This window comes from Zingiber officinale, chromosome 5A (genome assembly GCF_018446385.1).
Source record: "Zingiber officinale cultivar Zhangliang chromosome 5A, Zo_v1.1, whole genome shotgun sequence".
Classification (NCBI taxonomy): Eukaryota; Viridiplantae; Streptophyta; class Magnoliopsida; order Zingiberales; family Zingiberaceae; genus Zingiber; species Zingiber officinale.
Window position 1 is genome coordinate 1,446,881 of NC_055994.1, and position 126,075 is coordinate 1,572,955.

Below are 126,075 nucleotides of genomic sequence, written 5' to 3' on the forward strand. Positions count from 1 at the left end.
GACCTAGGGTTTCCGGTTGGAAATCCGAAGTCAGACCCGGACAGTCCGGAGACTGTCATAAACATTCTTTTATTATTCATACTGTTATTTTGTGCTAATTTTGTGTTGCAGGATATTGTTTGGGACTAACAAGTCTTGCAGGTACAAAATAAGGTAGTTTTCCCTCGGATGAACAGTGTCCGATGCGCCTCCATGGAGCTTGGAGACGCCTCGGGTGCAAAGGATGAGCTGGCTGCGAAGCACCATTGGAGGCGCCTTGAAGAAGGCAGAAGGCGCCTTGGAAGGTGCCTTGAGTGAGGTTTAAGGCGCCTTGAATGGATGAAGTTCGACCAGATCAGATTTGATCCACGCGGACGACCAGGCAGCATGGAGGCGCCTTGAACACCCTTTATAAGGGGGTTTCGACCAGCACTTCAAAACAACGAATATCAAGTGATCTCTCATCAACGTGCTGCTCCAAAAGACACTCCGAAGTGCTGCTACAAGTGCCCGACGACCCGAAGCTTCAGATTTAGCATTTCTTGTTGTCGGTATAATACTTATAGCTTTTAATTGTACTCATAATTGTAATCTTTTAACGAGCTTATAGTTGTTGCCCACCGGAAGTGATCAAGGATCGCGGGCCTTCGAGTAGGAGTCGTCACAGGCTCCGAACGAAGTAAATCTCTGTGTCCTTCTGTTTGTGTTTGTTTGTTTTTAATTCCGCTGCTTTAATTACTCTAACGCTGTTTTCGATTCCGATACGTACAAAATAGCCACGAGCGCTATTCACCCCCCCTCTAGCGCGGTCTCGATCCAACATCGAAAAAATCTTTGCAAGTTTAGATTACAAAGTTGAAACACACAAGTATTGTATAACAAGAAATTTGTTACCGATGACTTGGATAACTTGATCTTCTAGCATGATCGTCGTCGAAATAAAGTTTGGGCATTGTTGAATTATTTCTGGAGCACGCACAGGAGCTGTAGTTGTTCTGAATGAATTCATTGTCAAAGTGCTTGGTTGAGGCCTCCTTTTATAGTCAAGTTGAGTCTGATCTAAATTCACTGATCTCAGGATCAGGTTTAACTCAACGTTGATCAGTCGACCGATCCCCCTAATCGGTTGACTGATCCTGCCTGAATCCACCCGGCTTCCCATTTAGATGCTATCGTTTCGGATAAAGTCTTTGTTCAGTCGACTGATCCCACCGTTCGATCGACTGAACCCTTGACGCTCCTCAGATTATCTGATCTGATCAACCCAGTCTAAAGTTTATCCACCATTTGGTCGACTAAACCTCCTTATTCGGTCGACCAATACCTCAGTCTACACTTCATCATGAGCTGGAATCTGATCTTCTAACTTAGGGGTTCGGTCAACCGATTTGTACATTCGGTTGACCGAACAAGGTAAAATCTGAACTTATAAAATTGTTAGTTTCCTGCAAAACAGAGTTAAAATAATAGGCATGCAATATAAAAAGTAACTTTGACAGCCTCTGGACTATCCGATCCTGACTTTGAATTTCGCTGAAACTCTAGGTCGGACTGACGTCTACTGTTTCCTTTTCGGGAAATGCATCCTCTCCTACTCCTCTCAGGAGAGTTTACATTTTGTCAGACCGGTCCTCCAGATCATCTGTACATTTGCTCGGCGCCCGAGACTTCAGGACTTCATACTAAACGTTCGCTTCTCGACCCGTCCAGTATTCCATCTGGTATTCGTGACCCCCAGGATTTTCACCTAAAATCCTCAACTCTAGGATTTTTCCAAAAATCCTCGACACGCCAAGACTTCGCCTAGTCCCCCAGACCAGGACTTCATTGCCTAACCGCATCTAGGACTTTATGTAGGACCGTTGCGGCCGGCTGGAAGGGGGTTGTTGAATAGTCCTGTAAAAAATAAAACGGAACAACCCTTTCTCAAACTCTTTAAGCTAACACTTGCATAAATAATAAGCAGAAAGTAAATAGAACATTAAAAAGACGAGGCACAAGTATTTACTTGGTTACAACCGTTGTGGTTGTTAATCCAAGGAAGATAAAGCCCACTATCAATCTCCTTCAGGCGGAGAAGCCTCTTACAACGTTGACGCGCAGAAACAGACGCATAACTACAACTCTAAAGCACACAAGCGTTGGAATTACAAGTAATGAGTTTGTTCAAAAGCTTATGGACCAAGGCTCTATTTATTGCCTTGGTCAGGGCGCCTGGAAGGGTTCCGGGCGCCCTGGGGGGGATAAATTTTATCCCCCAACGATCAGATCGAGTCAAATCTTGATCCTGGTCAAAAGTCAGGTCCGGGCGCCCGGAATGGTTCCGAGCGCCCCGGAGCAAAAAGTCAATAGTAGTTGACTTTTTGTCCGGGACCTCTTCTCTGGTTCAGTCCCACCTCGGTCAGGGTATTCTGCTTCGGATCCGCTCACTTGGGTGATCTCTGCCATCCGAAATAGGGCTCACCCGAACCCAACTTCCGGTCTTCTCGAGCAGGCTTCCGCTCCGGCTCCTCGTCCCTCGGAATCGTCGCATGATTCCTTCTCGTCCGCCAGCATACTCGTCCGCAGTCTTCGTCCCTCGGTCGCACCGAGCCCGTCGGCTCTCTCCCATGCCGACCTTCTCGCTAGCTGCGTCTCTTGCTCCCCAAGCAATCTTCCGCTCCGGCTTCTCGTCCCTCGGAACCAGCGCACGCTTCCTTCTCGTTCACCGGGGTACTCTTCCGCGACACCTCATCCCTCGGACGCACCGAGCCCGTCGGCTCTCTCCCCGTGCCGTCCTTCTCACTAGCCGTGTCTTCTGCTCGAGTACCTGGAAGGGGGTTGTTGAATAGTCCTGTAAAAAATAAAATGGAACAACCCTTTCTCAAACTCTTTAAGCTAATACTTGCATAAATAATAAGCAGAAAGTAAATAGAACATTAAAAAGATGAGGCACAAGTATTTACTTGGTTACAACCGATGTGGTTGTTAATCCAAGGAAGATAAAGCCCACTATCAATCTCCTTCAGGCGGAGAAGCCTCTTACAACGTTGATGCGCAGAAACAGAAGCATAACTACAACTCTAAAGCACACAAGCGTTGGAATTACAAGTAATGAGTTCGTTCAAAAGCTTATGGACCAAGGCTATATTTATAGCCTTGGTCGGGGCGCCTGGAAGGGTTCCGGGCGCCCTAGGGGGATAAACTTTATCCCCCAACGATCAGATCGAGTCAAATCTCGATCCTGGTCAAAAGTCAAGTCCGGGCGCCCGGAAGCATTCCGGGCTCCCTGGACAGCTCTGGCCGCCCGGAATGGTTCTGGGCGCCCAGGAACAAAAAGTCAACCGTAGTTGACTTTTTGTCCGGGACCTCTTCTCTGGTTCAGTCCCACCTCGGTCCGGGTCTTCTGCTCCGGATCCGCTCGCTTGGGTGATCTCTGCCATCCGGAATAGGGCTCACCCGAACCCAACTTCCAGACTTCTCGAGCAGGCTTCCGCTCCGGCTCCTCGTCCCTCGGAATTGTCACATGATTCCTTCTCGTCCGCCAGCGTACTCTTCCGCAGTCTTCGTCCCTCGGCCGCACCGAGCCCGTCGACTCTCTCCCGTGCCGACCTTCTCGCTAGCTGCGTCTCTTGCTCCCCAAGCAATCTTCCGCTCCAGCTTCTCGTCCCTCGGAACTAGCGCACACTTCCTTCTCGTTCACCGGGGTACTCTTCCGTGGCACCTCATCCCTCGTATGCACCTAGCCCGTCGGCTCTCTCCCCTTGCCGTCCTTCCCACTAGCCGCGTCTTCCGCTCAAGTACCTGTGCTCCTAAACTCCTGCACACTTAGACACAAGGTTAGAAACACACAAAACCTAACTTAACTTGTTGATCACACCAAAATAATCTTGGGGTTCGAACAATCTCCCCCGTTTTTGATGTGATCAACCCAAGTTAAGCTAGAGTCAAAATAGATATGAAAATTAAACAATTTTATATTGCAATACAGTGCAACAAGATAGAAACTGTTATAAAATTATATAAGCAATTGCATATGAAAAGGAAATATTATTAACCTTTTCTCTTTTTCCTCTCTTTTTCTTACTTTTTGAAATGAACATATACATATGTATTTATAGGTATACAATCATATTAAAACTCCTCATGAATTTATATAACTTAGGAGTTTAAAAGAAAATAGGTTATGTAGATGAGGGAGTTTATGAAGTCATTAGGGGTTATGGACATCCACATATTTTATTTTTCAACACTCCCCCTTGGATGTTCATAATTAAGGAATCCGCCTCATTAAAACCTCACTAGGAAAAACCCAATGGGAAAAAACCTAGTAAGGAAAAAGAGTACGTCATTCCGCAACTGTATCACTATAAATTTACCAGATAACATAATATGGTATAGTGAAAATTTACTCCCCCTATTTGAAATTTCATTTAAGATCTCTGTACCGTCACATTCCAATACCATGTACTAATTTCTTAAATGTTGTTGTAGGTAATGCTTTAGTAAATAAATCTGCCAAATTATTACTAGAGCGAATCTGTTGAACTTTAATATCACCATTCTTTTGTAGATCATAAGTGAAGAAGAACTTTGGTGAGATATGTTTAATTCTATCCCCTTTGATGTACCCTTCCTTTAATTGAACTATACATGCCGCATTGTCTTCATATAATATTGTTGGAATTTCCTTATTAGTAGCTAAACCACATTTTTCCTTGATATGTTGAATCATTAATCTCAACCAAACACATTCCCGACTGGCTTCATGTATTGCAAGTATTTCAGAATGATTCGATGATGTAGCGGCTATGGTTTGTTTGATAGATCTCCAAGATATGGCTGTTCCACCATATGTAAATAAATAACCAGTCTGAGATCGACCTTTATGTGGATCAGATATATATCCTGCATCTGCATAACCAATTAACTCTGAAATAGACATATTAGAATAAAATAAGCCCAAATCGATGGTACCTTGAAGATACCTAAATATATGTTTAATTCCATTCCAATGTCTACGTGTTGGAGAAGAACTATATCTTGCTAATAAATTTACAGCAAATGCTATATCTGGTCTTGTATTATTAGCAAGATACATTAATGCACCAATTGCACTTAAATATGGTACTTTAGGACCAAGCAGTTCTTCACCATTTTCACTAGGTCGAAAAGGATCTTTGTTCACATCAAGTGATCGAACAACCATTGGGGAACTTAATGGATGAGCTTTATCCATATAAAATCGTTTTAGAACCTTTAGTGTATAAGCTGATTGATGGGTAAAAATTCCATCAGCAAAATGTTCAATTTGTAATCCAATACAAAATTTTGTTTTTCCTAGATCTTTCATCTCAAATTCTCTTTTCAAGATATCAACTGTATGTATAACTTCTTCAGGACTTCCAATGATATTTAAATCATCAACGTATACAGAAATAATGATAAATTTTAGTCCATCCTTTTTTATAAAAACACGTGGACATATAGGATCATTTTGATATTTATGTTGCACCAAATAATCACTTAGACGTTTATACCACATACGTCCAGATTGCTTCAATCCATACAAAGATCTTTGTAACTTAATGGAATAAATATTTTTAAAATTTGAACTTGATGCTTCTGGCATTCTGAGCCCTTCAGGGATTTTCATATAAATATCATTATCAAGTTTTCCATACAAATAAGCTGCTACTACATCCATCAAATGCATTTCAAGCTTTTCTTGTGCTGTCATACAAAGAAGATATCGAAATGTGATTGCATCCACTACAGGGGAATATGTTTCTTCATAATCAATACCAGGTTTTTGAGAAAAACCTTGTGCTACTAAACGAGCTTTATATCTTATTATTTCATTTTTCTCATTTCGCTTTCGTACAAAAATCCATTTGTACCCTACAGGTTACACCTTTTGGTGTTTGGACTACAGGTCCCAAAACCTCACGTTTTGCAAGTGAGTTTAATTCCTCTTGAATTGCATCTTTCCATTTTGGCCAATCATGCATACTTCGACATTGTTCAATAGATTTAGGTTCTTGATCATCATTTTCATAAATAATTTCAAGCGCTACATTGTATGCAAATTTATTGTCAATAACTAATCTTGATCGATTCAATTTCTTCCCTGTCTTGACATAATTTATTGAGATTTCTTCATTATTTTCAAGTATCTGGACCTCTTCTGGAGTTTTATCAAAAGTTATGTCAGTTGTCTCTATAGGAGACTTAGGCGCTTCAAAATGAACATCTTGATTAGTTGTTCCTTTCCTTTTTCGAGGATTTTTATCTTTAGAACCGATTGGTCTACCACGCTTCAGGTGAGTTGTAATCTAATTAATTGATTGTCCAATTGGTACATCAATATGAGCCGGAGCATTAATAGCTGGTATATGCGACTTAGTCACTCTCTTCAAGTCAGTGAACGCATCAGGCAATTGATTTGCAATATTTTGCAAATGTATTATTCTTTGAACTTCAAGTTCACATTGATTTGTACGAGGATCAAATTGCGATAATGATGCATGCCAAGTGACTTCTTTGGGAAACTCTTTATTTTCTCCCCTAGCTTTGGAAAAATTGTTTCATTAAAGTGACAGTCAGTAAATCGCGCCGTAAAAACATCTCCTGTCATTGGTTCCAAATATCTTATAATTGAAGGAGAATCATATCCAATATATATTCCCAATTTCCTTTGGGGTCCCATTTTAGTGCATTGTAGTGGGTTAATTGGCACATATACTGCACATCCAAATATTCTCAAATGGGATATATTAGGCTCTTGACCAAAAGTCAATTGTAAAGGGGAGAATATATGATAACTGGTTCGCCTGATAAGTATAAGTGTTGCTGCATGCAAAATAGCATGCCCCCAAATAGATGTAGGAAGCTTAGTTCTCATAATCAATGGTCTAGCTATTAACTGGAGACGTTTAATAAATGATTCAGCTAAACCATTTTGTGTATGAACATAAGCAACAGGATGTTCAACAGTTATTCCAATAGACATACAATAGTCATTAAATATTTGGGATGTAAATTCACCGGCATTATCAAGACGTATTTTCTTGATAGAATATTCTGGAAATTGAGCTCTCAACCGAATTATTTGGGCGAGCAATCTCGCAAACGCCAGGTTGCGAGTTGATAATAAACATACATGTGACCATCTTGTAGAGGCGTCAATTAGCACCATAAAATATTTAAATGGTCCACATGGTGGGTGAATAGGCCCACATATATCACCTTGTATACGTTCCAGAAATGCAGGGGATTCAATTCCAACTTTAGATGGTGAAGGCCGCATAATAAGTTTTCCTTGAGAATAAGCAGAACATGAGAATTCATTAAATTGGAGAATCTTCTGGTTCTTTAATGGGTGTCCATGTGAATTCTTGATAATTTTTTGAAACATTGTAGAACCAGGATGTCCCAATCGGTCATGCCAAAGTATAAAATCATTTGAATCAGTAAACTTCAGATTTACTATTGCATTTGTTTCTACTGCATACATTATTGTGTAATACAAACCAGATAAGAAAGCGGGTAATCTTTCATATACATGTTTCTTACCCAACACCAATTTTGTAATGTAGAGATATTCAATATTCTCATCATATGTTTCAATGTGATATCCATTTCGACGAATATCTTTAAAACTTAGCAAATTTCTTTGAGACTTAGGAGAGAACAATGCATTGTCAATAACAAATTTTGTTCCTCCAAATAATGATATATTAGCTCTTCCGGAACCTTCAATAATATTTATAGTACCAGATATTGTATTAACATTACTTTCACCCATTTCTAAATAAGAAAAATATTTTTTCTTTCTAAATATAGAATGCGTCGTTGCACTATCAATAAGGCATAAATCTCCATTATTGAATCCAAAAGCCATGATATTCTTCATTAAAACAAAATAGATACATAATGAGAAACAACTAAAAGATTAGTAAAAGAAAACATAATTGCAAATGAACTAATTTATTTTAAAATATTTGATTAATTTAGACATTTCCATAAATATCTTCATTTCCAGTCAAATTGTCTATCCCTCCATCAGGATCTGTAAAGAAATCAGAAACATCCAAATGTGTTGTCATAGAAGGACCAACAATTGTATTATTGTCTTGAAAGACAACATTTGTCTCTATATCTTTTGTCTTGCCCTTTAAAGAGGCTTGGTAGAGATCAATAAAGTATTTTGGCGTACGACAAGTACGTGACCAATGTCCTTTCATGCCACATCTATAACATGAATTTTCTGATTTCTTTTCATCATTATCTTGTCCACTTTGAACCCTTTTACCATTGTCATTTGTCCACTTTTGATGGACATTATTGTTAACCCACTTCTGGTGAGTTGTTGTGTTTCTTTTATTATAACCATCATGATTTTCTTCAGATCGATCATTTCCATATCTACGACCATGACCACGGCCACGACCACGGCCACGACCACGACCATGATTAATTTTTTGTCTGTGCTGTCGTTTATCATTTTTACCAGTTATCTCATTCACTTCAGGGATTGGACTAGCACCAGTTGGACGAATCTCATGATTTTTCATCAAAAGCTCGTTATTTTGCTCAGCCACCAGAAGACATGTAATCAACTCAGAATATTTCTTAAAACCTTTCTCTCTATATTGCTGCTGTAGGAGCATGTTAGATGCATGAAAGGTAGAATATGTTTTTTCCAACATATCTTCATCAGTAATTTTTTCACCACATAATTTAAATTTTGAGCTAATTCTAAACATTGCTGAGTTATATTCACTTACAGATTTAAAATCTTGTAAACGTAAATGAATCCATTCATAACGAGCATTTGGAAGAATCACAGTTTTATAATGGCTATACCTTTCCTTCAAATTATTCCATAGCTCAAGTGGATTTTTAATTGTCAAATATTCAATTTTCAATGCTTCATGAAGATGGTGACGAATGAATATCATTGCTTTTGCACGATTTTGTAAAGATTCCTTATTTCCATCTTTTATGGTGTCTCCAAGACCCATAGCATCCAAATGAATCTCCGCATCCAAAATCCATGATAGATAATTTTTTCCCCGAAATGTCAAGAGCCACAAACTCTAACTTTGAAAGATTGGACATAGTAAGAATCTATTACAAAGAAAAACTAAATTATTAATAATAATTATCGTGCATCATATATATTTATTAATAAATGATAAAACATGATATAATCAAAAGATGATTTTGTAATACTTAACTGTAAAATATTGTAAAATTTTTAAAATGTTGCAAATCATACAAATAAGTAACTAACTAATAGTTAATTGGACAATAGCTAATAAATGATAAAGGAACTATAAATTTAATTTTTTGGCATGTGAATAATTTTGATTGAGAATATATATATATACATTTTTTTATATTACCTATAACTGATTTAAACGAAAAATAGAGCACTTCATGCTGATAACGTGTTATAAAATTATATAAGCAATTGCATATGAAAAGGAAATATTATTAACCTTTTCTCTTTTTCCTCTCTTTTTCTTACTTTTTGAAATGAACATATACATATGTATTTATAGGTCTACAATCATATTAAAACTCCTCATGAATTTATATAACTTAGGAGTTTAAAAGAAAATAGGGTATGTAGATGAGGGAGTTTATGAAGTCATTAGGGGTTATGGACATCCACATATTTTATTTTTCAACAGAAACATTCAATTTCAAAATTTTCCAATTTTCAATTTTCTACCTCTCCCTAGACTTATACTTTTTCTTCTCCCCCTTTGATCACATAAAAAATTGGGGTTGCAGGAAAAGTCTAAAGGTTGACACTTAGAAAATTATAAAAATCTATTTCAGTGATTTTCTGGAAAATAATTCTAAGTCAAGAAACATTTCTAAGTCAAAAATAATTTTCAAAGTATTCGTCATCAAAAATTAAAAACTTTCTAAGCTGAAAACTTTATGCAAGAAAAATTTAACACAATTTTTGAGAATATTAAAAAAATTTCTATGCATTTTTTTTAATTCTTATGATTTTATCAAAAAGTTTTAAATTTCTATTTTAATTTATCATAACTTTTTAAATCACAATTTTTCAAATTTAAGGTAACAAATATTAAACATACTAAAAAATTTATTCGATTTTTTAAAATGTCATTTTCTATTATTTTTTGATTTTGTACTTCACAAAAATATTTCAATAACATAAATTCTAACTTGATAAAAATTTTCGACAATATAATTTGTAAAAATTCTTTCGGCAATGTGTAAAATTCGTTTGAAGAATATTTTATAATTTGCAGGAATCTATTAATAGTAGATTTCTTAATCCGAAAAACTTTTTCGATGACTCAATTTCTAAATCGCAAAACTCTTTCAAGAAAGTAAATTGTAATTAAAAAAAATATTCGAAGAAAGTTTTTGACAATATTTCTAATTTGCATAATTCTTTCGAAAAAATGTTTTGTAATTCACAAATGTCTTTCGGCAAAATTTCTAACTTGCAAAATTCTTTTATCAAAATATTTTGTAATTTCCAAAATTCTTTCAAAATGATTGGTAAACCGAAACACTCTTTCGATAATTCAATTTTTAAATCGTAAAAATTTTCAAACAACTTTTCTATTGAATTAACCAGTTGTTCAGAGGGTAGAAGTCATACCTTACTTACCTCATCGGTCGTTGGTTCTCCCCCAGTTGAATTACTTTCTTCCGACGATTCTCCCCCTTCATCGATGCTCATTGAAGAAGGGCTTTCTGTGTCCTTGGGATGAACTTCGGTTGTTTCGCCAGTTTCTTCATTCTCGGACTATTCTGTCAGCGGCTTGGTGTCCATTGAGTTGTCGGCTTCCAAAGGTTCTTCGTAGAACTTCAAAAACTTCTCCTAAAGTTCTTTTGCGCTCACTACAAGAAAAAAGCCTTACAACAACGGTTTTTCACCGTTGTCGTAGCCCATTTCGGACTGTTGTTAAAGGCTGTGTTGTTAAAGGGGGTCCTCAAAGACAACGGTTTTTAACCGTTGTCTTTGAAGACAAAGACAACAGTTTTTACAACGGTGAAAAACTGTTGTCTTTTCCTTCAAAGACAACAGTTTTTCACCTTTGTCTTTGAGCGTCTACCTTTAATAACAGGGTCTTCAACAACAGTTTTAAACTATTTACGACAACAGTGAAAAATCGTTGTCTTTTTTTGATAAAAAATAAAAAAAAATATTAAAATTTATTATACAATTTTCTAGTATTATAAATCATTCAAAATACTAAATTTGTAAATAAAATTTAACATATAATTTTCTAACATTCGAAAATAATATTTACAACATTCCGAAGAAATTTCAAAAGCAGCCAACAAAATGACAACGACACTATTAAAACAAAGGTAGAATAACACAACATCCTAATCCTAGAAGAGTAACACAACATCCTAATCTTGATATCCAGTTTTGAAGAGTTGGATCTTTTGAACTACTTTTACCATGTACAACACTAGAAGAGTAACAAAACACTGCTTAATTCTCCTAATCCTTCATCTTCTTCATCCTTGCCATGTTTGCATCGTACTTGGATCGAAGTGGACCAAGTAGATAAAGAAAGAAGATAAACTAAATGCCTTCATCTTCTTCATCCTTGCTTCTTAATTCTCCTAATCCTTCATCTTCTTCATCCTTGCTTCTTAATTCTCCTAATCCTTCAAACTCCACCTGTAAGAAGAAGATAAAGAAATGTCACATGATCTAAACTAAATGCCTATGAATAATAAAAAAATCTGAAATCTCATAAAGTAGACTTAATTCATTAATAATGCATCATATTAAATGCCTCTCCATGACTAGCTTAATAGCATGTGCTATAGACATGTCTTCATTTGTTTCATACCTGAGTTTGTTAGCCTGTAAACGTTGAACAGTCATTTCACAAGAGAAATATTTCCAAGTTATCAACACTGCAGATATAAGGTTAATAAAGAACTTGCCTCTTCCAGAATGGTTTCAAACACCTTACCAACTTTTTCCACTAGATCTTGAGGCACTTGATGTCCATCACCATCAAAGAGTGCGTAGCTGAAAAATAGAAGTAAATTTGTCTCCATAAGATTATAGTCTCCATGATCAGTGCTATCTGTTAGTTATTCAGTTAACCATTACCTCTCCAAGTCATGATCATACAAGATAGAATTGTCACCAGAAGTTCGATAAATTGGTAGACCAAGTCTTCCAATCCAAGATGCCAATGGATTCTCGTTGCAGACACCATGCAACCTGAAGTGTCCAAATTAAAACTTCTAGTCACTGAAATTTTGAAGGCTGGCCACAATCCTCTTCAGAAGGAATGAAAACAAAAACACAAAAAAAAGAAGCATACCAGGCTGCTCCCATGTCAACAGGAAAACCAAATGAGTAGTTAGTGTGAACTCGACCACCAATTCTATCCCGAGATTCTAAAAGCACAACCTAAGGAATAAAAAATAAACTTCCATGTGATACAAATTTACCCAGCCACTTCACACACTGCATTCATATCAGAACTTAGAATCTAATATGTAAAGGCAACTGAAAAAACTGTTAATTTATATCGACATAACACCTGAAAAGCTGCATTTTTCAGTGCATGAGCAGCTGCAATCCCTGCAAATCCACCACCAATGACAATGGCAGAAGGAGAGTGAGATTGTCTTGCTTCAGTCTTCTGATAGAATGATGCTGCAAGAAAATTTAAGTCAATATATATATAGATATATATGTTGATGTGAAGCAGTAAAATTCAAACTAGAATATATTTTAACACCATGAAAAAAAAACATAATTAATAATAAATCCAACACAAGAACAAGCAACATATTCTGTCGTGTTGTATATATATTTACCAAATGCAGTTTCCTTCCACATGGTTGAACTCTAAAAATAATTCAGAAAGTACCCCAATAATAAGACTGACAACAGAAAACACCCCAAACATAAAAATTTAGTTTTATTTGCAATTATGACAGATAATCATGTAACTAGCTTCAGTATTCCCACAAAAAAAAGATATGTAACATAACAATATACTGATACAAAGAAAACTAAAGGGATGACCATTAAAGGAAAGAATACCTTAAATAAAATGAATTCAGAAAGCTCCCATAGGCTATGGATTAATCCTTTAAGTTTACTTTGATCATGAGCTAAAACATTGCAGTGAATAGATTTAAATCGAAGTAGGTAAAATTCCCATTTTGGCAGTCTGTATACCTCACGAAACCCATCTGCAATTTCACACTAGAGGTTGAAATCGAGCTCTTAAAAATCTTTAAACTTGATATACCGAAAGATGGAATAGAGCAGGAGGCTATACTCACCAGAAAAATCCAAATTGATGCTAGAAATCATTGAAAAAGGGATGAGTAGATTCAAAACTCTACTAAGCTTGAACACCAACATCTCACGACTGGAAGCCCTAAGAATCGACCTGAAATTAGTCAAAAAATTGAAGATTTTGTGACTAAAAATTTACGCAGAAATAGGTCACAAAAAGGACTCTATTTGGGCAGAAACAAGCATAAAAAATATGAAAGGAACAAAACCCCTCAAATGATTTGAAAATGAGGGAGGCGGGGAGGCGAAGGGTGTCAGTGACAGTGGCGAGTACGCGGAGAAGAAGTTTGTCCAAGAGCAGCAGAGATCTCTTCCTCCATCGCAGGTTCGTTTTCATTAGGGTTTATGTTTGATCACTGAGTCGCATGTTGAAGAGTGCATGATAGAGAGGCCTTTTAGTTGAGGCGGCAGCGATGCATATGGCAGAAGCGAACCTGAGGCCCATCTAGGATGGAAGGCAGTGGAGCATCTAGGGTTTTCGACGAGAAGATGCAGGAGGAAGAAGTAGAGGACACTTACTGTTAGTGGATTTCATGTCGGAGGTCTTGCCGGTGAGGACGTCCTTAATGGACTCGTGGACTGCTGCTGCTCCTGCGCGACTCCGGTGAGCGAGAGATTGTGAGAAAAGATAAAAGAGGGACGGATTGAGAAGATAAAAGGGTGGAATGCGGCGGCAAAAAACTTTCGGGGAGAGGGAAAGAAAAAAAGCGGGGCAAAAATTGGCGAAGGGGAAAAACGGTGAAGGAAAAAAAACACTAGTATTCAACATCACTTAATAGACAATGGCTTTTAAAAACTGTTGTCGTAATCCAAAAAAAAGCGCACATAGACAACAGTTTTCAAAAATTATTGTTGTAGCATTTAAAAACCGTTGTTGTAGTCTTAAAAAACACAAATAGACAACGGTTTTTAAAAACCGTTGTCGTAGGCCAAAAAAATTGCTAAAAGACAACGGTTTTGGTTAAAACCGTTGTTAAAAGGCAAAAAGACAACGGTTTGGTATAAAACCGTTGTCGTTTGAGTGTTGTTGAATGACGTTTTTCTTGTAGTGGCTTTTGTATTCTCCGACTTTGTTGATATCTTCATTTGGTATTACGGTTAGAATGTGAAATTCTGCCCGACCGTTTGCCATTGACTTGTCACGTTGCTTCTTGTTCCAGAGGCGTATGTCGAGTTCTTCTCCATTCGCGTTCTTCGGTTCTTCATAACCAAATTTTATTATTGAAAAAATACCAGAATTAGAGTTTAGATATACCTCTATTTGTTGCTTCCATAAAGAAAACTCCCCCTTGAATGCTAGTGGGTAGTCACTAGCTCCGGCCATTGTTTTGTTGCTTCAGACGGCGGTTAGTCCTTCTGAGGCGTCTCAGCTCTGATACCACTTGTAGGACCGTTGCGGCCGACCAGAAGGGGGTTGTTAAATAGTCCTGTAAAAAATAAAACGGAACAACCCTTTCTCAAACTCTTTAAGCTAACACTTGCATAAATAATAAGCAGAAAGTAAATAAAACATTAAAAAGACGAGACACAAGTATTTACTTGGTTACAACCTATGTGGTTGTTAATCCAAGGAAGATAAAGCCCACTATCAATCTCCTTCAGGCGGAGAAGCCGCTTACAACGTTAACGCGCAGAAACAAAAGCTTAACTACAACTCTAAACCACACATGCGTTGGAATTACAAGTAATGAGTTCGTTCAAAAGCTTATGGACCAAGGCTATATTTATAGCCTTGGTCGGGGCGCCTGGAAGGGTTCTGGGTGCCCTGGGGGGGATAAACATTATCCCCCAACGATCAGATTGAGTCAAATCTCGATTCTGGTCAAAAGTAGGGTCCGGACGCCCGGAAGCATTCCGGGCGCCCCGGACAGCTTCGGGCGCCCTGGACAGCTTCGGGCACCCCAGACAGCTTCGGGCGCCCGGAATGGTTCCGGGCGCCCCGGAGAAAAAAGTCAACAGTAGTTTACTTTTTGTTCGGAACCTCTTCTCTGGTTCAGTCCCGCCTCGGTCAGGTCTTCTGCTCCGGATCCACTCGCTTGGGTGATCTCTGCCATCCGGAATAGGGCTCACCGGAACCCAACTTCCGGTCTTCTCGAGCAGGCTTCCGCTCCGGCTCCTCGTCCCTCGAAATCATCGCATGATTCCTTCTAGTCCGCCAGCGTACTAGTCCGCAGTCTTCGTCCCTCGGTCGCACCGAGTCCGTCGGCTCTCTCCCGTGCCGACCTTCTCGCTAGTTGCGTCTCTTGCTCCCCGAGCAATCTTCCGCTCCGGCTTCTCGTCCCTCGGAACCAGCGCTCTTCCTTCTCGTCCACCGGGGTACTCTTCCGCGGCACCTCGTTCCTCAGACGCACCGAGCCCATCGGCTCTCTTCCCGTTCCGTCATTCTCGCTAGCCGCGTCTTCCGCTCGAGTACATATGCTCCTAAGCTCCTACACACTTAGACACAAGGTTAGAAACACACAAGACCTAACTTAACTTATTGATCACACCAAAACAACCTTGGGGTTCCAACACTTTCCACTTGTCTAACCGCAGCTAGGACTTTCCACCTTCCTAGTATCAAATAGGGCTTTCCTTTGCCTAAGATCGTATCACTTAGAACTTTCTTGCAAACTCAGTCATACTTGTTAGATCACAAGATAGCTTAACTTTGAATCCCTTTGTCATAATCAAAATGCAGGTTCGATCATTTGGTGCTCCCTACACCAACACACATACCTTCCATGGATGTTAGCTCCTACTTCAACTTTTTATTCTTTAAAGTGTTCAACATAATTTGATCTACAAGGACAAGAAGAGTTAGTAAGTGACATGGAAATATAGAGTGGGATGATATTCGGACCTAGCCAAGCTAGTAGAGTAGCACCTCATTCTCCACTTGTTGATTAATATCGAACTTCAAGTCGCACAGGGACTCAGTCGTCTCTAAGTACACCCCTTGCAATTTGTACACTCTTAGTTGTGGTTAAGCTGACAAATTGTCTCACTAAGCATTTGACAACATATATGGATTAGGGGGTTTGACAAAAAGAAGCGACCCTTCCACCCCTTGTGTAAGGTGGGGTATTCACCGAGGAAGTTACATCCTAACAGGACTATGAAGTAGAAGACCTCGAGTTCTCTATGTTGAGGGTAAAAAAATAATGAAAAATTACAGGGCCGCGAGTAACTTATTACAACTGGCAAACAATGATGACACTACAGATTGGGCAATAAGAATTAGGGGCAAACTAGGACAAATAAATTTGGAAGTAGGTGGCCAAGTCTTGCAGAAAAGATAGAATGGAAAACCTAAAGTCCCTCATTAATTAGCTGCAAAAGATAGTGATATAACTGGGAGTTGGCTCGTGTGGTCGATGCTCCGACACCGAGATGTGGATCCTATGATCAGTTGGGATGCTAAAATGTAGCCGGAGTTGTGGTTCTACACCTCTCATATAAATGATCCGCTAGGCCGCATACTAGAAATATGATGGGTCGTCAGCGGCCATGGACTCAAAGAAGAGAAGACACAAGTACAAAAAGAGAAGACGCAAGGACAAGAACATAAGATGCAAGGATGATAAACTTATTGAATTAATCACCGAAAGTAGAGACAAAGAGGGAAACGAAGATGCTTGAATAGACAAAAGTGAATGAAGGTGGAGAGTTTTCTGAAAGCCTAATATACTTTGGTGGCTACACAGTAGAGCTATCGCATTGGCCCATCAAGTCATTGGATGGCAAGAAAAGTATGACAAGATCTCATCATAAGCCTTCAAATGTTTTGCTCGAACAGTCGCGATCATGACATAATATCTCACTATTAAAAGCACAGTAGTGACAAGTTACAAAGCGACGCATAAATTTCCTTGATAATTCAAACACAATCGTCAGATGTGAAGACCAAATAGCCGATAACTCATCACCACCGTCGGATCTAAGGTTGCGTCAGCAGCAACATCGTCGCATGCTTTCACAATTAATAAGGTAAGGTGCTCTTGCGGCTTGGGGCGAATACCGCATGTCATCCATTATTGCGATGGAATAGTGCACCAATCATATGGGTGATACATGATCTTGTGTATCACGTGTATTAAATTTGAAGCATTTCTCCACAACTACCAAGACTCGTCTAGTTATCCCATTGAAAGACTGACACCTCAGCTCAACATTTTGTAAAGGAAAGCTTAGTAGGTTGATGACAACTCAGCACAATACAATTAATTGAAATATGCCTCCTTCGACTAGACTTGAAGGGGAGGCTTGTAATAAGTAAAATGCTGCAACTCTCACGTGTCCCAAGGGTCAAAAGTCATGCTTAGCTGCCAGTCAAAGTCTAGTTGAGTTAAACATGAAAGGGCATTTCAAGACAGAGTGTCTAAAACTGAAAATCGCCAAGAAGCAAAAGAGGAAAAAGGCACTGCAAGCAACATGCGGTGAATCCTCGACGGAAGAGTCGGATGAAGAAGAACAAGCCTAAGAGAGCCTTCTTGCACTACTAGTATGGTAACATGTAATCAACTTCGAGTCCAAGACCGAAACCGTAGATGAGTCTGAGTTTAAAGCCGAGTTCGAAAGAATCCACGAATCCATTTCCGTTTCCGAAGAGCCAAACACCACCGTAAGTCCAGTTTTAGTTAAGAAAATATATAGTTTAAATTCATATTTAACTCGTAAGTTAGCCAAATCCAATATCTGGGTCAAGCCACTCCTAAAGGAAGTAAAAGTCCTAAAGAAAGAAACTAACCCAAGTACTTTGGCTAAGCAAGTTCAAAGTGGAACTTCAACTCAAGTCCAACAACTTGAGGAAGAAAGTCCATCTTGAAAACTCAAATCAAAGAACTTAAGGATTCATTGGAACAATTCACTATGGGTTCCAAGAATCTTGGCATGATTCTCGAAAAAAAAGAGCCGTAAACAATCAATTCGGAATAGGATACAAAGTTAATGTACGATTTAAATCTTGTCAATTGTAAACTTAAATAGAAACTAGGTCCAAGTATGAGTACCTAAAATAAGCTTGATTAATCAAGATGTACCAAACTAATATTGTATCCCCAAAGATTAAATTCACTACCTAGATAGACTATATCGAGGTTATGATCTAGTGGGAACCAATTGAAAGACTATTTTTAAATTTAGATAAACTTGATTAATTGCTTGATTGATTGCTTGTATGCACGATTAATTTAATTTCTTCTTAATTTAGAATGATTAGATAAGGACTTGAGCTTGATTGAGACTTGCTCAATCTAGTACCAGTGTGGGGTAAGATGATAATACATTAGGGAAGTTTGGTCTAGGAGTCAAGTAGAGTAAGGCGTACCATATTTGGTTTACTTAGCTAATTGGAACTAAGCGAAGCTACCTCCCCACATCCTCGACTAGTTAGACTAAGGTTTTTAATAGGAAAATTGAATATACAATTTTTTAAAGAGGCTTTATCTAGAAGTGGATATTGTTCTGATACTCAAGAAGGCGCCTACGCCTCGCCACAACCTAGAAGTAAATTTTTGAAATGTGTATTTAATTGACCGAAGTTTGGACTCAACCAATATTGAATTTTCAAAGATCAAATTCACTAACTAGGTAGACCATATCGAGGTTATGATCTAGGGGGAGCTAATAGAAAGTCTATTTTTAAATTTAGATAAATTTAATTGATTGATTACTATTTTGGCTAGTACTAAAACAGAAACTAAACTTGTTGCTTTGTGATGTCATTTTGAAGGAAACTCGGCATGAATACGAATAGAGGCAAGTTTTGTGAGGCTTGCAATTTGATGTCATTTCCATTAAACGGCAAGTATAATTCTTAAATGAATTTTTAATCCACGGTTATGTCTAACACATGTGTGTCCTTGTGGTTGCGTGTGATATTTGTTGTAATAATTTAGAAATTTATTTCTCTTCTGCTATATGTTTTCGGAAAGCATGCATGTTTTACATGTGAAGAGATTCACACGATCAACCACCACATTAGCTGCAATTTTAGAGAGAAGGAAAAGAAAAAGATTTTTGGGAGCAATTTCTAGAGGAAAAAAAGGAGAAAAATCAAGAGGTTGGATTTAAGACCTTCCGGATTTATATGTTGAGGTGTGATATGAATACATTGTTGAGTTCTGTGTTTTTTTTTAATTCAAAATATTTTTTTTTTTTTTTTGTTGTTGTTTTGGTAATGCATATGTGTATGCATTTAGTCCCACATTACTAAGCTAAGAAGATTGGAAAACCTTATATATGGAGTCCGTCCATCCTTGCTTAGTAAATTTAAGGAGACCTACACGCATGCGCGGGCCGAGCCCAAATCAGGTGGTTTCGGGGGTTCGAGCCGTAAATCCATAAACCTGGCGCGATAATCGCGTGGAGGGGGGTGCAAATCCCCAGCTCGTGGGCCTCACGCTTTGGTTAGCTGGTGAAGCAGTGCTTCAGAGTGAATAAATGTTGCGCCTCTATTCGTGGTTCGCGCACTCTCAAGCAGTCTGCTTTCTCCTCCTGTGCTCTCAGTGTGTGTGTGCGCTGCCTTCTTTTCCGAAAGTTTTCCTTGTCCTGAGGCTTGGTGTTCCGCGATCTGATCAGGTTGGGTCCGGAGTGCACCTACGGATGACGCGAGTGGTTGTCAGATCTTGGGAGAATTTTACCGGAGAGCACAGTCGGCACCCGACGCTTCAACCGGAGGATAACAATTTCTAGATCTTTTATTTACCTGTTTATTACATGCTTGCTAATTTAATGCAAAAATATTACTGTGTTAGTGCTCTCAAGCAACAACAAACATAACAGTTAAGGTTAACAAATAGATAACTTGAATATGAAATAAATCAAGTTTAAAACACTAGGAATTGTTGCACTGAGAGATTAAACTGATAACCTTTGTCTTAGCAAATATATTAAAGCACCAAGCCTTGTAATTAGTTCAAATATGCCAAAACAAAGTACGTAGAAGATTGACTAGGACTCAGACATGCTTGTGATGCACTAAGTTGGGATGGTTGTTTTAATATGCAACCTTTTTTCCGTGGGTGAAGAGGTTTGGACAGTTCCTCCAAGACAACTATAGGTGAGGATGGCTGAGTACTGACTCTAAACTTAAGTTCTGAATTCACTTCTTCTAACACATTTCTGTTAGTAGCATGCCGATGCTTACTAAGAGATACTCTCCATATTCTATTCTCTACCAAACAATTATAATATTTTGAATCTAGATATTAACAATGTAAATCAGCTAGATGATCATGAGTCAGGAATACTGGACAAAATCAAACTATTTCGGTCATTTCTTTTTGGATTAATATTCATTTTCTCTTTGGATTCCACAAAGGAATTAAACAACATCCCAAATCAAAGAAGGATTCGGCATATATCGTCGATTCCTTCTCTCTGATTTATTTAAAAAGAAGCTATCCATTAATTCTTGATCATGAGATCCAGCAGCAACAGTGGCCATTTGTGCATCTACTAGGAGCCTTCAAACCAACATCAGCGCACGCAACGATGCAATCATTGACTGAGTTGCAAAAACTTTCGTCGAAGCAAACATCGGGGCCTACAAATTTCACGTACATGCAAACTCAACATGAATTGATTAAACAATATCCACCTTGTTTAGAAACTAATTTGAATGTGTGCGCTACGTACCGGCAATATCAGATTTGGCGACCGCGGGGGAGGAGAGAAGAAGGGCGACGATGAGGAGGAGGAAACAGTGCTTGGAACCCATTCCCTTTTGTGTGCCTTGAGAACTTGTTCGTTAGAATATTTAGGAGACCTGTGGGTAAGCAATCTTAAACAGAATTTTCCATTTTTTTTTTTTGTCTTTAAGAATCTTCCAATTTGGATTTTCATTTTTTATAAATAAAATTTAATAGAAAAGAGCATTGAACCGGGTTATATTATTTTTTTTCTTATATATATATATATATAATATGGATTTTAATTTTTTATATATATAATTTAATATAAAAGAGCATTGTACCTAGTTATATTTTTTTGTTTCATATATATATAAATCTTCCAGTTTGGATTTTTTTTTTATATAAATAAAATTTAATATAAAAAAGCATTGTACCTGATTATTATTATTTTCATATATATATATATATATATATATATATATAAAATCTTCCAATTTAGATTTTTATTTTTGATAAATAAAATTTATAATTAATTACAGTAGATATCATGGCATTTATGGTTCATTTTTACTCACTTACCTCTTATTAAAAGATTATATATATATAACCAGGTTCTTTGCACTTTTATATTAAATTTATTTATAAAAACTGAAAATCTAAATTTAAAGATTTTATTAATATATATATATAATCTTCCAATTTAGATTTTTATTTTTTATAAATAAAATTCAATATAAAAGAGCATTGAACCTGATTATATTTTTTTCATGTACTTTCTATATATATATATATATATATAATCTTTTAATATATAAGACGTAAGTGAGTAAAAATGAACCATAAATACCATAATATCTACTACAATTAATTTTATATATATATATATATAAATAAAATTAATTGTAGTAGATATCATGACATTTATTGTTCATTTTTACTTGCTTACCTTTTATTAAAAGATCTAAATAGGAAATTCTAGATCCAGGGTTAAATTTGAAATTTTCATTAATTATATATATATATATATATATATATATATATATATATATATATATGAAAAAAATAATATAACCAGGTTCAACGTTCTTTTATATTAAATTTTATTTATAAAAAATGAAAATCTAAATTGGAATCTTCAAATTTTGATTTTCAGTTTTTATGAATAAAATTTAATATAAAAGTGCAAAGAACCTGGTTATAATATATATATAGGAAATTCTAGACGCAGGATTATGGTGGACATTCATGTCGTACAATTATATAGAAATTTTTCTTCTAAATAACATACATAATCAATAAATGGTCAAGAGATGATCCTTTAATATACATTAGTAGAATAGATGATCTCCATTTATAAAATAGATAGGGATATTCATTCTCACCAATACATATCAAGAGACTATCTCTTAGATAGAAAAAGTGGTCCAAAGGATCTAGGCTGATTTGAGGGCAGATTCTCTGGATCACTTTTTACGTTCCAGATGATGGTCCCTTGACATGCATTAGTGGAATAGATGGTCCATACTTATAAATAGGTGGGGACCATTCATCCCCACCGATGCAAATCAAGAGACCATCTCCTGGATCGCAAAAAACGGTCCAGAGGATCCAGGCTGATTGGAGGGCAGAGTCTCTGAACCACTTTTTGCGATCCAGGGGATGGTCCCTTGACATGCATTGGTGGAATAGATGACCCTCACTTTTAAAATAGGTGGGGATCATTCATCCCCATCAATACATATCAAGGGGTCATCTCTTGGATCACAAAAAATGGTCTAGAGGATACGTGCTGATTGGAGGGCAGATTCTCTGGACTACTTTTTGCGGTCCAGGAGATGGTCCCTTGACATGTATTCGTAGAATAGATGGTCCCCCCTTATAAAATAGACAGGGATCATTCATCCCCACCAATACATATCAAGGGACCATCTCTTGGATCGTAAAAAGTGGTCCAGAGGATCCGGACTATAGATATTGAATTTCTAAATCGTTGGTCGCACCGAGGTTAACTGAATTTATTATTATTATTTATATATTTATTTTTGAAAAGGGACATCTAAGAGTGAACATTCTACTTAAAAATTGAATCTGACCTAGTGAAACCAAAAAATAAAAATCTTCTAATAAAAAAATAATCGATTTAATAAAAAAAATTAAAACAATCTTTTTTTATTTAATAAAAAATCATTTAACATTTTTAATTCAATTTTTAATTTCATAACGAAAATTTAATTTATTTAATAAAATTAATAACTATTTTAACCATCTTCAGATTCACCAGTGATCCATTGTTTGAGTGTAGTTTCTTTTTTATGTGATTGAATTGTTGACAAAATGTTGGTTTAATTCTTCATCCATTTGATCTTTGTAGTTTAATTAGTAGTTTTTGTTGGAACTCTAAGGTTATTTTGATGTAATCAACAAGTTAAGTTAGGTCTTGTGATGTTTTAACTTTATGTCTAAGTGTGCAAGAGCTTAGGAGCATAGGGACTCGAGCAAAAGACGCAGCTAGCGAGAAGGACGGCACGGGAGAAAGCCAACGGGCTCAGTGCGTCCGAGGGACGAGGTACTGTGGAAGAGTACGCGGGCAGACGAGAAGGAAGCGAGCGGCGTTTCCGATGGACGAAAAGTCAGAGCAGAAGATTGCTCGAGAAGGCCGAAATTGGATTCGAATGAGGCTTATTTCGGTTAGTTGAAATCACCTAAGCAAGCGGAGTCGGAGTGGAAGACCCGGACCGAGGCGAGTTGCACCGGAGCAGAGGGCCCAGACCAAAAGTCAACTAAGTTGACTTTAGTGGTTCGGGCGCTCGGACCCATTCCAGGTGCTCGGAACCTGATTTTGACCGGATCGCGTTTGACCGCGATTTGTTGCGAAGGGGATAAAATTTTATCCCCCTTCCAGCCACCAGGAACCCTCCAGGCGCCCCGACCAAGGCTATAAATACATCCTTGGTCCAGAAGCTTTTAAAAACAGAACAAGAATTAGCAACACAACACTTGTGAGCTTCCATTTCTAGTTTAGCTTCTCTTTTTGCGCTTTCACTGCTATAAGAGGCTTCTCCGCCTGAAGGAGATTTTTTTAGTGTGTGATTCATTCCTTGGATTAACAACCTCCCCGGTTGTAACCAAGTCAAGTCTGTGAGCCTCTTCTTTTGGTTTATTACTTTCAATTTTATGCAAGAGTTTAAGTTATAAATTCGAGAAGGGTATTTTGTGTTTGTTTTCATTAGGGCTATTCAACCCCCCTTCTAGTCGATCGACGTGTTCCAACAAATGGTATCAAAGCAAGGGCGCTTCAAGAGGACTAACCCCTGATCGAAGCACCGAACAAATGGTCGGACCGAGAATATACTTACCGAAGTTCGAGGGGGAGTTCGTTAGCTGGAAAAAGTGAATGAAAATATTTTTCAAAACTGACTTTGATTTACTTTTAATAATCGAATTCAATTTTGCAGTACCGGAGGGCAAAGAAAAATACTAGTGGACGAAAAAGGAGCAGGTCGACTTTGTGGCAAGCGGCAAAACAGAATTCTATCTGCTGAGCATCCTTCCGCCACAAGATGTCAACCGGATCGACAACTATGACTCAGCAAAAGAACTGTGGGAAAAGTTCTTTGAGCTGCACGAAGGGACGTCCGAAGCCAAGCTTGCAAGATGGGATTTACTTCGCAATCAGCTCGCCAGCCTGAGACTTGAAAAAGATGAAATAGTTGCGCATCTGCACTCTAGAATTAAGGATCTTATCACCGGACTTTTGAATCTCGGAGAAAAGGTAAGTAACCGAGATTCGCTAAGGTATGCACTCAATTCATTTCCTAGAAATACTAAATGGGCATCACTAGTAGATGCTTTTTATATATCTAAGGACTTAGAAACCATTTCCTTAGAAGAATTATTTTCCACATTTGAAGTGCATGAATCGAGATGTGCAGGAACGAATGAGACAAAACACAACGTCGCCCTTAAAGTATCGAGAGACGAACCTGAGTCAGAGTCTTCTCTCGACGATGAGGAACTGGTAATGATGGTAAGGCGCTTTAAGAAATTATGTAGATCTAGAAAAACTAACCATCCGCATGGTAGAAAGAAAAGGACAATTCGATGCTACCACTGCAACAAAGAAGGGCACCTCAAGGACAACTGCCCCAAGCTAAAGAACAAGGACAAAGGAGAGAAGCATGTCCAACCGAACAAATTTAAGGCACTAAAAGCGACGTGGGAGGATACGTTGTCTGAATCGGAAGTCGAGGATTTTTTCGGACTTACATTAATGGCAAGTTATCAAGATGAGGACTACGATTCAAGCTCGTCCGAAATGAGCATCGTGAACATCGATGAAGGGGGAGCTACGTCAGAAGAAAGCAATAGTTCAGGGGGAGACACGGATAACGAGATTGATAAAGTAAGTCAGGTATGATCTCTTCCTTCTGATAAATTATTTAAGTTTATTAAATTATTAACTAAGGATTTCTATAAGTTAGAAAAAGAGATTAAAAATTTAAAAGTAATTCTAGCTAAATCTTGCCCATTAGAAAAAATAGACAAATTAAAATTAGAAAATAATGATTTAAAAATGCAAGTAGATAACTTAAAAAATTATGCATGTTCACATAATACAAATTTTAGAAAATACAACAATCTAAATTAGTATTTTAGATATCATAAGGGGCAAATTAGGAATATTTCAAAGAAGTATGCCCCTAAGAAATTCTTAATTAATCTAGTTGGTTGGAACATATATTGGGTTGCAAAGTCTTGTTTAACCTAAACTCTAAATTAGACTTAACGCTTTCGGCGAGAAGATTAAACGTTAAATCTTTTATGAGACTTTGTCTAAAAAAAGTGGTTGTTGCTCTAATCACCAAGAAGGTTTAGTGTCTCGCCATTGCCTGGAAGCAAAAATATTGAAATAAAATATTTAATTAACTTACTGATAAAGCATTAAAATTGGAATTAAAATAATACTTTAAAAAGTTTTTTTTAACATTTTTCCAAAAATTACTTAAAATTCTTTTTAACCATAGAATTTTTAACATAGAAAATTTTCTTGCTTTAAATTTTTTTTGCTTAGAAAAGTTCTCAAAAAATAGTTTGTTCAAAGTTATTGTAAATTTTTGATGATATCAATAATTTTTAAAAATTTCAGAGTTTTAACTCGTAAGTTAGCTAAATCTAATATCTGGGGCAAGTCACTCCTAAAGGAAGTAAAAGTCCTAAAGGAAGAGACTAACCCAAGTACTTTAGCTAAGCAAGTTCAAAGCGGAACTTCAACTCAGGTCCAACAACTTGAGGAAAAATGTCCATCTTGAAAACTCAAATCAAAGAACTTAGAGATTCATTGGAACAGTTCACTATGGGTTCCAAGAATCTTGACATGATTCTCAGAAAACAAAGAATCGTAAACAATCAATTCGGAATAGGATACAAAGCTAATGTACGATTTAAATTTTGTCAATTGTAAACCTAAATAGAAACTAAGTCCAAGCATGAGTACCTAAAATAAGCTTGATTAATCAAGATGTACCAAACTAATATTGTATCCCTAAAGATTAAATTCACTACCTAAATAGACTATATCGAGGTTATGATCTAGTGGAAACCAATTGAAAGACTATTTTTAAATTTAGATAAACTTGATTAATTGCTTGATTGATTGCTTTTATGCACGATTAATTTAATTTCTTCTTAATTTAGAATGATTAGATAAGGACTTGAGTTTGATTGAGATTTGCTCAATCTAGTACCAGTGTGGGGTAAGATGATAGTGCATTAGGGAAACTTGATTTAGGAGTCAAGTAGAGTAAGGCGTACCCTATTTGGTCTACTTAGTTAATTGGAACTAAGCAAAGCTACCTCCCCACATCCTAGACTAGTTAGACTAAGAGTTTTAATAGGAAAATTGAATATACAATTTCTTAAAAAAGTTTTATCTAGAAGTGGTTATTGTTCTGATACTCAAGAAGGCTCCTACGCCTCGCTACAACTTGAAAGTAAATTTTTGAAATGTGTATTTAATTGACCGAAAGTTTGGACTAAACCAATATTGGATTTTCAAAGATCAAATTCACTAACTAGGTAGACCATATCGAGGTTATGATCCAGGGGGAGCTAATAGAAAGTCTATTTTTAAATTTAGATAAATTTGATTGATTGATTACTATTTTGGCTAGTACTAAAACAGAAACTAAACTTGTTGCTTTGTGATGTCATTTTGAAGGAAACTCGGCAAGAATACGAATATAGGCAAGTTTTGTGAGGCTTGCAATTTGATGTCATTTCCGTTAAATGTCATCAGACAAGTACAATTCCTAAACGAATTTTTAATCCACGGTTATGTCTAACACGTGTGTTCTTGTGGTTGTGTGTGATATTTGTTGTAATAATTTAGAAATTTATTTCTCTTCCGCAATATGTTTTCCGAAAACATGTTTTACATGTGCAGAGATTCACACGATCAACCACCATATTGCTGCAATTTTAGAGAGAAGGAAATGAAAAAGATCTCTAGGAGCAATTTCTGGAGAAAAAAAGAGAAAAATCAGGAGGTTGAATTTAAGACCTTCCGGATTTATACGTTGAGGTGTGATATGAATACATAACAGTTAAGGTTAACAAATAGATAACTTGAATATGAAATAAATCAAGTTTAAAACACTAGGAATTGTTGCACTGAGAGATTAAACTGATAACCTTTGTCTTAGCAAATATATTATAGCACCAAACCTTGTAATTAGTTCAAATATGAAAAAACAAAAGTAGAAATGCAAATCGCAAAGTTGATGAGTTGGGATATCTTCAAGCTATGAGTCAGGATTTAAAGAATATGTTGGGGCACCTTCAGGAGGATAGTTAGCTTTCCTAACTGTTCGACTGCCCGGGTAGCCTTTCTATAATTCTGTACATCCCGGGTAGCCTTCAACCTTGATAAAGAGATTTACCGTAGATTTCTTGTGGGAGAAACAAAAATAACAGGAGAGGAAAGGTAAATAGCCCGAGGGACGGCATTGTCGTTGACGCTTGTAGCCCACCACCCATGATCAGCCCGGGTAGATCACCCGGGCTGGCTCCACCATTGTCTCCCAGCACTTGTTTTTCACCAGCCTTGAATTTTTCTCGAGGCATTCCACTTCCGTCAATAGCTCATGGTTTTTCTTTTTCTCTGCGGTGGCCTCAACCTCAACAGTCTATGGATCTATTTTAGTTACCTCCAGCTTAGGGTTAAGCATGTTATTTCAAAAATATAGATCTGTCACATTAACGGTCCTCTTAATGTCGGCTCTACGGATATGGAAAAAGGTTCAGGCACATGATGAGGTAAATTTCAGATCGTCAGTTACTTAGTTGGGACGGTTGTTTTAATATGCAACCTCTTTTCCGTGGGTGAAGAGGTTTGGACAGTTCCTCCAAGACAACTATAGGTGAGGATGGCTGAGTACTGACTCTAAACTTAAGTTCTGAATTCACTTCTTCTGACACATTTCTGTTAGTAGCATGCCTATGCTTACTAAGAGATACTCTCCATATATTCTATTCTCTACCAAACAAATTATAATATTTTGAATCTAGATATTAACAATGTAAATCAGCTAGATGATCATGAGTTAGGAATACTGGACAAAATCAAAGTATTTCGTTCATTCCTTTTTGGATTAATATTCATTTCCCCTTTGGATTCCACAAAGGAATTAAACAACGTAACATCGCAAATTAAAGAAGGATTCGGCATATATCGTCGATTCTTCCTTTTCTCTAATTTATTTAAAAAGAAGCTACCCATTAATTCTTAATCATGAGATCCAGCAGCAACAGTGGTCATTTTTGCATCCACTAGGAGCCTTGAAACCAACATCAGCGCACGCACCGATGCAATCATCGGCTGAGTTGCAAAAACTGTCGTCGAAGCAATAATCGCCACCTACAAATTTCACGTACATGCAAACTCAACATGAATTAATTAAACAGTATCCACCTTGTTTAGAAATTAGTTTGAATGATCAATGTGTGCGCTACGTACGGGCAATATCATATTTGGCGATAGCGGGGGAGGAGAGAAGAAGGGCGACGATGAGAAGGAGGAAACAGTGCTTGGAACCCATTCCCTTTTGTGTGCCTTGAGAACTTGTTCGTTAGAATATTTAAGAGATTGAGATGATTGATTATATTTATAGGGTGGGCCTGTGGGCAAGCAATCTTAAATAGAATTTTCCATTTTTTTTGTCTTTAAGAAGCTTCCAATTTGGATTTTCATTTTTTATAAATAAAATTTAATAGAAAAGAGCATTGAACCGGGTTATATTATTTTTTTCTTATATATATATATATATATATATATAATATGGATTTTAATTTTTTTATATATAAAATTTAATATAAAAGAGCATTGTACCTAGTTATATTTTTTTGTTTCATATATATATAAATCTTCCAATTTGGATTTTCTTGTTTATATAAATAAAATTTAATATAAAAAAGCATTGTACCTGATTATTATTGTTTTCATATATATATATATATATATATATATATATATATATATATATATATATATATATATATATATAACTGAAAATCTAATATAATCAGGTTCAATGCTCTTTTATATTAAATTTTATTTATAAAAAATAAAAATCTAAATTGGATTTTTTTTATAAATAAAATTTAATATAAAACAGCATTGAACCTGATTATATTATAATCTTTTCATAAGAGGTAAGTGAGTAAAAATGAACAATAAATGTCATAATATATATTGCAATTAATTATTTATATATATATATATAATTAATTGCAGTAGATATCATGGCATTTATGGTAAAAATATTTATGGCATCTATTCCAATTTGGATTTTCATTTTTTATAAATAAAATTTAATAGAAAAGAGCATTGAACCGGGTTTTATATATATATATATATATATATATATATATATATATATATATATATATATATATATGGATTTTAATTTTTTATATATAAAATTTAATATAAAAGAGCATTTAGTTATATATATATATAAAAAAAATCTTTTCATAAGAGCTAAGTGAGTAAAAATGAACCATAAATGGCATGATATTTAATGCAATTAATTAATTATATATATATATAATTAATTGCAATAGATATCATGGCATTTATTGTTCATTTTTACTCACTTACCTCTTATTAAAAAATCTAAATAGGATTTCATTAATTTTATATATATGAAATCTTCCAATTTAGATTTCCATTTTTTTAAATAAAATTTAATATAAAAGAGCGTTGAACCTGATTATATTATTTTTTTCATATATATATATATATATAATTGCAGTAGATATAATGGGATTTATTGTTCATTTACTCACTTACCTCTTATTAAAAGATCTGAATAGGAAATTCTAGACCCAGGATTATGGTCGACATTCATGTCGTACAATTTGATCCCAGCTATAATATATATAATATATATAGAAATTTTTCTTGGGTCTCTTGATATGCATAGGTGGAATAGATGATCTCCACTTATAAAATAGATGAAGACCATTCATCTCCACCAATATATATCAAAGGATCATCTCTTGGATCGTAAAAAGCGGTTCAGAGGATCCGAGCTGATTGGAGGGCAGATTCTCTGGACTACTTTTTGCATTCTAGAGGATGGTCCCTTGACATACATTGGTGGAATGGATGGCCCCCACTTATAAATAGGTGGGGACGATTCATCCCCACCAATACATATCAAGGAACCATCTCCTGGATCGCAAAAAACGGTCCAGAGGATCTTGGCTGATTTGAGGGCATATTCTCTGGACCACTTTTTACGGTCCAGGGGATGATCCCTTACATGCATTGGTGGAATAGATGACCCCCACTTTTAAAATAGGTGGGGACCATTCATCCCCACCAATACGTATCAAGGGACCATCTCCTGGATCGCAAAAAGCGGTCCAGAGGATCCGGACTGATTGGAAGGCAAATTTACTGGACTACTTTTTACGGTTCAGGGGATGGTCCCTTGACATACATTGGTGGAATAGATGGTCCCCACTTATAAAATAAATGGGGACTATTCATCCCCACCAATACATATCAAGGGACAATCTTCTGAGTGATCCAGAGGAACCGGACTATAGATATTTGGCTTCTAAATCGTTCGTCGCACCGAGATTAACTGGATTTATTATTATTATTTATTTATTTATTTTTGAAAAGGATCATCTAAGAGTGAACATTCTACTAAAATTGAATCTGACCAATGAAACTAAAAAAATAAAAATCTTCTAAGAAAAACATAATCGATTTAATAAAAAATTTTAAAACAATCTTTTTTTTATTTAATAAAAAATAATTTAACATTTTTAATTCAATTTTTAATTCCATAACGAAAATTTAATTGATTTAATAAAATTAATAACTATTTTAATCATCCTTAGATTCATCAGTGATCCATTGTTTGAGTGTAGTTTCTTTTTTGTGTGATTGAATTGTTGACAGAATGTTGGTTTAATTTCTTATCCATTTGATTTTTGTAGTTTAATTGGTAATTTCCGTTAGAACTCTAAGGTTATTTTGATATGATCAACAAGTTAAGTTAGGTCCTGTGATGTTTTAACCTTATGTCTAAGTGTGCAGGAGCTTAGGAGCACAGGGAGTCAGGCCCTCTGACTTCCAGCTATGTGTTGTGCGGCTCCCGCGAAGCGAATGAAGGAAAAGACGCAGCTAGCGAGAAGTGTTGGTGCAATATCCCTAGGTCAAAGTTGACCTGGTTGACTGAGCTTGGATTAAGTCAAGCTCGAGTCTTGATGTTTAGCTTTCGATGTTTGACAATACATGTAGACAACACATGAAGATTACAGGTGCAATTGTTCATGTGGTGAGATTGTGAAGGAGAGTCAAGTAGGTCAAGGTTGACTGGATACTTGACTGAGAAAGTCCTGGTGAGTGAAGTCAGGTGAAAGTCCTAGTGAGTGAAGCTAGGCAGAAGAGAAATCCTGGTGAGTGAAGCCAGGTGAAAGTCCTAGTGAGTGAAGATAGGCAGAAGGAAATCCTGGTGAGTAAAGTCAGGTGAAAGACCTAGTGAGTGAAACTAGACAGATGAAAGACCTAGTGAGTGAAGCTAGGCAGATGAAAGTCCTGTGAGTGAAGCCAGGCAGATGGAAATCCTGGTGAGTGAAGCTAGGTGAAAAACCTAGTGAGTGAAGCTAGGCAGATGGAAATCCTAGTGAGTAAAGCCAGGTGAAAGACCTAGTGAGTGAAGCTAGGCGGAAGGAAGTCCTGGTGAGTGAAGTCAGGCAATTGGGAAACTCCTGGTGAGTGAAACCAGGCACGAGGAAATCCAAATGGATCAAAGCTGATCGGACATCTAGTGTTGGAAAGTCCAAGTAGGTCAAAGGGATTGACCGGATACTTGGCACGAGGTGGAAAGTCCAAATAAGTCAAAGGGATTGACCAGATACTTGGCATGAGGTGGAAAGTCCAAGTAGGTCAAGGGATTGACTGGATACTTGGCACGAGGAGAAAAGTCCAAGTGGGTCAAAGGGATTGACGAGACACTTGGTGAGCGAGTCCTAGCAGGTCAAGTAGGGGTGTCAATTCGGGTGGGTCGGGTCGGGTTGGGTCGGGTTGAGTTTTTTTTTTTTTTTAACCCAACCCGAACCCGACCCGAACCCGAGTTCAACCCAAAACACCTAAACCCGAACCCGAACCCGACCAACCCGATCAACCTGAACCCGACCCATATAACCCGAAAATCCGATTCAAAACAACTTTTTTGGATTATTTTCCCTATAATTCTTCACTTTTATCTCAATATTTCATCATTATCATACAAATATTCATAAAAACATCTAAATTTTTAAAATAAAATTTGATTTAACCTCAAAAAAAACCCACAAAACCCTATATTTAAGTCAACCCGGGTCAACCCGGGTCAACCCGAACCCGACCCGACCCAACCCAAAATTTTTTTACTCTCCAACCCTCCAACCCGAACCCGAAAATGTCCAACCCGAACCTGATTTTTTTCGGGTCAACTCGGGTTGGGTCGTCGGGTCGGGTTCATTTTTGACACCCCTAAGGTCAAGGGTGACCGGATGCTAGGCACGATAAACCAACATGTCATGGTTGACCAGATGTTAGTTTAGGAGGCTTTAGACTTGATTTTAGGGAGAAATCATCAGCTGGATCGATCAGCCGATCGATTGGCTCATGCCCAATCGATCGGCCGATCGATTGGGCGAGTCTTCACGACAAACCTCCTCCCAATCAATCAGTGGATCGATTGGGACAAGTGTGTGATCGCACAGAATAGCGCTGGATCGATCGGTCGATCGATACAGATCCCCCAATCGATCAGTGGATCGATTGGGAGCTGCGATCTCGCGCGATAAGCCCTGGATCGATCAGCCGATCGATCCAGGCAATTCCCAGCGAGCACAGAGGCGCTCTGGATCGATCAGCCGATCGATCCAAAGCCTCCCCGATCGATTGGGAGCAATCCAATCGATCGGGATCCGACCGTTGGCATCATATTTAGCTGCAGGCGTTCGATTCCTTCCGCAGAACTTACACTGTTCATCTCAGATCTTCACAGCAACTCTACAGCTTCTCCACAAAGTTCAGATCGCCAGTTCTTGAAGGTTCTTGGAGGTTTTTCCAAGTCAAGAGGCGGATCTACAGCTGAAGAAGAAAGTTAGGGTTAGGGTTTCCTTGTGCAAACTTGTAAGCTCTTGCTTGTATTTTGTACCCCTTTCTTTCTTCTTGTAGTGTGAACTTGTAGGGCTTCTCCGCCTTTGGTAGTTACCATAAAGGAGTGTTTTTCATAGTGGAGGGTGCGTGAGTGTGTGGATCTTTGGATTAGTCACCTCTTCTTAAGGTGGATACCAAGTAAATCCTTAGTGTTAGTGTTGTGTTTGTTTTCTTTATATTTCCGCTGCATATCATTGAAGAAACAAGCAACGAAGAGCACGACGAGCGCACCGAGCTATTCACCCCCCCCCCTCTAGCTACATAATCGGTCCCAACAAGAAGGACGGCACGGGAGAGAGCCGACGGGCTCGGTGCGTCCGAGGGACAAGGTGCTGTGGAAGAGTACGCGGGTGGACGAGAAGGAAGCGAGCGGCATTTCCGATGGACGAAAAGCCAGAGCAGAAGATTACTCAAGAAGGCTGAAATTGGGTTCGAGTGAGCCTTATTTCGATTGGTTGAAATCACCCAAGCAAGCGGAGCCAGAGCGGAAGACCCGGACTGAGGCGAGTTGCACCGGAGCAGAGGGCCTAGACCAAAAGTCAACTAAGTTGACTTTAGTGGTCCGGGTGCCCGGAACCTGATTTTGACCAGATCACATTTGACCGCGATTTGTTGCGAAGGGGATAAAATTTTATCCCCCTTTCAGGCACCTGGAACCCTCCAGACGCCCCGACCAAGGCTATAAATACAGTTTTGGTCCAAAAGCTTTTAAAAATAGAACAAGAATTAGCAACACAACACTTGTGAGCTTCCATTTCTAGTTTAGCTTCTCTTTTTACGCTTTCACTGCTGTAAGAGGTTTCTCCGCCTGAAGGAGATCTTTTTAGTGTGCGATTCATTCCTTGGATTAACAACCTCCCGGTTGTAACCAAGTCAAGTCTGTGAGCCTCTTCTTTTGGTTTATGACTTTCAATTTTATGCAAGTGTTTAAGTTTTAAATTCGAGAAGGATATTTTGTGTTTAGTTTTATTAGGGTTATTCAACCCCCCTTTTAGCCGGCCGACGCGTTCCAACAAGTGGTATCAGAGCAAGGACGCTTCAAGAGGACTAACCGCCGATCAAAGCACCGAACAAATGGTCGAACCGAGCATATACCTACCGAAGTTCGAGGAGAAGTTCGCTAGCTGGAAAAAAGTGAATGCAAATATTTTTCAAAACTGACTTTGATTTACTTTTAATAATGGAATTCTATTTTGTAGTACCGGAGGACAAAGAAAAATACCAGCGGACAAAAAAGGAGCAGGCCGACTATGTGGCAAATGGCAAAGCAGAATTCTATCTGCTAAGCGTCCTTCCACCACAAGAAGTCAACTGGATCGGCAACTACGACTCAGCAAAGGAACTATGGGAAAAGTTCCTTGAGCTGCACGATGGAACGTCCGAAGCCAAGCTTGCAAGACGAGATTTACTTCGCAACCAGCTCACCAGCCTGAGACTTGAAGAAGACGAAATAGTTGTGCATCTGCACTCTAGAATTAAGGAGCTTATCACAGGACTTTTGAATCTCAGAGAAAAGGTAAGTAACCGAGATTCGTTAAGGTATGCACTCAATTCATTTCCTGGAAATACTAAATGAGCATCACTAGTAGATGCTTTTTATATATCTAAGGACATAGAAACCATTTCCTTAGAAGAATTATTTTCCACATTTGAAGTGCATGAATCGAGATGTGCAGGAACGAAGGAGACGAAGCACAACGTCGCCCTTAATGCATCGAGAGATGAACCTGAGTCAGCGTCTTCTCTCGACGATGAGGAACTGGTAATGATGGTAAGGCGGTTTAAGAAATTATGTAGATCTAGAAAAACTAACTATCCGTATGGTAGAAAGAAAAGGACAATCTGATGCTACCAATACAACAAAGAAGGGCACCTCAAGAACAACTGCCCCAAGCTAAAGAACAAGGACAAAGGAGAGAAGCTTGTCCAACCAAACAAATTTAAGACACTAAAAGCGACGTGGGACGATACGTCGTTTGAATTGGAAGTCGAGATTTTTTTCGGACTTACATTAATGACAAGTCATCAAGACGAGGACTACGATTCAAGCTCGTCCGAAATGAGCATCGAGAGCATCAATGAAGGGGGAGCTATGTCGGAAGAAAGTAGTAGTTCAGGGGGAGACACGGATAACGAGATTGACAAGGTAAGTCAGGTACGATCTCTTCCTCCCGATAAATTATTTAAGTTTATTAAATTATTAACTAAGGATTTCTATAAGTTAGAAAAAGAGATTAAAAATTTAAAAGTAATTCTAGCTAAATCTTGCTCATTAGAAGAATTAGACAAATTAAAATTCGAAAATAATGATTTAAAATTATAAGTAGATAACTTAAAAATTATGCATGTTCACATAATACAAATTTTAGAAAATACAACAATTTAAATTGGTATTTTAGATATCACTGTTAGTATTAACCCTAATACCAATTATGAGATAATTGTAAAGGGCTTATTTTGTATCATATATCATTATTAATAAAAGGTAAAAGTTTGTTATTATATTTATTGCAGTTCAGTGTCGATTGAATAAATATAATAATGTCCTTGGGTAATAGGTTCTTATCTATAGTATATCAATTGGTTGAATTGATAGTGAGATATTGTAGAGAACACTACTCTTAACTATTTCTAGTCGAGTATTAATATACAAGGACAGTATTAATGCATTAAGACTATTATGTAGGTCAACGGATGACTTGATCCCACAAGTCATGGATATGAGATATCAGGTTGACACATGGGTATATATTAGAGAATATATGCTGAATGACCTGCCATGAGAATGTTTCATGGATCATCGTATGAGTGTCATAAACATTCTCATGTGACTATTGGTATAAATAGTCCTTAGACCTGAAGTCACTACGGTTCCCTACATAAAGAGTTGTATACTTTGGTATCGTCAAACGTCACCCGTAACAGGGTGGACTATAAAGTCGATCACTGGGTATGCAATGAATTATGTGGAGGGATGTGAGTAATGTAGATGAGATCTATCCCTTCCATATGACGAAAGCGATATCTGTGGGCCCCATGATTAGTAGGACACAAGAAAGCATGGTCATGCATAAATGAGTCAATATGAGATATTGAACTTATTTGATAAGTGTGTCTACTTGGAGATCAAGAAACACAAAGATTGATAAGAGGATGACACTGTCTATGCCTCATTGATCAATCTAGATATCAAGGATAGAGGGACCAAGTCATACATGATGATAGCCATGGACATGTTAGGTCGGATCTCGACTTTCTCGTCACTTGGGTAGCAATGATGCCTTGCTAGATGTCACTCATTGTTTATGTATCGCAAATGTTGATTTGGGTACATTGTCAACGTTACGAGAGCCTATAGGGTCACACATAAAGAACAAGTTGATATAGAGATGGGTTCATGTGATGAATCAATGGATTAAGTATAATCCGAATTTGACTCATTGAGTTAGACTCAAAGGGATCCCAATTGTTGGATTGAGTCGAGTTGCTTGAGAATCAATGGGTTGGACTCATTGGGTGAACTTAAGTTCACCAAGGAAGTTGAATGGTCAAAATTGAACCATTGGATTGAATGGTTGATTTTAAGCCATTAGATTAGAAGATGAAAGGGTGATTAGAAGATGAAAGGGTGGAGACTCTTGGTATACCATGGGATGATTATAAATATCATTTGGATGATATTTTTCATAAGTTTTTCATTGCTTGAGAAGGTGAAAAGTCGCCTTGATCTTCTTCTTCCTCCTTCCCTTTTCTTGGCCGAGACACACATATAGGTTGCTAGCACAACCTTGTGTGTTTTCCCTCTCCATCTTACTTTGTTTGTGAGACAATTAAAGAAAAGGCTTGTTCGTGTGGATACCGTAGAGGCGCGGACGTTTGAACACGCTGAGATCTGCATCTAAACAAGAAGAGGTTGTTGTCGGGATTGCGAAGGGCACGCATCAAAGGTATAATCCTATCATGTAGCTTAGTATAGATTATGAATAGAAAATGTTTCTTCCCTTCGCATGGATCTGCCGGATAAGATGATCTAGTAATTTTTCCGCTGCGTTTCTGCGTCTTTGGCGCACTAGATCCCAACAATCACAAGGGGCAAATTAGGAATATTTCAAATAAGTATGCCCCTAAGAAATTCTTAGTTAATCTAGTTGGTTGGAACCTATATTGGGTTGCAAAGTCTTGTTTAACCTAAACTCTAAATTAGACTTAGCGTACATGGGTGGAAGTGTTACGGAAGAGTACATGGGTGGACGAGAAGGAAGCGCACGGCGTTTCCGAGGGACGAGAAGTCAGAGCGGAAAGTTGCTCGAGAAGGCCGAAATTGGATTCGGGTGAGCCTTATTTCGGTTGGTTGAAATCACTCAAGCAAGTAGAGCCAGAGCGGAAGACCCGGACCGAGGCAAGCTGCACCGGAGTAGAGGGCCCAGACCAAAAGTCAACTAAATTGACTTTAGTGGTCTGGGCGCTCGAACCCATTCTGGGCGCTCGAACCAGTCCGGGCGCCCAGAGCGATTCCGGGCACCAAGAACCTGATTTTAACCGGATCCCGTTTGACCGTAATCCGTTGTGAAGGGAATAAAATTTTATCCCCCTTCCAAGCACCAGGAACCCTCCAGGCGCCCCGACCAAGGCTATAAATACAGCCTTGGTCTAGAAGCTTTTAAAAATAGAACAAGAATTAGCAATACAACACTTGTGAGCTTCCATTTCTAGTTTATCTTGTCTTTTTGCGCTTTCATTGCTATAAGAGGCTTCTCCGCCTGAAGGAGATCTTTTTAGTGTGCGATTCATTCCTTGGATTAACAACCTCCCCAGTTGTAACCAAGTCAAGTCTATGAGCCTCTTCTTTTGGTTTATTGCTTTCAATTTTATGCAAGTGTTTAAGTTATAAGTTCGAGAAGTATTTTGTGTTTGTTTTTATTAGGACTATTCAGCCCACCTTCTAATCGGCCAACGCGTTCCACCAGTTTTGTTGATTTGCACCTAAGTGTTCTAAGTGTCACTGTTCATGCTTGATTTCTTTTTCAATAGATTAGGTTTGTTTAGATTACTTACTTTTGTGATTTCAAGAATTGGTTTGCATTCTTACAATGGCTTGTTTTGATCTTCTATCAATTGAATGTTCTTTAGTTTCCATTCTATATTAGTGCAATGTTCTTCCATAAATTGTTCCATAGTTGTAGTTGAGCATCTTGATGTGTGTTTTTCTTACGTAATTTTTAGAATTTTTTTACTTACATTTTGTAATATTTCATGAGCATATTTCACATTCTCGCATCTTTCTTTTTTGTTATTTTACTCTTTTAGTTCAATGAATTTCTCTTGGCATGTTTTGTTGATAAGACTCAAATTCGAAGAGAAAACATAGCCAAGAAGCTTTAGAAAATGTATTTCCAACATAATGTTGGGTCACTTCGGAGCTAGAAAGGGGGGGTGAATACCTCGTCGTGCTTATTTGCTTGCTTCAAAGATGATAATGATGATGCAGCGGAAAACCTCACAGCAAACTCACAATGCTAACACCAGGATTTACTTTGTATCCACCTCAAGAACAGGTAATTAATCCAATGATCCACACACACGAGCACTCTTCACTATGAAAATAAATCCTTCTCGGAACAACCGGAGGCGGAAAAGCCTCGTACAACACAAGAACAAGAAAACAACTCTAAACAAGAAGTAAATGTAAAAATACACAAAACCTCTTCTTACTTGATCTCTTGTTACTTGTGGATGTCTCTTGACTCTTGGAAGTGCAGCAACACTTGTCCCCAAGATGCTTCAAGAACTGGCGGAAGAGATGTGTGTAAGCATTGTAAGTTATGTTGAGTTCGAACCTCACTGTGTCACCTTTATACTTGACGATCTAGGGCTTCCGATCAATTAGGCATACTCTCAATTGATTTCTATGTCAGATCTCAGCGATCCCATTATGGTAACAATTTCTTGTTGTTTAGAATGGTTGTGTTCATTCTTGCTTCACATTATGGTAATTTAGTAGGTTATTCGCATAATTACGGAAATTTAGTTTGGTATGTTTGTGTTATTCTTGCTTCACATCATGGTAGTTTAGTAGCCGAATTATATGGTTTCAAGAATTTTAGTTTAGTATGCTTGTAACCTTATGAGCTCTAGGATACTTACGGATTTCTAGTTTAGGTAAGCTTATGTTTTCTTCTTGCTTGTCATCATGGTAACTTTACATGCTACATGTATTTTCGGATTTCTAGTTTAGGTAAGCTTATGTTTTCTTCTTTCTTGTCATTATGGTAACTTTACATGCTACATGTATTTTCGAATTTGTAATTTAGGTAGGCTTATGTTTCCTTCTTGCTACTCATCATGATAACATCATGAAGTCTATGTAGATTTTGGATTCTAGTTAGGGTAAGTTTCAGATTGGGCTTAGTGGTGCTCATGTTCTTATGTTTCTTAGCATGACAACCACATAGGTAAATGTGAGATTTTGGAATTTGTTTAGTTCCTCATGTTCAAGTATGTTTAGGCACCCTAAATGAGTTTTAGTTTTGGTTTGTATGTATGTGTTGAGGAAATGATACCATGTTAGCTTCTTTAGATTTGTAAGGTTAGGATTTTATAGATTCCTATGCTCTTTTGTTATTTGGAAGTCAATACCATACTGGCCCCTAGAACTTGTAATCTTCGGAATTTAGTATGAATGTTTGAGTTACTCTTGCTCCTCACATCATGGCAATTTAGTGAACTTTAATGGCTACATCTAGATTTCGGATCTCTAGGTTATGTTAGTTCATGTTGTTATTTTTTGCTTCTCATTTTGATAACCTTGAATGCTCATGAAATGAACCCGCTTATAGTGATGCACCTGTTAATCATTGCATTTCATACTTATATAGTTATCATGCTTATATATATATGTTTGAGTGCATGCCTATGCAAGGGTTATATTTAGGTTTATGTACATGCTTATATTCATGCCTATGTAGTGATCATGATTATGATTGTGTTTATGCTTATGTCTATGGTTATGGAATGAAGTGATTAATTGTAACCGGGGACCTAAGCCCGGGAAGTGTACCAAATCTTATTATGGGTTAAGTTATGAACCGGGGACTTAAGCCTGGAGAGCTTGCTAAATCTTATTATTGGCTAAGTTATGAACCGGAGACCTAAACCTGGGGAGCTTGCCAAATCTTATTATTAGCTAAGTTATGAACCGGGACCTAAGCCTGAGGAGTTTGCCAAATCTTATTATGGGCTAAGTTATGAACTGGAGACCTAAACTCGGAGAGCTTGCCAAAGAACCCTCATGAATTGGGACGGGGGGATGAACCGCGGACCTAAGCCCAGGGAGCGCGCCAAAATCATGTATGGGTAGGGGATTCATTCCAAGGAGAGGTCTCCCACAACCTAGCTAGAATAGTTGCTTGTGACGCCCGGTTTATGGATTTCCGGCTCGAACCCCCCAAATCCACTCGATTTGGGTTTGGCCCGCGCATGTGTGTAGGTCCTCTTATCATTGCTAAGCAAGGATGGAAGGGCTTCCTATATAAGCCCTTTCAAACTTCTCCACTTAGCAATGTAGAACTAAAAACACTATAAAAAATATTTTAAATTTAAAAACAAAATTCAACACCTTGAACATTGATATACAAGTGGAAACGAGCTGTTCCACGGATTATTTAACTAGTAATTTAGAAAACAATGAAAAGTTCTTTTGCTTTCCAGTATATATCCTTTGATTGAATTTCATTGTCTTAATTGCTGTCCACTGCCATCGCTGTCAACGTTGGAAATGCATCATTTCTAATAGTATAGCAATTCTGTTAAATACAGTGCTCATTGTTCAGACTAAACTACTATTAGCAAAAAGCAAGAAAACGAATGATAGAACAAAATATTCCACAAGCAAGCATGATTGACGGCTAAGAACAAGCTACCTAATCTTCAGACTTCAAAATCCATTCTACATCCAGATTCAGGGTCCATTTCTCCTCCCAGCTTCCATGGAGTCGAGAATTGTGCTTGTGTTTCTCGCATATCTCCCATCCTGATGTCCAGATGCAACAGCTACACTTTCAACCTCCGAAGGCCTCGTGCGCAAGGAGCTTGCAGCAAATGGCTGCAATGGCACATTGTCCCTGGCATCAGACACTGCCTGCAAGTACGCATGGGGCAACCAACCTGCACAGCCACATTAAGCCTGAATCATCACTCCACCTGAACGAACTAGGAAAGAAACTGACCAGCAGTACCTTGTAGGTCGTACGGGGGAGGGAAAAATTGCAGGTAACAAAATGAAGCCACCACCAATCCTGCACAAAAGTGTAAACAGTTAAAAGAAAGTCACACAGAACTTTGGCAATTGAGGCTCTCAGCGACCAATTTGGTTCTGAAACAAACCTAGGAAACCTCCTGTAAATACGTCTTGCCAATGATGCCAATAGTCATCCACTCTGGAAATCGCCACGAGTGCTGCGGCGAGCAGAGGAAGAAAAACAATGCACAGCTTCGCAACATGGCCTCTGCCATCAAAAGCCTTAAGCTTTCCCGCTAGGTACCATGATAGGAAACCGAGACCCGCGAAAGACCCTGCAAGAAGAAGATGCTACACTGATAAAAGATCTTATTTTTTTGATAATTCGAGTGTTCGGGCATAGCTTACACGAGGAGTGCCCGCTCGGAAAACTCTTGTGCCCTTCTCTGATGACACTTTTCTCGCCATGGCATATTGCCCGAGTGGTGTTGGGTTCATAGTTCTGCAGGAGAAGATCGATTTGTTATGGTGATTCATCGGTCTCGAATATATTGACTAGGACTCACAGGAACCCCATCGGGAAAGCAACGCCAGTAGAAGTCTGGCCTCGGTCGACCAACAGCGTCCTTGATCGCATCAGTTATAACTCCGGTTATGAGCACCGAGAAAAGCAATCCTGATCGTGTCGTGCGTCAGCGCAGAGTGAAAGAGGTAAATGAACCTTGAAGCAGAGGAGAAGAAACGCACCTAATATGGCATTGTGCAGATCAAAAGCATTCCTCCTTCTGAAGTAGATTGCTAGAATAATTGAGAAAGGTAACAGAACTGCGAGTATCTGCCAGGAAGAAGAAGAAGAAGAAGAAGATAGTGTTACGCAATGAACAAAGCCGACAGACACTTTTAACCAGTTGAAAGAAACTAGACGCGTCGCACAGGAACGGCCCAAAACGGCACTGTGTTCTTCTTCAATGGGTACATAAAATCTGTCATCATGTCTTGTGCCACAAACCGATGGAAAGGTTCGATGAGATTTAGACATCCATCTACTATCGCGAGGAGGATGAGGATGACCCAGTCATGCATGTGGAACCTTGCAAGTTTAGCCCCATGGGATCTCAATGATTGACCTCCTAACTGAATATCTGGCATTTTAACCTGATTGTGGTGGAGAAAAAGAACTTTTCAATATCGACAAACTGTAAAGAAACATGCACAAACAAGATTCTGAAATGAGAAAACATACAATCGATTCTGTAAAATAAACCTTTCTCTTGTGAAAGAAAGGATTCCCTGGATCAAATTTGAAAGGATAAAACCTTTATTTGTAAGATGAGAAATTACTGAAGAACTCGACAGCTGAAGTAGGATCGAGAAATTAAAATTACAAGAAAACAAACACGAAAGAGGAACAAAACAAAGAGAAGCCTAAGAAGGTATATGATTGTTTTCCTTTGAAACTAAACGAGACGACACAACACTTGAACTACAATTCTAAGAAGGATCAGAAAAACATCAGAGGGGATTCTAAGAAAGCCAATAGAAGTAAAAAATTTAACAAAAAGAAAGCTTCTCACTGCTCTTCTCGGGTGTCAAAGAGAACTTGTTCGCCTCTGCAACCAACTTAATTATCACAGAACCAAGAAAGTCTCAAGGAGGAGAAGTTTCTACTCCTTGAGGAGGAGTTTCCGAGTTGGTGAGCAGACACGGTGCGAGATTATTTATGTTGCTTCCAAGATTTGAGCTAAGGAACAGATCGAAGAGGAAGACGCGTTGTCTTCTTCTATTTCAGCGCCTCTTTTTTTACTGGTACAAAATGAAGCTGAAATCAGATGCGCTGAACCGGGAAGGCAACTACATGGGGAGGTGATGGCCTTGGTCAACCATTAGATCCTAAGGCACACGTGTCTAAGTGGTATTCATCCAATTCGACGGCGTAAATTTGATTGATCTTAATTTCGTATTTAGAAATGAGAACTTACTTAACTTTCTGATAAATAGGATAACCTTTCGCAAATTACCTTAAAATTTTAAATTCATCCAAAGAATCTCCTAAGTTATAAAAGTATATATTTGTATTTGTATCCATGGTTTTTTTTATTATATTAAATATTGAAATTTTCAAAATATTTTTTAAAAACAATTTTTATGAAGTAAACAAGGCCTCAATCAATATGAGCTAACATATGGACCAGGTTTTCAAATAAATAAATAAATAGTTCATAGTTGGCGACTTGGCGTCCTAATCTTGGCATCTAACTTTGATTTTATTATTTATCAGTCAATAACTGGCCAAAACATGACCTGTCTGCGACAATAATTTGAGACTTGAGCAGGACGTATAAATTTAAAATTAAAAAATATATATATCTTTATATGTTTTTTATTTTTTTTTATTAAAAAATAAGTCCTACAGACTTGGCACAGGATGATCCAGTCCAGCCCTGAAATTAGCTGATCAAGCTCGAACACTGTTTTTGACTTCGAACATCAATTCATCTCCTTCGCGCCACAGCCGCCTCGCCTGTCTTTAAGCAACGTAATCAGCTTAGGCATCGCCTTCTTCCTCTTCTTCTTGATCACAACCAGCGGAGAACGAACATGCCAAGCTGCAGGTGACGACGGAATCCTCCTCAATTTGGTGCATGATCTTGATTTATTTAGCTTTAATTTTTTAGGGATTTCCGGCTCATCGCTATCTTCTTTGATTTCGTCCTCCTCTTCCGAACCATGTAGTTCTTGTTCTTGTTCAGTTACCGCGTTCATTTCCTTGTGAATCTTTCGTGCTTCCGCGTCTTTGAGCTCCATGTTCTTCCTCTCCACCAGCTCAGCCTCAGCTGCTGCCGCCCTCCCCCTTTCCACGACCGCCGCAACCCACGCCACCGCGGCCGCCACCTTCTTCTCCGCCACCACTCGAGCTGCCCTGCCCCTCCGCACCAGGTACTCGTGCTCGCTCCTCGAAATGCTTATCGTCAATCCGAATTGGAGCAAGAAAGCTCTAGTCTTGACGGCTCTCTCGACCACATTCTTCAGCTTCTTGAGCGCCGTGGCCTCCGACGCTTTAGCCGTGCATAGCGTTCGCACCGAAGCCAGCGACTTTTCCTCGATTTCTGACTCGATCTTATGCATTTGTCCTCTGATTCCATTGTTTTCTTTGCGGATTCCTTCTCGTTCTTTCTCCGCGGCCTCTGTTTCAGCTCGAAGTCTCTGTATCTCAGCTGACAAACTGGAAGAGGATGTGTTCATCCTCTCATGACCCGCCATCAAAACTTCAAACTTTGTCTTGGCTTTCAGAAGCTCAGAGTTGAGTCGCACGACCTTGGATTCAGCTCTCTGCTCTAGTTCCTTGAGCAGATTAGTTTCTGCGTTGATCTGAACCATCTCCTTTCGAGTCAAATCCATCGCGTTCATGAAGTGAAAGCTCTCTTCCTTGATCAACGCCAACTCTTGTTTTGCCGCCGAGAGCTCTGTTTCTTCCTGCAATTTGGGCGTCCGAATCGAACCTAACTCTGTTTGCAGAGCAGAGATTGTCAAATTAGTGACGGCGAGTTCAGATTCGAGTTCCTGCTGCTGCCGTACCTCTCGATTAAGATCTTTGATTGTCGATTTAACAGTCGCAATTCTCTGGGCAAACTTATCGGCCACAGCAGCTCTTTGCGACTCGATTTCATCATGCTCCCGCTCAGCCTCAATCCTGGCAAGCACAACTAGCATGTGCTCTTCATCCGAGGCCTCAATCTGCCTCCTTAGCTGCTCTACGGACTCCAAAAGCTGCACGGCTCTTGAACTCAAGGCTTCGGCTTCCTTCTCAGCATTGGCTTTAGCTTTCTTGGCGGAGGACATCTCGAGCTTTAGCCTGCTCAATTCATGTTTCGTCATGACGAGTTCCTGTGTTGTGAATTTGCTTCCTGAGCACAGATTAATCAAAATGGATCGACGTGAATAAAGTTTGATGAGTGTACCTCTTGAGGAGGAAGAAGCTGGCTCTTGTGTTGCTTCTCTGCTTTTTCACCAACTTGAAGTTTGTCACTATACTCCACCAATCGAATACCTTGTGAGCTCTGGGATTGCCTTGCAGCCATTCAAAACCCAAAGTCTGCAGGATTAAGATAAAAAAATGGTAACTTAACCTATGCATGGAACGGAAAGTTAGGGAAACCATTCAAATTTTGTCCGACTTGTGTGTGTAGTGCAAAGGTTTTGTTTGGCTGACAATGTCCGAAACGCTATCTTCTCTGTGCGGTGCTCACAAGCTTCATTCTGATTAATCCTTAAATCAGAAGAAGACAAAATTATATCACACATCTGGTCCTCATCTCTGCAAAAATATAAGACAAAATAAATGAGTATTAGATTAACCCCTAAAAGGTTAAAAATAATGCAGTCAGAAGTAATTCTGATGTATTAACTTACATGTTTGCCAAAATGAAACGGCACCTGATACTCGTGTAAAATAGTGTCCCCGGAATATGTTGTATGGTTGATTTAGTACACAAATAATCAGCAAATGACGGATTTATGAGGGACAAGTAGTTGCCAATCACAACATCTTCAAGATAAAAGCAGCAATATAAAATAAAAATGACGCTACTTAATATACATTTTCAGATAAGTTTCTACACGTCTGGGAATGAGAAAAACATACAACAAACTTTGAATATAAATCCTTCAATATGGATGATGTCGCATGCTGCGGTCCTTGTGTGATCTCATGACAAGAGATTTTGAAATCCATGAACTGTTGGATCCCGATGGCTCGTCTGATAACCAACAACACAAGCGACCATCTTCACCTCCAGTCCAACAGAAAATGTTATTTTTCGAAATGGAGCGTTGAGTTCCTGAAGCAGGCAAGACAGTTCTGACAACTCCAGCATGTCCACCCTCAAGAATAGCTTCTGCAACCCCAATTGTTCCAACATGATCATTGTGGATGGGGAAGTACCCAAGAGTCCCTGAGCCCGTGCCACCAATCACCCATAGCCGATCATCAATTTCAGAGTAATGGCAATCAACGAAATAATCTATCTGCCAAAAGGAAATGATAGATTATAGTATCTCCAAAGAAATATTCTTACAAATGATCAAAAAGATGCAAGTGATGTGAACACGGGAAAAAAAAAAAGAACAGTTATTTTTCAGGGCTACATACGTTATACAGGAACAGCTGCCTCAAATATATATGATATATCCCTCTTGAAACACTTTTATCATATACCCTCATGAAGTCCCCACATCCTAACCCATTAATCCAATTCTTTTGGCAATATTATTGCATACCAATAGGGCGGTGATGAACTGAACATTTGTTCATATAGGGTGGTGATGAACTGAACGTTCGTGAACAAGCTAGGTGTTCAGCTTAATAAGAGCTTGTTTATATTCGCTCACACAAAATTAATTAAATAAACCAGCTTGAACAACTCATTAAACTAAACAAACAAGTTTGAATGCATGTGTTCAGCTTGTTAATGTTCGTGAACAACGTTCATAAATAATATTCGTGAACCATATTCATTAAGAAAACCCTTATCAATATGCTAAATAAACAAAAAACCCATCTAAAATGAACAAATAAATTTGAATTATCAATAATCAATCAAACAAACAAAAGTTTCAAATAATCAAACAAATTTGAATTAAGAGTACGATAACATCTAAATAAACCAAATTCAAGCCAAACTTGGTGGCAAAAGGCTAATACGCTCGCCCCAACGCCCCAGCCAACCCGTCCCAGGGCCAACACGGAGGAGGTAAATCACGGGCGGCTACTAGCCTTTGGAATAGTGACTAGCACATAAGGGAGGCATTTACCTCGGTTTTGCCAAGATTCGAACCCCAGACCTCATGGTGGCAACACCTCATGCGTTAGCCACTAGACTCATCCGAGAGGACAAGTTCAAGCCAAACTTGAATTGAGAGATCGATAACAATTAAATGAATAAATCTCAAGCCAGGCTTGAACCAAGCTCAAGCTTATAAAAAATAAACCAAGTCAAGCTTGAACAATCATTTCAAAGGCTTGGTTCATTAGGCTCGGCTCGATTACCTTATCATAAGGGTATCAAAAATGAACCCGACCCGACAACCTAACCCGAATCGACCCGAAAAAAATCAGGTTCGGGTTGGGCATTTTCGGGTTCGAGTCAGGTTCGGGTTGGAGGGTTTTCGGATTAAAAATTTTTGGGTTGGGTTGCGTTGGGTTGGGTCGGGTTCAAGTTGACCCAGGTTGACCCAAATATAGGGTTTAGTGGGAGTTTTTTGGGGTTAAATCGAATTTTATTTTGAAAATTAAAATATTTTTATGTATATTAATATCAATGTTAGTATGATAATGATGAAATATTGAGATAAAAGTGAAGAATTATAGGGAAAATAGCCCCAAAAAGTCATTTTGAATCGGATTTTCGGATTATCCGAGTCGGGTTCGGGTTTAGGGGTTTCGGGTTGAATTCGAGTTCGGGTCGGGTTCGGGTTGGGTTAAAAAAAATTCAACCCGACCCAATCCGACCCAACCCACCCGAATTGACACCCTTACCTTATCAAAACAAACTTGAACACCTCAAAGCTTGGCTTGGCTTGTTTACAGCCCTAAATGATACCAAACAATTTCTTCAAACAGTTCTCTGGCCCTGAACACATGGAAAGTCAGAGAACTGCCTGAAGTTCATGGAAAATCTCAGTGATTTTCTGACTAAAACAAGGTGGAAATCAACTAAAGCAATATTCCAATAAGGTGGTCTATGGTATAATTTTGTTCCCTCATAATTTTGCAATTGAAAATATTCATTACCCTATATACTAAGAAGAATTAAATGCATATACCCAGTTTTTTTATCATAAAAAAATAGTATTGCAAAACTCATTAATTTTAAATGTCATAGCACATGCCAAACATGACAATGCATGGTTACCAATGTTACTGTGATAATCCATCTATACCATAATACAAATTATGTTGCAGCATTATTTGTCAATGCACAAAATGCCACCAAAAATGGTATAAAGTATTGCATAAAGCAGATGGCTTTATGCACAGACGAAGATGCAAGCGCAAAGAGTGATGGTAATTATAGTCCAAGACTAAAGCTTACAGTACTATAGTTGTTGATCAAAAGAAACAGTCAAAAAACATACATCATCGAGATTCCACTTATTGGAAGCGAGCGAACGAGCATCTTCAAAATTCACTTCTCTTCTTGCATTTCTCCAATCCCAAATGCTGCAGGCATAGAATAACAAACTACTTGAGACATAAATATAAAACAACACAATTATAATAAGATTAGGAAGATAGATCATCTTTGAGTGAAAAGGAAAATATTGTAGAAGAAAAATATTAAATTAATATATAAATTTAAATAGGAAAATGACAACAAAAAATTAAAATTAAATCAATATAGCATCATCAAATTACAAAAAAATTGAAGCTACGTAATATGATATCTACAGAAATTACTCAGACAAGGAGCATTCGACTAATATAAAAGAAATCAATGTCACTAACAAAAATTACCTCAATGTCTCTAGATGTGTCATACACCAAAGCTTCTGATTCATGGTTCCAAAGAATCCTATTTTTGCAATTGAAGTTTCCACATTCATCACCTACAGCAATAAAGATAAAACTATTTTTAAAAAAATAACCTACATGTGCAAATTGTCATCTTTTGAGGCTTAATACATTGCAAGCTCATGCCTCTGACACCATGAGATAGGAGCTCATGGTCATCTGCATCTTGCAAATTATCAGCTCTCTGACTTATCCCGCGGAGAGATTCTCTCCAGATTCATCAACATGCTAACAGAATTTGTAATAAAATCTAATAATGTGAAGTAAAGAAGCTGCTGTAAGATCTATTCTGACAAAATTGAGCTTAATAGAGACTTCAAATTTGAGAGGCTAAACCAAACAACAGTCTAAGATAAGAATTTAATGAATATTAACAGTGAGAACTTGAGAATCAGGAAAGCATTTTACTAGTCGTTCTATGAAAATGCTGTGGAGAAATAAAAGCAAATTCAGTAGGGGCTATGGGAACTGGAGGCAATAGTAATTATTCTCATTTACTCTACTCTCTATAATGCTGAGCTCAATGTCCAATTCATTTTGCAGTAACAATGTGCATAACAATTCAATGTTTCACATAAACTCAAACTGATAATGCACTGACCAAATCCAACTTGACCTCCACAACACAATAGAAAATACAAATCAAAATAATAAAGTAACACAATAAGCATTCCGTATAAAAAGTTTAAGTTGATAGTACATTAGCACAGAGAAACTAAAACCCGCATAATCACTAAGCACAATGACACATCTTACTTGATCCAGATGGTCATCGTCATTAATAGGTCCACTCGCGTCAAAGAGACACATCAACCCATCAACTGAAGAAGAGATTAGCTGATTTTGCAGATGGGGAACAAACCTTACCTAGTTCAAAAGGAAAATGCACAGAAATACAATATCTCAGTTGCAAATTCAGCAAGAAGTGCATACACGAATAACAGTAGCAATGGCAATGACAACTAAACTATAGCAAAAGAGGCCATCATTCTTGGCAGCATGATTAATAATAATCAGGCCAAGCCACATTTGGACACGTTTAGCCAATCATCTAAAGGATGTTAATGAGTAGGACTATGTCACAAGGCTAGAATGTCCAAAGACTGTTGAAAGTTATAGATGACCAATGCATAGGTAAGGCACCAAAACATATACTCCAACAATGAAAATGTTAAGAATAAAAAAAACTAAAAATCCCAACTTTCCAACTTTATGTAATGCCATGTCTTGGGTAAAATTGAGGTAATTCAAATTTTGTTTATTATTGAGTAATGATTTCAATGATTTATACTATCCAAAAGTTGTCTATAATCTCTTCTAACCTAGTCCTAACTCCTAACCATGGAAGCCATAGAAAAAGTTGCCTATATTTCACTAAAAGGTTAGCAAATTAAAAATATACTAAAAGCTCAACTTATCTAAAAGTCCATTTAAAACTTTAATTTACATACAAATAAATTCCTAAACTTGTTTAAATTTTAATTTTTATTGTAATTCACCTGACATGATGGAGAAAATAATTTACAAAAAAAAATATTCATTATTCTCAATGATACCATCTTATTTAGGGTGGAAAATGATTTTTAACAGATAAAATTTTATAGGATTGTTTCACAAATAGAAAGTGAAGATGCCTTGCTGAAATAGTTTAGGTATAATTGCAAGCAAATTATTGTTTTGGGAGCCTTAGCACAATGGTAAAGTTGCTACCGTGTGACCTACAGGTTCGAATCTCGGATACAACCTCTTGCAAAGCAAAGCAAGGTTGCATGCAATAGACCCTTTCCCGAGATTCCGCATTGGTGCACCAAGCTGCCCTTTTTATAATCACACGCAAATGAAGCATTGGGATACATATGAAGAAAAAGAAACTTATAGTTTATAATACGTTGAATTAATTAACCTTTAACTAAAGAAACTAGAATTTCAACATTTTGAATGTCAAGACTATTCTTGCAAATTTATTAACTGAATAAGATATTTATAGATAGAGAGATGCACAAGCTCTAGCAAATTATGGATGCCATTTTATCTCTTTATGGTAAAAAGAAAATCAGAAAATGCATACCTGTGTGACATCATCCATATGGGACTCCTCCAAACATGCCATTTGATTACCATTTCTCCAGTCCCAAAAGTATATCTATAAAAATATTTCATAAAAATTATGCAATGCAAAATAATGTTTACCCAAATACAACTACAAACAGTAGAGGAAGAGAAAATGATAAGAAAATCAGACAGAAAATAAGTAAGTAAACTGATTCCTTTTATCATCAGAACAAACTGTAATGAATCCAGAGTATCACAACCAATATAGAAGAGAGAATTGATCATTAACTTGTTAGGCAAAATCAGCAATCCAGAATGCTTAAACCCAAGTCAATGATAGATCGCTCAGCTAAGCTCTTAACTTGCTTATTATTACACAACTCTTCATATAGGACTAAAATAGGATGTTACGAGCACCTTCACTTAAGGGCTCCAAGTCCTCATTATGACTAAAATCCAACTTATAGCCAAGGGTCATCCCTAATTGATGGCATGTGATGCTCAATGATAGCTTCAACATTCCATAACAATACTTTACAGTCACTTCACCATGTCTAGGATTACATCCACTTTGTTAAAATTGCAGTATTGCACTAAGCATGATAGATAGAGAATCGATCAATTAACTTATCAAAGCCAGATAGTAGCCAAGAATTCTTAGTCTCGCGTTACTAGTAAGAATCCTCCTAAGTTTAAAACTCTCTCTATTAGTCCATAACTTTCTGTGTAGGATTAAACTATGATGTGTTCCAGGCTTCCAGCATGTCACTTGCATGGGAAAAATAGAAGTATAACAAGTTAACAAATCTTTTATCAAATTTTTAGTTTCAAATATCTAAGTTGTGAAAAAATGACATCAGCCTTCTCTTGCAACTTGTCAACTACATCTGGCCCTTTTTAAAAAAAAAAATCCCACAATGGAATCAGTTTGTCAATAATAATAAACACCATAGGCATTGCACACCGCAATCCATAAATACAAACAAGAAGGTTGATGCTCTTTCAGACATCAAGAACCATAAAGCAATTGCACATGCTATCAAAAGCTGCAAAACTAATTCAGAGGATACAAGATTTCCTTTTACACATTAAAGTCTCGAGATAGGAACATAGGCTGAATATTAGTACCTGAGCATTGCTTCCACCAGCAAGTAGGTTGCCGCTTGATCCTCCAAAGCAAAAGCTAAATAATTCTTGAGAGGAACTAGTACTTAGTGAAGAAACCTATGTCACGAGTGTTTATTAGAGAAGCAGATGATCTATGGAAGAAAATTGTTACTAAATTTGTCAGAAATATTATCAAGTTCTCAGCAACATGAGCAACAAATCAAAACATGTATAAGGATTTAGTATCTAATAGCAATGTTGAAGATGGAGAATTACATGGCATGTTAAACCTTGATATTGGCAAAAAAAACTACATCACAAGCAAAGGTAACAGGTTAAACTTTAGACACAAATGAAATAGAATCTAAAGCTAGTGATTACTGGAGCTCATGGTACCTGCTTGAATGTCCTGACATCCCATGCTCTGACAGTGCCATCAGATGAACAAGAACAGATTGTTTGTGGTGAGGATGGAACGGAAAAGGAAATTTCATGAATTGTTCCATTGTGCCCTCTACACTCGCCGACATATTGGCCAGTTACTGCTGAGTAAAATTTGATTGCATTTGACGACAAGGACAAGGCCAAATTTGAGATCTCCTGGCTTGCAATAGAATCAAGATCAATTCCAGAAAGACATCCATAAATAAACAATCAAAAGAGTATGCAAATAAATAGCAACAAGTCCTAACTAAATAAAAATCTATGAAATGAATTGCAAAAACTGATGTAGTTGAGAGAAAACTCCCATTTACTTAATCACATAGAGTTTACTTAACTATTCATAAAGTCAACGCAACAGCAAAGTATTGGTCTTCCAAGTTGATAGAAGGAAAAAAAGGGAATAAACCTATTATTAGACCTGTAATCTTCTCTCCTCTATCTTTAAAAAAGAACCATTATCCATGAATTACATAATCAAAATCAGTAAGTAACATGGTAAAATCTGTAAACAACCAACCTAACTTAACAGGCAAGAGGTGTGATTACAAAAGAATACGGACTTGATACACCAAATCGCATTGATGGAAAATGTATCTCGACATTATAATGTACTCCATCCTCTAAACTAGATCGAGGAGTGCACAGGTCCTGATTATTTTGTCATTCACCATCCATTGGGTTTCCTTCTCTTCAATTTTCAGGGACAGAACCGAGCTAAGAGACCGAAATACTAATTCGATTGTCTGACAGTAGACATCAGTATCACCATATAGTCGTTCCAAATGACAATGTAAAACTGCACAAAGAAAGCCAGACTGATAGGACGCAAAGCCCCTTAAAGGCTCAGCCACTAATGAATCTTGCTGAATGTAGCAAACTCTATGATAATCTAACTAGGAAAAAATGACAAATTTCCTACGTCTTACTGGCAGCCTACATTTTGTAGAGGAAATCGCCTACTCGATGCGGCTAAGTATACTTAATCCTGCTGAAAACTTCCCCAGAAGAGGGAGGGAGGAAGAGGTGTGCGTGTGTGAGCGCGCGCGAATACAATTTCCTGCCGGCCAAAAAAAAGGGAAAAGGGTAGGGGAATGGAGAAAGGAGGTACTTGACAGCTATCTGAAAGATGTAATCATCGCCGAAATTAGTTTGGATAGTGTTTCTGATAGAGAGGCGTTTGGAGGAAGGCGAGGGTGCCGCAGCCTCCGCATCCAACTCCATGGCGGTATCCACCTCCATCGCCGCCCGCTACTCGATAGGGTTTAGATGCTTTTCCCCCCTGTATGCATAACAATTCTACATTAAAAAACAAAAGGAAATGACATATCTTATTTTATCATTTATTTACTAAAATAAAATAAAATAAGGAAAACCCTAACATCTTAACTATTCACATATAAAATTATTTAAACTAGTTCAAATCTTTAATTTTTATAAAAGAATCTTTTTAAAATATATTTAAATCAATTGATGCGGTGATACGGAGGCCCCACCCGGTAGAGGTCGGTTGCCATGATGGAGGTGAGAGTCAAGATGGTCAACGTTCAGGTATCATATGGCCAAGCGGAGGATGATCGCATTGGTCGGTCGGGCGATTTGGCCCTCGACCGGGAGGAGGAGGAGGTTTCGGTCCGACCCCACCTTTGACTCAGGGAGGTGTCAAATGACCAACGCTCAATGGAGTGTTGGACTCCAGGAGGAGAAGATATGTAAAATTCGGGTCGATCGGCTACCTCGCTCGGCTAGTCAACAGGACTCAACACAAGTCAGCGAAGTTTCGGCCGAGCGGACGCGGTACAAGCATAGCGGACCTCCGGCCGAGTGGACGCAGCACAGACGTAGCGAAGTCCCGGCTGAACGGCTAACCCGCTCGGCCCAGCAACAAACCACTGTTAATCTCTCAACATCCTTTTGGGAGTAAGTACCGCTGACACCAGGCATGGTCTTCACCAACAGTCGAGCGGCGACTTTAAACTCTTGTTTTCATCAACAGTTGAACGGAGATTATAAACCCTAGTCTACACCAACAGTCGAGCGATGACTTTAAATCCTTGTCTTCACCAACAGTCGAGCAGCAATTTTAAACTCCGGTCTTCGTCAATAGTCGAGCGGCGACTATAAACCCTAGTCTTCATCAACAATCGAGCGGCAACTTTAATCCTTGTCTTCACCAATAGTAGAGCAGCGACTTTAAACCCTTGTCTTCACCAACCGTCAAGTGACGACGTTAAATCCTTTATCTACACAAATTAACAATCGAGCGACGACTATAAACCCTAATCTTCGTCAACAGTCGAGCGGTAACTTTAAACCCTTGTATTCACCAACAATTAAGCGGTGACTTTAAACCCTTGTCTTCACCAACCATCGAGCGGCGACGTTAAACCCTTGTCTATGCAAATCAACTGTCGAGCGACGATGTTAAACCCTGGTCTTTGTCAACCGTCGAGCGGCGACGTTAAACACTTGTCTACACAAATCAACAGTTGAGTGACAACTATAAACTCTTGTCTTCACCAATAGTCGAGTGGCGACTATAACTATGCCTTCAAAAGTCAAGCGACAACTTTAAACCCGAGTCTCCGACAACAACAGTCGAGCGGCGGCTATAAATCCCAATCTATAGTAACCACAGCTAAACGGAGGCTATAAACCCGAGTCTACAGTAACGAAAGTTGAGTGGTGGATATAAACCCGAGTCGGCGATGAATAAAGCCGAGCCACCTCAATCGAGTTCGAAAATACATATAATAGATCGACAAACAACCAAGTTGAGGACGCTTCATTAAAATAAGGTTGTTTGGCTTATGCCAAACGTGCTTACGGAGTCCCAGATATTGGTAAAACTGTTGATCGAAGAGTTGAGGAATCATACTTAGTGAATTTTCACAAGGACGCCACAAAGCAGATGGCCCTCATGGGGTCGAATGGCGACGCATGAGTCCGCAAAGTCTAGTAAAATAAAGATTCGCCGGACGGTGGTGCGTGAAGGAATACTCAAGAAATTTCCATAAAAGCAAAACAAGCCGAACGAGCGACGATGCATTCATACTTAGAAAAAATTTATATAGTTTTTACAAGCTATGGGAAGGAGGTACAAGAAGTGACCGGCAGGCGACTACTCCAAATAATTGAGCATGTTGTCGAGGAGCGATTTGGTCAGCTTCTCCCGGTTGATAACCTTGTTGGCCAGCGCGATTGGGAGATAGTCGTCATTCTTCAATTGCTTGATCGTGTCGTCGATGCCAAGATTGAAGAGGTGGAGTGCTCGGTCGGTGAGCTGATCGTTGAAGGTGTTTGATCGGAGGTAATCGCATTTGAAGACCTCGAATCATCCTATCTCCCCCTCTTGATAAACTTTGAGCATTGATCAGGAGGCCTCCAACTTAGTCCTGAATGCGAACAACTCATTATCCTTGGCGGCGAGCTGGTTCTGCGCGGCGGCCTGTTCCGTTGAGTGGCTCTCCCGCTCGGCACTCAGAGCATACTCAACCCCCTTCAAGCTCTTGGCTAGGTCGCGCGCCTCCTACTGTTCAGCTCTAAATCTTCGATTGCGCAGAGCTTCTTGCTGTTGGCCGAGTCGATCTTGGACTCGAAGGTACGGGCCAGTTTTCCCATTTGTGCGAGAAGCACCCCTTGCTTGACACTCTTATCCCACTCCACCTGAAGCAAGTCAGAACTCTTTTGCGGGTCGGCACGTAGTTGAGCCAACTCGATAGTTAGTTGTTCCAAACGAGCTCGATCGGCCTTTGACTGGCCGCTCGGACCACATAATTGTTGGACTTCATGATCCAAGATGGTAAGCCTTTAGCACGCAGCCAGGCTTTCGACCCAGAACTACAATGACAATAAGAAAGTTAAAGTCGAGAGGCAGTAACAAAATCAAAGTTTGATAAAAATGCATACCCCCATGGTTAGCCGAGTGTGGCTGTCTGTGAGCTCACCGAGGGAGATGATAGCCGCTTGGGCCGTTGCATCGGCTCAGACCTGGGACAGCGGCCCTTGAATATGCATCTGGTGCTTGGGCGAGAACGGTGCGGCGTCCTCCGATCGGCTCCAGTCTTCGGTGGGCAGGTGGAGGATCGTCGTAATGTGTCAGCGGGCGCTCAAGCCGGAAGGGTCCAAAGTCACTTTGCCAGGGGGTCGGATCGTTGATAGCGGCCAGATGGTAGACACTTGGGCAGCCGACAAGATGGCTCGAGGAGAAATAAAGGCGACTGGTGGTGTACAGATCGTACTGGACGTCAACTAGGATAAGGAAGGTGTCCAGTGGGAAGACACGGATGTGGGGAGTGGTGTAGATGTCGACTCAGGGAGAGCAGGTGACGACGTCTCACCTTGTTCGAATGTGGGACGCGAGCCGATGTGAGCGGGAGTCTGTAGGGCAGAGGTCGCAGATCAGGAGGACCCTTCACCACGATGCCTCTTACGCTGTATCAGTGACACGCCAGAGGTTGCTGACTCTGAAGCAACCACGATCAGTTGCATGGTGGGCTGCTCGGGCGATAGATCAGCAGTCGTGGCCGCTACGTTGTTGGTCGCCATCCTGCTCACATTGTCATAGCTAGTTGGTGCATATGTCCCTCCCGTCTCGCTGGACGAGTCGTCAGAATGCATGACTAACTACAAGCCCCTACTCTCCAACTCGGCCACGCCCGCGGCATTGATCTCCTTGTCGACAAGTCTGCTTTTGCCGGCCAGACATGCTCGAAACATGACTCTGGCTGCAAAAAAAAAAAAAAAAAAGCAGTTAGATTTAACTATGAGGAGAAGAAAGAGCGTACCTAGGCTGAACGACAGTCGTGTACGGATCGGACTTAGGCCGAAGATGTACAAAAAGCTCTCTAGTAGCAGCCGGTGGATATGGTTCTTCTGACCGGCAAGAACAGTCGCTGCTTGGAGGTAGTCCGACCGATTTTCGGTATCTGCTCAACAATGGGGGCATCATCACCTCCATCTACCAGCTGGTCAGGAATTCCGATCGAGTGGGGAAGCGCACAAAAAAGTAGTGCTCTCGCTAGTATTTATTGGAAGTAGACATCTTGTCAAAAAAGACAAAGCTCACTCGGGCTTGAAACATAAACGTCTCTGGCTTAGACAACTTGGAGTAATATAAATACTGGAAGATCCGGGGCGTCAAGGGGATGTCGTTTAGGCAAAACAATATGACTACTCCGTACAGAAGGCAGAAGGAGTTCGACACCAGTTGGTGCAAGGAAATGCTAAAGTATTTGCAAACTGCAGAAAAAAGGGATGAATAGGGAAGCGAAGGTCGGCGACAAATTGGTCTTTAAAAAAACATACAAAGCCAGTGGAAGGTTCGTGCGGCCAGTCATAAGTAGAGGGGATAGCAAGTTGATAGTTGGAAGGAAAATGATAGGTGGAGCGCATTTGTTCGATCTCATTGAACTTGGACTCGGTGGAAGTGTACCAGAGTTCGGGGATGGGTATCGGAGGTTGTGGAGAAGTACAAGCCATGGGAAATGAAGAAATCAAAAGGAAAAGATGCATGAAATCAACGAGGGAGAAAGAAAAGAAAGAAGCTTACGGAGAGGCTTGCTGGCGAGAAGTGGAGAAAAGGCGTTGCAGAAGCTAATTGAAGACGAAAACGCAAGGTGAGAAGAAGACGATGGCAAAGGCGAGCTTATAAATCGCGTGGTCGTTCGTCCACGATCGTCTGATCAAGGGTTGTGAAAAACTAGGAGGATATCTGACTGTCCAATTTGAAAAGGCGCACATTATATCAGTAGCGAATATCCGCTGACACGTCAAGCGTACGGTTGCAGAAGAGGGGGCATGTGGCAGTCGACTACGGGAGAGCATTAATGAACTTTAATTAAAAGGCATGGTCGCTTGCTCGGTCATGATTATCAAAGATTTGTGCAATCTTCCATGAATCCAGGTGAGTCGATGTGAAAGGACACTCACCCACGGAGACTGCAGGGAGATCACAAAATTTGCTAAGAGTTGGCATCAGCCACCTCGAGCGGCACAAACAGCTGGCCATGACACAGTCGAGCGGCCGACCCACTACCTAGCTTAAAATGTACTATCTGAGCAGCATCTATAGACACAGAACGACCACTAAGGCAGATCGGCGAAGGTTATGCAATCTGTTCAAGAGCGCGGGAAGAGATAAATGAAAAGTCGGTCAGTGAATTCGATCTCTTGGCTAGCGAGGAAATTTTCTCTTATAACAATATTTTATAAGAGCATCAACAACCTATTTCCATTATAATCACCCATCACCTCATCAAAAAACATGAAGTCCATTGTCACATACTCATTATAACAATAAATCTTTTTCACTCATATTTCTTTTTTAATATTATTATTATTTTTAATAATAGTTGTTAACTAGTTGTTACAAATTTTTTGAATTTTTTAATTCAATTCCAATGAAATAAAAAAAATTGTAAATAAATAAAATAATTCAAAATACAAGCTCAAACCTTAGAAAATAGTATGCATAAAAATCAAATTATTATCATTTTTTTAAAATAATAATAATATTATTATTAACAAATACTCTTATTTATTATTTATCCATTTTATTCAATTTTTAATTTTAAAAATTATAATATTTTTAATAAATAATTTTTTAAAAAAAATACACTCGTGGGTTGACCAAGTGGCAAAGGCGATTCGTTCGCCCCAGCACCTCCGTCAGCTCGTCCCAGGACCAACACGAAGAAGGTAAATCATGATAACTGGAAAAGCTAGTGCGCAATAGGAAGAGATACATAAGAATCAAAAAATTATATCCTGACTACCCCAAAATTTGAACTCATGCTCTCAACTGAGAAATTTTTACGTACTAACCATTCCAACTAAATCTGTAAAGGCACTCATAGGTGGACCAAGATCATGAACATGGTGGCATGTGAATGGGTGTTACAAGTTACAATACCTCTTCACATTAATTTTAATACGAATGAAAGTATTATAACATTTCATTAATGGATCAATGTGAATGCCCTGAGGGGAGTTCGAAATTTCTAGAGAAATAAAGTATTCAGTAGTTATCTGAAAGATATTATCATCACTAAAGTTAGATCTGGATAGTATTTCTGACATGGAGGCGCATGGAAAAGGGCGAGGGTGGTGGTGTCCACCTCCATCGTCGCCATTCAATCCAGTCTGCCTCGCTTTCACCCTATAATTTTTGTATAAAACCCTACTTTTTATATAAAAAAGCCAAATAATATCTACCTTGCAAAAAAGAAAAGGCATTCAAATATTTATAAAATATTTAGCGTCAATATCTTAGAAATAAGTGAAATCTATTTTTTTTTTAAAAAACAATCAGTCTAAATTGATAATTTACCAGCAGATCATCTAGTTACATGTATTAACTTGTCCCTTTTTTTTTTTTTTCCCTCTCGGAACGGTGCGATGGTTAAGACATCGAGTGTTATCACATAAGGTCTTGGGGTCGAAACTCGACGTGACTGAGCATAATCTTTCCCATATCTTGGTCATTTGCATTAATAGCTAGTAACTACCCGTGATTTACCTCCTCCGTGTTGACGTATGAATGGATTGACAGGAACACTAGGAGCGAGCAAATCGTCTTTTATCACATGTATCGATCATTTTTTTAATCGATTAAATTTAGAAGAACCAATCCAACCATGTAAAAAAGAATTTATAGATTATCATAATAAATTAAAAAATACTCGTATTTTATAACAGAAATTCAAACTTTATATCTGATTAATTAACTACTTAAAATATAATCCCAACTATAATAAATTTATGATAAAATTTTCTTTCAATAAAGATATTGGACTTCTTAGCACCTACTACGAAACACTTTTCACTTTATTTTAATAACCGATAAATAAATTATATATGATCAAATCGATCTTTTTAAAAATAATCAATGACACTAATTATATTTATCAATAAAATAATAAAATGATCTTCTCCCTAACGGTCAAATAAATAACATCTATTTTGTAAACAAGAAAAACATATCTTATTTTATTATTTATGTTCTAAAATAAAAAAAATTAAATTAACCCCTTACATCGACTTAACTGATTCAATATAAAATTATTTAATCTTGTTCAAATCTTTAATTTTTTAAACGATAAAAGTTATTTTTTTGAAAAAATATTTAGCATCATTTATTTAGAAATAAGTGAAATCCATTATTTAAAAATTTGTTGGGAAAAATAATAAGTTGGCGGAGATTTTTAAATACTTAGCAAAATTTAAAACTACACCGAATTTAAATTCAATCCAATTTATAATAGAGATAACCTAAATAGATAATCTCAGTCTGTCAATAGAGGATAATTTCTACTACATATCGAAGAATGATAATTCGGACTCAGTCATCGAGCAGGTAGATCTGCTGAGCAGTAGGTATGTGTTATCGAACCGAGCAATTGAGAGCATAGAGTTCGATCGGACAAAGCAGCCGTCTAACTAGAGAGATTGACCGGGCAATACGGTCGAGCAGATAGGCCGATCGAGCAAAGTGACAGGCTGGACGTACGGGCAAAGCGACAGGCTGAGTGGTCAGAAAAATCGGGTGGGCAGACGAAGAGACCGACCGGGCAAGTGGAGAGGTCGGTCAAGCGAAGGGATCGACCGGGCTAACGAAAAGACCGGGTGAGCTGTCCGAGGCCTGCAAGAGTCGCAATTTCCTTGAAACATATTCACTTCACCTCCGACTATGCTTCGAGGCTTACTAGGGTTGTCTGTTTCCCAGGATACAACACCTGACTATGAATCACACAAACCACTGGTGGTCACGGCGAACTGAGAGGCACCCGATTACTATCACGGGCACTCTACCGAGCAAGAGTTACATGACAAAGGAGGAAGGAACATAGGTGGAAAACTTTTGTTGCTTTTCTGTATGTCGTCTACCTGTGATCGCATCTTCCTTCTTATATAGGAGCTCAGATCAACGACAACATTAATGGTCGATTAAATACAATTACTCGCTGAACAATAAAACACCGACTGTTTCATTCATTATCATTCGACCATTTCGATTCTGCATTAATCTCGAATTTAATGCATAGCAAAAGATTGGTTGTTCCATTTGGATAAATTTTGCTCCGTCCGATCGGACATTCAACATGCGTAAATCGTGCTCGCACAAGAGTCAACATGGTTCAGTACAATCTAGACCCTAAATTTGCATCTCCTATACACCCATACGTGAAAGAAAATCTCTTCCCATATATTAATTCACGTCTTTAATACTTGTGAATCAATATAAGTTAACCAATATATCTTTAAACTATAGACTAAAATCCGTAATAGAGCTTCTATTCACACATATTAAAAAATATATATATACAGGAAATAAATTGTTAATTTATTCTACAGATCACCAAAGTCTCATTTTTTTAATCGATTAAACCTAGAGGGACCAATCCAACTTATAATTTTTTTTTTATATATATTATCAAAATAAATTAAAAATATTATGATTGTCCATTCAGAATGGTAACGTTTTAAAATTTATCATTCCATAAAAAAAAAAAAAAAAATCCAAGTTACTTATCATGCGCCTTATCTTTCCCTCTAAAATTTATATATAAACTCCCTATACTAAAAAAAAAAACCGCCAAATAGCACCGATTTTGCTAAAAAGAAAAGGTATATCTTATTTTATCATTTATTTTCTAAAATAAAATAAAATAAATTAACCCCAACATCTCATATAAAATTATTTAAACTTAACTTTAATTTTTATAAACATAAGAATCTTTAAAAAAATCTTTAATATCAATATTTTAGAAATAAGTGAAATCTATTTTTTTTTTTTAAAAAATCAGTATAATTGTTAATTTACAATGATAATTATTTTTTTTTACTCTCCATTTATCTAAGTCATATCTATTACTCATTTTTGATGCACTCACGATTGTCCGTCCAAAATGATTAAATTTTTTAAATTTATCCCTCCATTAAGGGGAAAAAAAGTCTTACAGCGATCATGCTGAGATTTAAACTTTAATGACAGATTAATCATTGAAATACCAACCACTTCCTTATTGTTCCGAGGATGAATCTTCTTCTGATCTACTACGTCAAAAATTTTTTCGACCCCTAGTCACCTATCCTGCCCATTATTAATCATGATTTACTCCCTCTGGAATCTTGTGGGGCCGGGGCCGGGGGGTCGCTAGGGTGACGGTTCCACCTTTTTTTGCCAATGAGGATGAATCTTCTTGTCCCCTCGGGGCGGTGCGATGATTAAGACATGGAGTGTTGTCACATGAGGTCTTGGGGTTGAAACTCGACGTGACCGAGCATAACCTCCCCCATGTCTTGGTCATTTGCACTAATGGCTAGTAGTCACTCGTGATTTACCTCCTCCGTGTTGGCCTAGGGTCGGATTGGCGGAGGCGCTGGGGGCGAGCGAATCACATTTTGCCACATGAGGATGAATCTTCTTGTCCCCTCGGATGGGTCTAATGGCTAGCACATGAGGTGTTGTCACAATGAAGTCTGGATTTCAAATCTCAGCAAAGCCGAGTAAATACCTTCCTTATGTGTTAGTCACTATTCCAAAGGCTAGTAGCCGCCCGTGATTTACCTCCTCCATGTTGACCCTGGGACGGGTTGGAGGGGCACTGGGGGCGAGCGTATTCGCCATTTGCCACAATGAGGATGAATCTTCTTGTCCCCTCGGATGGATCTAGTGGCTAGCGCATGAGATGTTACCACAATGAGGTCTGGGGTTCGAATCACGATAAAATCGAGGTAAATACCTCCCTTATATGCTAGTTATTATTCTAAAAATTAGTAGTCGTCCGTGATTTACCTCCTTCATGTTGGTCATAGGACGGATTGACGGGGGCACTGAGGGCGAGCGTATTAACTTTTTGTCACAATGAGGATGAATCTTCTCTTTAGTTGTCCTGCAACAAGGGGAATAGACAAATGAGGTACTTGACAGCTATCTGAAAAATGCATATAGTGTTTCTGACAAAGAGCCACTTAGATGGTGCCTACTTGTATCGCCTCTTTATGGGTAGATTTAAATATCATAAAATACGAGATTAGATTCTCTGTCTCATTTTTTTTCTATTCTCATGTCCCACTCTTCGCTCCTAGTCAGTCGCCGACTACTTTCGATTGTCGGATCGAGCAAAACTATATCATAAGGGAAAGATGAATTCAAAGGGATCACCGTCGACACGATCAACATCGGAATCCAAATGAATTTGAATTTGACTTTCCTCCATCATCAATTTGAACTCCTGCTCAGATCCAGTCGGATTTCAACACCGATCGGTAGCTCAGATCCACTCGAATTTCAACACCGATCGGTAGCTCAGATCCAGTCGGATTTCAACAACAATCATACCGATGACAATTCTTCTGAATTCACCTTCCTCTCATGATGTAATTTTAGTTGATTCGACGACCGTTGATGACAGACTGGAGGTAAAGAATTGGACATGGGGACAGGAAAAAAAAGTGACAGATGATTTAAACAGTGCTTCCTTCCACACGAATTCTATAATTCAATTTATCATGGCTCCATCACTTTCCACCCTATATAAACCCCTACATTTGTTTTAAAAGATCTCAATAATACCTACTTTGCAAAAAAAAAAAAAATGACATTAACGCCTAACATCATAACTTATTCTTACATAAAATTATTTACACTGGTTCAAAACTTTAATTTTTATAAAGGATAAGAATCTTTTAAAAAATATTTAACATCAATATTTTAGAAATAACTGAAATCTATTATTTGAAAAAAACCAGTCAATATAATTGTTATAAAAAAATTACACCATAAAAAAAATAAAAAAATATTCCCTCATCGAAAATAACATCCCGCTAAAGAAAAAGGTCTTACATGACACCATAACTGAAATTCCTATTAACCACTGAAAAAGGGAGAGTTGACATTTATAATCTAGGAACTAAAGAGGAACTATCTTAGAAAGCAAGCAATTGATTAAGTTACAAGAACCCTGTCAACAGCTAGACAAAAGTAACTTGAAATAACAAGGACGGACAGAAGGGAACATAAAACGGACTCAGTATCTTGAGAAGCTAGGAATGCATCGATAACATTTAGTCATACAAAAATGAAATTACGGCTAGTGAAATCTTCAACTCCAAAATGGATAAGTTCTTTCGATGTCTCTAGTATCGTATCTCCCACACTCTGATGGTACCGTCAGTGTAACCAGTGAAAAGAGTACTACCATCGGCGCTCCATGTCAAACTTGTGCAGTACAGCATCTGCGTATACAGTCAAACATTAACAATTAAACCAATCAAACTAACATAATCGGAAAGATAGGAGAGCTTATTTTACATTTACTAATGAACTGTCAAATTAAATTCCAAACATATACAAACATGAGAAACAAAATTAAATCAATGATATCGTGTTTGAAGATGGAAAAACTTTGTTAGGAGACAAAAAATCACTTTAACAATCTTTTTCAACTACATGAAAGGATTGATGAAATAATTCGGCAACCACAATTTAAAGTTTTGACATGAAAATTTAATTATGAACTGAAATATAATAAATAGAAAATTTTATAACCGATTCAAAGTTAGTAAATTCTCAAATATTTGTTGATCTATAAGCATTACTGAAACAGGGAAATTGATCAAAGGGTAGCATATATATATATATATATATATATATATATATATATATATATATATATATATATATATATATATATATATATATATATATACTTACTGAAAATCCTCAACTCTTACATACAAAATCTTGAAAATCAGAATCCAATAAGTATTCAACCTCAAATAACAAAAGGACAACAAATTGAACATCTATCATGAGATCAACATAACTTCAATATTTGCAAATATCAGTCTGTCGTGCGCCCATTTTTGCTAATTGTTTTTTAAGCTATAGCACGGGATGCCTTTCAGCGACCTACTGGCTCAACCATTGGAAACACTAGCCTCAATCAAAAAGCAATCTTAATAACACTACTTATTATGTGGCTCGAGGAGGAAAGGCATTATTTGAATACTTAACGATCAGATTAGAAGACTGAAAAAACATCTATGAATCCATGCCCTTAGTTCAAAGCAAGTTAATTGGGATTTTAGAGAGTAAATGTTTTCAGCTTAAAACCCTTGCTGGTAAGAGAAACTATTGAGTCGCAGGTGGAGGGAGAAAAAAAGAGCTTCAGGCCTAAATATGCCTTATTAAGCTTATAAATAAGCATTTTATTTGTTGGCTTAAATATTTTATTTCTTATCTGCCATCTTCTGATATGATTTTTTTTAAAAATGCATCTTTCTTCCAATCTTTACCAACCATTACCTAGATCCTTTAACTTTGAAAGCTTAGTACTCATTCATGTGCTTACGCTGCACTATCCATATTTGAAAATCATAAATGATCTGAATAAACATAAAAAATCACAAACAAAAAAGACTTCCGAATGTATCTAAGGTCCTACCACTTTGAATAGTTAATACTTAGTTTCATATACTTTTGTCACACTATCCACATCAACATCGACAAAGCAAGTTAAACCCAGCTACTTACCTATTCCCCTATTGAATAGTATGCTAACAAATAATGTTAATATTCATGCTTACAAGATTTATAAATTTTCTAAGTTTGCTAGGGTTTAAAGCAATCAGCTTTAATGCTTCAACCTTTTTCAGCCAGGCTTGAGACAGCCAATGGAAATTTTTGTGCTCTAGATTTGAAACCATAAAAGCTCAAAAGAAACAAAAGAAATATAACACGTAATAATATTCAAAACTATGAATATTAATACAGAAATGACAATAAAGAGTAATATTGCAGATTCCAAGGTATAGAAAGAAAATAAAAGTATATAAAACATGGGATTAACAACTAATAAAATAAGCACATTGGCATCATAGGAATAAGAAAGAAAATCAATGCCTCCATTTTCATTTTTATTTTGTGAAACCATAGTCAATGATCACAAAGCTCAATAAGGATTCGAGATTAACCAAACTTAAGGTCCAACGCTCAATGCAGGGCGGAAGGATTTGTGGATTCCAAAGTTAGTCAGAACAACAAAACTGAGTGTTTCAAGATTTGACTCGGTAAAATTGAAAAAAACAACCACTAGCAGGCTTCTAGTTCATCCACAAGTCCAGTTTCCACACATGTTTCAATCACACCTTGCCTATAATTAATAAAATAATGAACTAGAAAGTGTCTAACTGAGTGTATTGTTACCAAAGCAAGTAAGCAACCTAAACAAATAAAAATGATTATACTAGAACAAAGAAACAGAACAAAATTTAAGCTCGCAGTGAATTACAATGAAAAAACAATTACCTGGTTCTTGGTGGAAGTGGTCTCAGGCTTAAGATCCTGCACAACGGACTTGCTCTCGAGATCCCAAATCTTGACGCTCTCCTGAGTGGCGGCACAAAGCCAATAACGGTTGGGGCTGAAGCAAAGCGAGTGAATGATGGCCCCTGCATCAAGGGAATAAAGGCGTTTCCCCTCAGCTAAATCCCAGAGAAGCGTGACTCCATCTTTGCCACCACTAGCACAGAGGGAACCATCGGGGCTAACGGCAACTGTGTTGACGTAGCCACCATGGCCAGCAAGAGTGCATCGCAGTTTGCAGTTCGTCAAGTTCCAGACTTTCACAGTGCGGTCCCATGAGCCAGAGACGATGGTGGGCTGTGAAGCATTGGGACTGAAGCGGACGCAGCTGACCCAGTTAGTGTGTGCATCGGCATCCTGAATGGTGTACTTACACTCCCCAAGAGTATTCCAAAGCTTGATGGTGCGGTCACGGGAGGCCGACACGATCTGGCGATTGTCGACGGAGAAGGCGACGGAGAGGACGTCCTTGGTGTGACCACAGAAGCGGCGGGTGGTGAGGCCAGTTGCGAGGTCCCAGAGGCGAAGGTCTCCATCCCAGGAGCCAGACAGGGCAAACTGGCCATCGGAAGAGAGGACCACATCCTGAACAAAGTGGGAGTGGCCGGTGAGGCGACGCCGGGGCACACCATAGGAAGAACCCCCTCCGGCACCCTCAAGGCTGGCGGCGGGGGCGTCCTTGGTGAGGTGCCAGACGAGGATGGAGTTGTCCCGGGAAGAGGAGACGATCATGTCGGAGTTGTCAATGGGAGCGGCGATTGCTGTGACCACGTCTGAGTGGCCACGCATCGTGCCGCGAAGGACCAGGGTGTCGGCCATCTTGCTACCGGCGGAGGATAACGGCGGCGGCGGCGGCGGCGGTCACAGAGAGGCGTAAACTCCATTCAGGTGTGCGATGACTATTTATAGGGTGTATCGGCTAGGGTTGTGAAACGGTGAGATCAAAATATTAGAACTTTATCGGGCCTATTAAGCCCGGCCCATTCTATATAGATATGGGATGGAATTAGGGGTGTCAATTCGGGTGGATCGGGTCGGGTTGGGTCGGGTTGAGTTTTTTTTTTTTTTTAACCCAACCCGAACCCGACTCGAACCCGAGTTCAACCCAAAAGACCTAAACCCGAACCCGAACCCGACCAACCCGATCAACCCGAACCCAACCCATATAACCCGAAAATTCGATTCAAAACGACTTTTTTGGGCTATTTTCCCTATAATTCTTCACTTTTATCTCAATACTCCATCATTATCATACAAATATACATAAAAATATCTAAATTTTTAAAATAAAATTTGATTTAACCCCCAAAAAACCCACAAAACCCTATATTTAAGTCAACCCGGGTCAACCCGGGTCAACCCGAACCCGACCCGACCCAACCCGAAAATTTTTTACTCTCCAACCCTCCAACCCGAACCCGACCCGAACCCGAAAATACCCAACCCGAACCTGATTTTTTTTGGGTCGATTTAGGTTGGGTCGTCGGGTCGGGTTCATTTTTAACACCCCTAGATGGAATCTAACACAAACTGGACCCATTGACATAATAAACAAAATGAAATCGTCATTTTAGGGATTCTTTCAAAATGATCTAGACATTTTTAGAAGAGGTCCTTTTTAGAGCGGTCCTAAAATATATTGAAACAATTATTTATATAAATATTAATTATGGTTATATGTGGGAAGTCCAAATTCCTTTGTCCATTAAAAAAAATAGACTAAGAAATAAATCACTTATAATTATAATTATGGTAAGATAGTAACTGTGATCTAATTATAATTAGTTGTAATTCTTCCTTGTGTTCATCATCTTCAAATTATAATTTGGATTCGGATAAATGACCATAGGCTACTCAGAGACCGTCCCCGCTTAGCACCAGATTGTCTGGTCATTTGCCCAATGTCAGTTATATCTGAGTATTTTTCGATCATTTCTCTTGATCTAAATCATAATACGAAGGTGAATAAAAAAAAAATCATAACTAATTATAATCAAATTATGATCACGATTCCATCTAAGTGATAGATTCTCTAATTTATTTTAATTTTTTATTTTTTACTATAGATCTACCCTTTAAGTAGACGTTCTAGACCGGGGGATACGAAACCATGTATATCGTTATGGCAAATCCGGTCCGAATATTAACTTAGTACACCCACGCAGCGGACCGTATTTCCAGCGATAAATAGAATTACCCGAATCGCAATGCGAATCTCCTGATCTTCGTACGCCGCCACTCCCCGCACAAGCTACTCGCTCCTCCTCAACGCCACCGCCACCATGGCCGCCGCCGCCGCCGCGGCCGATGTGTCCTCGCCTTTGTTCTCGTCTTCCAGTTGCCACCGTCATCTCTCTAGCAAGGCCAGAGCTCGAGGAGCGGAGACATTAACTACATCCCCCCTTTTCCGGAACCCTAATGTCCCCTTTCTCGCCCTCCGCCACCGCCATCCAGGGGTTGTGATCTCGTGCTCCACGACGGCTGGTGGAAGCGGGGAAAACCACCAGCAGCTCAAGATCCGGCGACCGGCGGACGAGAACATCCGCGAGGAGGCTCATCGTCGCGGTGAGGCGAGCGGCTCGCAGGGCTTCTCCGCTTGCTACGTGCCCTTCAACGCCCCTGCTGACTCTACCGAAACCTACTCCCTCGACGACGTGGTGTACCGCAGTCGCTCCGGCGGCCTCCTAGACGTTCGACATGATCTCTCGGCTCTAAAGCGCTTCCCGGGCTCCTACTGGCGTGACCTCTTCGATTCTCGCGTCGGCCGCACCACCTGGCCGTATGGGTCCGGGGTCTGGTCCAAGAAGGAATTCGTCCTCCCCGAGATCGATCCGGACCACATTGTCTCCCTCTTCGAGGGAAACTCCAACCTCTTCTGGGCAGAGCGCCTCGGCTGCGATCACCTCGGCGGCATGCCAGATCTCTGGGTCAAACATTGTGGCATATCCCACACGGGCTCCTTCAAGGACCTCGGCATGACTGTCCTTGTCAGCCAGGTTAATCGCCTTCGCCGCGATCCCCTCAACCGCCCGATTGCCGGCGTCGGGTGCGCTTCCACTGGAGACACGTCTGCTGCCCTGTCAGCCTACTGCGCTGCCGCTAGGATCCCCTCCATTGTCTTCCTCCCCGCGGATCGTATATCTCTCGCCCAGCTGGTCCAGCCGATTGCCAATGGCGCCACAGTGCTCTCCATCGACACTGATTTTGATGGTTGCATGCGCCTTATCCGCGAGGTCACGGCCGAGCTTCCCATCTACCTCGCTAACTCTCTCAACTCCCTCCGCCTCGAGGGCCAGAAAACCGCTGCCATTGAGATCCTGCAACAGTTCGACTGGGAGGTGCCTGACTGGGTCATCGTCCCAGGAGGCAATCTGGGCAACATCTACGCCTTTTACAAAGGTTTCGAGATGTGTCGGGAGCTTGAATTGGTCGACCGTGTGCCACGCCTTGTCTGCGCTCAGGCAGCCAACGCCAACCCTCTCTACCTGCATTATAAATCAGGGTGGGCTGACTTCAAGCCGGTAATCGCCGAAGACACATTTGCATCCGCCATCCAAATTGGCGACCCAGTCTCAATTGACCGTGCAGTTTTTGCCCTTGAGGCAACGGATGGTATTGTTGAGGAGGCAACTGAGGAGGAGCTTATGGACGCCATGTCTCTAGCTGACCGCACTGGCATGTTTGCCTGCCCTCACACCGGGGTCGCTCTCGCTGCATTGTTCAAGCTGAGGGAGAGGGGAGTGATTGGGACCAATGACCGCACCATAGTAGTTAGCACTGCTCACGGCCTCAAATTCGCACAATCTAAAGTTGAATACCACTCCAAGGAGATATCAGATATGGCTTGCCGGTATGCGAATCCTCCTGTAAACGTGAAGGCTAATTTTGGTTCCGTCATGGATGTCTTGAAGAAGAAGCTCGATGTTAAGGTTGGGCTTTGAACAATGTGAGTTGTCTCAAATCTCAGATCCTTGTCTTATTTTTCAGTAAGAAATTTGATCTAGGACACCAATTCATCGGAATCTCCCATTATTTCTTAACTTTTTAATTAAACTTTAGGATGCTATCTAGGAGAATTTCTTTGGAACTATGCCAAAAACATTAGCTTTGGCTGAGCATTAAGATTGCTTTTGAGTTTGAGATTGCTGAAACACTTTTTCACCTTCTCTTTTTACCTGAATTGTGCTTCTAATTTGTGTGTTAATTATAATTGGAGTGATTACCATGAGATAGAGAAGTCATGCAGTAGCCAAACTCCATTGTTCAGTGAAGTCTTGCCCTACTAATTGTGATATCTGTTTACTGCTTAAGATCCTTACCTGAGGTGAAAGTATGAGCTTCAATTCGAAGTTTATCTCTATTTCAATCAACTATGTAATCGACACCAATCAAGGGTCTCTGAATTTACATGTTCTTGAACTCAGAAGCATCTAGAGGCATATTAGGGATGTCTAAGTGCATCCGCATCAGATACCCTATTCAAAAATTTTACCTTAAATTTTAGATAGGGTAGCTAAAAAATCTTTGCATCAGCTACCCTATCAATTTCCTAAATTATGCATTTATGAACAGTACTTCTCTAAATTTAGGGAATGAATTTCATTCCCTAAACATTATAGAGGAGAGAGAAGAAATAGGGAAGCTGTTATATGATGTTTTCAAAAGTGGATATCCAAATTTAATAAAGTAACTTTTTTACCCTAAATTATGCATTTGGGATAAGGAAGCTGGTGTGGATGCTCCAACTCTGATAGGCTTAGAAGATGCCTTGATTATTACACACTATAACTAGACCAAATTTATTCTTGTTTTCATGGTTTTAAAAATGTGTATGCCTTTGTGATACCAAAGATATTCTATGCAGTCTTATGCTAAATAAACATAAATCTGTTGCTAGTTTGATTCTTAATTCACTTGCTGATCCGGATGATTTCTGATTAGGTTTCCTCAGATAAAAGGTGTTGGAGATGGACTGCCTGAGTAGTGATCTGATGACCTTTTCTCCCTAAGTTATGCTTGCTTAGATGAAATGTGGGTTTTTGTTTCTTCAACTATGAAATAAGGTAATATTAATTTCGAGCAGGAAATTAACTGAGACAATGGCATCAGCAGGCAAAACACTTCATCAGCAGTGCATTGAGATTTCTCTCCAACCTATTTATGTAAACTGTTTTTTTTCTCCTTATAAAATAGTTCATACATGTGGTGTGCTCTAAATAAAAAAAATTGATGAATACAAAATGTTATAAATAATTTTCTTAGTAAAAGGAAAGGCCAAAGGCTAGGAATCTATAATATATAAAATACACATATGGGAGTGTGCTCCTATTTGATGAAGACAAATTTGAACTTGGGTTTTTGTCAATAATTTCGAGTATCTTTATCATCTTGCTAGATTGGTAGAGATTTTCCCCTGTTACTCTAGCATGAATCTAAAAGTAAAAAGTAGGAGAGAAAAATGATCGAATGGTCACCTTTTAGTATTATAAAATTTAAAAATATAAGTGGATTAACACCCAACACTTAACTTGTCAGCTTTTTCAGCGCGCCTAGTTGAGATTTGAATCCATGTAGGTGATTGAGGGTTTGTTGAATGTTCCATTCATTTCTTTTTATAATTTAGAAAATATTATGTGTTTTGGAAGTGTTCATTCGTTCTATGAAATTTTTTTTAATCAACGATCAGAATAAATCACATTTAGGTCTAATTTTTCAAACTTTTCATATGCATTGAGTGAAATTTGAACCATCATTATTTAAGGAGTCTATTTCATCTTTTATAGTTGCACTATACTTTTAAGGGCTCATTTCAACCCAATTTATTTTTGTTAACCTAGATATCCAAGTCTTACTCACTTCATCTCCACCTTTTTTTTATTATTATATATCAGATATCGAGATCGATCTTATACTCGATTAATTATAAAATAAACGATTTGACTTCATATTTCGTTTACTAATAAAATAGCTCTTATTATATTGTAGTTGTTATCATTTTTATCTAATTTCAAGTTTCTAGTTTTTGGAATTGGTTTATAGAAATTTTTCGTCAGCCACGAAGTAAATTTGAGAAATGCCAAGTTGCTCTACAATTGCAACTGAATTTTTTGAAATTAATTATTCTGAACAAATATCTTTGGTGGAAATTAACCCTAGATGTTTTTACAATGCCACTATTATCTTGTCACTTATATTGTGATTGAGATTTCTACGCCCTAGTGTGCTCAGAATTACGGAGCAGATCTCTTGGTCCACAAATAAGTGGATTAGGGGATGGACTACTTCTAATTGCGGTCGAATTATAACTGTGATCCGGTCACAATTGATTGCGATTTCTCCCTAGGTTTACCGTCCCCGTCAGGTTATAGTTTGGGTCGAAGCGGATGGCCAGAGGCCGCCCTCTGCTCAGTGCCCGGCAACTTGGACACTTGCCCACTTCCAGCGACCTTCGAGTGACATTCGGCCGCCTGTTATGATCTAAACTATAACCTAGTGGGGATAGTTGATCCTGTCTGGAATCTGAGTCAGACAAAGGTCGGCTGAGATGGTGCTGATGTTGACAGAGAGGCGACTTTGACACACCTATCGTATGTGCACCGGAATAACGGATCCCCATATGGAACATAGGGACAATGGTGACGAAATCGGCGGTACTCAGGCTCTGCGCACACTCAGACAAGCATATGGAGTGTTAGATACTAGAAACCAGAGAAAAAGTCCCCGGCGTAGGCCCTCCGACGCTCAAGCCAGGTACTTTTCCCCCAGAAGAAAGTGTGAAGAAAAAAAAGAACTATAGAAGATGAGTGCGAATGTGTGCATACCTGGTTAAGGAAAAGGACCTTACTTTTTATATGACGCTGAGTACCTTCAGAGTCTGCATGTTGTTAGAGAATGTCGGGTGTCAAGACCTGTCGGATGAGAGAGGGTGTACGGTGACCTCCTATTGGTAGAAGGAGGTTACATTCATAAGTGATAGTAGACCATTGGAATATTCTCTAACGTATGACAGTTATTTCCTGACATTGTTGTTCTTAGTGCTTTCTGCCCCGTCTGGGTGTAGCTACAGACAGCTCGGGCTGACCGCTCAGATGTGTCACCCGACTTGTGTCTTGATGAGGAGGATGAGTTGTGGCGAGGAACCTATTTTTCACGACTTGATCAACAAAGGGTCGACGGGGGAGTTATCTTAGTGAAAGTACTAGGTTTGGTTATACGACTCGAGTTGGGGAGGTCCGAAAAATCGAGGATAGGTCAGGAATAGCACGAGTTCCATCTTATGTCTCAGATCTGGGAGACTTGCCCTACTTGTACCCGACTAGGAATTATATCTCTGATGATGTGAGGCGGTACAACTTTCTCTTCCTCCTGACTGTTGACTGTCACTTTCCCTTAACTTTTGACTACCACGTCCCCTTGACTATTGACTGCCCTTGCTTGCCACGCCCCCTTACTTTTGACTACCTAGCCTTATCGAGCCCCACATTAATATATTTCATGTGGGAATATATTAATCCATGAAACGAACCCTAATGTTTCAGATTCTCATACTAAATTGAGTTATCTTTTGTAATTAGATGATGATTTCATGCTCATATGAAGACCTTATACACTTGCTACTTTGCTAGTCTGTTACATAGTGTGTTTTTTTTTTTTCAAATGCAACAATGATCCATTGTCTGAGTAAAATTATAGTAGCCAGTTAAGCTGAAATTTGAGAGCTTATTTCCTCTTTCCTTCTGTTCTTTCGTCTCAGTGCCGTGGGGGATGCTTGTGCTGCAACGGATGAATGGGTCCACAATTCTCAAGCAGAGACTTCGCTTAGCAGCATTCTTCCTTGCATTGATGAGCAAACCACAAATCTGACATTGTACCAGAGTAAAGAAGTCATCGTCCAGCTCGTTAATGTGGTTAACACTGTGATATATTCTCAAGCTAGATCCACATCTTTCTAATGCCATCTCTCTGCTCTCCTTATGATTCTAGCCTTCATGACTGACACTGCAATCTTGAAGAGGTTTCATTGGTGAATGCCTCAATGGTATGTGTGCCAGGCCGCCAATTATTCCCTTTCTCATTTAGCAAGTGTTTGAAAATTCAGTAGCAATCATATCAATATTAATTTAGTTTCAAGATGATTTCCATGACTGACGATCATACAAATTGTCTGTTATTACCTTGCTCATATCCAATCCATTTGTGGGCGATTTTAGGTTTGGCAAAACTACACTTGCATCGTCTCTGATTCAGGACTCTATGCCACTCCTAGTAGGGTGACTCCCGACATTTACCAGCAGCTGGCTGTAACTGTAACCGTGAGTTGCGCGCTCGATCACTACATGACATTCCTGATCAGCCTTCAGAATTGCCAATCCGTGAAAGAAACTTTTGACTTGATCACAACTTTCTTCTGCCCCCAGCTGGAGCTTGATCTCCGCGTGGTGAACGCTAGACTAGGCCTCATCTCCACTGGCGTCATGCTTTGTCTCATCTTCTGGGTTTTGTATGCAAACCGCCCCCAAAGGGAGGAGGTGTTTGTGAAGCCTTATGAAACAAAGCCCCAGCAGTGAATCAAACTCCCTCCCCATCTTAGTGAACCATCTATGTAGTCTAGTTACAATTTTCCAGCATCTAAAACTTTTGTGGATGAAATGCACGTTTCAAGTAAATCTTCCACATTTTCGATGAGTTTCTATCACAAGATAGATTCAGCCTATAATTGCACCACCGATGTGCTAGAGAATGCACTAGACAAGTACCAGTAAAAACAAGTCAATGTACAGGAAAAAACGCTCAACTTTTTGTATTAACACTAAAGAATTACAAGTGGACTCTTTTGATAGATTGCTCATACATTTCTCTCATGTCCCTTTGCCATTGCCCGACCATGCCTATTTATAATTCATAAGCAGAAGTTGTCATGACGGTTACAAGCGATTGCATGGTAGTTTCCTCAACTACCATGCCATATGTTCCAAACTGTCATCCACATCATTTGTTGCTTTGACACCATGTCAAAGGCCAGCATGCACTCTTGTGCTTAGCCCATGGTTCTGCTTCATGAATTTGGGCTGAATAACCACTTTGCTATATCATCCTTCATGCTGCATTGCATGCACCGTTGCATGCCATGACTCACGTTTTCCGCAAGCCATGCTTGGCCAAATATTCATATTTCGCGCGTCCAACCTTTGCATTTGATCATCATTGTCAAGTCGACTTCCCGTTCGACTTGTGCTTGGACAGCCCCCGCGTGCTGCCACAAGTCCACTTGTTGCTTGGCATGCTTTGCACACATGTCCACTATACTGGATCCAAGGAGCAACGAGTTAATCTTGGTGCCTAATCATGTCATCGAGTTAAGGGGCTAACAGTTTCACATGGTAGCTTGGTTTGCACTTGTTTCTGATATGTGCAGCACCGTTGCATGCCATGACTCACGTTTTCCGCAAGCCATGCTTGGCCAAATATTCAGATTTCGCACGTCCAACCTTTGCATTTGATCGTCATTGTCAAGTCGACCTCCCGTTCGACTTGTGCTTGGACAGCCCCCGCGCACTGCCACAAATCCACCCGCTGCTTGGCATGCTTTGTGCACATGTCTACTATACTGGATCCAAGGAGCAACAAGTTAATCCTTGTGCCCAGTCATGTCATCGAGTTAAGGAGCTAACAGTTTCCCATGGTAACTTGGTTTGCACTTGTGTTTCTGATATGTGATATGTGTTCGATTGATGATACAAACTGAAAGTTGATAAACTCTTTTATAATCAAAGTTGGGTTCATGAGACGACTAAGCTACGAATGAAAATATTTTTCCCGGGTTAGGTCCTCTAGATAATTAATAATATATTTAAGGATTAAATTTTAATTGTAGCATATTATATATATTTTTCTTAATTCTAAAAATATTGATTGCTTGAATAGATTTTTATGAGTACTTTTCAATTTATCCAAATGATGGTCGATGAAAAATTTTTATAGGGATAGATCGTTCTATTTTTAAAATAGTTGAAGAGTTGGATATCTGGATTATCAAAAATAGGAATGAAAATATTGTGTAGAAAATATTTTCTATTTTCTTAATTAAAATCTCATGATTTATTGGTTAAGGTCACTAATGCACTCAAGATTCTGACATAGTATTTTGAAACACCATCTTTGTCATGAGTTTATTAATAAAAAGGTTATTAAAGCAAAGTGGTTACTGATATTTTAGTTCATATTTTAAAAAAATTCTAAAAAGAAAGGAAAATAATATTTATAATTCACTTTGTTCATCCCTCACTTCTAATAAGTTTAAATGACATTTTTCAAAAAAAAAAAAAAGGAAATAAATCTGCTTAACGCCGAGCAAGATACATGGGCTGGGACGTAATATTAGATTAGCACTAAATGGGCCGTAGAGGCTTGTCGTGTCCTGGTTGACACGCCCAGTAACCAGTTGGGCGATCGGGAATGACGGTGACGAGGGCGGAGTCGTTCAGATCCAACGCACTACTTCTCAGGTCGACGAAACCTGTACGCTGTCTCTGAACCTGGGCTGGGGAAGGAGAACTCAGAACCTCCATCAAGGGCTCCGAAGATGATTTGCCCATCTTGAACGCCGAGAATCTCCAGAGCAACATCAAGTCAGTCTATTACAGGTGATTCCCTCAGGCTACTTTGTGATTGCGACTAAGATCTGCCAAGAGCGTTAAAATTTGATTTGTTTTTTTTTATTGTTGATTATTTTACATATTTGTGATAGGCTGACGTTTTCATTTTCTTTCTTTTCAGCAAATTCATGCATGTGATTGCAGCTTTCAGTCCTTTTGTGGATGTAGGAAGAAGACCGGGATGAGAACTTATACATGCATAGTTTTTTTTTTTAATATAATTTTTAATCTGAAGTTTCCGTTGATCGATGGAGGCCTAGACGTTGAATGCATTCTTCTCAATCAATTTATTAGAAACATTGGAAGTTTGTTTACTCTGTTTCAGTTTGGTGGAATTCTCCGGCCACTGGATTTTAAAATAATCATCGCCTTTTATCTCCTTGCATTGATAGTTCTATGCTATTTTCTCTATGCCTTGATAAATAGTGGGAAACCAGCAAGGATTTGATCAGGTGATATTTATTCCTTTTATAATGGGATATTTTTCTCGGGCTGTTAATATATCATTGCGAGTTTATATAAGGTTTGTTTTCTACATAGGATTGTTCACTATGTCATCAGATGTTTGATAGATTCATTTGTTTTGCAGTCGAACCTTCTTGTCTATCATAGGTGGTGTGGTTGCGGGGATATGGGGATTTACTGGCTTGGCAGGATTTATCTTCTATTTCTTGGTCATGGCAGCTGCTTCTTTGTGTCTGTCAGCCAAAGCAAAATTTTCTGTCAACAAATACTTTGATTCTTGGAACAGGATATTGCTTGATGGAGCTTTTGGTGGACTAATGGTATGCTTCCAGTAGTATTTTTTTTGTATGTAGTAGAATGTATGCTGATATTCTTGCTGATTTTTTCCTATGGTTTTGCACTGAATTTATGTTGGAACAAGCAAAGTATTCTGTTAGCATATGCATCTATTTAACTGCTTTAGTCTATGAAATTGGGAGAGCTTGAACTGCCAGGGGTAGAGGATGGTTCACACTTTGTACACTTGACTTTCAACAAAGTTTTTCTTGAGTTGTAGAATGACAATGAGAATTCTTGCCTCATTAGTGGTTCTCTGAAGTTTGCTGTACTGACACTCTACTCCTATCTACCTTCAAGTTATCTCCCAACTATGCCATTGCAAATTTTTGCTCAATTTGACAATCTTCTTTACTAGGGTTTGTAGGTTGATATTTTTAGCACTACCATACACGTCAGAAAAATTTATCTTTTACCAAGTTATTTGATCATTGAATACAACTTTCTTTCTATTAATGATGTTTTGGAGAATACAACTTTGTCAAAAGATGTGCAATCAGGAAACAAGCATTCTACTGCTTACTTTAGAGTATGGAAGACAAACACTCTACTAGTTGCTTTAGTTATGAATAATGAATACAACTATTCTATTAGCTGCATCTTTGCATGTAAAAGACAAAACGTAATGGCAACTGATTAGAAAAATTAACATGATATTTGACTATAGTGCTTGATACTGAGGTGGGAAGGATTAGGTTTATTTATGTACTTTCATAAGTTTGCTTAGGATATGCTTGGTTTGGTTTTCTCATCCCATGTTTTTTTAGGTTCATACATTGGTTGGTTTTCTCTTCCCGGTAGCAATTGAACTTGTAACTAGTCAAGTTTTATTTTTGACAAAATTTTGGTGAAAGTATAAAAGAATAAGATAATAGTTTTTTTTGTTGAAGTGATTATCATGTGTATTTTATTTCATGTTAATATTTGATCTGTAATATTGGATCTAAAGTTAAAGTAATTAAGATACATACGATTAGATTAACAATGTCCCGGAAGGATTCTAAATGAAGGCAAAACCTTTGTTGTAGATGTTGTGGGAGATGGTTGGACATATGATTTTCTGAAGTTGTAGTGGAGAAAATTGTTTTTTTAATTACTGAAATTTCTTACAGGGAACTTATTTTGGTCTGCATCTTCTATGTAGATTGTGATAACAAGGTCACTTTCAGTAATGTGTATCGTAGTAAAAGGTAATTACGTTCACCCTTCACAGCCCACGAGGTTTTTCCCGCAGGGATCCCGCTCGCACTTGATGGTGGGTGAGCCACCTACCACCTTTGCCCTCCGGTGAGCTTTCTGCACAAAGGAATGGGTGACACTGAGCCGGCACCGCCCTCGTCACTCACACTCAATCACTTACCACCTCCGGCCCTTGGTGAGTGTTCCACACGAGGGAATGACGACAATGTTGAGCTGGCACCGCTCTTGTTGCTCGACGATGGCGGTTTGATTCCCGTTAATTCCGGAATCAAGGAAAACTTTACTTTTTCAAGGAAATTGCATTCTGGATTGCATGTTCCTTTTGTTAATATTTTTGGCATGAATTGTTACTCGTGAATCGTTCATTACCTAAATCAAATAAGATTTTTATTGATAACTTTAGATAGATAATCAAAATTATTAACAATAATTTTAAATTAAACTCATCCTAAGAGTGTGTTTGGTTCAAGTTATCATATATAGCCTTGATTATATAATTATCAGGTAATTACACAACCAAAATTATAAGGAATAAAACATAATCAAATATTTTTTAGTTCACCTAGGTAATGCAATAAAAATTTATTTGTTTAAAGATTTTAATGGATAACATAGTTTAATATTTTACTGTATTACCCTCCGTTATAAAATTAATCATACTTATTATTATTATCTTTTTTTATTTTTTTTTCACATTTTTTTGTGTTCTTTACGTTTTTTTAATTTTTTTTCGTTTTTTATGGTTTTTATTTTTTTCTATTTGTTTACTTTTTAAAATTTTTTAACATTTTCCTATTTTTTTTATGTTTTTAGTTTTTTAAATTTTTACTATTTTTTTTATTTTTAACGTTTTTTATTTTTTTTACATGTTTTTCCTTTTTTTTAAGTTTATTTTATTTTAGTTTTTATATTTTTTGTTTTTTTTTCATATTTTTCTCTTATCAGAGGATATTTTTGGTAAAAAAAAAGTTAATCTCGGAATCAAGAAAAACTTTCGTTTCATGGTTGTATGTCTCTTTTGCTGACGTGTCGAGCATGTTATCTAAATCAAACATAATTTTCATTGATAATCTTAGATAGATAATTAAGATTATCAAGAATAATCCCCAACAAAACATACAGTGAAAGTTTTTTCCTTTATCTTTAACTATTTGTTTATCTGTTGAACTCAAATGATTAACCAGACTGGTAACATCGAGTCTGGGGTGACCGGTCCGGTCCCACGGAAGTTTCCCACCGGTGGTAAATCGGGAAGCGCTCGTAGCAGGCAGTCCAGGAATCCAACATCCTTTAGTTGTGTGCCCCATTTGGAGGAAATTTTTTTGTAAATTCATCATAGTTGGAGCCTAAACCGCGAGTATCTGGGTGATAATCTGAATATCCTACCGTTGCACCATAGTCCCGGGGACATTATCCACTGAACTCAAGGATCTTGGCACAGTGGCACCTATCAATTTTCACTCTCTCATCCTTGTGCCAGTTCATGAATTCTGTAAGAAACTGACCCCATAGGTCATCCGAGTTGGTATGTGGTGGGATGCTTGCCACATGAGGTCGCAGGGTCGAAACTCGGGGTAGTCGGGGCGTAAATCCCCGGTCCCTGTGCAACTCACCCCACCTGCCACATGCTCGCTCAGGATGTTATGATTTACCTCCCTCGTGATGGCCTTGGGTCGGGTGTGGCGGGGGCGCTGGGGGCGAACGATTTCGCCTTTTGCCACATGAATTCTGTAAGAAACTGAAAGAATGAAATGGAGATCGACTTACAAGAAGAATCCCCACTAACCTGCTGGAAATTAAGTAACTAACTGGCACATTAAATCGACTAACACACCTACTTTGAAGTATCACTAATTCCATTATATCCTTCAAAATTTACATCTGCTCCTGAAGGTGTGTATACACTTCTAGCAAATCCACCTCAATCCAAAGAAGGGAGTAAAAAGGATAAAAACTAGAAAGCTAAGTGAATTCACCAAAATCTATCTAGCTAGATGTAAAACGACCTTAATTGATTTGGTTGCATCCATCACAAGATCAAACAATAAATCACATAAGTAAAAATCAAAAACAAAAACAAAAAAGAAAGAAGACTTGGGGTTGCATGTGTATATATTAATAATGCTTATGAATATAATTGTCTTAATTCAAGAGCAGCTGTCGTCGTCGTTGTCGTCTCTCCCGGGTCCGCCGTAGTAAAAGTAGTTGCCCCACAGGGCGTTGATGCCGCCCTGGATGTCGTAGCAGCTCGGGTGGTCGGCCAGCACCCGGAGGTTCGGCGCCGGCACCAGGCTGTTGTCCCAGTCCACCACCTGCAGGTTCCGGAAGTAGGACGCCCGGCCGAACCCCTCGCCGGCGAACTCCCCGCTGCCCATCTGCGTCGACGTGTGCTCCCCCATCGGCTGCGTGTTCACCACCTCGCCGCCGAACTGCACCATGCTCGCGTGCTCCGACAGGTGGCTGAACAGGAACGACGGCCAGTAACCCACCAGCGTCCCCGACCCCAGCTCCAACCACCAGTTCCCGTGGTTCGGATCCTGTTAACCACATATTTATACGCTAATTAACCTCTAATATAATTACAATTCATGTCACATCAAGTTAACCTTTATTTTCAGAGAATTATTAAGCCGCATTCAATTCATTTTGTCCTGGGTTGTTCTGTGCGAATTATGAAAACTTGCACAGTGAAAGAGTTAGTACGTGCTTCCTCACCTGCCTAAAGGATAAAACTTAAAATCTGCAAAGAATTTACCTAGAAATCTAACATTTGAATTATTATTAGCATAAAGGTGGATGATAAATCATTACTGACCAGTGACCATGCCTTTCTTTCTAGTTTCCGTTTCAGACAACTTCAATTCACTTACCAAAGGCATTTAAGGCCATGCAAGTCTGGACAAGAGGCCATTAAGTTAAGGTAGCTGGAAGTAGGTAGTAGCTGGTGGATATGTATTCAATCACACTCCCAGATTTAATTTCTATTTTTTTTTCCTTTTACTGAAGAACTAGAATTAGTTTAGCAAATTACCTTCCACACTAAGAGACTGATATCGAACTGTCCACCACTGGGTGTTGAAACAGGGGAAATGGCAGCTCCAATGGCTATCAGGTTGTTGGTTTGTATGAAGCCTGAACACAGAAGGTTGTAGCATCCTGTTGCTTGATATGCATCAGTCTGAAAATTTTCATTTAGTGATTGAATGTATAAAATATCTAGTTAATTGAGATCAAATTGATCGAGATATGCAGGAACCTACAGTCCAGTAAGTGAAGAACCTTGGAGAACTATCACCATAGAGCTGCGGACTCACCTGAAGCAGGAAGAAGAGCACAGAGATGTCTTTCTCAGTATTATTCAAGTTCATAGTTCTTTTTAAGCCAAATTTAGTACCTGCCACCCAGCTTCAATGGTGTTGAGGTCGGTGCCAAAAGATCCAGAGATGATCCAAATTTGTGACAAGCTGAATTCAGAGGAGCTCGTCACTTTGGGTGCCCACACATTTATGCTTGCTTTTGCACCGTAGTATTGATCTCCCACAACATAACCAACCGCGTGCTGCGATCGGGTGAAGGATGAGTTGTTCATGCACAAATCCAATGCTTTCAGAGGAAGAAAGTGAGGAATCAAGAACACAAAACTGACCTCATGGTCGTTGCTTTCGGAATCATGGCTCATTGTCACGGCAGGCTTCCGGCCGAACCTCTTCACGGAGCTGGCTCGCAAAATGTCTTCTTCCGTGGTCCTCCTGATCGGAACAGACCCCTCAGGGCACGACTCGCCGGACGTCCTCCACAACTGGAACTCGTCTCCGGCGGCCGCGGTGTCATCAGGGGCGTGGCCTTTTGGTCTCTCCGGCGGATCCTGCAAATTCAGGAAACCCATTTGAGTTCTTCAGATGAAGGATGGCAAGAACCATGCTAATGAAAACTTACCATAGGCTTCAGCCCTTTGAGCCTGGGATGATCAAATGCAGGCTGAAGATGAGAGAGCACGCAGTCAATGAGATCCCCGTCGGGACTCTGTCAACAAGCCAAAAAGGTGAGATCTTGCGGCAAGAACAATAAAGTAAAGTAAAGAAAAAACAGAACAACCTCAATTGTTTTCAAAGGAGGCTTGTTCAGCCTCTTAAGATGGGCTCTTATCCTCCTATACTTCCTCATCTCCTCCCCCGGCCGGAAAACCGTGTTGTTCGACTCCGAGAAGACGGGGCGGACGGCGGCGAGGAGGAGGAGGAGAGCGAGAATGGGGACAAATACAGGTGGGAGGGAGTTGTGGTGGCTAGCAGCCATTTTTGTGGAATTTTGGAGCTTTGGACCTTCTTCTTGTTGCTGTTCTATATCTGTCTTTATCTTGGTACATGGGTGCCCCTTGTCTTCTACGCCCTGTGCCACTAAACTAGTTGTCCCCCATTGGTGCCACTACGAAACCTCCCAAGTTTCCTCAATTAACTATAATGCACTAACTCCCAGCACCATCACTCCCTCCTCCCTCCCTCCCTCCCTTCATGCTGAGCTCTGCCGCTTGCATGATCGATGGATGTTGCAGCCATGGGAGGTGTAATCAAGACGCCATGCTTAAAGTGTCTCGAGCACGCTCTTTTCCTCTCCTCTTTTCGTGTCTAAATGATGTATTTTATTGATAGGTGTAGTAAAAGCAGGAGGCCAAGGCATTATAATACAACTAACGATGCCCAGAATCTTTGGCTTTTTTATGTGTATATATATATATCTTTTATTTCCATCTTTCTCTTCTCTTCTTTTCGTTAATTAGGGTTCCTTTCTTTTGGATTTTAAAGGAGGCAACTCCACACTTGAGGTCTGAATGCGCCCTATGGTCATTTCTCCATGTTTCTTTTCTCATTTTCCTAGATGTTCTGTGTCAGTTACTGTTTCCTTGGAGGTCCATGTGTCAGATATTGTTAAGATCTTTTAGAGGCTGGTAAAATCATCTAAAAGAATTTAGAGTCAGATGAATATTTAAAAAATTAATTTTTGAATATATATATAAAAGTGATCCGGGAAGATCGTTTAGATAAAATTTAAATAACTGAATTGTTGAAAAGAATGCCAAATGCCTCCTGTACAATTTAGCTTAGATTTGATGGAACATTCCTAATTCTGCTTTTAGTTCCCCATTGCTGGGGGACGCAGTGGAGTTGGCTGCATCAGTGTACAGTGCATTTGTGGAGTTGGACTGTTTGAAAAAAAGGAAATTTTATGTTTTAATAGGTGAATAATTATTCAAATTTCCCTTTGTTTAGAAGATTAAAACAACAACAAAAACAATAATTTTTTAGTAGAATAAAAATGCTTCCTCAGTTTGCAGGTTTGAATAGCAGACAAAATCAAGAATCATGGTTCAGATCCTTCCATCTGGGAAGAACTTGAAATTGAAAATTCAGTATTTTTTTTAATAGTGTAGGTGTTTAAATTTTGCCTACTAATCAGAAGATAGCTTGTGTAGGTGTTTAAATTTTGCCTACTAATTAGAAGATAGCTTGACTGTTGTCTCTCTGATTCATCTATCTATCAAATGTTGGAATTGTAAAATTACAAACATAATCTCGCATTAAAAATATATAGGTAAGATTATGAGTTTATAAAAAAAAAAGATATCTCCATTGGCACGAAAACTTTTGGATATAACTCAAGAGCAAAACAATGAAAGTTTAGGTTCAAAGTGGACAATATCATATCACTATAGAGATATCTAAATTTTTTTCGATGTTACAATTGGTATCAAAGCCCGGACTGTTAGAATGTTTAACCATCGACTGCGCACAAGAACTATGGTCTGATTGAGTCATGTGAGTACAATATTGACTTCAAACAAAGAACGTGGGGACTCCTATACTCGGATCAAGAGGATCAGATATTAGACAGGAAGTCCTAGTCAAGAAAGTCCTAGTAAGTCTGGTGGACTATGGGATAAAAAGATCTGATGGATCGAAAATTGGATGTGAGATATTTAAATTTTTTTCGATGCTACACCGAATAAATTTAGAACAATTTATGGATACTCAAAAATTATCCTCTAAACCTGGGAATTTTGTATATGCGCTGATCGATAAACCTGGGAACTAGGACAACTGCGTTGCTTATGGGCAAAGCGTAGCTCTGTCCAAGAATTTTATTAATGAAGCTTCTTTGTAATTAAACCTTCTCTCTGTTCGCTGAAAGTCTCTTAATTATAATTATAATTAAGAGAGAGTTGCAATTAGAAGAAAAGCAAGCAACAGAGAGCTAAAGCTCGAGTTCGTCGTCACATGCCTGCTTATTGTCTCTTTCTCTGCTGAGCGAAGAGATGATGAACGTGAACTTTTGACCAACCCTCTCGTTTTAATTAGACCACTGATCAGTGTCGTATGGCAGCACAAAGTAGCTTTTTATGTTGGGAAATCTTCAAGAGAGATCTTATCTTTCAGAGATTTTATTCAGAAAGATTTGCCATAGATTGACCACTGCCCAGTTCGAGATTTAAGATAGTAGAACACAAAAATCCATTTGCATAATTTTGTTGGCTCAAAAGTAGGTGTTTTCCATTAATTTTAAAGTAAAATCTAACACATTTATATTATCCCATCAGGATACTCTAATAGCTAATGCATGCATGAAATATTATCATCATGAAATTTAAGATTCGAATCTCGATATAAACAATATCTTATTTTATAGATAGACGCATTTTATTTGTGTTTTAAACAAAATTTTTGATTTTTTTTGTTCTTTCTTCAAAAAAAATAAAAATTAAAATTAAATGTCCAATTTAATTTGGATATGCAATCTATACATTTTAGCAAAGGTTTAAAGATCAGTGACATAAACGCACTAACAATCTTATAATAAATAGACAGGAGCCCAAATGAACTGAAACATTGGCATAATTTAATGCACGCCAAAAGATTGCGCATGGCCGACCACGCCACTTTTGCTCCAGTAACTTTATAATGGTTCCATGTTGCATCAACACTATGAGTATCTCCATCATCATGCTCCTTCGTCCAGGTAGAAAGCATGCACAATCCATTATAGAATTCTAAGATTCAGAGTGCCTGTATATATATATAGACTATTACCTGGAGCAGGATCATGCAGAAGATGTCTGTGTCTTGCGACGACTTCCCTATCGGACTTCATGACCAACGAGTCATCTTGTGCCATACCAATGCTGGTCGATGGAGGCAACGGTGGACGAGGGGAAGAGGCGGCGGCAGTTCTATGAAAATGAGGTTCTGGAAAGCTCAGCCTTGTTCAAAATTTTTGAGACATTGTTGAAAAGAAGTTTCAACATTTTCCGACAATTCACTTCGTCCGAGTCTACTAGTGTTTTTATTCAAAAGCATATTGAAAAGGCCAAATCTCAAGTATCCAAGGAGATTTATTCGGAAACAGGAAGGTTTGTATGACTAGAGAAATACCAACTCACAGGAAACCGCTGTCCGTAGGCTGTAAGCATTGAGGTGGTTCAGCTCCTCGCGGTGCTCACTAACAACAGCTCGAACCACATCACCAATGGAGACCATTCCAATCAGTCCTTTGTCATCAACCACGGGAATGTGCCTAATTCGTTTCTCTACAAATAGAAGAGGTTGCAATTCACTGTTTCAGTCAGTCGAGCTAAATAAACTCAGCTAGAAGACATTGCAAACCTGCAATCAGCTGCATTGCTAGCAGAACTTTAGTATCTGGAGTCAAGTGATAGGTTTATTCTGAATACAAGTAAAAGAATTTGCATGAGATTGGAAGGTGAAGCAATGCAGAAATTTACGGTGTCCATAAACTAAGATCCACGTTTTGAGGGCGTAAGAATTGTGCGGATGAACCAAGAATGAGCTAGGTTGTCAAGTATACAATGCTTTTGTATGTATATAGTCAGCAAGAGAATGCAAAGCAACTTCTCCAATTATACCTCCTCAGTCATGATGTCGCCGACTTTAGTTTCCTTGAAAGATCTTCCCTGTACAATGATTTTATGTAGATAATCTGAAGAACAAAGCAATCAAATATTAGAATCACAATTACATTGCAATGCATAAATGAAAAAAGAATCATTAAAATTGGTTACTGATTCTGAATAAGGGCAGAATAAATCTGTCTGTGAATCAATTGTTCTTATTGGATGTTCAAAAGACTCGAGCTCAGTTGTCCATACTCTGTTATATATATATATGAGTCTATCCTCGATAGTAGTCCCTAATTATACCCATTTGTAACAACACTTGGTTATGCCAATTTCCACAAATATTTTTGCTCTTAATCCCTTTCCTCAGTGGAAGAAAGCAGTTCTTCAATTAACAATTAACGAAATGTGGAGAAGCATGGAATTGGAAAATACTCATTAAGCATCGGACAGTTGATTTGCAACAATTCACAAAGATAAAAGTATAAAACAAACACAAAGTAACTATTCGATATATAATTTTCAAATTTGATACAGATAAAATTTGAAAACTATAATATCTATGTTAAGTTGAATAATGAAAGCACGAAACAAAAAAAAATCACCATCTTTATTGCTAGACACATCGAAGCTTATCATAATTTGAAGTAGAATGAATTTGATTTGCAGTAGATAGCATTATAATAGTTCCACATAATTGCAGTAACTGTTGGAGAACATATTTTGAAATAGGAACTGAAACAACTAAGGAACTCCTGAAAATCTACTGAATTGAATGTACAGAAAGAAGCCAACTGTCAGGGTTTCTTATTCCCTTCAGATATTGATTTCGCTGGTGCCATTGAGTGGAAACATGGTAATACGGTTTATGAATTCTCTTATGTTGGCACATAAATATTTAGGTCTGTGCATGTAAAGGTAGGTTCGAGCAAATGCAAATCAATCTTGTGCAAGCAACATTTTTATTCAAGTACCATTTTACAATAAACAAAATAAAACACTGACTAACAATTACCTCTCTCAGTAACAATCCCTGCAATCGATTTCTCTACCCCAGATTTCACCACCACCAAAGCTCCAACATTGTGTTGTGACATCTAGAAGAACATCAAACTATTAATTTGCGTAAAGCTACTCAAAGAAAGATGGCATTCCCCGAGTGATTGAAATGGCCTCTGCATGATTCCTGTTGTCGAGAATGTAAGCCTTAGACGAAATAATTGTCTAGCCACAGATCAAATTAAACAAAAAAAATTCACTCTAGCCTATCAGTCAATTACTTCAACCCCAAGACACAAATTCCTCAGCTATCTGATTCAAATCTAAAAAGGATAATCCTTCAAAAGTTTTTTTTTTCTTTTTAAAATCCTTTGGGATAACAAAGAAAAGAATTGTGACACAGAAATATTGCTTAGAACACCACACTTAAAAAGTAGCATTTTTCATTGCTACGAACACATTGATTACCAAAATCATAACTGAACATAAAAAAAAAAAGAACACGAAAGTTAAATCAACGCCAAGGAAACACAGGACAAGAAGATTCCCAATCTCAAAGCCCTATTGCCGAGATCAGCAGGCTGTCTCCAGCCGTAAAAGGAGCCCTTAGCGCAAGATCTATCACGGACAGCTCAATAACAACCGAACAGAGAGATCATGAGAACTTGGCTGTATTAGGGTAAAGCGAACTTACCTTCACCTACTATGGAGCGAGTAGATGGGAAACCAAAGAAATTGGAGCAAAAGGACAGAATGAGATAAGATTAAAAAAAAAAAAAAAAAAAGGTTTGGTTGGGTTCAAGGAAAACCAGTGCAGGACCACCACAAGCTCCCACCTGTCTTATCCACATTGCGGCAGCTAATATATCATTAGAGGATATTGAGCAAATAATTAATTAGCACCTCAAATTAACAATAATATCTTTTGTTTATTTATTTTCCTATACTCTATCCTAGTCTCTTTTCTATATTTTCCACTTAAATTGAGACATTTTCTAATCGTCATACGTCCTCAGATGTTACACAATTATAACTGTTATAGTTTCATAATTATTATAACTAAATTATTATATAGTTGTAATAGTTACGATTTCATATCTGTTACATCATGAAAAAAAGATAATTTAAGACTAAAATTATTTAGAGTTTTCAAAAAAACTTTAAACCATATTTTTTTAGTCTAAAACTAGGTTATTATGGGTTCCACCTCGTAACCAGTTGTAGATCTATGAATGAATTTCAATTTAATATATTGCATGTCCCGTGGTTCAACTTAAGTAAAAAAAATTATAATTTCTTAAAGTTTAGGGTTTAGCATTCATGTTATACAAATACTAAACCGTAGTTACTATAACTATATGATAACTCATTTGTAACAGCTACGAAACCATAACTACTATAATTATGTGACAGCTTATTTGTAGATACAAAACCATAGTTGCTATAATGTGACTGTTAAATTCTAAATTTTGAGAGATCATAACTTTTGACTTGGGTTAAATTATAAGACGTAATATATCAGATCGAAACTCATTCAAAGATCTATAATTGATTACAAAATATTCCCTCGGATGGGTCTAGTGGCTAGCGCATGAGGTATTGCCACAATGAGGTCTGGGGTTCGAATTTCGGTAAAGTCGAGGTAAATACCTCCCTTATGTGCTAGTTACTATTCCAAATGCTAGTAGTCGTCCGTGATTTACCTCCTCCGTGTTGACCTTGGGACGGGTTGGCGGGGGCGCTGGGGACGAGCGTAATCGCCTTTTGCCACAATAATTGATTACAAATTGAAATCCGTAATAGCTTAGTTTCAGCTAAAAAAAATACCATTTAAAGTCTTTTAGAATACTCTAAATAATTTTAATCTTAAATTTTTTTTCCCATGGTATAATAGCTATGAAACTGTAGCTATTATAATTACAGCTATGTAATTATAGCTATTATAATACATCTCAGGTTAAGGATTTACGTAGAAAAGGTTAAGGATTTACGTAGAAAATATAAAAGAGATAATAATATGAACAGTCTAATAAAAGACAGTTGTGTCATTTTATATGACATAAAAAATCCTTTTCACAAAGAAAAAAAATCAAAGTGGGAGAATAAGCGCACTCTTTTAACGAGGCCAGATCTTCTGATTACAAAAATTTTGATCAGAAGAGGTCCTGTCCATTCATTAGTTGAATGAACTGGACCCCACCTGTTAAACAGGTGGGGTCCAGTTCATCTAACCAATGAATGAACAGATAACAGGTGGGGTCCAGTTCATTCAACTAATGAATGAACAGAGGATCAGGGATGGTCCAAGGATCTTGGACCAGAGGATCCTACCCCTCTTTTGAGGTCTGTCCAAAACCTCTTTTATTATTTTTTTAACAGAAGAACCATGAAAATCACTAGTAAAACTCTCTTCTTCCCCATTACTAACATACTAAAGCTCAATATAAATTCTAACACAATCATCTGGCAAAAACAAAGGTTAAAATTTTCGCAGCAATTCCATCTGATACAACAGAAAAACTCATAATCAATATTCAGCCACGGGAAATGCTGATCCAATCTCGTCTCTTCCCAGTCGATAGCACTTTATGTTGACAAAATATGGGCCTAGCTGAACATGGTTGTCTTCTTCACCACCGAAGAAACAGAGAGTGTACAGCGCAATCTCAAACTCCGGGCTGACACCAACAAGGACAGTGGAGACAGATTTCAGAGTGCCGTTCCACTCAAACTGAATTGACAGGACTTGAATCTCTGAGTCTGGCTGCGGATCACACAGTGGAGATCAGTTTGAAGTAATTCAGAGAAATCAGTTCTTTGAATGCAACTTGCTCACAAACTTGGCAGTCCTGCTAATTTCCTCCATAAATGCAGCTTCCTCATGCTTCTCTTCTGAGGTGACCACTTCTCTGTATCCTTCATCTGGATTGTAGTTATCAAGAAGAGAGCAAAACGTAGAATAAGTAGGTCGTCTGAGGACAGAATTACTCAACCAGGTGAATAGGTTCCCTGCTGCCATGTCTTCCTCTCGGTAGACCTTGGTTCCTCTGCCGCATTCGATCTCGAAGTCTTTGCCGGGGACCAGTCGATTTATATCGAGTTCCCACAATCTGCTGCATGCTTTCGAGAGGTCATGGAGCTCCTCTCTTGTTGGGTCTACATTTGCAGCATGCTCTGTATCGGCCATGTACTCTTGCTCATCAGGGTGCTTTTTGTATGTGTTCCAGGTTTCTGTCCGTGCCAGCCAATTCTGATGGATCACAAAGGGGACGGATCCTCTGGTCCGTAAAAGCTGAATCAATTCATGGTCAAATTTTTACATTGATGGAGGACAATGGGCCCCCACCTATTAATAGGTGGGGGACATTACCTCCCACTAATCCCCTTGTCCCGGTCCAGGAGCGGACCAGGACAAGGGGACCAGAGGATCCGATCCCAATCACAGAGGAGACGAATTGTGTCGAATGACATACAAAATTGAGAAATTTCTTTACAATTTGTATCATTTTTAGAGAAAATTTAGAAATTGAGCATCATTGTTCGACAGTCCTGATCAATGTTCCTAGCTACTGAATTAACCACTCGTATCAAAAAAAGTCGATACCTTTTTATAGCACCTGAGGATAAAGAAGAATGCTAATGGATGAAGAAGGAGCATGCTAACTTCGTGGTAAATGACAAAGTAGAGTTCCATCTGCTAAGCGTCTTACCGTCACAAGAAGTCAACCGGATCGGAGCTTACAAGTCAGTAAAGGAACTCTGGGAGAAATTCCTAGAACTACATGAAGAGACCTCGGAAGCGAAACTCACGAGACGGGATCTGTTTAGGAACCAGATTAGCAACATCAAATTAGAAGGAGGAGAAACTATTGGACATCTTCACTCAAGAACAAAGAAGCTCATTACCGGACTCATGAATCTCGAAGAAAAGATAAGCAACTGAGATTCGCTAAAGTACGCGCTTAATACATTTTCTAAGACTACTAAATGAGCATTATTAGTATATGCTTATTATATATCTAAGGATTTAGATTTAGAATCAAGTACTTTAGAAAAATTATTTTCAACATTTGAAGTCCATAAAACAAGATGTGCATATCTGAAAAAGGAGCCAAAACACAACATTGCTTTAAAGGCAAAAACAGATAACTGAGATTCTGAATCTTCTCTCGATGATGACAAAACGACACTAATGGTGAGAAAAGTTAAAAAGTTATTTAAAACTAAGAAATTTAATTAAGTGCAGGGTACAAGAAGAAAAAGAAAAGTAAGATGCTACCACTACAATAAAGAAGGACACGTGAAAGACAACTACTCTAAATTGAAGAACAAGGAGAAGAACAAGGCCTACCCACAGCAAGTATAATCTAAAAGCGATGTGGGACGAAACGATGTCCAAATCGGAGATAGAAGCCCTCGTTGGAATTGCGCTAGTGGCAAGTCACCAAGAAAATAAAAACGAAGCCAGCTTGTCCGAAATGAGCATCGATGAAGGGGGAGAGACATCGGAAGAAAGCAGCACTTCATGGGGAGCTTCAGATTACAAGATCGACAAGGCAAGTCAGGTACAATATCTTCCTCTTGACAAATTATTTTAGTTTGTAAAAATATTATTAAAAAATTGTTGTAAGTTAGAAAAAGAAAATAAGAAATTAAAATCAACCTTAGCTGGTTCTTGTCAATTAGAAGACTTCGACAAAGTAAAAATAGAAAATGACAAGTTGAAAATAGAAATATAATATTTAAAAATTTGTGCATGCTCAATTAATCAAAATATCAGGAGATATAATAGTTTAAACTGTTATTTTAAATATCATAAGGGTCAAATTAGGAAAATATCACAAAAATACATTTCTAAGAAGTTTATGATTAATCCTGTAGGAAGGAACCTATTTTGGGTTCCAAAATCATATTTAGATTAATTTTTTTTTTTGAATTCCAGACAGAAAGTTAAATATTTAATTTTTTTAAAAGACTTTGTCTAGAAAGTGATTGTTTCTCCAATATCCAAGAAGGCTTAGTGCATCGTCACAGCTTGGAAGCCAATTATTGAAATAAGTATTTAATTGACTAACTGTTAAGTAATTAGTTGTTATAAAAATACTTTCAAATGTTTGTCAAAAATTTTGTTAGAAATTATTTAAAAGTTAATTTTTCTGAGAACTTTATCATTTAATTGTAAAAAAAAAATTTCAAATGTTAAATTTTTTTATAATTTTTTTAACAATCATTTCAACTTTATATGATTTTTTTCTGCTTTAAATATGCTAAAAAAAATTGAAGCTTAAACTTTAATATTTTTTTATTGTCTCTTAGAATTTTTATTGTTGTTAAGTAGAATTTTTGAATGTACCCCATTTTTAATGTGATAAAAAAGTGGAGTAGTAAAGATTAAGTCTAGGGGAGAGTGGTAAAATTTTTAATTTTTAATTTTTTTACTTGCAAAAATCTTATTTTATAACTATTATTTTTTTGTGGTTTTACCCTAACTTAACTTGGGGGTTGTTCACATCAAAAAGGGAGAGATTATAAGTACCCCGTGGTAATATTGATATGATCAACCAAGTAAAGTTAGGTTTTGTTGGTATTTAATCTAGGTGTCTAAGTGTGCAGGAACTTAGGAGCACAGGAAGTCGAGCAAAAAATGCAACTAGCGAGAAGGATGACATAGGAGAGAGTCAATGGGCTCGGTGCGTCCGAGATACAAGGTGCTGTGGAAGAGTACGCAGGCGGATGAGAAGGAGGCGAACGACGTTTTCGAGTGACGAGAAGCCGAAGCGAAAGTTTGCTCGAAGGCTGGAAAATGGGTTCGGGTGAGCCATATTCCTGATGGCCGAAATCACCGAAGTGAGCGGAACTGGAGCAGAAGACTCGGACCAATGCGAGTAGAATCGGAGTGGAAGGTCGGGATGAAAAGTCAATATAATGTTTACTTCCGAATCCGGGCGCCCAGACATGGTCCGGGCCCCTGGACTTCAAGCGCTCAGAAACCTTCCGAGCACATGGAGCAAACTTTTATTTGGAATGCGACATGACGCGTTCCGTTGGGACGGGGATAAAAGTTTATCCCCTCCCCCAGATGTTTGAAGCCCTTCCAGGCACCCCGACCAGGACTATAAATACAACCCTAGTCCCAGAAGTTTAAATAGAACACTTGTAATCATTTATCTTTCATTTTTCTTTATGATCTAATGCGTTAATTGCTATAAAGAGGATTCTCCGTCTGAAAGAGAGTTTAGTATACTTTCAACTTCCTTGGATTAACAACCTTCCCGGTTATAACCAAGTAATCTCGTTGTGCCTCTTCCTTTTTTAATTAGTCTCTTATTTTTTATGCAAGTGTTAGATTTATTAAAGCTGTAAAAGTTCGAGGAAGGTATTTTTGTGTTTTTGTTGTGCAGGCTATTCACCCCTTTTAGCCGGTCGCCAAAGGGACCAACAGAAAATGTATGAGATATTCATATGATGTGATATACACCCATAACCAAATTCTAGAAGAGTTAATATTTGTGAGTTGTTTTGGTCATATGACCTTGTGTACCTACTGGATCATATAATGTGGATTAGGGTCAATGACATTATTGCTCCACTTTATTAGGTATAAATTTTCTAAAATTAAGTATAATTGTATGTTAATTTAGTATAATTAAATGTCCAAATTTATATGTCATTGATCATATAAACACAATTTAATTAGATGCAAAAAGTCTAGAAGGAGGTATAATTCCACCTTAATTCGACATAATTTAAACTAAATCAAGTATATTTTCTATTCAATTGAGCACTATTTATAATATATTGATCAATTATCAATATATACAAATTAGGTACAAATTATCCTAAATAAAATATAAATATAGTTTAATTGAGTATAATTATACAAGATTTGAGTATACAGGTATAAAGCCCCCTCATTTGAAATATTTCCCTACCATGCCGTTAAAATAAAATACTTAACAGTTGTTGTGCACGTGATCTTCACGTGCATGGGTAATAAATCTTAAAAGCCGAAGCAGAGATGGTAAAACCCAACCAAACCCTAATCTCTCATCTCCCAGCCAACTCCCTAAAATTGATTCTCTCTCTCCAAACTCTCTCTCTCGCAAACTTCGATCAGTATCCTAAAATCTACAACGAGGACAACAGAGGCAGCGACAACAAGATAGACAACGACGATAAAAGAGATTTGAGTGCTAAAATGGTGAGCCCTAAAATTTTATTTCAACATACTATTTTAAAAGGGATTTATGGTTGAAATGTTTGTTTATTGTAAATATAGGGGAAAACGTATGTTGTTTTTGTTGGAAGGAATCCCAGTGTTTATAACAGTTGAGAAGAAAGTTATGCTCAAGTTAAGAAATATAGCAGCGCATTGCACAAATCGTATCTCAGTAAAGAGGAAGGATTGATAGCTTTTAATTCATACAAGGAGAGAAAATGTGCTTCCTGTTAGGGTTGCAAGATTGTAAATATGCTTCCTGTTAGGGTTGCAAGATTGTAAATATAGTCTCATATTGAAAATACATGGGAAAGATCATAGGTTTATAAGAGAAAAAATATCTCCATTGGAAGGATGCCTTTTGGGTAGAGCCCAAGAGCAAAACCATGAGAGCTTAGGCCCAAAGTGGACAATATCATACCATTGTGGAGATATCTAAATTCTTTTTGATCCTATAATTGGTATCAGAGCCAGGACTGCCAGAAGGTTTAACCGCCGATTGTGCACAAGAGTTATGGTTTGATTGAGTCATGTGTGTACAATATTGACTTCGAACAAAGAAAGTGGGGGCTCCTATGTTCTGATCAAGAGGACCCTACACCAAGCAGGAAGTCCTAGTAGGTCGAGTGGACCGAGGGGCAGGAAAACCTGGTGGGTCTAGGATCGGACGTGGGAAGCCTATGGTCCTTTGTTTGAGGGAGGATTGTTGGGGTTGCAAGGTTGAAAACATAGTCCCATATTAAAAACACATGAGAAAGTTCATGAGTTTATAAGAGAAAAGATATTTTCATTGGAATGAGGTTTTTTAGGTAGAACCCAAAAGCAAAATCATGAGGACTTAGGCTCAAAGTGGACAATATCATACCAGTGTGGAGATATCTAAATTCTTTTCGATCCTACACTTCCTTCACCCCTACTTCCAAAAGAGGTTCAAGCTCAACTTCGGCGTACCATATTTTAGTTAACTGGTCATTATCATCATATAAATAATTTCTCAATATTTGTACTCATCCTCCCACATCATATACCCAATTTATCAATATTTGTAGTCAAATTTCTGTCAAAATTAGACATGGTCATTCATAATTCCACCACTTGAACCAAAGCATATAAAATAACACATATTAAATATCAAAACACAAACACCTATTATTCATGTTTCTAACATCATCCACAAATACAACAGTAATTATTACATGATACAAAATCAATATAAACCACAAACACAACTCATACATGTTTACATATAAAAACATAATAGATCATAGTATACTAGATAAACAGACAAACCAAGTCTTGCACAAGGTTTTCAAAAATAGAACCATCATACAATGTGTATGATCCGGCAGTAAGAATGGGGGACCCACTTTCTGAAGGGTCTTAGCTTGAGAACCGATGAAGGGCTGACTAAGCGGTCAATGGCCGAGCCGATCAGCCGGGTTGGTCCGAGCGGAGTTAGAGATAACCCATCCATGAGGTTGGGTGTCCGACGCCAAGGCAGGAGGATCGAAGGGCCGACCGGGAGACCGAACGGCAGGGGCCAAAGAGCCGAGCGGGCAACCCGCCCGGACAAAATAAGGGCGAGGGGACAAAAAGGTGGCCGAGCGGCCTATGCGCTCGGCTCGGGATATGGGATATCGGTAGAAGCATGTCTGATGATTAGGCCGTACACAAGATCGCACGATGGAGGATCTTGCCGTCACATCATGGAGAGGTTGATACAGTAGCAGTATGGCCTCAGGGACGCCTTTTCTGACGGATCCATATCTAGGCATGGCCCTTCTGACAGACCCATGTCTGGGCATGGTCAAATGCAGGTGATTGCTTTGATTGGCGCGCCCAGGCTTCTTCGAGGGGTCTATATAAGGCCTCAATTTCTTCACCGGAGGTATGCACGTCTTCATCTTGAGGCTACCTTCTTGTCATTCCTCGCCCGACTTGAGCGTCGGAGGACCGTCGCCGGGACACCCCTCCCGGCTCGGTTTTGTTGCAGGTTCGCCGGAGCACTCGAGGATCCAGCAGAGAGCGCCACGTGCCTAGCGTCCGCTGACTCTTGGTTCGAACAGGATCAAATTGGCGCCGTCTGTGGGAACGCTCCTGCATCCGATCGGAGACAATGGACGAGGCTGGACGACAACACACGGTGACGCTTTCAACAGAAGAACTCAACGCCCTGGTCGAGATAAGGGCCGCCAAACTCATGGAGCAAAAACAAAAAGCATCCGCCGAGCGGGCGGCAACAAGCAACATCTGCGTCTCATGGCCGAGCGGGCGCCTCAACCACCGCCGCATTCCATCGGGCCTTGTTTCGCACTCCTGAAGCCATACCCGAAGAGATAGAGGATCTTCCTCGGATGAAATGCCAAGGCGGGATGACAGGAAAAGCTCGGCGGACTCTCCCGAGCGGATCAATCGCCAATTTTCGGAGGTTATCCTACGAGACCCTTTGCCCAAGACGTGCCGCCGACGATCGGCGAATACAATGGAACAACGGACCCGGATGATCATCCGGGTAAGTTCGATATCTGACCACGCTCCATCAGTATACGGATGGAGTAAAGTGTAGAGTTTTCCTTACCACCCTCCTGGATCGGCTCAACGGTGGTTTCGAAGGTTGCCGGACGGATCCATCACGAGCTTCAAGGAATTCCGAACGGCCTTCCTCCACCACTTCGCCAGTAGTCGGCGCTATCAAAAGACAAGTGTCAGCTTATTCGCCATCAAGCAAGAGCCGAAAGAATCGCTTCGAGGCTATATTCAGCGATTCAACCAAGTGGCGATGGATATCCCAACGGCCACATCGGAGACGATGATGAATGCCTTCACGCAAGGCCTTGTGGATGGGGACTTCTTCCGATCGCTCATCCGAAAGCCGCCCCTAGATTATGATCACATGCTACATCGGGCCAACGAATATATAAATGTGGAAGAAGCGCAAGCCGCTCGGAAAAAGGAAACTCCAGCCGAGCGCGCACCTGTTCATGCCGAGCGGAAACAGCACACTGCTCAGCAGCCACCCAGAGGACCGAGGGCCGAAGCAATTCGATCCCCTCACGTCAGATCGCACGTACAAGAAGTGGCTGCCGCTCGGCCCAAGCCAAAGAAGAGGTGGACCCCTATGTTCTGCAAATTCCACCAAACGGATACGCACAACACGAGGGATTGCCGAAGCCTTCCCTTTGTGTCCAATCCTGTTCCCAGGAAAGCCGAACGACGGTCGCCTCCCATCGACAGGAGACGTAGGACTCATGAAGCTGACCGGACCCGCACCGAGGGACGACACCAGCAGACACCCGATCGGCACCGATCCCCGAGGCAGGAGAATCGCCGGGCGTCTAGAGAACGGTCACGACCGTCCGCTCGGGAGGAGGAAAATAGGAGCAATACTTCCCGGGGCGAGATCAACGTTATTGCTGGTGGCCGACCGGAGGAGATTCCAACCGAGCCAGAAAGGCGGGCGTCCGTCAGCTGCAGATCCACGTGGTCGGCTGCAGCCAAGAGCGGGCAAGTGGGCCGGAAATCACTTTCGGACCCGGGGACTTAGAAGGAGTTGAAGTACCCCACGACGACGCGCTGCTCATTAAAGCGGTAATAGCAAATTACACCATTCACCGCATATTTGTTGACACAGGGAGCTCGGTCAACATCATATTCAAGAAGGCATTCGATCAACTGCAAATTGATCGAGCCGAGCTGCTGCCCATGACAACCCCGCTCTACGGGTTTACGGGTAACGAGGTTCAGCCGGTCGGACAAATCCGGCTGGCCACCTCGCTGGGAGAAGAGCCGCTCAGGAGGACCAGGACAGTTAACTTCGTGGTGGTCGACTCTCCCTCATCCTACAACGTCATTTTGGGACGACCGGCGCTCGGCGAATTCCGAGCAGTTGTCTCAACCGTGGAGGACAAAGTAGGAGAAGTGCGGGGAGATCAGCTAGCAGCTCGGCGGTGCTATATAGAGATGATCCGAGCAGAGGCTTGTTCCGCTCGGAAGGCTCCCCGAATTGAGGTACACGCCATAACCGAGAAACCTCCTGCTTTAATTTATGATGAAAAGGAGGAAGTCCAGATCCATCCGACCCGATCGGAGGCCACGACTTTTATCGCCTCTGATCTGGGGAAAGAACAGAAGGAGAAGCTGATTCAATGCCTCCAACGAAATCATGATGTCTTCGTTTGGTCGACACATGAGTTACCTGGAATTTCGTCGAGCCTGGCGCAGGAAAAAGGGACTTCAGCGCCGAGCAGAATGCCATTATCCGGGCGGAGGTGGAAAAACTTCTGAAGGCCGGCCACATACGCGAGGTGCAGTACCCGAGCTGGCTGGCCAACGTAGTCTTGGTCTTCAAGCCGGGCGGCAAGTGGAGGGTCTGCATCGACTTTCGAGATCTAAACAAGGCATGCCCCAAGGATTTTTATCCTCTGCCCCGGATAGATCAGTTGGTGGACTTCACGGCCGGCTGCGAACTAATTTGCATGCTTGATGCTTACCAAGGATATCATCAAGTACCGCTCGCCCGAGAAGACCAAGAAAAAGTAAGCTTCGTAACGGCTGACGACACATATTGTTACAATGTGATGCCGTTCGGATTGAAGAATGCCGGAGCCACCTATCAACGCTTGATGAACAAGGTTTTCAAGGAGCAGATCGGGCGGAATCTGGAAGTTTATGTGGACGACATTCTTATCAAATCCGTCCGAGCGGCCGATCTTTTCAAGGATATGGAAGAAACCTTCCGAACGCAAATATGGAGTCAAACTAAACCCCCAAAAGTGCCTGTTCGGAGCCAAAGGTTTTGGGATATATAGTGACCGAGCGGGAATTGAAGCAAATCCCAGCAAGATTAAAGCAATCGCAAGACATGCCGCCCCAAGAAATACAAGAGAAGTGCAAGGTTGACTGTCGGATAACCGCTCTATCGAGATTCATCTCCGAACCGCCGACCGAGCCTCGCCATTCTTCAAGATCTGCAAGGCTACTAAATTCCAGGGATGAAGAATGTGACCGAGCATTTGAAGAGTTGAAGACATATCTTAATTCTCTACCAGTGTTAGCCAAGCCGGTCGGGGTGAGTCACTTTATATGTATCTGTCGTCAATTGAGCATGCTGTAGGCTCAGCACTTGTGAGGGCGACGGCGAAGAACAGCAGGTGTATTTTCTAAGCCACATTTTAAAGATGCTGAATCTCGTTACATCGGGCTCGAGAAGTTGGCCTTTGCTTTAGTTCTAGCCGCTCGGCGCCTATTTCTTGGCCCATACCATTATTGTCCGGACGAACAGTCCACTTGGAAGAGTGCTGTTGAATCCGAAGCGTCCAGACGGCTTATCAAGTGGACGACAGAATTAAGTGAATTTGACATCCAATATCAGCCCCGCTCGGCGATTAAAGCCCAATCCTTGGCTGATTTTGTGACCGAAGCCAGAGCCTGAAGCTATGTGGAGAATATATGTGGATGGATCCTCCACTCGGCTTGGAAGTGGGATCGGAATATTACTACTCTCACCTCAGGAAGAAAAGATGCATCTATCCGTCCGGCTAGATTACAAAGCTACTAACAATGAAGCAGAGTATGAGGCCCTCATAGCCGGATTGCAGGCAGCACGGCATGTGGGAGCAGCTCGGGTGACACTCTATTCTGATTCACAGTTGGCCGCTCAGCAACTTTGAAATCAACTGTGTTCGGCTCAAACTCTACGCTGAGGCCTTTGAAAAACTCAAAGCTACTTTCCAAGAGGTGCTTATTCAGAAGATCCCCCGAACGGAGAACCAGGCAGCCGATGAGTTAGCCAAACTAGCGAGCTCAATAACGCCGGTCGCCGTTCAGCAACCAATTGAAAAAACGCTACTGGTGGCGCATGTCGACCGGATGCAAGACCTCGCGTTTCCAAGTGACTGGAGGACACCTATTATAGAATTCCTCCGTTCGGGCACCACACCATCCGATGAATATGCAGCCCGGCTCCTCAGAAGAAGAGCCGGTCGGTTCACACTCATCGGAGATCAGCTTTACAAGAAAGCTTTCTCGCGCCCTTTGCTGAAATGTGTAAGCTCGGAAGACTCAGCTTACATCCTCCAGGAAGTACATCAAGGATCATGCGGGGGTCATCCGGGCGGACGCTCATTGGCCAAGAAGATCCTCTTGGCCGGATACTTTTGGCCAACCTTACAAACAGATGCCGCGAGGACGTTATCCATGCCTTTCATGCCGAGTATCACAACTTCTCCCACCGACCGCAGAGGAGATGAAGGCATCAACCATCTCATGTCCGTTCGATCAATGGGGAATGGATATTGTGGGTCCATTTCCGATGGCGACCGGGTAGAGGAAATTTTACTAGTGGCGGTAGACTATTTCTCCAAGTGGGTGGAGGCCGAGTCGCAAAAATCACTGAACAAATGGTTAAAAATTCATCCGCAACACATCATTTGTCGGTTCGGCATCATCCTCGCCGACTAGTGTCCGACAACGGGCAGTTCACGAGGAAGATGTTAGAGGATTGGTGCGGCTACGGCATTGAGCAACATTTCACGTCCGTAGCCTATCCTCAGAGCAACGGCTGAAGTCGCCAACGGGAGATTCTTCGCTCGGCTCGACCATTTGGGAGGGAGTTGGCCGGATGAAGTGCCGGCGTCTTGTGGGCTATCCGAACGACGCCAAAAGAAGGGACGGGAGTCACACCGTTCCATTTGGTATATGGCGGTGAGGCTGTCATACCGGTCGAAGTCGGCGTTGAGTCAGCCCGGATTCAGAGCTATGATGATGACAACGCCGAACGGAGAAACATGGAGCTGGACTTGGTAGAAGAGGAGAGGGCAAAGGCGTCCGTTCGGCTGATGGCATACCGTCGCGGATGAAGCAAAACTACAACCGGCGCGTAATTCCGATCGTTCCAAGTCGGCGATCTTGTCCGGAAGAAAGTCAACGACGACGTCGGCAAGCTTGAAGCTCCATGGGCAGGCCCTTTCAAAAGCTCCGCTCGGGCGCGTATTATCTGGAGGATGAGGACGGACGGCTAGATAGGCCGTGGAGCGCGAACCACCTCCAGCCTTACCGGGCGGGGTGAAAGGTGTATCACTGTAAATCACCCTGTGTATTTCATTTTTCGACTAAATACTTGAAATGCAGAGATGAAAAGTCAAAAGAGCGAATATAAGGCATTATCATCGTACACCGAAGACCCCAGGCCGTTCGGCCGGGCTGCGTATAGAATATAAGCAGCATTCGAAATCGAGGACCCCGAGCAGTTCGGCCGGGCTGCATACCAGTGTGGCAGGAAGGAAACCAAAGCCCTGCGCTGCTCAGGATGATAGAGGGAGGTTATTGCCTGGAGGGAAGGCCTGAGCCGGTCGGCCAGGTATATGGTTTTCCGAGCCAAGTGCTCGACAACGAAGGCCCCGAACCGCTCGGCCGGAGGTATACGGATCAAATTGGCGCCAAACGCTCTAGCAACGGAAGCCCCGTACCATTCGGACGGATATAAATTATCCGAGCCAAAATGCTCGGAGCAGACCCTGAGCCGTTCGGCCAGGAGTACGTTCTTGGGTAAAAGGGGCATAGGGATTATCCGAGCCAAGCACTCGAATAGGGAAGGCCTCCCTGCCGATCAGGTTCGCAAGCGAATGACCCGTGCTGTTCGGCCGGGCATAAATATTGTTCAAGCGCGAGATATGAAGGCCAAGGTCGCTTGACCTGGTAAGGAGTCAACCTCGAAGGCTGACGAGCACCGTCGTTAAAAATCGAGAGACGTGCCGGCGTCTATAAACCCTCGGAGCGGAAGACCGACGAGCACCGTCGTTAAAGATCGAGAGCCGCGCCGATCGGCTATAAACATCCGCGCCGACGAGCACCGTCGTTAAAAATCGAGAGACGTGCCGGCGTCTATAAACCCTCCGAGCGGAAGACCGACGAGCACCGTCGTTAAAGATCGAGAGCCGCGCCGATGGAACACCGTCTAGCCCAGACGTTAAACCGTAGAGACGTGCCGGCGTCTATAAACCCTCCGAGCGGAAGACCGACGAGCACCGTCGTTAAAAATCGAGAGACGTGCCGGCGGCCATAAACCCTCCGAGCGGAAGACCGACGAGCACCGTCGTTAAAGATCGAGAGCCGCGCCGATCGGCTATAAACATCCGCGCCGACGAGCACCGTCGTTAAAAATCGAGAGACGTGCCGGCGTCTATAAACCCTCCGAGCGGAAGACCGACGAGCACCGTCGTTAAAGATCGAGAGCCGCGCCGATCGGCTATAAACATCCGCGCCGACGAGCACCGTCGTTAAAAATCGAGAGACGTGCCGGCGTCTATAAACCCTCCGAGCGGAAGACCGACGAGCACCGTCGTTAAAAATCGAGAGCCGCGGCGTCTATAAACCCTCCGAGCGGAAGACCGACGAGCACCGTCGTTAAAAATCGAGACGGCCGGCGCCTATAAACCCTCCGAGCGGAAGACCGACGAGCACCGCCGTTAAAGATCGAGAGCCGCGCCGATCGGCTATAAACATCCGCGCCGACGAGCACCGTCATTAAAATCGAGAGCGCGCCGCGGCTATAAACCTCCGCTCCGACGAGCACCGCCGTTAAAAAACGAGAGCCGCGCCGATCGGCTATAAACATCCGCGCCGACGAGCACCGTCGTTAAAAATCGAGAGACGTGCCGGCGTCTATAAACCCTCCGAGCGGAAGACCGACGAGCACCGTCGTTAAAGATCGAGAGCCGCGCCGATCGGCTATAAACATCCGCGCCGACGAGCACCGTCGTTAAAAATTGAGAGACGTGCCGGCGTCTATAAACCCTCCGAAGGAAGACCGACGAGCACCGTCGTTAAAGCGCGCCTGTGACTATAAACCCTCCGGCGGAAGACCGACGAGCACCGTCGTTAAAGATCGAGCCGCGCCGATCGGCTATAAACATCCGCGCCGACGAGCACCGTCGTTAAAGATCGCGGCGTCTATAAACCCTCCGAGCGGAAGACCGACGAGCACCGTCGTTAAAGATCGAGAGCCGCGCCGATCGGCTATAAACATCCGCGCGGAAAAACGAATATCAAAGTAAGACCGTGGAAACTACAAATATTAAAAAATTCAGGCCCGATTGGGAGTTGGCCCTTCGATACTCGGCTTTGTGGACTTCACGCAGGCAAGATACGTGCAAAGTGAGTAGGCTACCTAGCTCGGACCCTATGCAATGTGCCAAGCCGATCGGATGCGTGAAGGAGAACCCTTAAGAGCAGGACTAACTCTAAGTATCAACGTTAAGCAAACAGAAGAATATTATGGACAATGAGTAGGAAAACAAACAAAGGAGCAGCGTTTCTTTAAAAGAAGAATTATGCTGAACGGCACGCACAAAAATTTTACATCCGCCGAGCGGATGAAATACAGAAGGTACTCGAAATAACCCGCCTCACTCAGGGTCTTCAAAGCTGAAGAAGGCGTCAGGAATATCATCAATCATGGCCGCCAGGTCGGAAGCGGGAATATGCATTCCCTCGGGAAGGTGGCCCCCTTTCTTCAAGTATGTCACGGTGACCTTGACCGCTTCGGCGAAAGTGGAAGAGACGTTGCCACCGAATTTTAGGCCGAACCTCTCCGAGTGGAGGTATTCCTGGCGCACGGCTGCTAAGCGGCTCGGCTCACCCTCTTTATATTTTCTGAATGCCGCGCGGGAAGTGGTTAAGGTGTCTTGAACAGCCTTCAAGTCCACCTCGGCCTTTGTGCGCTCCGCCGAACGAATCTCTCGCTCGGCATTCAGCTCGGCCTCTAGCTTCTTAGACTGCTGATCTAGGGCCCGGACTTCGACTTTCATTTTATCCAGATCAGCAATCGCTCGCCTCTTCCGGCCACTGGCGCGCTTCACGTCCCCGTCCTGCTTCTTCACCAAGTCTTCGAGTCGGGCCACCTCCGCAGCCAGATCGGCAGCCTTCTTCTGTTCGGCCTCGAGGGTTTGTTTCTCCCGCTCGGCCGACGGACCCCCCGACAATTGAAGTTTTTCCAGGAGACCCTCCAGCTCGGCTAGCCGACGGCTAGTGGCGATTTGCTCAGCCCAGCGCTGTAAAGGAAATAATGAAATCAGGAATCAAATAGTGGCATGGAACAGGAAGAAAAATGAATACCTGAGTGGCCTGCTGCATGTTGTTGTCGCCGAGCTGCTTAGGCGTCATGAGGGCCGCTTGAATCTGCGCGTCCTCAAAAAGCTTGGCAAGCGGACCCGTCAAGGTTATTTCGTGAACGGGGCTTGAGGGCCGATCGGCGGACAGTAAATATTCCTCCGATGGGAATCGGAGGGTGGTCTTGATGGTTGGGTGGCCGGCCGGCGCTTCTTCAGCTGCAGTCGCCTGGCCAGAGGACTCCCCTATGGTGGAAGTTTCGCCCAACCGATGTAAGCGGCGACGAGTCCGGGGAGGAGAGTCGGTGGGCTGCGCAGGAGGCGATGTCACAGGAGTCCCGATCTGCGACGGCGTGCGATCGGACGAAGTAACGCCGATCGGCTCGTGTGGTTCCCCCTCTTGGGGTGGCGGAGGACCGGAGTCTCTTCGACGTTTTCGCCGAAGTTCTAGCGGTGGATCCCCGGACGGGGGAATTCCCAGCTCGGCGGGAGCCGAGGAAACAGGATCCGCCTCAACCTCCGTTGAAGCGGATGGGGCAGCATCTGTTTCAGGGGCGGACTGCGCCCCCCCTCTCCCGCATCTGCCGGGCGGCTGGGGATGAGACCCCGCTCGGCGAGCTCCTTTTTGGTGGCCGCCTCGATCTCCACGGCCTTCAGTTTCAGATGAGCGGTAGCTTTGGAGCGCCACATGACTTCAGCTGCAATAGGAGAAATTAAAATCAGTTAGATAAAAAAGGTAAAGGGAGTAAAGAGTCTCTTACCCATACGGTAGGGAAGATTGGCCCGAACGGGAGATAACCCAAAAATATATAACACCCCCTTGAGCAGCAACTGGTCGATCTTGTATCGCTGACCAGACAACCAGTTCGCTGCATGAAGATAGGCTGGATTGCTTCTGAACTTGCCGAGCTCCGGCTGAGTCGGCACAGCGGTCTGCCACCTAGTTCGGAATGTAGAAGAAAAATTCCTTCCAGTGCTTGTTGGAGGTCGGCATATTATCAAAAAATTTAAAGCCTATTCTACTCTGGAAAATGAAAGTGCCCAACTCGGATTGTTTGGGGTAGAAGAAGAAGTGGAATATTTTGGGGTCAAGTGGGATACTATGCAGCTTAAAGAGGACAACCACCCCGCTCAGCAACCTAAAGGAGTTCGGCACAAGCTGGCCGAGCGGGATGCGGAAATAATTACAAACCTCCAAAATGAATGGATGGGTAGGAAATCTAAGGCCGCCCTGGAATTGGTCTAGAAAAAAGCAAATGGTGCCGATCGGCGGGTTATGGGGCCGATCGGACGGGCTGGCTATAATTATTTCGTGGTCATCAGGGATCCCATACGTCCGAACAAGACGTCGAGCGCCCTTTTCATCAAACCGACTCTCCATGGTCATATACCAAGGGCCATAAACACCAACAGCGGGCTCAGAGGAGCTTGCCATCTCGGAGGAGCAATAAGAGGGCAAGAAAACAGAGGAACGGGAGCGAAAGAGGCGAAATGAGCAGGGAAAACCTAGTAAGTGAAGGAAGAAGACTCACTGAGAAGGAAATCAGCTGGAAATTGGGACCGGATCGTCGCAGGCGATAGCGGCAGGGGAGGCAGACGGAGGAAGCACGAGCAAGCACACGGCGAAGGGAGAAGACGGAAGCTTTATATTGCCAGGGTTGGTTGGCCTCCGCCGTCGGATGCAGGTCACGAAAGACGAGGCCTTCATCCGACCGTCTATTTCGAAGCAATCGCGTCCCATCGTACTAAGCATCGCCGCCACGTGAGAAGAGCCACGTGTCGCCTTGCCACTAGGCGCAATTAATGCGCGTCATACCGCGCATGCTGCGACTTAATGGGAAGGATTTGCGCGATTTTCGAGAAGATTTAAGCAAGCAAACGTCCACGTTGAACAACAAGGCATCCGAAACGAAGAGCCGAGCGGCTGAATCCGGCATAAGGGCCGAACGGCTAAAAGGAAGATTATGGAAGCGGCTACCGCCCGCTCGGACACATATAGTCCAGTCAGTCGGACTCACTGCCTCCTTCGACTAGACTTGAAGGGAAGGCAAGTGATCCGGCAGTAAGAATGGGGGACCCACTTTCTGAAGGGTCTTAGCTTGAGAACCGATGAAGGGCTGACTAAGCGGTCAATGGCCGAGCCGATCAGCCGGGTTGGTCCGAGCGGAGTTAGAGATAACCCATCCATGAGGTTGGGTGTCCGACGCCAAGGCAGGAGGATCGAAGGGCCGACCGGGAGACCGAACGGCAGGGGCCAAAGAGCCGAGCGGGCAACCCGCCCGGACAAAATAAGGGCGAGGGGACAAAAAGGTGGCCGAGCGGCCTATGCGCTCGGCTCGGGATATGGGATATCGGTAGAAGCATGTCTGATGATTAGGCCGTACACAAGATCGCACGATGGAGGATCTTGCCGTCACATCATGGAGAGGTTGATACAGCAGCAGTATGGCCTCAGGGACGCCTTTTCTGACGGATCCATATCTAGGCATGGCCCTTCTGACAGACCCATGTCTGGGCATGGTCAAATGCAGGTGATTGCTTTGATTGGCGCGCCCAGGCTTCTTCGAGGGGTCTATATAAGGCCTCAATTTCTTCACCGGAGGTATGCACGTCTTCATCTTGAGGCTACCTTCTTGTCATTCCTCGCCTGACTTGAGCGTCGGAGGACCGTCGCCGGGACACCCCTCCCGGCTCGGTTTTGTTGCAGGTTCGCCGGAGCACTCGAGGATCCAGCAGAGAGCACCACGTGCCCAGCGTCCACTGACTCTTGGTTCGGACAGGATCAGCGTAAATCACCAATGCTACGACTTGGTGTAGCCCTTGTAATATGTAAAACCATGCTTGATTCCCCTTCTAGCAATCTTTTTTTCCTGCGGAAGTATAAAAAATGTATTAGTCAGACTATGCACAAATAAACTAAGTATTATATATTACTAATAAATGGAAAATTAAACACTTAAACATCATTTTAATGAAACAATAACTAGTTTATAACTTCTTTGTAGTTGCGTCTATTGTGGTTTTTCTGATGATAACGATTACACTTTGACACACGTCTTTCAACTTGAGATGATATCCTCTTAGTCCTCCTACGACCTGGCTGACTGCGCATATTAGGAGCGTTGATTACATTTCCTTCATCAAGATTTGACTCGTTAATGTCAAAAGTTAGGATTAGATTAATAATTCATTTGTATGCATGCCGATACATTCCAATCTTGAAATACTTGTCACAAAAATCATACAACGACAATGACCTCAAGTCAATAGCTGCACAAGCGTGCTTGCATGGAAGCTTATTGATCTTCCAAGCCCTGCATGAATAATTCTTATCCATTAAATCAACAACAAAGGATTTTTCACCATCAACTACCTTAAACCTTCAATTACATAAACAATGCACTCTCAAATTTCAGGATTCAAGATACACTCTAGCAATAGCCTTCTCCTTTCTCGGACTTATTTCCTTAACCATCGCCAATGTTGATTCACATCATCGGTGCATTATCTTCATGATCTATATGCGTATGTGGTCTATCATAGATACAATAGGGAGATAACGAGCTGGTTTAACCCAATTATTCCAACACTTGGCTATGTTATTATTCATAACACTCCACGTATCACCAAGAAATAAAGTATTTGCCCAACTTTAAAGATGAAATTGTACAATAAACTCTCTCGCAAGTGGCATATGTTGGATTGTAAAGTTCGCTAGAGGGGGGGTGCGAATAGCGATTGCCGAAAATTCGTTAGCAATTTGAGTACGCAGTGGAAAATAATAAGCACAACACTAACAAAATCAATTTTATTTGGTTCGGAGCTTTCGTCGACTCCTACTTCAAGGTCCGCACTCGTCGAGTACTTTCATTGGGCAATCACTAATAATTCATAAAATATTACAAACTTTAGTACAAGAATTATTAAAAGAATACTAACAACAAGAAAAGGAAATTGAGTTGCAGGTTGTCGGTTAAGCCTCGCATCGTCGCAAGAGCAATGCACAACATAGCAGTCGTAGAAGTTGTTATCCAAAGCTCTGGTGGAAGGCTTCTTTTATAGGAGTGCTCCGGGCGCCCGGATCCTTTCCGGGCGCCTGGACTGTAACGTAGGCCCAACCAACCAACGCGCTTCACGTTTGCGTCGAGATAGAATTTTACATTCCGAATGCCCGGATCCCTTCCGGGTGTCCGGATCCCTTCCGGTTGCCCAGACCAGCTCCAGACACCCGGACCACCATTTTCCAGCAAATCCTTTTCCTGTAAGAGAATGTTAGTCTGAGGCAAATATAAATTATACTACCCTGCAAAATAAAGTGTTAACACAATTATAGTCAAATAGAGTAGTAATTAAATTCCGTCTCCTCAAAACCAGAATCTAGTCAAGATCTCAACTTAGATTTTCGAAATGGATCTAAGTTAGATCGACGCCTATTGTTCCCTCGAACAGAGAACGCGTCCTCACCAAGTCACTCCCCTCTAGTGACTTACCTTTTGCCAGACATCCGGTCAGCCCGTCGACCAGTCTGGACTTCGTGTCAACTATCAGATTGGCCCGTCGACCAGTCTAGACTTCGTGTCAACTATCCGATTGACCCGTCGACCTAGCTGAACTTCCCTACAACACTGAGTTAGCATAATAGATAAAATGGTAAGGTAAAATAGTGTTAACATAATTCAAGATTAGATGGTCTGGTCGACCGCCTGACTTCACTTACCAGAACTTTCACTTTGTCTATCCTCCAGTTAAGACTTCTCCTTGCTAGTCATCTTGTCTTGACTAGATTACTCTCTTCCAAATATCAAGTTCTGTTTGGATTAACCCTTGGTCAAATTGACCAGACTTGGGTGCATTGTCAAATATCAAAACCCTACTGGTCAATTGCACCAACAACATAGAGTCGATGATATTATTTATATGTTGTTCATGCTCTTGTAAAGATGGAGTATATGCAACTTTCTTAAATACTGAAGACCAGTGTATTTTGTTATGTTTTGGATAACTTCGCAACACATAGAATGAGACAAATAAATCATTTCAGATTCAAAACATGTATCTGGACAAAAGTTAGTAAATAATTATTTACCCGTTTCACAAAATTATCCACTAAATGCCTCAAGCAATAGGAATGATGATTACCCACAAATAATTGCTCAGCTGCCTTCATAATCCCTGGATGTTCGTCGGAGAAAGAAGTAAACTTGTTGAACGAAATGCTTTGACATGAAATTAGGACACTTCTCAAATGATAATAAAATCATTCTCAATTAGTGTCAGTCTCCGCATCCACTACAGAATAACCAATTATGAAAAGATCATCATTGACATCCTTTGACACAACAACTAGGATACAACCTCTATACTTATTCTTTATATGAGTCCCATCTAAAAAAATCAATGACCTACAACCAGTAAGAAAACCAACTGCATATGCATGAAAACAAATGAATAACCATTTGAATTTAGATGTGATGAAATCAATCTCGTACTCAATAATACTACCAAGATTTGTTTCTCGAATATCACAATAATATCATCTTAGCATATCGTAGCATCCCTTTTCTGTGCCATGAATATCATGCATCGCTAACTCTTTGCCTTTCCACACTTTGTGGTAGCCTAACTCTATCCCATAATCTCTTTACAAGTCTTTCTGAATTGTACAAGGGTGATAAGAGGTCTCTCCTCTCAATTTATCTTTCACCACATTAGCAATCCAAGTTACATCGTCTTTAGGATTCCCTCTACTTCGCAGATTATTCTCACCACATGTATGCCGCAGGTTGCATTTTCGAATACCAAATATACTATCAGCTTTATATTTTAAAGCATAAATTCTCCATCCACAACTTCTTTCACTATAAATAACGATTACCTTCTCGTGGTCATTTTTTTCTATAAATAAATGAATGTCTTGTAGCAACAGCATAATTTTTAACACATCTTCTAAAATCAGCAACATCCTTGAAATTTTGTCCTTCGCTATGGATGTAATTAATCAAAACATCTATAGTATTCGGCAACGGGGCTTGTTCGATTTCCTCATCACTCTTTGATTATGTATGTTCCTTCTCAACCCTTATCAGTTTGATACAATTAATAGTGTCAACTTAACTATATCATATGCACTTGTGTTAGATGTAACATATATAATATTATCAAAACCACAATATGAAGAGGGATATAATATATGTTACCTCCCTAAATTTAGGTTGTCATCGACATGTTCGTTTCTGCTCTCTACCCTCAAATTGATCATGCTCAGCTTCATACATATATGAAAATATATCATATTGAGCACATCATCATTATTGTTCAAAGGCATATACATCTTATGTTGCGGAGCTAGGTATTGCAGAATTATAGATTTGAGAGTAATCTTAGCACATTTTTTTTTACCAAAATTTGCATATATATCCATCAAACTAAATCCACTGAAAATTGAAATCACAAACAACTGATTCTTGCACTTACAACTATCCAAAAATGCAAGGTTGCAAGGTTCACTTCTAGAATCCATTTTAACCTAATCCATAAAAATATAACATTCGATTCAATCATATATAAACTAAAGATCAAAGCTTCATTCATATACAATTCAGGATTTTTTTTCCCACAGATTTCCTAATGATTTAAGAATTTATCTATTCAAGAACTAAACAATAAAAATTTGTTATCAATTCATCTCTAAATAACACAAACCCAATTAGAAAACTAAACTCCAAATCTTATCTAGTTCACACACTCAGTTTTATTCAACCTCACAAATTTTGAGCATCATACTGCTTAAATCGGGTATAATACTCTATTTATTTATAATCATTATAAAATATTTACATATCTCATTCTTTCCTTAAATTGAAGAAGATGTAATACAAACTCATTCATAAATTTACAATTCCAAAACATAAATAAAATTTTATTCAATCTCAAATTCACAAAATTGAAAACACCCATGAATTAAAACACCCATGAATTAAAACACCCATGAGTATCTTTACAAGTCTTTCTGAATTGTACAAGGATGATAAGAGGGCTCTCCTCTCAATGTATCTTTCACCACATTAGCAATCCAAGTTGCATCGGCTTTAGGATGCCCTCTACTTCGCAGATTATTCTCACCACATGTATGCCACAGGTTGCATTTTTGAATCCCAAATATACTATCAACTTTATATTTTGAAGCATAAATTCTCCATCCACAACTTCTTTCACTACAAATAACAATTATCTTCTCATGGTCATTTTTTCTATAAATAAATGAATGTCTTGTAGCAAGAACATAATTTTTAACACATCTTCAAAAATCAGCAGCATCCTTGAAATTTTGTCCTTTGCCATGGATGTAATTAATCCAAACATCTATAGTATTCAACAACGGGGTATGTTCTATTTCCTCATTACTCTATGATTGTGTCTGTTCCTCCTCAACCCTTATCAGTTTGATACAATTAATAGTGTCAACTTAACTATATCATATGCACTTGTGTTAGATGTAACATATAATATTATTAAAATCACAAATATGAAGAGGGATATAATATATGTTACCTCCCTAAATTTAGGTTGTCGTTGACATGTTCGTTTCTGCTCTCTACCCTCAAATTGATCATGTTCAACTTCATACATATATGAAAATGTATCATATTGAGCACATCATCATTATTGTTCAAAGACATATACATCTTATATTGCGGAGCTAGGTATTGTATTTGGGAGTAATCTTAGCACATTTTTTTTTACCAAAATTTGCATATATATCCATCAAACTAAAACCACTGAAAATTGAAATCACAAACAACTGATTCTTACACTTATAACTATCCAAAAATGCAAGGTTGCAAGGTTCACTTCTAGAATCCATTTTAACATAATCCATAAAAATATAACATTCGATTCAATCATATATAAACTAAAGATCAAAGCTTCATTCATATACAATTCAAGATTTTTTTTTCCACAGATTTCCTAATGATTTAAGAATTTTTCTATTCAATAACTAAACAATAAAAATTTGTTATCAATTCATCTCTAAATAACACAACCCCAATTAGAAAACTAAACTCCAAATCTTATCTAGTTCACACACTCAGTTTTATTCAATCTCACAAATTTTGAGCATCATACTGCTTAAATTAAGTATAATACTCTATTTATTTATAATCATTATAAAATATTTACATATCTCATTCTTTCCTTAAATTGAAGAAGATACAATACAAGCTCATTCATAAATTTACAATTCCAAAACATAAATCAAATTTTATTCAATCTCAAATTCACAAAATTGAAAACACCCATGAATTAAAACACCCATGATCTAAATTAAAGCTTCGATTTTTGCACAAGAATAATAAATTAGTCGAAATCTAGGGCAGAAAGTTATAACTTATCGATGCTTCTTGGGTTTAAGGTGAAAGTAGAGTTCTGTCGGTTCTCCAATTTCTGCCTTCAACGTCGATGGAGATGTTTTAGGGTCAAAGTAAGAGGAGGTCAGGTTGTCGCCGATGATTTAGAGGAGAAGTCAAGGACTGCGTCGTCGATGACTCAGAATCACGGAGGCACGAAGTAAGGAGAGGGAGTGCGTCGACAATTGAAAAAGAAATAAACACTATTTGAGGGTTTTAATTTAGTACGAGTGCAAGTTGATAATTTCACATCAATTAAAGAGTTGAAACAAACAAATTAATTTGGTCAGGTATACGAAAGAAAGCAAGTCTCACCCAAAGACTAAATGTAAATATTTAGATTTGTATGGGGATTTTAGAGCAATTTCCCATTAAAAATTTCCTTTTGAAATTTTCATAGGCTTATGTTATAATTTTGAATAAATAAGTATATATTAAATTTATAAAAATGAGATCTATTTTAAAAATAAAATTTTAAATTGTTTTGGATCATTTTGATGGTTGTCTCTGTCATGTATAAATATTTTTATCAGAGAGGAAGTAAGTAAAATGCGGCTTAGTACGTAAACGGCAAAGTGGTTGTCGAACGAGTGAAGAAGCAGAAGCATCCTATATATGCGTATTTAATGCCCGAAGCCTCCGCCTTCCCCTCCGCCTCCGCCTACGCCATGGATGATTTCCTTCCGCCGCCTCCGCCACCGATCGTTCTCATTGATCCCCTGCCGCTGGCGGTCGATCCTAACAACTTTCCGCCGCCCGCCGACTCCTTCTCCTCTTCGATATCTTTGGGCTCGACGCTTCTCATCATCACCGCCGTCGCCAGCTTCAGCTTTGTCGCTTGCCTCTTCATCCGCCTCGGCCGCCGCCTCCGCCGCTCCTCCTCATCCGTCGCCTCGGCTTCCGTCCTCACTCGCCACGATTTATCCACCCCCACCCCCGGCGAGCTAACCAATAAGAAGAAAAACAAAAACGCGGCGCCCATCGACTCACAGCTACCACTCTTCGAGCTCAGCTCCTCCCTCTCCGACGATTCCAAATCCTCCCCAGACTGCGTTGTCTGCCTCCTCCCCTTCCTCCCCGACGAAGACATCCGCCGCCTCCCCGCTTGCGGCCACGCCTTCCACGCCGAATGCGTCGACACCTGGATCCAGAACTCCCCGTCCTGCCCTCTTTGCCGCGCCACCGTCCTCCTGCCGCCGACGCCGCCTTCGAGGGCGGCACTTCCCGTCAAGATGTCGACCACCGCCAGCCAAGGAGGAAGCTCGCTACGAGACGAATCGTGGAGCATATCCCTCCCCCCTCTTCTAGCTTCGCCGCCCCGCCGCCTCTTGTTCTCGATCGGGTCGTCAATCGATGACCCAATGGAAGACGATGTGGAGACGGCAGTGGCGCGAATCTGGACGCAGGTGGACTACGAAGCATCCGCCTCCGTCTCCAGGGCGCCATCTCCGCTGAGGGATGAGATCCCGGCGGCCACGGGCAGCGGAGGATGGAGGGGGAATCTGATGGGTTCCATGGACCGAGGACTCTCAACCCGGTCCTCTTCGTTCCGATCTGCCGCCTCGTCGTTCCGTCAGTCCGGTCTGTCGATAGACCACCAGGAAGACTCCGGCGGAGAAGGCGGACGACTTTTCTTCTGGAACAGGGAGGAGGAGGAGGAGGACCGCCTCTCCGCCGTCTACCGGTGGATCGTAGGGGCATGATAGTCAATCCCTTATGATCTCCGCGCAGAAGATTCCTTAGACGTGCATTTGGAAGGGATCTGGGATTTGCCCCGAAACGAAGACGCCCATTTCTTTCAAGAAAATTACGACGATGCCCTCGGTAACCAAATTGGACGGCTACGATCCAGGCAATCAATCAATCCGGGTCATCTTCACCTTTACCGCTATCCGGATCCGCTTTGTTTTTTAAAATGGAAAAATGAACTAGTATCGTTCCACTTTATCGTATAATTATAGAAAATTGGGTGATTATGCGGACCATCAGACGGGAGTTAGTGGCAGTGCACCAACTGCCCAACTATGTGCTTCTATGCGATAAAATATCCTGCTAAATAACATTCAATAATTCACCCAACTTATTCCTGAAAATGGAAAAGAAATAGTTATTAAGGATAGTTAAAATCTAGCATTCAACCATAAATTAGTCAAATAGATTATATGCTCAAGTGTCAATGGAAGAGGTTAAAGTTCAGATGACCAAACTCATAAGGGACTACTTTGCAGGTGACTTTTAGACAGACTACTTTACTGACTTTTGAAGAAAAAAAAGACTAATTAAAAACAGAGTAAAACTTACCTAATCCAATCTATGCAATGAATGAGTAGTTCATCTAATCACTAGTCAATGATGATCTAACTAATGCCTGAATCTCTGGAATCATAAAGATTGACAGCACAGCCCCTCCACATAAGTAAACAATAAAACAACACCAAAACCAACAAACTTCAAGCATCAATGATTACAAGTAGGCCTTCAGAGAGATCACTGTAGTTCTATTTGAGATATCATTAACACTAGTTTCAAGAAGCATTGTTGCATTATCTTGAGATGACAGTAGAGATGGTAATTTCATCTGAATTCGATGGATAATTTGACATCCAACTCGAATGGAGAAGGATATAGAAGGAATTTTTATACCCGATTATAATAAATGAGTATTCGGATATGAGTATTTCGGGTATGGGTATGAAGACGGATGTGGTAAAATCTTACCCATACCCTACCCGATATATTTATTTATTTATTTATTTATAAGCCTCATATTTTATTGGGAAAGAAAAAACTTAAGCCCGTTTTTCGTCTTAGAAAAAAAAACTTAGTTTATCTCTTTATCCTATTATCAACACGCATCTCATCTTCTTTTCCACGAAAAATGTTCATCTGATCGAAGGAGCGCGAGACGAGGAAGAGCTGACAAGTACATTGAAATATTTTTTAAAATGAGAATGGTAGGGAATAATAGGATGATGGATAGAATATGGGTACCCGAAACTCCAACGAGTATGGAAATGTGTATGAAAGTTAAATACCTGATTGGTATGGGGATAAGTATGAATATAGATATAATAAATGAGGATAAGTACGGAGAATATGAAATCCTATCAATCTTACTCATTATCATCCTGGATGAGAGGAAGCTATTGGTACCTTAGCACTATATTCAGAGATTGCACATACCTTAACTCATAGCTCAAGGATAAATGATACATTGATGAGGAAGAGCTACGTGAGTCCTAATAAAAAAATGATCATTGGTAAACTTATTAAAAGACAAAATATTTTCAAAACCAATCAAGTTTGTCTTTTCTTGATTTCTTTTTTATTTAAAGAAAAAGAATCCAATTAAAACATCAGGCTTTCAGTAAGTTCAAAAAGGAATATAATACTGGCAAATGCAGTTTTTCCAACAAAGATAACTGGTGCTACATAAGTTAGATATTTGTCATATTGCTAATGCTCATCTGTAGAACCCTAGAGATACCACAGAAGTATGTTATTTCTTATGCATCTACATGTCTTATCCACACCATCTAAGAGATGTAGTATAACAACATCACAGAATTGAGATTCATAAACATAAAACCATGCTATTACACGCCTAAACCTAAGATGTCCTTTCAAGATGACTAGTACTAGCATCAGCAAATTTAGAGACCAAAAACTGCTAATTTTTTGGCTAAGAATCTGTATAAAATGTTTACAAATACCATTTTAAGTGCTAGCTTGTAGGCTTTTCAATTCAGTTTAACTTGTATGATTAGCACGAGAGACTGTGTCCTTTAATTAGAACAAAAGCAGAGATGGAAGGAAAATGCTTCCACTTGTACTGAATATATGGTCCATAAAAGAAAGGAACATGATTACCAAGAAACAAGAAGAAAACTCAGCAATGTATTTCACTGTTAAAACCAGATTGCTGAGCTAAATTGATTTTGTCAAGTAACATCTTTCCCTACACTAAACCATCCAGAAACAACTCCTACAGCACATTGGTAGTAAAACTTAATAAAGAAGCATGAGTTCGGGATAAGACTATATTAAATGAAAATCTATTGAAATTTTTTGAAACATTTTACTTTTGGATAAACTGCTTCAAATTCTCCAACCACAGTAAATACTCATGACTGTCTTTATTTATCATGTACTCATGCAGGAAATTGGTTGTCAAAGGAGAAATTCCTCTTATCTCTAGATACTTGTGAAAGGATTTCTGCAGATTCTCATCCAGATCACTGCACAAAAAAAATATTGTATTGTTGTTCCTAAATATAATCATACAAAATAACAAAATGAAGGAAAAGAATACAAATTTGAAATCAGGTCCTTCATAGACAAGCATCTCATCATCAGATTCTTTGTTTTCTCTGACAGACATGCTATCAATGGTAACTTCATTAGGATAGGCAGCACATGAGAACTCCAAACTTAGCCCCTTTCCTTAATTCCTTTAGATACGACAACGGTGAGTGGGATGTTAGATTGACTAGGTCTCTCCGATTGATCACCGTCTTCATCATTGTTGTCAGGTTCATTATCTAGTTCCTCACCAGCGACAAGGCTAGGCATGGAAACTATGACCTCGATACTCTCTCTCGATGATAGTTTCTCTTCAGAGTAAAGGAAAGCCAAAGCCACCTGGTATCTCCTCCACCCGCTAAACCCATGCACATATCAAGAACAACATGAATTAATTGGCTAGAAAAGTGTTTTTGTTTTTTTTTTTTAAGAGAGAGAATAAATTAGCGACATTTTGATTGAGACTGGATTGAATTCCTAAAGAAGACATATTCCTGGCTTGACACACCCTGTCATAACCGTCAGATTCCAGTGCGCACTTGATCTCAGAGTCGACGCCTTGAAGGAGGTTGGAGTCGGAGGCTGGCTTCGTTGTAACAGAAGAGAAATATGCAGTACAAGGAAGGGACCACGCAGTTCTCTCTGAGATGACATTCCTTAAACAGGGGGGATGGATAACGGCCGAGAGGCGAGGGTGCAGACTCCTGGAAAGGGAGCGGGCAGCTGAGAGGCAATGGAAGCGCCACGGTAGAAGGCAGCAGAGAAGGCCATTGTCGCGGCAGCTAAAAGCTGAGCATGGAATTAACTGTAAGCTTTGCACTTCACTCAATCCGATCAACTAAAATCTCACGCCATGAATAGATTCAATGTGCAGTCTTAAAAGCGCCCTCTTTTAGTGGGCGTACCACAGCAATAAGTTGATGCAAAAAAAAAAAACAATCAAAACAAAAAATCATACTAAACTCATCACAAAAGAATCGTCGATAACGATCATTGTAGCAAAAAACAAAAAAAACATTCGGTATTAGCCAAGTGCCATGAAGTGACTGCATACCCATAAATTATTCGATTTTAACCGGAAAATATCTCATGAGAAAACTGATCGGACAATAACGAAGGAGGAATCGATATACCAGAAAGGAGCTTCCTTCTCTATCGGAGACGGCGCGCTAGGGATGATTCGAGGATGCGGCAGTCTTCCAAGGTCGTCGAGGTCGCCGTTGGTACGATCCGTGGCTGCAGATCAGAGGTACGCGATGAGGTTTAGGATGCCCTAAACCGGCATTTGTTTTTTCTAAAAAATTAAGGTGCGTGTTTGGTTTTGTGTGTGTTTTTTTATTTTTTTTAAATACTTATTTTTGAAAAATAATGTTTGATTTGTATTTTTTATGTTTATTTTTTAAAATAATATATAATATTTTTTTGAAAAATAAAAATGTCAAAAGTTATTTTTAAAAAAAAATACATATTTTTCAAAAAAAAAATGCACCAACTAAACACAAAATGGACTTATCTTTTTATTAAAATATTTTTTTTTCTTTCTAAACAATCATTTGAATTGGAGCAAAAATTAAAACGGTCAGAAATATCAACTAAGCCTCCTTTGTTTTTCTTTAAAAAAAAATAGACATGAATTTACTTCAAAATTATCCTTTAACAAGTGTTGTTATAGAAATTATGGAATACCTTCTAATAATAACAATTGGCTAATTTCTATAACATATAAAAGTTGTTAGATAACTATTTAGGGTGTGTTTGGTTCAAGTTATCATGTATAACCTTGGTTATGGGGAATAAAACATAACCAAATGTTGTTTGGTTCAACCTAGATAATGTAACAAAAACTTGTTTGTTTGAAGGTTTTAATGAATACCTTAGTTTAATATTTTACCGTATTACCCTTAGTTACAAAATCAACTATACATATTATTATTATTATTATTATTATTATTATTATTATTATTTATTTATTTATGTTTTTTTTACTTTTCTTTTTCTTGTATATTTTTTTACTTTTTAATGTGTTTTTTTTATTTTTTAATGTTTTTATATTTTTTATATTATTTATATTTATATATTTTTTATTTTTTTACATTTTAAAATTTTAATTTTAATTTATTTATTTTATTTTTTAATTTTTAAAATTTTTTAATTTTTTAAAATTTAAATTTTTTCTTTTTTATTTTTAAAATTTGTATTTTTTTTGGAATTTTTTATTTTTTAAAATTATTTATTTTAAAAAAAAATAAAAATTTTTAAAACATTTTTTTATTTTTTTAACATTTTTTTTCGCATTTTTCCATGTTTTTTCTTATCAGAGGATATTTTTGGTAAAAAAAATTCGTTAACCCCGGAATCAAGAAAAACCTTAGTTTTCTGAGGTTTTCCGATTCCAGGCTGCATGACCCTTTTGCTGACGTGTCGGGCATGGAACATTATGTAATACCCACTAAGCTTGTAAGATAAATATATGAATGTGAGATTTTTCCTTAGAAAAAATAATAGGAAGTGAGTTGAAGCAAAAAGAAATAAAATGAAATAAAAATAAGGAGAGGTCAAGGATTGAACCTTGAACCTCTTATATTATATTTCATAGAATTAATGGGTAATAACCAGTTGGGATAGGAATAATATGTTGATAATAAAGGAGGGAAACTCATGATAAAGATAAGAGTAAAAGTTAGCCAAAAGAAAACAAGAAAGGAGCAAGAGAAAGGCAATTTGTCTTCCTCCCTTTCTCTCCTTCTTCCTCTTTGGTTTTGCCGAAATGTTTAAAGAGGAATTAAGGGGATTCAATCCCCCTTATTTCACCATGAATGATGAGGATAAATAAACAAATAAAAATAAAAATAAAATAGAAAAAAAGGGCTAAGGGAGAAGGAAAGCAAAAACTAAGTTTGCTACCTCTTCCCCCTTAACATAAAAGGGAGCAAGAAAAGAGAAAACTATTTTTCTCTCATTCATCCTCTCCCTCACCGAGAACACCACAGTCCCCTCTCCTCCATCTTCAGGCCCAAAGCCAAATTTTTCCCTAAGAAAGCCTAAGATACAAGGAGGACTTAGCAAAGGAATCAAGGGAAAGGAACTAGAAGAAGAGGCTACTTCTTCTTCTTCATACCTTAGATCCACAAGCGAAAAAGAATGTAAGCTTCCCCTCACCTGTGGTACAAGGCTTTTATGTGCTTTTCGGATTTTATGAAGATTTTAAAACCTAGAAACAAGTTTGAGAAAATTCGGCCAAGAAGAGCTTTCAAAATCTAATGGTGTTTAAACTAGTCTTCACTACATGATAGATTTTTCTATGCTATGTAAAGGGGTTCTTCTTCATGCTTTTATACCTATATGATGCTTGATCAGAGGAGTACTGAACCCTAGAATTTCGGCCAAAAATATTCTTAAGAGGCTAGGGAAATTTATTGTTTTACCCAACTGGTACAAGGTTCTCCCTATGAAATATTAAGGATCATGTATTAGTTTTTCTTCCTTAGAAGATATTTGAAACTAAAAGAAAATCCACTCATATGATTCGGTCAAGAAAGGGTTTAGGGTTAGGAAGACCTTTAAATTTAAATAACCATGCTCATGTGATAGAATACAAAGATCTTAAAGGATTTGTATGCTTGAATATTGCTAGAATTTCATGAACTCCTTCTTAGGGTTTTTCGGCCATGATGAGATGGATAGCTTAGAAAAGCTTAAACAAAATTTTAATATGCTCAAGACCTCTGTGCTATTTAGATATGAAAGTTGTTTAATGCCCTCATGCTTAATTAAGGTGTAGAAAAATTAGTTGCATGACATTTAATATGTATGACCACAAGGGGTCCTAGCTTATTCATGAACCAATTTGTATATATGTTTCTTAGTAACTTTTGCCATGAAACTTACATAGGTTTTTCATGCTTTAGGCCACTTAAAAACCTAGCTAAGGAATGGTAGGTTTCGGCCATGAGAAAAAAATAAAAGAAAAAGAGAAAAAGAAACCTAGAAAGCCTAAGACACAATTCATATGTATACTCATTATGCTTGTCCTTATACATGCTATGAAACTTGTATAAATTCTCATGCTTTTAGGCTATTTGAAGCAAGTTTATATTCTGTGAGTTTCGGCCAAGTAGGGTTTAAAAGACCTAGAGGCCTTAGAAATGAAACCAAATGTGTTAAAAGTACTTCTTATGAAAATAGGATAATGTGTTGATTGTTTCACATGCTTGTATAATTTTTCCATGACCTAAATGAACCCTTGAATGTTTCGGTCATGAAGGAATAGATGCCCTAGAAACCCTAGGACTTAAATTAAATATGCTCATGCCACTCTACATGAAATATGATAAGTAGAAAGCCAAGGTTCAATTGCTATATGTTGTTTTATGACCTAAAATGATGCTAGGGTATGTTTCGGCCATAACTATTGTATGATGCCTTGTATGAATTTATACATAAGGTTAGTCCAAGTTCACATGCTTGTATGCTTGTTTGTAGCCCTAATGAGAACTTGTTAAATTTCGGCCATGACATATGTTAAGGGCTTAAAGAACTTAGGAACTAATTCAAATGTGTTTACCTTGTTCCTTGGTAAAAATGTTATAAATATGATTTAAAGTTGTCCATGCTTTTATATCATATGGAACCTTGTTTCACATCTTAAGGTTTCGGCCATATGAAATTAGGGACTTGAGGAACTTAGAAACTAAGTTAATCATGTTTATAATGCTTCCTATGAAAATGTTATGATGATAATTTAGGTGCCACATGCTTGGATGTTGTGTTTAACCTAAATTGAGCTCTAAAGGGTTTCGGCCACAAGGGTTTAGGAAGCTTAAAACCAAGATAAATATGATACCATGTTTCCTATGATAGGATAATCACAAGATACACCCTTATGCTTAAAATGTATGCTTGTGATTTATGACTTATGATATGATATGCATGCTTTTATGATATGATATGCTTTGTGCTTAAAATATGCATGCTTATGTTATGATATGTGGTTGAATTATGCATGCTTTGATGCCATGTTTAGTGCTTAAAATATGCATGCTTTCATGATATGCTATGTAGTTAAATCATGCATGCTTGATGATATGCTTTATGCTTAAGATATGCATGTTTTTATGATCTATGCCTAAGTGATGCATATTGTTATGACATGATGTATGCCTAAGTGATGCATGCCTTTATGATGAGATGATGCATACCTTTATGACATGATGTATGCCTAAGTGATGCATACCTTTATGATATGATGTATGCCTAAGTGATGCATACTTTTATGACATGATGTATGCCTAAGTGATGTATACTTTTACGATATGATGTGTGCCTAAGTGATGCATGCTTTTATGATACATGATATGTATGACATGTACTTTACTTTATATGTGAGTGGCTTGTACCAAGGGTGGGCTCCATAAGCGCCCCGGGGACTAAGGACCTCGTTAGGGATGGGCTCCTAAGTGCTCCTAGGACTAAGGGCCTAGTATGTTTGCCTCGTAAGGTTCAAGACTTGCTACCTTGGACCTACAAGGTTGCGCACAATATGTAAGTGGTACATAGCCGGGATCCCCCTTATGTTGAGATTACTTTCAAGTATATATGTAAAAGAAAATGGTTTTAAAGATCATGAGACATACACATGTTTTTCGGATACATGTTTTCCAAAATCATATTGCATACACCTTATGATTATGCTATGTTTCATGTTATGCTCTTGATTATGATATGCCATGATAAGGTATGATTATGTTATGTTCATGCTATACCTTATAGACATGTTTCGGCCATGGATTTGTTGATGCTTGATATATAGATTTCGGCCATAGATATGATGATGCCTTGATGTACATGTTTCGGCCATAGTATGATGCTTTGATATACATGTTTCGGCCATGCTTTGATATACCATAATACTTGTTAGTTATGCCATGTCTAGCTATGTTTTATGCAATGCACTATGTATATGTTTCGGCCATGGTGATGCTTGATATGCTATGACTAGTTGTGATTATATTATGATGCATGATATGCTTGAATAGAATGCTATGTTATGCCATGATTAGTTGAGATTATGATTTGTTAATGCATTCTTGATTATGTGCTAATTGTTGGTTTTAGTGAGTAGGAAAGGAACTTACTGAGCCATGAGTGCTCATAGCTTACTTTCCTTGTACCACAGATAAAGGAAAAAGCTGGATGAGTTAGAGGAGCAGCAGGAGGGGCAACGAAGATGTGTGTGGCAGTGGCTAGGCAACCAAATAAATAAGAACCTGCTTAAAGTTTCTTTAAAGAACTATGCATTGGTATTTTATGACTTGTGATACCTAAACATGTGTGGCTTGACATTATGGATCCACTGGATTTGATGTTATGATTTTGATGCCATGTGATAGTATAGTTCAAAAGAAATTTAAAAGAAAAGTTTTATTAAAACTATGAAAATTATTTTAAGTCTTCCGCTGTTTTAAAAAGAAAAATTTATACGTAAAGTATCGTAGCCCCGTCTCTTAGGGTAGCAGAGAGGGCGGGCGTTACACATTACTCGGGAATCATCGAATACCTAAACCAAACAAGGTTTTTGTTGATAACATTGGATGGATAATCAAGATTATCAAGAATAACCCCGAACCAATCGCACCCTTATAGCATGTAGCTATAATGTGTTTAAGGTGAACTTAATATTTATAATTTACAATGTGTGGAAGTTATTTAGTAGTTATTATAATGTAGGGATGTAATTTCATAAAAAAATGTATATTCGTTATTTTACCGGTCTTTTAGTATTGACCCCATAGATATAGAGAAAGATAAATATAGATACACAGATCATGGGCGTATGATGAGGTAAGAGGATTCTACTTCATAAAAAAGATAGATCCGCTATCTTAGCGACCCCTAGTGTCGGTCCCACGGATATGGAAGGAGGTTCATACAGATACACATGCCATAGGTGCATGACGGGATAAACCCCAAGTCGTCAGTTCCTGAGAATCGACCCCTGACTATTACGCCAGAGATATCATGCACCCACCGTCTGTGCTACACCCGGGGGTGAGGATG

General features: G+C 39.5%; 9 protein-coding genes and 3 long non-coding RNA genes across 21 annotated transcripts; 3 read left to right on the plus strand and 9 right to left on the minus strand.

Moving 5' to 3' along the window:
* Positions 1-7,970: 7,970 nt before the first annotated feature.
* LOC121982683 lies at positions 7,971-8,984 on the minus strand. Its single transcript, XM_042535800.1, has one exon. It carries the CDS (start codon positions 8,982-8,984, stop codon positions 7,971-7,973), a length of 1,014 nt encoding a protein of 337 aa, XP_042391734.1.
* A 2,623-nt stretch (positions 8,985-11,607) lies between these two features.
* LOC121982689 (polyamine oxidase 3-like) lies at positions 11,608-21,008 on the minus strand. Its single transcript, XM_042535802.1, has 8 exons — positions 20,927-21,008; positions 20,727-20,834; positions 12,537-12,652; positions 12,315-12,403; positions 12,098-12,211; positions 11,926-12,013; positions 11,829-11,842; positions 11,608-11,653 (listed from the first exon to the last, which is right to left on the minus strand). Exons 1-8 carry the CDS (start codon positions 21,006-21,008, stop codon positions 11,635-11,637), a joined length of 630 nt encoding a protein of 209 aa, XP_042391736.1. The 3' UTR covers positions 11,608-11,634.
* Positions 21,009-41,409: 20,401 nt separating this feature from the next.
* LOC121979247 (lipid phosphate phosphatase 2-like) lies at positions 41,410-43,707 on the minus strand. 2 transcript variants are annotated; one of them, XM_042531203.1, is made up of 8 exons: positions 43,460-43,707; positions 42,819-43,040; positions 42,633-42,720; positions 42,452-42,561; positions 42,294-42,387; positions 42,032-42,220; positions 41,884-41,943; positions 41,410-41,812 (listed from the first exon to the last, which is right to left on the minus strand). In XM_042531203.1, exons 2-8 carry the CDS (start codon positions 43,032-43,034, stop codon positions 41,607-41,609), a joined length of 963 nt encoding a protein of 320 aa, XP_042387137.1. In that variant the 5' UTR covers positions 43,035-43,040; positions 43,460-43,707; the 3' UTR covers positions 41,410-41,606. The 2 variants fall into 2 exon arrangements, with proteins under 2 accessions (XP_042387137.1, XP_042387139.1); XM_042531205.1 differs by lacking the exon at positions 43,460-43,707 and adding an exon at positions 43,129-43,453.
* A 437-nt stretch (positions 43,708-44,144) lies between these two features.
* LOC121979248 (protein PLASTID MOVEMENT IMPAIRED 2-like) lies at positions 44,145-46,042 on the minus strand. Its single transcript, XM_042531206.1, has 2 exons — positions 45,845-46,042; positions 44,145-45,770 (listed from the first exon to the last, which is right to left on the minus strand). The coding sequence occupies exons 1-2, from the start codon at positions 45,962-45,964 to the stop codon at positions 44,373-44,375; spliced, it is 1,518 nt and encodes a 505-aa protein (XP_042387140.1). The 5' UTR covers positions 45,965-46,042; the 3' UTR covers positions 44,145-44,372.
* Positions 46,043-46,061: 19 nt separating this feature from the next.
* LOC121979249 (WD repeat-containing protein GTS1-like) lies at positions 46,062-54,355 on the minus strand. Of its 3 annotated transcripts, XR_006111345.1 has the most exons (10): positions 54,167-54,355; positions 53,011-53,218; positions 52,636-52,731; positions 51,524-51,598; positions 50,212-50,322; positions 49,399-49,490; positions 49,020-49,104; positions 46,528-46,910; positions 46,296-46,431; positions 46,062-46,200 (listed from the first exon to the last, which is right to left on the minus strand). XR_006111345.1 is itself a non-coding variant. In XM_042531207.1 (8 exons), exons 1-8 carry the CDS (start codon positions 54,295-54,297, stop codon positions 46,551-46,553), a joined length of 1,158 nt encoding a protein of 385 aa, XP_042387141.1. In that variant the 5' UTR covers positions 54,298-54,355; the 3' UTR covers positions 46,438-46,550. The 3 variants fall into 3 exon arrangements, 2 of the variants coding, with proteins under 2 accessions (XP_042387141.1, XP_042387142.1); XM_042531207.1 differs by lacking the exons at positions 46,062-46,200; positions 46,296-46,431 and having other exon boundaries at positions 46,438-46,910; XM_042531208.1 differs by lacking the exons at positions 46,062-46,200; positions 46,296-46,431 and having other exon boundaries at positions 46,719-46,906.
* Positions 54,356-64,986: 10,631 nt separating this feature from the next.
* On the minus strand, positions 64,987-68,308 carry LOC121979251 (guanine nucleotide-binding protein subunit beta-like protein A). The gene is made up of 2 exons (XM_042531211.1): positions 67,370-68,308; positions 64,987-65,295 (listed from the first exon to the last, which is right to left on the minus strand). Exons 1-2 carry the CDS (start codon positions 68,243-68,245, stop codon positions 65,197-65,199), a joined length of 975 nt encoding a protein of 324 aa, XP_042387145.1. The 5' UTR covers positions 68,246-68,308; the 3' UTR covers positions 64,987-65,196.
* A 1,313-nt stretch (positions 68,309-69,621) lies between these two features.
* LOC121979250 (threonine synthase, chloroplastic-like) lies at positions 69,622-72,627 on the plus strand. 2 transcript variants are annotated; one of them, XM_042531210.1, is made up of 2 exons: positions 69,622-71,372; positions 72,378-72,627. In XM_042531210.1, exon 1 carries the CDS (start codon positions 69,709-69,711, stop codon positions 71,365-71,367), a length of 1,659 nt encoding a protein of 552 aa, XP_042387144.1. In that variant the 5' UTR covers positions 69,622-69,708; the 3' UTR covers positions 71,368-71,372; positions 72,378-72,627. The 2 variants fall into 2 exon arrangements, with proteins under 2 accessions (XP_042387144.1, XP_042387143.1); XM_042531209.1 differs by having other exon boundaries at positions 69,629-71,372; positions 72,368-72,627.
* A 5,206-nt stretch (positions 72,628-77,833) lies between these two features.
* On the plus strand, positions 77,834-83,502 carry LOC121979255. 2 transcript variants are annotated; one of them, XR_006111346.1, is made up of 4 exons: positions 77,834-78,069; positions 78,203-78,866; positions 83,167-83,227; positions 83,335-83,502. It is a non-coding gene; the product is annotated as an uncharacterized LOC121979255 (long non-coding RNA). The 2 variants fall into 2 exon arrangements; XR_006111347.1 differs by lacking the exons at positions 83,167-83,227; positions 83,335-83,502 and adding an exon at positions 80,027-80,479.
* Positions 82,074-84,375, minus strand: LOC121979254. Its single transcript, XM_042531212.1, has 7 exons — positions 84,178-84,375; positions 84,019-84,105; positions 83,729-83,947; positions 83,477-83,641; positions 83,343-83,396; positions 83,114-83,260; positions 82,074-82,619 (listed from the first exon to the last, which is right to left on the minus strand). The coding sequence occupies exons 1-7, from the start codon at positions 84,373-84,375 to the stop codon at positions 82,230-82,232; spliced, it is 1,260 nt and encodes a 419-aa protein (XP_042387146.1). The 3' UTR covers positions 82,074-82,229.
* Positions 84,376-86,832: 2,457 nt separating this feature from the next.
* On the minus strand, positions 86,833-89,728 carry LOC121979256. Of its 5 annotated transcripts, none has more exons than XR_006111352.1 (6): positions 89,001-89,728; positions 87,995-88,068; positions 87,735-87,794; positions 87,504-87,658; positions 87,162-87,402; positions 86,833-87,080 (listed from the first exon to the last, which is right to left on the minus strand). It is a non-coding gene; the product is annotated as an uncharacterized LOC121979256 (long non-coding RNA). The 5 variants fall into 5 exon arrangements; XR_006111351.1 differs by having other exon boundaries at positions 87,162-87,405; XR_006111350.1 differs by having other exon boundaries at positions 87,162-87,301; positions 87,512-87,658; positions 89,001-89,723.
* A 25,615-nt stretch (positions 89,729-115,343) lies between these two features.
* LOC121982698 (E3 ubiquitin-protein ligase ATL4-like) lies at positions 115,344-116,420 on the plus strand. Its single transcript, XM_042535807.1, has one exon. It carries the CDS (start codon positions 115,344-115,346, stop codon positions 116,418-116,420), a length of 1,077 nt encoding a protein of 358 aa, XP_042391741.1.
* Positions 116,421-118,956: 2,536 nt separating this feature from the next.
* Positions 118,957-120,306, minus strand: LOC121982569. The gene is made up of 3 exons (XR_006112128.1): positions 120,153-120,306; positions 119,528-119,808; positions 118,957-119,377 (listed from the first exon to the last, which is right to left on the minus strand). It is a non-coding gene; the product is annotated as an uncharacterized LOC121982569 (long non-coding RNA).
* Positions 120,307-126,075: the final 5,769 nt, after the last annotated feature.

Excerpts from the sequence above, each read along its gene's own strand:
- LOC121979250 (XM_042531210.1), top strand. The coding sequence starts at position 69,709 with ATGGCCGCCGCCGCCGCCGCGGCCGATGTGTCCTCGCCTTTGTTCTCG.
- LOC121982689 (XM_042535802.1), bottom strand. The coding sequence starts at position 21,008 with ATGGGTTCCAAGCACTGTTTCCTCCTCCTCATCGTCGCCCTTCTTCTC. Across the intron at positions 12,404-12,536 it reads TGAAAAATGCAGCTTTTCAG|GTTGTGCTTTTAGAATCTCG; the intron begins GTGTTATGTCGA and ends TTTATTCCTTAG. Across the intron at positions 12,014-12,097 it reads TATGATCATGACTTGGAGAG|CTACGCACTCTTTGATGGTG; the intron begins GTAATGGTTAAC and ends TCTATTTTTCAG.
- LOC121979249 (XM_042531207.1), bottom strand. The coding sequence starts at position 54,297 with ATGGAGGTGGATACCGCCATGGAGTTGGATGCGGAGGCTGCGGCACCC. Across the intron at positions 49,491-50,211 it reads ACGATGACCATCTGGATCAA|GTGATGAATGTGGAAACTTC; the intron begins GTAAGATGTGTC and ends TTATTGCTGTAG. Across the intron at positions 49,105-49,398 it reads ACACATCTAGAGACATTGAG|CATTTGGGATTGGAGAAATG; the intron begins GTAATTTTTGTT and ends CTATGCCTGCAG.
- LOC121982683 (XM_042535800.1), bottom strand. The coding sequence starts at position 8,984 with ATGGGTCTTGGAGACACCATAAAAGATGGAAATAAGGAATCTTTACAA.
- LOC121979254 (XM_042531212.1), bottom strand. The coding sequence starts at position 84,375 with ATGGCTGCTAGCCACCACAACTCCCTCCCACCTGTATTTGTCCCCATT. Across the intron at positions 83,948-84,018 it reads TCAAAGGGCTGAAGCCTATG|GATCCGCCGGAGAGACCAAA; the intron begins GTAAGTTTTCAT and ends CTGAATTTGCAG. Across the intron at positions 83,397-83,476 it reads CCATTGAAGCTGGGTGGCAG|GTGAGTCCGCAGCTCTATGG; the intron begins GTACTAAATTTG and ends TTCCTGCTTCAG.
- LOC121982698 (XM_042535807.1), top strand. The coding sequence starts at position 115,344 with ATGCCCGAAGCCTCCGCCTTCCCCTCCGCCTCCGCCTACGCCATGGAT.
- LOC121979248 (XM_042531206.1), bottom strand. The coding sequence starts at position 45,964 with ATGGCTGCAAGGCAATCCCAGAGCTCACAAGGTATTCGATTGGTGGAG. Across the intron at positions 45,771-45,844 it reads AGCTTCTTCCTCCTCAAGAG|GAACTCGTCATGACGAAACA; the intron begins GTACACTCATCA and ends TTCACAACACAG.
- LOC121979247 (XM_042531203.1), bottom strand. The coding sequence starts at position 43,034 with ATGCCAGATATTCAGTTAGGAGGTCAATCATTGAGATCCCATGGGGCT. Across the intron at positions 42,562-42,632 it reads TCTGCACAATGCCATATTAG|GATTGCTTTTCTCGGTGCTC; the intron begins GTGCGTTTCTTC and ends CGACACGATCAG. Across the intron at positions 41,944-42,031 it reads ATTTACAGGAGGTTTCCTAG|GATTGGTGGTGGCTTCATTT; the intron begins GTTTGTTTCAGA and ends ACTTTTGTGCAG.
- LOC121979251 (XM_042531211.1), bottom strand. The coding sequence starts at position 68,245 with ATGGCCGACACCCTGGTCCTTCGCGGCACGATGCGTGGCCACTCAGAC. Across the intron at positions 65,296-67,369 it reads CCACTTCCACCAAGAACCAG|ATGCTGTACTGCACAAGTTT; the intron begins GTAATTGTTTTT and ends CTGTATACGCAG.